This window comes from Lynx rufus, unplaced genomic scaffold (assembly GCF_022079265.1).
Source record: "Lynx rufus isolate CCGP_SWC_20201006 ecotype Redwood Valley unplaced genomic scaffold, mLynRuf1.p SCAF_9, whole genome shotgun sequence".
In the NCBI taxonomy this organism is placed as follows: domain Eukaryota; kingdom Metazoa; phylum Chordata; class Mammalia; order Carnivora; family Felidae; genus Lynx; species Lynx rufus.
Genome location: NW_025814897.1, coordinates 47,060,569 through 47,204,747, shown reverse-complemented (window position 1 = coordinate 47,204,747; position 144,179 = coordinate 47,060,569). Strand labels below are relative to the sequence as shown.

The window sequence follows — 144,179 nt, the reverse complement described above, 5'->3', positions numbered from 1 at the left end:
GTCTCACAGTTCGTGGGGTCGAGCCTTGCATCAGGCTCTGTGCTGACAGCTCAGAGCCTGGAGCCAGCTTTACATTCTGTGTCTCCCTCTCTCTCTCTGCCTCTCCCCCACTCACACTCTGTCTCTCTCTCTCAAAAATAAAATAAAAACATTAAAAAATCTAAAAAAAAAAGAAAAAATATAGAGATCTGTTGCATAACACTGAATATACTTAACATTACTGAACCAAACATTTTTAAATGGTTAACATGGTAAATTTGATGTTATGTGTTTTTTACCACAATTTTAAAACTAAGGTTAAATATTTTTTAGAGTTGGAAAAATGTGACAGAATTCACTACCAGAAGATTTGCATTCTAAGAAATGACAGTAGAAAGAAAATGATACCAAATGGAATATCTATAAAAAGAATGAAGGGGTATTAAGGAGGGCTCTTGTTGTGTTGAGCATTGGGTGTTATATGTAAGTGATGAATCACTAAATTCTACTCCTGAATCCAATATTACACTACATGTTAACTGGAATCTAAATAAAAATTTAAAAAAATAAATTAACAGTTTTGATAAGGATATGCTTATCATAATTTGAATATCATACTTTGAAATGTAATATTTTGCTTCCAATTAATTATTACTATATGTGCAACTAATTACCAATAGTAATTCCCAATTTTTGTCTTCAAACATTTACATATTTTATAATAAAAAATAAAATTAAAAGGCTAAATAAATGAATAAAAATAAAATAAAATAAATAAATAAAAATAAATAAAAAGAATGAAGAGTACTACAGATGGAAAATATGTGGATAAAGGTAAATTTTCTTAGTTTTAAAAGTGTTTTCAGGGAAACCTGGGTGGCTCGGTCCGTTGAGCCTTCAACTTCAGTTCAGGTCATGATCTCATGGCTTGTGAGTTCGAGCCCCGCATTGGGCTCTATGCTGACAGTTCAGAGCCTGAAACCTGCTTTGGATTCTGTGTCTCCCTCTCTGCACCACCCACCCCTGGCTTGTGTGCCACCCCTCCCCAGCTTATGTGTGTGCTCGCTCGCTCTCTCTCAAAAACAAATAAACATTTAAAAAAATGCTTTCAAAGACAAATGACCATTGAAATAAACAAAAAATAACATGTATTGTGTTGTTTATAACATACTTAGAAGTAAATGTATGATAATAATAAAAAGACCAAGAAGAAATAAAGAAAAGTATACTGTTGTAACATTCTTTTATCATACATAAAATGGTATAATATTACTTGAAGATAGGTTGTGATAAGTTAAAGATGTTGCAGGTTTCATTGTGTCCCTCCAAAATACATTTGCAAGTTCTAATCCTCAGTACCTGTGAATGCATCCTTATTTGGAAACAGGGTCTTTGCAGATGTAATCAAGTTAAGATGAGGTATATTGGATTAGGGTGGGCCCTTAATGAATGACTAGCATTTTCATTAGACTAGAGAAATTTGGGTACATAGGCACACACAGAGGGGAAAAGACCCTGTGAAGGCACAAAGACACAGGGATAGATGCTATGTGAATACAGAAGAAATTGGAGCAATGCATTGACCAGAGACATCAAGGTTTGCCAGCAAACACCAGAAGCTAGGAGAGAAGCATGGAACAAATTGTCCTTCAACACCTCCAGTAGGAACCAACCCTGCCAATACATTGATTTCAGATTTCTAGCCTCCAAAACAGTGAGCAAATAAATTTATTGTTGTAAGCTGCCCAGTTTCTGGTACTTTCTTATAGTAGCCTGAGGAAACTAAAACAGGTGTATACAGTACTATACATGCTAAAGCAATCATTGCAATTTTTAAAAATAACTGTAGGTAATAGGCCAGTAAATGAATAGAATGTAATAAAAAATATTCAATTAGTCAAAACAAACAAACAAAAGCAGAAAGAAAAGGGGGACATAGAACAGATGGAAGAAATAGAAAACAGATTTCAAGGTGATATATTTTAAACCCTGGGATATAAAAATCATATTAAATACAAATGGCCTAACCACCCCCCTTCATTAAAAGTCAGAAATTGTCAATTTAGATTTTAAAAATCCAATTATCTCCTGCCTATAAAGCCTGCATTAAGTACAAAGACACAAGTAGGTTAAAAAGCAAAAGGATAGGGAAAGCTATGTCATATTTATACTAATTTTAAAAAGTTACTGTAGTAGCTATATTAATATTAAACAAAGTGAATTACAAAGCAAAAGATATTAACAAGTATTAAGAAGGTAATTTCATAGTTATACAGGGATCAATTTATCCTAAATATTTATTCATATAATATGGAACTTCAAAACACATGAAGCAAGAACTGATAGAATTGAAAGGAACAATAGGAAAATTTCCATAATAGTTGGAGATTTCATTAACCTCTCAGTGATTGATAGAACAAGTTGGTAGCAATTCAGAAAGGGTAAAAAGTCTTAAACAATGCTATCAACCAATTTGTGATAACTGATGTTTTAGAACACTTGGCACAACAACAGCAGCATATACATTATTTTCAATCAAACATGGAACATTTATCAACATGGACCAGAATCTGGGCTATAAATATCAATAAATTTTAAAGGATCCAAATCATACAAAGTATATTCTGTGACCACAATGGAATTGAATTAGAAATATTAACAGAAAGGTACATGGAGAATTGGAACTATTAGAAAACTAATAAACATACTTCTAAATAACTCATGGATCAAAGAAAAAAAGCAAAGAGAAATTAGAAAGTGTTTTGAACCAGGGGCTCCTGGCTGACTCAGTTGTTTAAGCATCCAACTTTGGCTCAGGTCATGATCTCATGGTTCAGTTCTTGAGTTCGAGCCCCACATCAGGCTCTGTGCTGACGCTCAGAGCCTGGAGCCTGCTTCAGATTCGGTGTCTCCTTCTCTGTCTTCCCCTCCCCACTCACACTCTATCTCTCTGTCTCTCTCTCAAAAATAAATATTTAAAAAAATTTTAAAAAGAAAGTGTTTTGAACCAAATTAAAATGATAAACATTTCAAAATATGTGGGATACAGTTAAAGCAGTACTTGGAGGGAAATTCATAGCACTAAACACATATGTTGGGGGTGGGGGAAAGATCTCACTTCAAATGACCTCAGCTCCTTCCTAAAGAATTTGGAGATAAGCCCCCGATTCTTGATTTCAGCTCAGGTCATGATATCATGTTAGTGGGTTGGAGCCCCATTACAGGTTCTGTGCTGCTGGTGTGAGCCTGCTTGGGATTCTCTGTCCCTCTGTCCCTCCCCTGCTCCTCAAAATAAATAAATAAATTAAAAAAAAATTATAAATAGAGGAGCAACTAAATCCCAGGTAGGAAGAAGAAAACAAATAATATAGATCAAAGTACAAAACAATCAAATTGAAAACAAAAAAACAACCAAAAAAAAAAAAAAACCACAATGAAATTTAAAAAAGAAAAAACAATCCGGTTACTTGAGAAGATCAAACCAACCATTAGTCAGATTGACCAGACACTCAAAAAAAGAGAAGACACAAATGACAGATATCAAGAGAAATGTGATCTCACTACCCATTCTACAGACTTAAAGGCTAATAAGAAAATACAGTAAACAATTTAAGCTAATAATTTGAGAATTTAGATGAAATGGACGTTTCTTCTTGTGAAGAACTGATTTTTTAAATAAAATCTCAATTACTAAATTACTTTTATTACTTCAGAATGGCATGCTGCAGATACTGTACAGCACGAATATTTATAGATTTTAAAATTAGCTTAAAACCGTTAAAAATTAAATTTGAGTATAGAATGGAGACAAAGTAGTCACTTGCGCCCGCACTCACGCGTGCGAACAGACGTTACGGTTAGCATCTTAAGCTGGTTTTCTCAAACTGTTTCTGACTTTTACCTAGGAAACTTTCCAGGTGAGGAGTATACTGGCTTTTTGGCTTGGAATCTGAGGACCTGTTTTAATTTTCTGGTTTATTGACCAGCGACGATTTGACATTGGATAAATTCCTCCCAGCCAAAGGAGTTTTGGGCGCTCTTCTGCTCACCTCGCCAATGAAATTTTCCCTCTTTATTTTGAATATCTCTTTCTCCTTGATAAAGCTCAGTGATTTCCAAAGCAACCTTGGCAAGCACTTTTATAGGATCCTCACAACTTTACAAAATAATCAAGGAGAGTATTATTTCCCCTCCTGTTTTATAGATGAGAAAAGAACCAATGGAGACGAGAACTGAGAGGTCTTCAGAGGCTTGGTCCAAGACTTTGGTTCTCAATTGTTCTGACTTACGAAGCCACTAGCTCTCTCACTCTCTAGTTTTTCTTTCACCATAATTCACCCAACCCTTTTTTTTTTATAAGCAGTCCTCAGCAGGGCACCAGAGATCCTCAGGAAAAAAAAAAAAAAAAAAAAAAAACAACAAAAACTCTCGCTTGCTCTTGAGGTGTTCAGACTGTGGTGGAACATTTAACCAGATCACAACGTAGCACGGGAACTTAAGATTCAAGGGAGAATAAAAAACCGATGGAGCCAAGAAATCTCAGCTTCTTTTAACTACCTAAAGCATGCCAAGGGCTGTGCAGTTTTCTATATACCCTATCTCAACACATGAGGTTGGCTCTATTGGCCAGGAACTGAAGTAATGTGTCCAAGGTAGGTTTTCAGTGAAAGGAGAAGCATTACGGTCACTCTGATACCGAAATTGCACAATTTCCACAGACTCTGTCCTGGAAGGCGGGGGATAGGTTGTTAAGAAGTACCCTCTGCGCTCGCCGAAAACCCACTCCTCACTCAGCGACCCACCACTTCCCTCGGCTGAACTCCCCAAGCAGGAAGTTACTACTGCAGGCAACCTCTGTGCTGGAAGCCCAATCAGCGCCCGCGACCCGGCGCCTGCCTGACCCGAGTCACGTGTCAGCCAAAGATGGCTGCGTTCAGGCTAGTTGAGCAAAGGTTGGCGTGAACCCCAGCGTGCCAAGGAGGGTTGTGAGCAGAGCATAAGGTAATGGCATTCTGGGGAAAGGGTGCAGTAAATGTTCGGGCACCAAGAGAGGTACAGCGCGGTGACGTGCCGCTCACCTGCAGCGCGGGAATGAGATCCACTGACTGGGTCGGAAGAGGGAGGAGGGGAGACGACGCCTACCGTCTCTTCACTTTACATCCTAGAAGAAAAGACCTTATATTTAAATTAAGCTAATAGAAAAAAAAAAAGTCTGCGTTTGAATTTAATCCTGGCTTTACTGCTAATAGCCAGGGTGAGCCTGGCCTAACTTAATTTTCAGAGGCCCCACTTGGCCCTTTGCCTATCTAAGAGCTATCCTGAGGGATGTGAGATAGCTAAGGCAAAAGCTTTTAAAAATGTTTGTAGGATTTAAAGGTGACATTGTTTTGGACTTGGATTCATTATGTTTTTGTTTTTATTTTATTAAAAATTTTTTTGAAAGTAATCTTTACACCCAAAGTGGGGCTCAAACTCACGACCCCCGAAATCAAGAGTCGCATGCTCTTTGAACTGAGGACCCCCGAGATCAAGAGTCGCATGCTCTTCGGACTGAGCAGCCAGGCACCCCTGGATGTATTGTTAGTAACGCAGATACAAAGGCCTACTGCAGGCTGCTATGGCAGAACTTTTTTGAATTAAGGAAGACTTTTAATAGCCACATGTTAGAAAAAGCTAGTTCACAGAACTCGGAACCTCGTCAATATGCAGAGCATAAAATAGAAAACTAGTCCAGCAGCAGGCTGGACTTTCTAAGGAAACAATTTATTTCAGAACTATATACATCGTACACTTTCTCAGTACATTTTTTAGATTTTTTTTAATAATATCTATTTTAGAAGGAGAGACAGAGCGTGAGCGGGGGAGGGGCAGAGAGGGAGGGAGACAGAATCTGAAACAGGCTCTGCGGTGTCAGCGCAGAGAGGTCTTGAACTCAGGAACAGCGAGATCACGACCCGAGCTGAAGTCGGTGGCTTAACCGACTGAGCCAGCCAGGCGCCCCAAATTTCTCTGTATATACTGAATTTATATATCTATCCACACAACACACGTGCACCTCCAGCACATAAACAGAATTATTCAAAGTTCCTGTAGGTCAGAGATGGTGTCTGTCATGGTACTATAACCAAGACCCTCAAAAAGTTTATGTCCAGGAAACTAGATGTAAATTTCTAAGTCTATATTGTACTTATTAATTTTAAATCTAGGGATATGAAATTTCATTTCACTCAACATGTTCCAAATGAGGTCTTATATCTAACAGGTACCCAGCAAGAAATCGGTGTTGTAAATTAATCTCATAGCAAATGTATAACAAGAATCTAATTTCATAAAACTGTGCTGTATTTTGCTGTTATTTCTGAACTTTTGCTTTGAACTCTGCTACCTTGAAATCTTGTTTAATGAGCTAAATCTTCAGGCTAATACTCATAGTTCACCATCCCCCTACTCTACATTACTAGCTGGCCCGTTAGAGAAAGTGTGCAGATTTCTACTTTAGGGTATACCTGAAAGTGAAATTGATTATATGTTTCTTCTACCTACTAAACAATACCAAATTCTTTATTCTAAAGTGGTTGTATCCAAAGTGGGTACAGTGTACACTTTGACCAGTGGCACATGAGAGTTCCAGTTACCCAGCATTTTTGCCAGTAATTGAAATTGTGAGGTTTTAATTTAGCCAACCCAGGTACAGACTGATATCTCATGGTGGTTTTAATTTTTTATAATGAGGTTAAACATATTTTCATATTTATTGGCTGTTTGCTTCCCTCTTTGTGAAAGTACCTGTTCAAACCTTGTGCCAACTTTTCTATTGGGTTGCTTGCCTTTTTCTTGATATATGCACTTCTTTACATATTCTGGGTACTAACTGCTCCTCTGTCAGTTATATTGCAGACATTTTCTCCCAGACTGGCTTATCTTTATAGTAGCTATTGATCAACCCAAGTTCTTAATTTTAATCAGTTAATATTGGCTTAATGTTAGCTTTAGGTGTTATGTTTAGTGCTGTTTACAAATTCAGAAATATTTTAAGGATTATAAAGCTATTCTGTATTTCCTAGAAGCTTTATGGGTTGCTTTTCATGTTCTGATTCTATTTCACTTAGAATATATTTTTTGGTATGGTGTGTATGCATTGATTTTTCAGATTATGAATTCAAGCTGTAGCTAATTTTTTAATTAAATATTTATGGTATTTATAAAGCTTTTTATAAGCCTTTTTGTTGTTTTTCTATAGATACATATTATTGAGAAATATTTAATTTTTTAAGGCTCAAGATGAAAAATCATGAACCAGATGATACTGTCAAAGAAGACTCAATTTTCAATATCATAACCAGAAAAATTAACCACCTCCCAGAAGCAGAAAGGTAATTTAATTTAAATTTAATTTAAAAATATCTTTACCAGGTGGATTTTTGTCATTCGTTCATTATCTCACATTTATTTGATTTGAATATAAACATAAAATGTCAGAAGGAAACTGAGTTCTTTTTCTTGCCTTACTGAGAAAACCCAAGACCAGGAGAGGTTAACTATTTTGCTTGAAGTTAAGGCTAGAATTCATGCCTTTGGACATATCTAATTATATGATAGTGCTCAGTTTTTCCATTTGGGTAAGAGTATAGTCAGATGTGAACATTTATAGACTCATCTAAATAATAGACCTTTAAGATGGCTTTTATCAACTTTTTTTTTTTATTTATTTTTGGGACAGAGAGACAGAGCATGAACGGGGGAGGGGCAGAGAGAGAGGGAGACACAGAATCGGAAACAGGCTCCAGGCTCCGAGCCATCAGCCCAGAGCCTGACGCGGGGCTCGAACTCATGGAGCGCGAGATCGTGACCTGGCTGAAGTCGGACGCTTAACCGACTGCGCCATCCAGGCGCCCCTAAGATGGCTTTTAAATTGTCTTGTCAGTTTATTTCTAGAACTATGTTTTACAGTCCAAGAGAGTGCCATGTGACACACATGACAAGAAATGCCAGAGAAATGAGATCATGGCTTAAAGATCTATATTATTAAATAGAAAAAGGCTATATAGGAAACAGAGTATCTCTGAAGACAGCACTGAATAGTGCATTTCTATAGCAAGAAGACCTCTCTGAATAGGTTCCATTTAAAGAGAAATTATGAGACCAAAAAGCATGAAGGCGAGCCAGCCTAGGGAGGAGAGAGACACAGTATCTCAGGCAGAGGGGATGGTATATGCCTAGGCCACAAGGTGGCAAAATGTTGATCATACCTGAGGAACCAGTGTTACTGAAAAACAGGGAAGTGGGCATAAGATTGAAGGAAAAGGAAGAGTTCTAAGCAGGGAATGATGTGATCCAGGTAACATTTCTAAAGAACATTCCAGTTGCTTTGGGGAACTAGATTTAAGGTAGGAGAGAAATTTAAGACCAGTAAGAAAACTGGTATAGTAATGTTGGTAGGTGGTGATGGCAGGGGTGGGGTCATTGGACATTAAAAAGGTGGATTTGAAAAACATTTTGGAGTAAATTCCAGATACATTCTTGAGTAAATTCCAGTCTTGCTGCTACTTAGCCCAACAAGAGAGAACCTATAGACCAAGGGCAGTAATAAGAACTTGGTGAGATTTCATAAGCTGTATATCCTACAGCTCTTCCCCCACCACACACACACACACACACACACACACACACACACACACACACACACACATTGTACGTCCTTTTGTTGTTTTCCTGAGGGAGGTAACAGAACTTTTCAAGCAATAAAGGGCCTGTGTCCATGTTTCCAGCTCAGTAAGGTAGAGAGCCAGAAAGACTGACATAATAGGTGGTGGCAGCTTTGAAAAGAGCAGGCTATCTCACTGGGACTTTCACCAAATAAGAATGCAGAAACAGTGGGGAAGTAAGCTGGAACTGCATAGTAAGTAAGCTTTAATTTGGAAGTAAAAATTGCTCTCAGGCATTGGCACCTGAACAGGGCAGATGACAGTGTCTCCTTATCTTTGACTTATTTCATATTTTTACCATTCCTATTTTCTTATCCTTGTTTTCTTAAGTTTGAATCCTCACCTGGTCTTGCATTATCATTAGATATGTTTAATAGGTATTTGAAAAGTCCTGAGGTGTATGAAACTTTAATATCAAAAACTTCACTTTCTGATCTACAAAATAATTTTATGTACCATATATTTCATTGCCACTTAATTGTGATCTTCTGTTTCATGTGTTTCATTCATGTTGTCTAGTTGTTTTGTGTGTGTCTTGCCAGTCATGAGTTTCTAGTAATATAGGCACTTTCTTGGAAAACTGACTTGCAAAGGAGCTGCTAGAAACTGTTTTGTACTGAATTACTAACTAAAAAATGTGACTCTAAACCATAAGAAATTAAAATTTGGGAGGCCATAAACTTTGCTATTCAAAAATACAAAAATACGTAGGTCTTTCACTTTCATGGGTTTTCTGTTATTGTTTGGAAGGTTCTCTAGGCTCTCCTCACTTTTTTTTTTTTTTTAAATTTTTTTTTTTTTTCAACGTTTATTTTATTTGTGGGACAGAGAGAGACAGAGCATGAACGGGGGAGGGGCAGAGAGAGAGGGAGACACAGAATCGGAAACAGGCTCCAGGCTCTGAGCCATCAGCCCAGAGCCTGACGCGGGGCTCGAACTCACGGACCGCGAGATCGTGACCTGGCTGAAGTCGGACGCTTAACCGACTGCGCCACCCAGGCGCCCCTCTCCTCACTTTTTAAATATATCTTGTGTACCCTAAGTTTCTAAACTGCCTCTCTCTTATACTTCCATTACCATTTCAATAGACTTGTTTTAGCTCATGCTCACATGTCTTTCATCCTCCAATAATAAACTATGAAAACACTGAAGGTAGAAGATAGATAATTTTTTGTCTCCAGCATCAAGTCTGCTGCGTGTAGTAGGTACTCAGTGATTGAATGACAAGCACCATTATGATTGCAGAGTGACAGGTAAGAAAAGTAATGCCTTATACAATGTAGGAAGCTCAATTAGGAATTCCTAGAAAAACTTTTTAAGATGAGTGTTAACCACAGAAATTAGGGGGCATTGTGTGGGTCGTCTGGCTAAATAAATAATGAGAAATTTTTAGAGTTTGATGCCTGTGTTGTAGATGGCAAGGCAGGTGGTAGAAAAGTGGTAGGCTAAAGAGTCTGGAGTACTTTCAGTATCCAGCAATAAGTTTAGGTATTATTTTTTCCAAAACTAAAGAAAGCATGGAACATGCATTTTAAGATTCATACATACCTTGGCTAAAAACCAATTCTACCACTTACTAGCTCAAAACATCAATTTCTTCTTTATTTCAGTGGGTTGTTGTAAAGTACCTAGCATAGGATATCCCTTAAATATTAGTACTCCTCCACCTCCCTATCCTGATTCTAATCCTTCAGGGTAAAGTGAAAGGAAACCTATTAATTTCACCTTAATGAATGCCTTTTAGGTGTCAGGTGCTACTGAAAACAAGACAAATATATCTTTGTATCCATTATCTTCAAGTTATTTACTTGAAGACTGGTGGGGAAGCCTGACATAGAAGTGTTTGTAAGATAGATCCACCTTATCATCTGTTGTGCTAGAGTTAAGTATTGGGTATTGTGGGAGCCCAAAGAAGAGGCATTCACAAGACCCTTCAGAAGCTCTTCCCGGTTACATTGTTGTGGGAAATTTCTATACTGTCTCATGCAAAATCACAAAGTCCATTCAGCAAGATCTAAATGTATCACTCTATCCTTAATTGTTGAACAAATTCAAAAGACCTTAGAATAGAAATCTATACATAAAACATTATTCTAAAAGGTTTTTGTTTTACGGAACTCTAAGGGATAAATGTGGTATCCTGTTATTCCTATAATTCTGTCGTGTTTACACCAGAATTGTTGGACAGCACACACACACAAAGTTACTCTTTTTTTCTCACCATTCAGGAATCTATTTGAACATGGATCAGTTTATATCGGACTTAATGCTGCTCTCTGTGGTCTAATAGCAAATAGTCTTTTTCGACGCATCTTAAACGTGACACAGGCTCGTATAGCTGCTGGCTTACCAATGGCAGTGATCCCATTTTTGACTGCGCATGCATCTTACAAAGGTTTTGTAAATCTACCTTTGAATACAGGTAAATTCGATTTCACTATCACCAGAGTTTGCTTTGGTATATATTATTTGCACTTTACATTAATCCTTAAATATTAACACCAGGTTAATATGATATATCTTAGTCGGTGCATGGATAAGACTGAAACTTGCTAGCCTGTGTAAAGTGGCAGTTCATATAACAAGTTAGTCTTCTATGCAAGTGAAATGCACACTCATAGCAGTTATAGTTTTCTTTAGCTAAGTTCTTTCCCACAATACTTAAAGAAATATGTGTAATTTTTTTTTAAATGCTTCCTTAGTTTTCTTTTTTCTTTTTTAACGTTTATTTATTTTTGAGATAGAGAGAGACAGAGCATGAATGGGGGAGGGTCAGAGAGAGAGGGAGACACAGAATCTGAAACAGGCTCCAGGCTCTTAGCTGTCAGCACAGAGCCCGACTTGGGGCTCGAACTCACAGACCGTGAGATCATGACCTGAGCCGAAGTCAGACACTTAACCGACTGAGCCACCCAGGCACCCCACTGCCTTAGTTTTCAAAAAAATTGTATAGAGGAAAAAAGGGGGGGAAAAACTGAAGGGAATAAGACCCTTTATAGATTAAATCTCCCAATGCACTAAATGTATATACAAGAATTACAAATATATGGAGACTTCATTTCCTTTTGATTGTTTACCGTATGTGCTGAGTGTTTTCAGTATAAGCATACCTTGGAGATATTGCAGGTTAGCCAGACTACTGCAATAAAGTGAATGTTTTAGCAAAGTCCAGAGAATTTTTTGGTTTCCCAGTGCATATAAAAGTTATGTTTACAATATGCTATAGTCTGTTTAAAGTGTACAATAGCATTATGTCTAAAAAAACCAATGCATGTACCTTAAAAATATTGCTGTCATTTAAGCTTTGAACGAGTGGTAATCACTGGTTACAGATCACCATTCACCATAACAAATGTAACAATAATGAAAAAGTGTGAAATGTTATGAGAATTACCAAAATATGACACAGAGACATGAAGTGGGCAAATGCTGCTGGGAAAATGGTGCCTACAGACTTACGCAAAACAGAGTTGCCACAAACCTTCAATTAAAAAAAAAAAATGCATTACCTGCAAAGCATGATAAAATGAAGCACAATAAAACAAGGTATGCCTGTATGGCTAATCATGAAAATTTTTTGACTGATTTCAAATAAAAATATTATTACTGCAGGTGATGGTCAGATGGAAGGGAGATAGTCCACTTAAATTCTCTTAAGTGTTCCAAATTGGTTTAAACTGGATGAATATTTTGCATGAATCCCCATGATCACTGTGGAAAGAATTTTTAAGATCTAGGGAAACCTACCACCCAGTGAACCGAACAGACTAAAACTTAAAGTTATTAATTTAGCTTTCTGTTTTTAAAATAGCTTATACTAATTTGGAAATGAATAAAGAATTTTATGAAAATAGTCACGCTATATAATATAAAAACAGAAAATGAAGTACAAATCATTTTTTAAAAATGAGTTACAAGTTTCCTGAAGACAGATTACCTCAGGTTTGCCAATACAAGTGCAGAAAGCAGAAGCAGTGCAAACTGAGATTATTATATTCAAGTTCAAAACAAATTAGAGTATTTTTCCTAAGATGGTTTCGTTATTCATGGCCATTTTAGGTTATCCATACATATTATACCTTCTAATATGCCTTGTAGATTTGTATTTGCTGCCTGAAAATTGAGTTCTTTGTGACACATTTAAGATAAGCTTGCATTTTTAAAATCATGTTTGCTTGACTATCATGACCATTTTAGAACTGATTTATTTCCTAGGTGATTTGAATTGTGAAACCTGTACCATAACACGGGGTGGACTGGTTGGTCTTGTTTTTGGTGGTCTGTACCCTGTTTTCTTGGCTATACCTGTGAATGGTGGCCTAGCAGCCAGGTAGGATTCTTTTTTTTCCTCATAATCATTGAAAAACTTCAAAAATATATAAATGACTACTTCTCAAGAATTTGAAAACAGTTATACCTCTTGGGTATATAGGTTCGTAACCTTAATTTGTTTATTGAATGCCAGCTACAAAGCTGCAAACATTACTCTGCCAAGCATGAGAGCTCATTAAAGAAAAATTCCATCACAAAATGGCTAGCTATAAGCCAAATATTGCAGTTATTTTCTGATGAATTCATATCTAGCAATATAAGCTATATGAGCCTTCAAAGGTAAAGTGGATAAAGGGTCAAAAAACCCAAAAGTATGGTTTTAAAGACTAATGACATCAAAGAGAATAACCGAATTACCTTAATCTTTACCTAAACTAGTTTTATCTTAAGACTTCTGGGATTAATAGATATTGTACCATTTGATACAACTGTCTTTTCTAGAGAATTGTCTCAATGTTTTCTTATAGGTATGAGTCAGCCCTGCTACCAGAAAAAGGAAACATCTTAACTTACTGGACTAGAATTTCTAAGCCTGTCTTTAGAAAGATGTTATTTCCCATTTTGCTCCAGACCATGTTTGCAGCATACCTTGGATCTAGACAATATAAATTAGTTATAAAGGCTCTTCAGTTACCTGAACCTGGCCTAGAAATTCAGTGATTGTTAAACAACTTTGTACACAAAAATAAAACTGTAATGTATGAATAAATGTCTAGTGTATGAATAAACATACATTTGTTAATTTATCACATGAGGTACAGTTCTGGGACTGATAACATTAAGGCAACACAAGGCTGAATACCAGTAAGGGCCATCCCTTTAAACAAGAGTGTAACTTCTTTAATTTGCCCACTGTTCTCTTTCACTTCACTTGCTCCACTCCTTTACATTAAGCATATTTTGGTCCATAATACAGGAAAAATAGCCTTACAGCAGTTTTAACTGAAAGCCTCATAAAGAATCCAAGCTGGAATGAAAATGGGAGGCAGGGATGAGGATCAGTTCACTACAGCAAATGTTACTCACACTTCCGTTTTCCCAATTCACTCTTTCCATTGGTATTATTAATCCATAGAAGTTTAGAACATATTTAACAACCTTCCTCACAGAGGGATCAATTCTTACAGTCTTAAAGATGGTAGGCTCAGCTGAAGCTGATATGTTGATATTGCCAATACAGTGATAGAATGATAGAGTTAACGATTTAAAGAGTCATCTTAATTATCTCTGGAAATCTATGTTCTTGGAAGATCAAGGCAAATTCTACCTCTGAAGATTCCATCTAGTATGGGATAACCCTTTGGGGTCACATACCCAGACTTTTTTTTTTTTTTTTTTTAAGCTGTGTGGTGTTAATTGAGCAACTTAACCTCTCTGGTCCTCAGTTTCTTCAACAGTAACCTCACTCAAGATTGGTATTATGGAATATATGGAAGTTGACTAACCCACCACCTGACATAAATAGTAGCACTTAAATAGAACACTCTTCCTATTGCTCCCGGTTTTGTTTTCTGAAATAGCCTCATCTAATATTCCTCATTTCCTAAGACAAATCATTTAAATTTTCTAAGTGACGTATTACATTCCTCTTCCTAAAACTTTTCATCTCATTTCTTTAAACTATTTTCTTAAGTGAAAGCATCTAAATCACCATGGTAACTAGCTACTATCCTTATGTGGCTGAGATGTAACTAGTGCAACTGGAAAACTTCATTTTTACCTTTAAAGTTTTTAGCCACATGTGAGTAATGGCTACAGTACTGAACAGTGTGGATCTAGACTAACACTCCTTTATGAAACAAGCCAATCTTACCAAATAAAGTGTCCTCCTACAACATATTCACAAGCATCTTATTTATTCCTTTCAAATATAGTGATGTATCTGTTATATAATCTTATGCTACTTAATTACATGAAAGGAGAATTTAATTTAGCTTGTTACCTAGAAAATGCAGCCTCATGAGTGAAATAGGCTTTCAGGGTCTTCTCAAAGAAAAGAAAGCAGTACAGCTAAATATTTTTAAATTCAAACAAAATTAACAAAATTCAAAATTCATTTTAAATATTTCAGAAAGATGATGTTCAACAAGTACCTTAAAATGTATTCCCTAACAAATTTATATATAGAACGATCCCAATTACAAAGCAAAAGAAATCTATATTTTACTATGAATATTCTCTGGGTTAGAGAATTAGTGATTTTTCTTTTTGTTTTTGGTTCCTTTCTGTATTTTCTCAGTTTTCTATAATGAATATGCTTTACTTAAAGCTCTCTAATTCTGGGGTGCCTGGGTGGTTCAGTTGGTTAGGCATCCAACTTCAGCTTAGGTCATAATCTCATGGTTCATGGGTTTGAAGCCCGCATCAGGCTCTGTGCTGACAGCTCAGAGCCTGGAACCTGCTTCAGATTTTGTGTTTCCCTCTTTCTCTGCTCCTCCCCCACTCATGCTCTGTCTCTCCCTCAAAAAATGAATAAACATTAAGAAAAAAATTTAAAGCTCTCTGACCCAAAATTATATACTTTACATTCTGTCATTTTTATTTAAAGGAGAGTTCTACTTATCACAGCAAAAATTAAAACTCCTGACTTCAAAAATAAGAAATCCATATTACTAAATTAGACTCCTTAAAGAAAAAGAATGGCGCAATCAACCTGGATAATTCAAAAGCCTCTGACAACTAAACTGGTAACTCAGTACAAATTGTTTTCTTGTGCTGAAACACTTCTACCATAATACCATCTATAAATCCATACAAGAGTTTACAATGGTGTCTGTAACCAAAAAGAATTACTTTCTAACATCTCCATCCTCTACCATATATATTTTTAGATCATCTTTCCAATTAGTAAAAATGGACAATATAAGCAAGAGACAATGTTATTTTACATCTGTTGCTACAAATCTACTTTACCAAAACTTGGATGGGGGCAGGTAAATGACATGTAAACTTGCTGTGGCCTTCCTTACAATTTAGGAAAATAGTCATTTGTAGCTAAGACCTTAAGAACACTACCCTTAGAGGGGCGCCTGGGTGGCGCAGTCGGTTAAGCGTCCGACTTCAGCCAGGTCACGATCTCGCGATCCGTGAGTTCGAGCCCCGCGTCAGGCTCTGGGCTGATGGCTCAGAGCCTGGAGCCTGTTTCCGATTCTGTGTCTCCCTCTCTCTCTGCCCCTCCCCCGTTCATGCTCTGTCTCTCTCTGTCCCAAAAATAAATAAACGTTGAAAAAAAAAAAAAAAAAAGAACACTACCCTTAGAGAGCTTTTAATAGTTCAGTTCAGTCATAGTAAACCAACTATTTAAGTCTGTCTTTTACAATTTACTTGGTGTAGTTATCTGGCTTTATGAAAGAGAGAAGGCTCATATTACATTGTAAACCCCAAACTATAGCACATTAAAAGCCAGACGGTCTAGGAAACTGACTGCAGTGGGTATCCAAAGATATAGCATTTGGAGGCACAGTGTAAAGAAAAGTTGGGCCACCAATAAAAATCAAACTGTGCATATTATCCCAACGATGCAATTTTTCAAAACACCATTAGTGACTACATTTTTAAATTAGATTGAAAATTAAGCAAAATAATTTTCAGCAAAAAATAATCTGGGGTCAACAAAACTATAAAAATTATTAAAGTTGATTGTAAACTGGTTTCTTTTTAAAAATTGGGGGAAATGGCTCTAATTAAGAAATCTTGAATGTACAAATTGAGGAAGGTAAAAAAGTAGGAATAAAAACACTATTATCAGTAACCAAAGCAATGAAAAAGGCAAGTTCATGAGCAACAACATTCTATTAACCAACCTATATATTTTTTTAAAAATCAATTTTTCCCTGATACTGCATGATTTATATTCCTAAAGATGGTTACTTTCTGAATAAAATTTAAATCACCTCGTTTAATTTTTCTACATTTCAAAACTGAAAGTAAATGACCATTTTACTACAAACAGATCAGAGCTGAGAGCTATCTGGTATTGTAAGACAACGAGTGACTGCCAGACAGAGGATTGGGGTATTCAAGTTCAAATATATGAAAAATACTATGCCGGCCACACAAAACATTCTACAAGTTTCTAATGGAGACCCTCCCCTTTCTGATCCCTAGCTTAGAGGGTTAACTACCTGGTTTCTGAAGAAAAAAGTACACAGTAAAATACAGAAATATAAACATTTGGGAGGGTCTCAACACTTTGTATTAGTAAGAGTCTGGGGGAAAAAGTAAACACTTAAAAGTATTTCAGTACCTACTCAACTTTTAAGAATCATCAGATTATTTAACTTAAAACTCTGACTAAATTAGTGAGACCTTAAACTAGAACTTCAAAATGCTGAACTAGGTAATCATGTATTTTTAAAGGTAATTACTCATTATCAGTGAGTTATCCACTCTGTTCTATCAAAGGAGTAATTAATCATCACCAACTAGTGTTAATGCCAAATCTTTGGTTGTAGAAATACAACCAGTTATACTGTTGGAACTGTAGGAATATCCATCAGTTGAGTATAAGCCACTACACATGCTCATTGTTGCCTGGCAGCACAGGCACTGAATATACTTAGATTACAAGCAACAGTGGATTTAATAAATTTTGTATAATATCATACAATAACTAAACTGTATAGTTATGATAATTCATTCTGGCTGTCTCCTACCCCTCCCACCTCTCTGATCTACACACTTCCCAATGAGTCAGTAAGATAAAATGACTCAGTCTAGACCAGACTAAATAATGTATTAACATAAGCCAATGAAATGAAATAAAACAATCCAGAGTTTTGAGTGTTTTTTCACACTTGTAATAAACTGGAAAAATGTTTCAATTAAGTAAAATAATCACATTCCGCAAAAAAAAAAAAAAAAAACCACTCCCATCATCCAGATTACTAAAGCCCTTACGTAACACTAGAGAAATTTTAATATATAACAGTAGAAACTACGATACCGTTAGAAACCTCAAAATATTCAAGAAAGTGTCAAGTACTCAGAGAAAACTCAAGAAGCCAAAACCTCAGAATCCAAACATCCTATTACCCTGAATTATAATTAACTACTCACATATTTAATCATAATCAATTTTTTCAGATACACAAGACAAATCAATGCATCTATTTAAAAAGACTACTCTTTATAGTTAAGGACTTTACATTAACTTTTATATTCTACTCAGCAAGGTCAGCCTATACTTCAGATTAGCTCTCAAGTTCCAGGAAATAAATACAAACTCATGTTATGCTTTGTGATCCCTGATGGCCTGTTTATGTAATTCTACTCCACTAAAATGTAATTCTACAGAATGTGCTCTTGATTGTGTAAAGACTCTATTATTCCTTGATGAAATACTATAATTCTCTTCTCCAATGGTTACAATTTTTAAAAGGTATGCAAGAACTGAGTATCACTCCCATGAAAGACAAAAGGGTATGATTTTGTTCCAAAATTAACTTAGTCTCATGTATTTCTATTAAGTCTTTCAAGGATTCCAGAGAATCTTTTCATATCTCCATTTCTGGAAAGTGAAATCTGGAAAGTGAAATCAGTACAGAAGTAATTTGGGAACTTGAATATGGCATTCATTTTTTTCAGCAGATGCCAAATTTTTGACCGACATGGCTCCCACAATTACTTTGTTACCATCAGTCCAGTCAGTTAACAGGTTGTAGGAAAAGATTCGTTTTTGCAGACACTGCTAAGCTGTTTAAAGAGAAGAGAGAGAGATTAATTTAGTGATTACAAAATGCACAAATATTTAAAATATTTTGAACACTTTTTGTCGGATTATATCAGAGGTGTGACGACATTTTAACAAATGTGGACTTTTTAGTTAGGACTGGTCAAGAAAGTGCAGAAACAGTAAGTCAATATGACAGAAATAGGAGGTCAATATGATGTGTTAGTTCAATTAATGTATGAATTCCTGTCACCATCAGAAGGCAAATATTAAAAAAAAAAACTACCTCTTTAATTCTGCATCATTTTGCCATAGAGGCAATTAGGGAAAAAAAAAAAGTTTCCCAAATACTAAGTTGTTTTCAACCACTACAGTAAATAGAGCCAAACCTTAAAATTTCAAAACAATCCTTATTATATTCCAGAAATCTCCTTTATCCAACTACTAATCATTCAGAACACAATTTTCTAAAAATAGTAAGACAACAGTTTCATATTAATCATAACTTTTTTTAATTAACAAGTAGTGAATCGGACACTTTAAGATATTGTTTACTACATACTGAAATAAACAGATCTGTTGTAAATTCAGAAACCCAAACATTTACAGTAAAATGTGCTTACACATAAATATGATCAAATTTATTTAAAGCCCCTGTTAGGTCCTAAATACATGCAATACCATGTAAAAACAAGACCATGAAGTTGATGTAAAAAATGACAAAATCACTAAGTCACCAAAATTAGGGAAAAAAAAAAAAAAGAGAATGAAATGGAAACTAAGAAAAGACAGTTAAAACGTAAGTAACCTAAATAAGCAGCTTTAAAAATAGGTGATTCTAATCTCCATTCTCAAAAGTTCTTACTCAAGTATTTCCAAAAACTGCCATTTATAAAATGACATTCTAAAAATCTACACTTAGAATTTTCAAAGCATTCCAATTCAGAAAGCTCTGACTACTATTTCTCCCCAGCCCCAAACTTCAAATAATGCAGGAAAAGCAATGACATTAGGAAGAAAATATTCCAAGGGAATGGTATTTTAGAAAAACACACTTACTGCTTCCAGAACCTTTTAAGACCCAAAGTCAGCATTAACAATAATCATTTTTCCTATTTTCATCCATTATTTTCCAATGTCATGTTAGAGATGAATAAATTCTTTGAGCCCATAACTGAAAGATCAACAAACCTGGTTTTATTATGACACCATATTTTTGTCATTGGTACTGCACAAAATTATATACAAAGAAATATATACAAAATGTTCAAGTATTAATTAAATTTCAATTCAAGGCTTCTGTTTCAAAAAGCTACATTTAACATATTCCATAGAGATAGCACAAATTAGTCATTTCAAATAATTTTTCCAACTACTTTTGGTTTGTGTGTGTGTGTATATATATATATATATATATATAATTCAGTAGGCACTAAAAATCCATGCAGCTGCATTGTGAGGGGCTTGCTCCTGCACTTAGGTATAAGCAGGTTCATCACTCCAGGTTGTGAGTTTGGCTATTACCCATTCATGCTCAAGTGCAGTAGATGATTTTACAAAATATGCTGTAATGCACTGGAAACCAGAGACCAAGTTAGGTCTCAAATTGTGTTATCTAGCAACAAAACATTTACAGTTGTGCAAGAACAAGGATTCCATTTTTATAACCAAATAACAACAAAACATTTTATGTGTAAGATAACTTACATCTTTGGACTGCTGGAAAATACTTTTTAATTATGAACATTTTAAAATAAAAGACAGCAGAAGCCCTGATATTACCTCTTTTTCCTCATTTCTTATACTACCTTTTAAAATAAAGCAGGAAATGTGGCCAGCAGCTGGTCCCGTCTCTTCTGCCCCAACAGCTGTATCCACTTTAGCACAAAGAAAAACAAGGATGCTAAATATGTATATACTTTATCAAACAGTGATGTTTCACAAAGAATTTCTTAATGCCTCTTACACTGAAGGACACAGTAACTGAATCTATACAATCAGACAATGGATAATACAGTACTTCAAGGGAAGAATATGTCCCATCTTTGGAAAAAGTGTCAATCGTGTTCTTGAGTAGTCAGAACCACTCAACTTTAAAAATTATTTTTAAATAGGACAAAAACCTTTGAAATAAGGAGAGTAAGATTCTTTGTGAAGCCTCACTTTACACGTTTTCATTCACATTTCACAACCTTCAATATCTAATCATACATAAATTTAACCTAAAATTTTAATACAACAAAAGTAAAAGTGTTTAACAATTTATTTATACTCAGTGATAAGGTAATCACTGTGCTGGTCCTCAAAGAAACATTTCATTAACCATTATTACTCCTCCTTCAATAACACAGATATGCATGTTAATTTCCAACCTCTCTAATGGTGAGATATTAAAATCTTTTACTCTGAATACTTTGTCTTTCTACATCTCCTCCTGAAAACTAAATGGCATTCCCAAATATTTAAGACATTTCTGTCATCTCCAGCAAAATAACTATCACATTTGTGCAAGCCCCAAATACTTATTGTCAGCCTCTAAAAAGTTGCTCTAACATTGGAATTCCAATTTGCACCTTGTACAACTCGGAACTTCCATTCAACTTCACCTGTTTCACTGTCTCCAAACTGTATCTCTATTAGCAGCTTTCAGTGTACAGTTGGAACCGATGTCATCCAAGGCCATGTCCACACTGGGGACAGAAGAGCTAGGTACACGCAAGTCTGAACAAGGGGACACATTAACAGCTATTTCAACCAGAAGAAGCATCTTAAATACATTATTGACCAGCACAAGTCTGTTTCCAGGGTGGACAGGGCCCAAATTAGATTTCCCCTCCCACCTTCCAAAAAAGAAAAAAGAAAAAAAAAAGAAAAAAAAACCTCCACACACACACATATTGAGATGTTGCCCATTAAAGTAGACTAAGCAGCAGAGCATGAGCGTTACGTGAAGAGATGGATCCTTACCAGGTTGTGAGGCGGGAACGACTGTTCTGTAACCCCTACAACGGAGCCTGGCAGGAAGGAAATCACCTAAAAAAGAAACTGTCAGAGAGATTTAATAGTCACATGTTATCATTAGGAGTTGGTTACAGTGTCACATTCATGCTTTTAGCTAAACACTTAAAGATTCAATATTACTGTTTTCCTCCTCTGAAATGTGTCCAGTGAAGATGTCCCACTAAGGTGTTTTACATGGTGTAAGGGAGTTGAAAGGGGTAAACGCGGATAAAGAGCAGATTACTTGACCCTACATTTTAAGAGAAGACGACGCCTTCCGGGCGCACGCCGAGCAGAACTCCACCGACACCTTATCCTTGTCCACATGAAGACACACTCCTCCCGCCGAGTCGTCCTCTTCCAGTAGGTCCTGCTGCTGCTTTCCCACGGGCAGAGCGTAGTCATGGTCACCGGCGGGCGAGTCTCTGAAGAGCGAGGTGGTCAGCCGCAGTCCCACGCCGCTCAGCCGGCTCAGCAAGCGAGCCAGTCCGGTCTCGTTGGCTAAGACGGCCCGTAGGTATCGACTCTCCTCCTGCAGTGCCTGCACGCGCTTGCCCAGCTCCCGATTCTCGGCCCGCAGCTCCTGGTTCTCGGCTGCCAGACCCCGGACTCGACTTTCCAGCCCCATCACGTACTCCTTCTTCTTTAGCCGATTGAGACGGGCAGCAGCCGCCGCCGCCTTCCGGGGACTCTTTGTCGCCGCCTGGTTGTTGTCGTTGCCGCTGCTGCCCGCGCCTCCTCCTGGGGACTTTCTCCGCCTCTTTTCGCCGCTGCCACTGTCACTGCCGCTGCTGCAGCCTCCGATGCCGTTTAAGAGCCTCTGCAGCAGGTCAGAAAAGCGCTGCATCTCGGCAGCCGCGGCCTCGTCGTCGTCGTCCCCTCTCCACAGGCCGCCGCTATCCGAGCCTCCGCCGGACGACGAGAGAGGCCCGGGCGAGCTGAGTCCGGGCTCCAGGTGCCAGTCCGGTTGCCGGGGGTCCAAAAGATCTGCCAGTTCCAGCCCGGACAGAAAGTCCATGTCCTCCGTCTCCTCCCCGGGGACGCTGGCGATCGCCTCCTCCTCCATCTCCTCGGGCGAGGGCGCGCGCACGGCCACGCCGCCGCGGCCCCCCCTCCCGGCCTCCAACTCGCCCTCGTCGCCGCGCGGCTGCTTGCGGCCGGGAGATCCGGCCGCCGCCGTCTCTTCCTCCTCCGCCGCCGCCGCAGCCGCCGCCGCCCGGGTCAGGTCCGGGGGCAGCAAGCAGGTCGCGGCCGGCGCCGGACTCTCGCTGCGGGTTGGGGAGTCGCTGCCTGAGGCCGCCAGCAGTTTGGTCAGGCTATGCCTCATGGGGCCCAGCGGCGGGCCCACGTAGGCCCCGGCCCCTCAGACCGGGCCTCGCGGGCCCCCAAGGACCCCAGACCCCCAGCGCGGGGAGCCAGGGAGCTGGCCACAGCGAAATGAAGGGGAAGATCCGAAACGCCTCCCGCGCCACTTGACTGGTCGACCCCCCGCGCTGGGGCGGGGGGTGGGGGGGGAAGGGATAGGAGATCGAAGCGGCGAGGCCCAACGATGACTCGACCGCGCCACCCAGACAACGGCCTGGCCGGAAGTCGGTTGATCTTACCCCAGCCCCTCCCACGGCGTTTCGCGCTCCACTGAGCTCTAGTATCGCGAGAGTTCAGTAAGGTCCGGAGTGGGAGTAATTTCAGCTTTCCAGTGATGTCATAGTAACAGCGGCAAAAATAACAAACCCCGAATTTATCAAGAAGTGGTCTACTCTCTCCGCCCTCACTTCTCAACCCTGCATATTCTAGCTTCCACTTCCAGTGAAACGACTCTCTCAGAAATGATCTTTTAAATACCAAATTTACGAAAAATCTTAAAGTTACCCTGCATGTCCATGGAATTTTAAGACTGGTGATAAAACACCGCTTGAATCCTTTCCCTTTCTGTTGTAATACAAGATCATTTCATTCAAACACAGAGTGCTAGGGGAAAAAAGTAAATAAGTCATTCATATATAATTTAATTTTCAAGTTTTAATTATAATTTTATTAAAAAGCCTAGGCCATTTCTATGCCTTTTCTAAACAACAAAAAAAAGGTCTTTTCCTTGTCTGTAATAAGATTGTAAACGCATTTTCTGTGTGTATTCTGTAGTTGGCGTATTGTGAGCATGTGTGGGTGTGCATATGTGCGCCAGTCTTTTTGTACTGTCGCTACCTCATGGTTTGAGCGATGGTTGTATTGCTGGTTGTGTTAATAGAATGAATCGTGTGTGTGACTTTTTTCCTCTTTGTTTTATCTGGGAGTTGTTCATGAAACTGACAGATGTTTTTCCTAAAAAGGACTGTTACCAGTTTCCAAAGACAATATTTTTCTGGTTTTTTCTGAATGAGCCCAATTTTGTTGCTGTTTTTCAGCTATCAGGGTAAAAAGAGTACTCTTAAAATCCCTGTAGCCAAGTTGAACACCCTTGTTGTATTCTTTTCTCTGTTCATTGTGTTCACAATTTTATGAACGTACTTAGATGTATTGTTGTGATAACCACAGTTTTGGGTTTTTTTTTATTTTATATTTTGTTTATTCTGGTCAATATTTTAGGATCACATATTCTTTGACATCAACTTTTCTTTAAATCATAAAAATTCTAATTTAAAAATAGATATTGAAATGGACTACATTATCGAGGCTAACTCTTCTCCTTATAACTCTAGGGTTTCAACTAAATTTCTGTCCAAGTTCTTTAGGAATTTTAGAGCTTTTTTCCCTTTCAAGGCTACATACACATTCACTTTTGTGACAATGCTGTGGTCTCCCTCCCTCAAGATAACAAGAAAGATACGTCTCTATCAGGTAGAGTATATAATTCCCTAAAATAGTTTTAACATAAGGTTCATTGATTCATTTTACAAATGATATCTGAAGCATATTTTTTGAATTTAACCACAATATTATCTGTTACAATTTCTAATGGCTTGCCTAAGAAAATAGCCATTTAAGAAGAATTCATTAGGAAGTGTAAATGCAAAATATGAAATCCAAGATAATGATTCCCAAAATCAGGTGAATGAAAATACTACTCAGGGAGCTAATGAATATGTAAATTACCCATAGACTGGTCTGTAGGTTTGTGTAACAATGGAAATCAAAATTCTACCAAACACCTCTAGTGGCTCTAGTGATGATTGGACCATAATAATAGGGTCTCTCAATTTAATCCCCATAGAAAATTAAGGCGTTAGTCTCTTTCTTTAGAAGTTTACTGCATAAGAAATTGTTTCACTAAAATATTTGAATATTTTTTATAATCAGTTTTATATATTTTATCTTTGCATAATAAATAGATATATATCAATTTTTAAAGTTTCCAAATATTTCACAGAATATATGAAAGAATAATTCACTCTAATTCAGCAATACTACCCAATATCCAGACTCAACAATTCAACAATTATCATTTGCCAAATGTGCTTTATCTGTTTATAAATGTTTGTAAAACATAAATTTTGGCGAATCATTCCAAAGTTGCAGAGAACACATATCACCCCAACATATTTAAGTATGTATCTCTAAGCATAAGAACGTTCTCTTTCATAATCAATACTCTTATTAGGCCTTGAGAAGATTAACAATAATTTACTAAAATTATCTATTTTCCATGCCATCTTCAAATTTCCTCATCTTTCCTGAAGATAATCTTTTATAGTGGATACTTTCTTTTGAGCCAGGATCCAAACAAGGGTCACTTGTTACATTTGGCTATGTTTTTGAGAAGTTTTTTTCCCATTTCTCAAACTCGAATAATAATCCCTCCCATTTTTTAGCTTTTCTTACTATTGGCTTTTTGAAGAGAGAAGGTCATGTGTCTTAAAAACACACCACATTCTGGATATGTCTGTTTCCTCATGGTGTATCTTGTTCTCTAACCCCACAAGGTATTTGAGATTTGAAGCACTGTACAAGTACATTAGAATACCGTGAAACAAAAAAATTCAAAAATTTTAAAAGCAAGGCCAATGAAGATATAGAGGAAATGGGAAGATAAGGAGTTCCAAAAGGGGGGAAAGTTTGATTGGAATAGGATAGACATAAAATCTTACAGTTACTCAAGTTGAGTTAACAATAGACTAAACTTCCCTGGCAAATCAAAAGGGAAAAATTTTCCTTCTCTGCCCACGAGTTAACTTTATATGAATTCCTTTATCCACTTTTCAGATTTTAGGTCTTAAGAAACTTCTCTTGGGGGTACTGAATAAGTAGCAAATAGCTTCAACAAATAGCTACTTTTATATGGTTGTTTCTTACAGGGATAGAAAGCAAGTTCCAGGAACCATGGACACTAATAAATCCCAAATATCTAGAACAGTACCTGCCACAGCTTAGGTTTCAATCATATTTATTAAATGGGTTAATAAAAAAGGTCTCCAGTTTCATAGATAAAGAAGGTCTCCAGTTCCAGCTGAAGGTATAACACAAAATTCAACTGTGCAATTCTGCAAAGAACAAAAATAAATATGAGCTATGGTATCTAGAAGAATAAAGAAAGAAAGAACATGCACGTCTTTCCCAACTTTCTGGTTGGGAAAGGTTTTGCTGCAGCAGAGCAGCAAACAGTGCAAGGTGCTTGTTATATGCTCTGGCCCCTCTTGGGTTACAGGCGCTTGTGTGGCTGGTAATCCCATTCAACTGAATTTTCTCCTTAGGCAAATCTCCTAGATTCTCAAGATCATGGATTGATTTCTTATATTTTTCCCTAAATTGCAAGATTTTGGTTTAAATACATGTATTTTAAGAGGCTCTCCGATCGGATTAAAAGTAGAAAACTGAAGGAGAATTTTTTACAATGTAGCCTCAGAAGACAAAAAAGCAACAAAGCAAGGGTAAACCTCCTAGAAAATGCGTCTTCTCCCCTTCACTATCACTCCCTTTTCTTCTATTCATTCTTCTCACTCTTTCTTTACAGATGTTTTGTGGTTTTTTTTTTTTTTCTGGTTATAACGATTATTGCAAAAGATTCAGATGGTGTAGAAATGTATAAATAAGTAACAAGACATTACAACCTGTCCAACCTAACTACTCCAAAATAACTGTTACTAAAATTTGAGTATATCATAGTTTTTCTATGTACAGACACTTGTTTTGATTTTATTTCTTTGAACTCAACTGTTCTGGCATGAATATATTGTGGATATCTTTCAGACAACTAGTACAGACTCACATGCTTTTTTTTTTTATTTTTTTAATGTTTATTTTTGAGAGAGAGGGGCAGATCGAGAGTGGGGAGGGACAGAGAGAGAGGGAGACACAGAATCAGAAGCAGACTCCAGGCTGTGAGCTGTCAGCACAGAGCCCCATGTGGGGCTCGAACTCATGAACTGTGAGATCATGACCTAAGCTGAACATGCTCAACCAACAGAGCCACCCAGGTGCCCCTCCCCCCCGCCCACATGCTTATTTCTGATGACTGTCTAGAATGCCATTACATGAACTTTCCAACTTATTCAACCAGTTTCTATAACACTTAGGTTGCATTGACTTTTTCACTATCATAAACCACATGATAATATTGTACAAATATCTTTGTTCACTTAGAGCGTTCTTAGGATAAATTCTTGAAAGCAGAATTTTTAGATACCATTTTTATACAGAGACCTTCATTACCTACAGAAAGGTATCTCTCACCAATGATGTGCAACAGTAGTTAGTCCTATGCACTCAAAGACAGTGGACTTGTTCTTTTTAAAATGGCCAATACAAAAATAAAAAGTGGCATCTTTTGTGTCAATTTGTGTTTCTTTGATTATTAGAGGGCTGAATGTTTTTCACATGACCACTTGACATGTAATGTGAACAACCTGTTCACCTCTGAGCTCATTTTTCTTTGCAGTGGGAAAAAGTATTTGTCTTTTTCCTTCTTGATTTATATGAATTCTTTGCATTACAAGGATAATGTACCTTTATTTCCTATATATGTCCCAATTTTGTTCCTCAGCTGAACATACATTTGGGGAGAGAAGAAGTGAAATTGCTTGTTTTGCTATAATTTTTAAATAGTCTGTCAAAGTGTTCTTCATGGTTTCTGGCTTTGGTTTTAAGGCTAATAAGGCTTTTATTAGCCTAAATAATACTCCTTAATTACTTCCATTCACATTTTACTAAAAGTTTTTCACAATATGATTATTTATTTCATCTAGTTACAAATGGAATTTGTTCTTGTATAAATTATGATATAGGAATATAATTCTTCAAAAAGTTATTTGCCACAATACAATTTATTGAACAATGCAGACTTGCTCCACAGATTTCCCAGCATACCTGCCACATATTAAATTCTTATGTATAGTTGGGTCTATCTCTGGTCTTTTTCTTCAGTTCCATTTGTCAGTATAACCATTCTGAGAGAAAAACCACTCAATTTTTTAAAATGCTTATTTATTTATTTTGAAATAGAGAGCATGAGTGGGAGAGAGTCAGAGAAAGGGGAGAGAGAGAATCCCAAGCAGGCTGTGTACTGTTAGCACAGAGCCCATCATGGGGTTCAATGAGATCATGACCTGAGCCAAAATCAAAAGTCAGATGCTTAACCAACTGAGTGACCCAGATGCCCTCAAATCACTGTTTTTTACAATGTTTTCTAATAACTCATAGGGCAAGTCCTTCTTTGCTGGTCTTACTTTCTCAGAATTTTCTATCTATATTTGAATATTTATTCTACCAGATAACTTTATAAAATTTTCCAAGTTCAAAAAGACCTGGAGTTTTCATGGAAATTGCATTAAATTTATTAATTTTTTCAAGTTATCTTATGTATTTTTTTTTGTCACTGGACTAGGTTATTTCTTCTTTTATATTTTCTAAATTGCTATGTGGGAAAGCTTTAGATCTTTTTTGTTAAATTTTTTACTGACTATCCCACTAGACTTTCTTAATAGTTTTTATTTTCAGCTTATTCATTCAAATTTTTCTAGTAGACAACTATATCATCTTATGGTATATAATGATAATTTTGCCTTCTCTTTTGCAATACTTTTTTTCATTATCTTGACTAGTAATAAAATAGTGCTTCCACTTTGATGTTAAATAATACTGTTGATAAGCCAACTTCCTTGTCTTATTTCTGACTTTCACAGGAATGTCTCTGGTGTCTCACTGTTGATTTCAGATGGGTATTTTGATTAGGTTAAGCTAAAGTTCAGGGAACAGAAAGCAATCTGGCTATTTTAAGCAGAAAAGTTTGTGATACAGAGAATGTGTGCTTATAAAGTCATTGGAAGGACTGGAGGAATGGGCACTAGGCTGGGTGATCAAGAATGCCTCTCAGTACAATGTGGCCCAACAGGCCCAATAGAGATCTCTGCCCTAATTGGGAAAGTGTTAAAATAAAAAACTGGAACTTGGCTCCAAGAGTACTACCACTGCCCAAACTCTCAACCCCATGTATAATCTATTGGGCCCAGCAAGTTCTTCAAACTCTAAAAATAACAATAAATAATAAATATTTGCTTATTGTTATGGCTTAAACCCACAATAAACATTTATTATCTCTTAAAGTTTCTGTTGGTCGGAAAATTTCAAGTGCTTTGGTCATGTAGTCTGGCTCTGGAGTTCTCATCGAATTCAATCAGATTTTGGCTGAGAATGCAGTCATCTGCAGGCTTGACTGGAGCTAGAGATCCACCTCCAAGATGGCTGGGGGAAGCCTCTGTTCCCCTTCCATGTGGGCCTCTCCACAGGCTGTGTGAATGTCTATGCTACATGGTAGCTGGCTTCCCCCAGAGTGAATGATCCAAGACACCAAGGAAGCAGCAGCAATGTCTTTTATGACCTAGCCTCAGAAGTTATATACAATCACTTCTGTAGTATTCTACTGGTCACACCGTCAGACCTTATTCACTGTGAAAGGGGACTACACAAGAAAGTGAATACTAGGAGACAAGAATCATTAGTGCTATCTTGGGGGCTGGCTACCATATCCCATAAAACTAGTGAATGCATATAGGAATGCTGTTGCAGAAAAAGCCCGTGTTTCTGAGAATATGCTTGGCAGCAACAACAGCCAAAGAAGGGAAAGGGCCCCTGCCTTATTTGCATCTTCCAAAAAATACTGCAGAGAAGTCTGGCAAATATAGTTTGCTTTGTATTTTTTGTTTGTTTGTTTCAGTTTCTCCACTTTTTGTAATTCAGGAAAAAGCACATTACAAGAGGGACTGAAGTAGATGACGATTACCATCTATTAAGTCCTCTACAAAGACCGTGGCTTTGTGATGCTTCAGCACCAATACATAACGTTTATTGGATTTTCTATAGAGGAGGATTGGAGCAGAGGTGGCAGGGAATGCAGGTGAGTCAGGGTTGGGGTATTGCTGAGTGGATACAGCAGAAGGATAACAGTGCTACAGAGGCCAGAATGCTCATTTTAATCTAGTTTGCCTATTTACCCGCGAAGTATAATCTGTAAAGAGTAGTAAGACCATGAAAGGATCTTACGGCTGAGTGTAAACTGAAGACTCCGGACTGGCAGTGTTTAGGCACTGTAGGATTTGTTTACAAGCACTGTGTATTTGCAGGGATTACGTGCAATTCCTAGTGTGCTCGCTGTATTTCCGTTCCTTTGTCCTCCTCCCAAGAAAGCATTTCTGACTGCAAGTGAATATTCTAGATTTGTCTGCTTTCTTGTGGTGCCATTTTACTTTTCCCATTAGACCCATACATCCTGCAAGTGGGAAATTGGTTTTCAGGGCTTGGTTCATTTAAGGTTCAACATTTATGGCCAGAATACTTCCTAGAAGACACTGCTCTTCATAATGCATCATATGGGAAGCAAACAATGTTTAGCTTTCCTGTTTTTAGTGATGCTAAGATGGATGGATGTTTTCAAATGGTGACACTCTCATTCCTGTTCCATTGTAAAATTCTCCATTAACCTTTCTCCTAATAGTTTCATCTAATGATGATCAGTGTTTGAAAAAATTATTTCACTAGGAGTTATAAAATAATGATTTTTAAAATTCTCTTATTCCTTTAGTTCTCAATTAATTTAATTTAATTTAATTCTCAATTCTGTTAGTTTGTCACATATGGGCCATTTTTTTTTACCCTGAAATACAGAAAATTGGAAAAGCAGGATAAATGACCAATTTATTCCTTTTAATAGCCACTTTTCAGTTAATGACCACTGAGTTTTGTTGTTGTTTTCATTATTGTTATTGTTTGTCTTTTTTGGTGTATCATAATGAACTCATAGATTTTTAAATGTTCAGTGTGTTTCACTCAATTGCAGTTATTTTTGTTCTCAATTACTCATCTTTAGCCACTGGGAACCTCTCCAGCCTGGCTCTCCTGTCTTTTCAAAGAGAGCTGTGTTAGTCTTCGACACTTTATTTGCTTTCTGACACAACTAACTGCCTCAAGTTCATTGTATACATTTCCAACTCTAGTTCTGGAATTAGCCATTTCTCCAACAATTCCTTCTGCATTTTAGTGGAAAATAGTTTTTGGAGGCCACAGATTGGGCCTGAGGGATATTCATTACTACCAGATTGTCATTGAATTTAGGCTTCTCAGTTGACAGAGCTAGGGCATATGTTGTCTTTTTTTTTTTTTTTTTTTTTTTTTTTTTTTGTGAGAGAGAGAGAGAGAACGCAAGCAGGGGAGGGGCAGAGAGAGAGGGAGACACAAAATCCAAAGCAGGCTCCAGGTTCTGAGCTGTCAGCACAGAACCAGATGCGGGGCTCGAACCCAGAAACCACAGGATCATGACCTAAGCCAAATTCAGATGCTTAACTGAGCCATCCAGGCACCCGAAGAACATGTGTATGTTTTTTAAAGAAAAACTGTCATAGATTTAGACTGATATTTTCAATTTGAATTTAACATTAACTGCTTTACTTTACTTTTTAATATCTTAGTTTATACATTGAAAGTCTTGTCCCTAACTTTGTCCCCACACTAACATAATTATCTTTCCTTTAGTGTCTCTCTCATTCTCTGTCTCATACACAAAACATATACACATATGTCATATATATGTGATATAGTTAAAAATAGTTTTAAAATATAATAGTTTTAGAATAACACCAATATTACAACCAGCCATAAAACTAATAAATGAAATGTACTAAGATTTTGGTGTGGTTCAATTTCTCCTTGGAATATTGTCTATTAAGGATTTTCATTTAAGAAGCAGTTTTCTAGATTTGGATAATTCTTTTCTCTATATGATTACACCAATGTGAAGTTCATGCCATCTTCTCTTCATATCTCTCACACACTGGAAGTTTTAGCTCTCTGGTTTCCTCTGCATCCAGTTAAGACCTAATCTGAGGTCCCCCAGTAAGTGACTGCACTTGAATCCAGGCAGTCTGATGCCAGTGCACTCGTACTGCACTAATACCTTGGTACTTCACTCACTGCACTAATACCTTGGTATTTTGCTGATCATAGATCTAGGTTTCCAAAGGACCTAGTAGAAGGATTTGAGTGGGGATGGTTGTGGGGGGGAGGACTGAGCCAGATTATCACGGCTCAGACCTCTGACAGTGACGGAGGTAAACACGGATGTGAGTAATGGGGTTAATCTGGCCACAGGGTCTCTTACTAGAACCTACTATGACTGCTTATTCTGCAGCCCTGGATGGTGTAGCTACTGGGAAAGGCAGTTTCTTACCAGGAATATGAGGTATTATGAAGGCTGCCAAGCTACTGGACTCTCATGTTTCCTCTTCTCTTGGGCAATTCTTACACATTCAACAGGCTTTAGTTTAAATGCCACTTCTAGGAAAACCTGTCCCTAACCCCCTCGGTATTATGTTGCAAAGCTCTGCTGTGCACTCCAATGTCATCCTATCCTAGAGCATTTTTCTCACCCACTAGGAGGCAAATTCCGTGAGGATAAGGTCCCTGTCTTGCTCACATTGTGTCTCTGTACTTAGCACAGTACCTGGCCAACAAAAGGCTCTCAAATATTTGTTAAATTAATAGGGTGCATTAGATGAATAACTTACTCAACTGGAAAGGTCAGAACGACTTGGCCTGCTCTACCTCTACCATCTTTTGTTTGTCTGTTAGGGCAAAACCAACACCAACATCCAAAGCCTAAAAAATTTAATATGAGAAAATAGGCTTTCTAAAATGTAAAATTCATATCTCAGGGCTCCTGAATGGCTCAGTCGGCTAAGCATCCAACTCTTGATTTGGGCTTAGGTCATGATCTCGCGGTTCGTGGGATCGAGCTGGCAGATGAGAGCCTGCTTGGGATTCTCTTTCTCCCTCGCTCTCTGCCCCTCCCCCACTTGCTCTCAGGCTTGCTCTCTCAAAAAAATTCACGTCTCACACAGACATATGAAAATCCATGAGAAAAGTTAATACATTCAAATCCTTAAATTCAGGAGAGAAATAGTAAGCTTTGGGAGGCATTCAGAATAGAAAAAGAAATTGTCATTAGCCGTATGTTGTTGAACATTTGTGAAAGCAGCAGCTTTCAGCCGAATGGCCTGACCTAGATCTGTCAGGCCATATTTGGCTCTATATAAAATATGTCTTGTCTACTTAATTCTTGGAGAAAGAAAAATCTGCAGGCTTTTGAGTCACCTACACAGAAACAGAGCTTACTAAGAAGTTAAACAGTTATGTGCAAGATGCTTTGTTTTAATTTTATTGCCTTTTTGAATAGGTAATACACTCAGATGGTTTAAAATTCCAATGATATAAAATAGTGTACATGGAGTTTCCTTCTCAGTCCTACCCCCAACAATTCTGGTCCCCACAACCCTCCATACCACTAATAACCATTTTTTATTAGTATTTCTGATTTCCAATATTTATTTAAGCAGATGGGAGTAAATACGTTTGCATTTTTACTCCCCTCTTCACCTCCTTGTTTCTACAGAAGAGAGTATACTACAGATAGTATTCTGCACCCTGTTTGTTTTTTCCCTACATGTAACCTGATATTTTCATATCAGTACATAAAGAGCTTAATTTCCCCCCCCTTTTTTTTACACTTGCAATGTATTCCAAAAAATGAAGGGCCCACAGTCTAACCAGTGCCTTATTTATGGTATGTAGGCTGTTTCCAATCTTTTGCTCTTACAAACACTGCTATAATGAACAATCTCAAACATGAAAGGGAAGATTATTTTAGACTAGTACAAATAAGAGTGGATTAGAGCATTAAATAGGCACAGTCTGGCAAATAGCTAAGACTAATCCCTTTGTAGAACTGAAGAGTGTGATTGAGGTAGGGGGCTGCTGTGGTCAGTTGAATAAGTAACGAATGACCAGGGAGATCTGTCCAAGGGAAAATTTGGACAGAAAAAATTTGAAAGTTTTTTCAAGTGAGATAAACAGAAGGTTTGGAGAGAACAACATCAGGTAGGGAGATTCATCTGTACAGCCCTAGGCCTTTAAATTTAATTAGATGTTTTTAGCCTTTGGAAAATAACATCCAGCTTGTCCTCAGGAAGATGGACAAATGATTAGAAAAGCCTATTCTTGGCCATTTCCCCTAAATTCCAACTTTTTTTTAGGAGGCCAAGATAAAAAGAGACTCCCTGCAGATAAGGCTCTGTCAATCTAAGTAGATGTGGTACAGCAGGCATTGTTGATGGCCTATCCAACACCCATTGCCCTCCATCCGTAGGTATCTGGGTCAAGGGCTGGATAGAACAGCAAGCACCTGGGCAGGTACTCCTTCAAACACCGTTCTTTAAATAACTGTTTAATATAGTGGAGCTGGGAAGAAACAGATTTAAAAAAATATATTTTTTTTAACGTTTATTATTATTGAGAGACAGAGGGAGACAGAGCATGAGCAAGGGAGGGGCAAAGGCAGGGGGAGACACGGAATCCGAAGCAGGCTCCAGGCTCCAAGCTGTCAGCGGAGAGTCTGACACGGGGCTTGAACTCATGGGCTGTGAGATCATGACCTGAGCTGAAGTCGGATGCTTGACTAAGCCACCCAGGTGCCCCAGGAAGAAACAGAGCTTCTATTAATACTTTACTGGAAACAAATTAACCTGAATTAATGTTCACTAATTGAAGTAGAGTCTGTATTTGTGAAAATATCAGCCCAGTCAGTTCACCTTTTCTGTAATCTGTCTTCTTTTCTAGCTCTCTTTTATGTTTGTTTGGTTTGGTTTTTAACTAGACAAGTTCTTAAAGGCACACTGAGGGGCTTTCAATATAGGTAACACAAAAGATCACACTATCGATGGGGCATCACTCATTATTTGGTTTTAGAATTTCTATTCTGCTTTCATTTTAGGGTTACTGCTTGTGGATGTTGCAGAAAAGTTTACTAGAGATGTAGGTTTGCCTTGGAAAAGAGTTGAGCTATTTTGTTTTTTAAAATTTCCCCTCATGGGCATAGTTTGGAGGTGGCCACTTCACTTTTTTAATTTGTTCCAGTGATAAACATCATTTTCTAGATCAGCATACCACAATGACTAAACTGGTTGCTCATCCCCGGATCTGGCTGTGGGTCACAGATTACACACAAGATAAGCACTGAGAGAGTGGAATGCAAAGTGGTGTGGAGCACAGAGGGGAAAAAACAATGCTTTTCTGTGGCTGGTTAGAAGGTAGTTTGTATAGTGGGAGAAAACATGGGGTTTTGAGCGAGAAAACAAGCCCAGCTACATAATTTGAAGAGCCCAGCACAAAAGGAGAATGTGGAGCCCCTTGTCACACAATGATCAAGCATCTCAAGGCAGGAACAGCAGAGCATTAAACCAAGTGTGGAAGTCCATACAAATGACACGCCATGAAGCTGGCCCTGCCAGATGGGGCTTATGTTCAAACCTCTCTCCTGCTCCAGCGCCCCACCCCCCTCCCCCGCAGCAAAACTCTTTGGCTTTGGGAAAGTCACCCTCCCTGAGTCTCACTTTTTTCATCTGTAAAATAGTGAATGAGTTGGTATGTGGCTGAAATGAAAACCACTTGATACATGATAAGTTCACATTCCTCTTTCCTATTCTTTTTTTTTTTTTAATTTTTTTAATGTTTATTTATTTTTGAGACAGAGAGACAGAGCATGAACGGGGGAGGGTCAGAGAGAGAGGGAGACACAGAATTTGAAACAGGCTCCAGGCTCCGAGCAGTCAGCACAGAGCCCGATGCGGGGCTCGAACTCACAGACCGCGAGATCATGACCTGAGCCGAAGTCGGCCGCTTAACCGACTGAGCCACCCAGGCGCCCCTCCTTTTTCCTATTCTGTATTGTGGGCTCCATATCGATGTGAAATGTTGGGGTTCGGGAGTGAATGGTCAAGAAAGAATTCTTGAGATATCTTCGGTGCAAAAAAGGTGGTTTAGTAAAGCACAGGGACAGGACTTGTGGTCAGAAAGAGCTACACTGGGATTGTGAGGAGTGACTGACTATATACTCTTAAGTAGGGAGAGGGTTAGGATAGTGTAAGTCTCTAAGGAATTTGCAAGCCAAGGTTTCCAGGACCTTGAGGGGGCTAGCCGCTGTTAGGATAAGGTCATTTACTACTGTCTAGTAAAATCTTAATCATGAGACCCTTCAGATGTGTATCAATGAGCCATATGTTTGGAGGAGGATTGCTAACATATCTTGGGGGAAGGGTTGGTGGTGGTGGTGTAGAGATAAAGGAAGTTTCCAAAGGGATTTTTATACAGAAAATATGCAGGATCCTGGAGGTCAGGCTATAATGTCAAACTAAGGTTGCCTTTTGCCCTTAGCCAAGTATTAAGATTGAGGCAGTTCAGTTCCTCCAGGAAGCTCACTCTGCCTATCCCAAGTTCTTGTCAATAGGCTGTAAGTTGTAAGGAATTTTAATTTTTTCCACATTTCTTTTACCTTTGGTTTCCACATCAGGCTCTTCCATCAGTTTTCCAAGGCATCCATCTTTGACTTTCTCTTCTCATTACCCACTATCCTTTTAATATCTTTCAAAAGGGTATTAGAGTCAACGTCACAGGTCAATATCTAATAATTGATGACTCACAAAGTGTCGATTTCATATCATACAACCTAATACAAATGCCTTAGCATGACTTTGAAAAGTAATGTCCTCAGACCCTGGCACCTGAGGCCCTTCTTTTGTGCCCATGTTTTAGGGGACACACGTCCCTACCTTACCTTACCCTACCTTACCCACCCCTGCACTCTTCCAGACACACCCTTCCCTACCACAAAAGGAGTCCCCTCTGCTAAGTCCTCCAACAGACCACACTTCAGTATGGGGGCACCAGGATTCCCTCGTTTTCAAGACCCACCTTGCCTCTGCACAGAAGCTGCCTTCTCCACAAGCATTGGGCATAAAACTTTGGGTGAGCTACACCACCACCCCAGAGCCTGCTGAGCCAAGTGGACCGACCTTGGACTCACTGAAAGACATTGGGGGTGTTGGTGGGAGAAAGGAAGGGGTGCTGGTGCACATGTGCACCAGGCCCCTTTCAAACCACAACCCCCCAAACCTGGCTGGGAAGAGGAAGGCTCTTCTGTGGCTATGTTTCTAGGCTTGCCCCCTCCTCCCTTTTCTCCCCCCCCCCCAATATAAGGGGTCTGCCTGGCTTTCTAGGCTCCCAGTATTCTGTCCACAACCTACTCTTCCAGTTTTATCTGTAGACATGCTTCTCTGAACCTCTTCCCAACTATTTATGATGTCCCCAAATATCCTGCACATTTTTTAAAAACCTCTGTGGTTTTCTACATGTTGTCTCAAATCTTTTTCTCCACAGATGAAATTCTACTAGTTATTTAAGAACCAGCTTACATGTCAACTCTTGTGTTGGTTATCCCTGCCAATTAATCCTCTCTACCTTCCTGACCTTTAACCCCAGGCAGAGTTAGCTACTCTGTGTGTGTGTGTGTGTTTTACCCACTGTGATCTCATAACACCCCCTGTGAAAACACATCACACTATATATAACTACTTTGTTTTGTGTATATAATTGCTTTATGTGCCTAGACTAGACTGTGTGAGAGCTCTGCCAATGCAGAAAAGATATTTCTTCATGTTTATTCTAAGTGCCTAACCTCTGAATTTGGCACTCAGTGGACAGTCAAGAAATTGTTCAATGGGGTTCAATGGGGTATGTCATCAAAATCCCAGCTTCCACAGGGACCAAGTTGCCTTGAGAAAATTACTGAATCCCAGTTTTTTTCTTTTTTGAAATAGAAATAAACATAATTACCTTCTCAAAAGGCCCTATGGATTAAATAAAGCCAGCCATCCAAAGTGCTTCAGCACAATCACAAATAGTATGAGCTCAACAGTGACAACCATGATTAAACTAGCTCCTATATTCTGATCCTTGGTAATATGTAAGAAGTAAATAGTCCTTTCAGGCCATCAATGTGGTTTCTTGGAATTTGTATTTAATATCACAATCTTAGTAGGACTATGAGAAAATAGGTTTAAAAAACTGCCTGAGGTAAAGTAACACTGGAAAATTGCTTATTAAAAAGATTCCAAGGGGCGTCTGGATGGTTCAGTTAGTTAAACATCTAATTCTCAGGTCATGCCTCAGGTCATGATCTCATGGTTTGTGAGATCTGAGCCCCGCATCAGGCTCTGAACTGACAGTGTGGAGCCTGCTTGTGATTCTCTCTCTCCCTCTCTCTCTCTGTCCCTCTCCTGCTCGCATGCTCTCTCTCAAAAAATAAATAATTTTTTTAAGATAGCAAGTAATACTTTTTAATAAATCCAAATTATTAGGTAACTCTTGGGACTCTTGGCCCCTGTGAGGTAAGAAAAATACTATATTACTGTGGGAAACAGAACACCATAATGACCATAGGCCCATATTCATTCAGGGTCCAAGATCTCTGAGAAAACTGGAGATCATAAGGTTAAAAATAACCTGAAAGGACTTGAGTGAATTGCCCTTGTAAAATGTGGTCTGTTCTTTAGTACTCAGATAGGGATGTTTTGCTTAAAGAAAGCCAGATGTATATAGCACAGTGCATTCACTCCCTTCTTTGTCTTTGCTTCTATGGTAAAGATTTTTATCGGAACATACGTATCTGCAAGTCTGCTCTCATTCGCAAGTACGCAAGTACGTACGATAGCTGAATCAGATGTACATTGTTGACATGCTTTGCTAAGCTTCTGTTGTTAATCATTGCTGATCTGTTTTTCCTGAAAACGTATATAAGATCTACAATAAACCTCAGTGCCTTGGGCTGTTGGCTTGGGGTCTCCTGTGCCTTGCTATACTGTCCTCTCTTTTTCTCAGTTCCTCCGCCCCCTCCCAGGTCCACAGCCCTTTGAGGTCGACATATTACAATCTATTTTGAGGGGTATTCATAATAATGTTTCTATATCAACTAAAAACAGGGATATAAGTAAGCACTAAGTATATTTTTATAACTACCTCTAAGAATTTTCTATAATATATAATAACTATTATGTTTGTATGCATCTACATATTTAGGTATCCCTAAAACATGCTGTTAAGTATACATATATATATTTTGTTTAGATGTTTGGCTGTTTTGTTTTGTTTTGTTTTTTTGAGAGAGAGCGTGAGAGAGAGCGGGGGAGGGGGAGAGGGAGAGGGAGAGGGAGAGAGAGAAGCCTAAACAGGCTTCACACCTAGCATGGAGCCCAATGCAGGGCTTGATCCCAAGACCAGGAGACCATGACCTGAGCTGAAATCACGAGTAAGACACTCAACCGGGCTACCCAAGTGCCCCTAGATTTTTTTTTTTTTAAAGGAAAGAGTTAATTGCAAGGAAATATGCTAATAGAAACAAAACAATCACTTTGCATTGCTTTATGTATCGTACCCAGTCTGCTCTGAATGTTACCTAAATTGGGGCCTTTTGTCTGTTAGCACATTATGTAATATTAAATGAAACTACTGATATTTGCAACCTTGTACCTCTATATCCTGTTTTCATTAAGGGAAAAACCCAAGAAAATGGAATGTGATCTCAGCTTCCAGGAAAAATACAAACTGGTTGATTTCACTTATTTGAATCTTATTGCTCATATAGAATGACTGTAATAAAGTTTGCCTGCTTTGGTAAAGAACTTACTGATTTCAATCTTTGTTTTCCAAACTAGTGCAAGTAAAATAAAATCAAAAGGATACTGCTGTAAAGCAGATGAAGCAAGCAACTGTTTGGCCAGTTGCAAAATATGACAGTTTTTTCTGTGAGCTCTCTATGCTATTATCATGCTATTAACTGTTACAGTTTATAATTTAAACTATGGGAGACTACAAGCCTACCTATCTCCAAGGGAGAACTATGCTAAATTACTTTCACCATAGTACATCTCATTGCATTTCAGATTCCCTTGAGCTGCTAATTTAAAATCTTAGGATATATGAAGATATCTGAGGTTGAGAATGAATAGGTTATGAGGAAGGTAGAGATAATGATAGCAAACTTTGGAGGATTTCAAAGGCACAGAAAGAAGTCAGGTAAATCTTGTGTATTCTAGGTGGTAGGACTGAAAATCAGTGTTAGCGTTACAATAGTAATAACCACAAGATCATAGTAAAGCAGCTTTTCTTCTTCCTATTGTGCTTAAAAGTATAATACACATAATGCTAAGGCACAAATATTTCAATTCTAAACTAGAGGAAAGAGGAAACAGAAGCTTCCTATGGGAAGAGATGGCGGAGTTTGGCGTTGAGTTCTCTCTCCTTGCTTAAAAGGCCCAGGCTGTGCTTTTTGAAGGCTTCAGACTGCAGCCTGAGTTCATCATAGGCCTTCTGGATCCCATCGATCCTGCGCTGAAGTTCTCGTACTCTCAAGTTACTGTCCACGGCCACGGCCTCCTGTTCAAACCTCTGTAGCGCATGCCTCCTGGCCTCATCTGCTGTCTCCAGCTTCTCCTCAAGCTGGCGGATCTCCGCTTGCTTGCTCTGAAGCGCCCTGCCCCTTTCCACGGACAGCTGCAGCAGCTCATCTTTCTCGCGAGTGACCGTCTGCAGTCTGGCCTGCAGCTCCTGCTTCAGGCTGCCGTGAGCCTGCTCCGCCGCGGCCATCTGCTCCGCGATCTGCTGGTGCTGCTGCTGGAGGCTCTGCAGCTGGCTGTGCAGCTGCTCCGTCTCCTTGGCGTGGGCACAGGCCTGCCGGCTCTGCAGCTCCAGCAGCTCTTTCTCTCTGGCTTGTGCCTGGCGGGCATCCCGAGTACACCTCTGTTTCAGGGTCTCCAGCTCCTTGGAGAGGGCCTCGCTCCGGGCGGTGAGCTGGCGCACTTTGGCCTCCTGGTCCTTCAGAGCCTGGCTGAAGAGGCTGTCATTCTCCAGCCTCAGTTTCTCATTCTCCTCCCTGAGCTTGACGTTCTGACTCTTGTGTTCGTCCTTGAAGCGGATCATCAACTCGTGGTTGGCTGCCAGGGTCATAAAGCGTTCCTCCAGCTTCTGGGCATGCTCGCTCACGGCCTTCAGCTTCTCAGCCTCCAGCATCCTCTTCTCCTCCAGCTCTGTGTTGAGCAGCTCCAGGATCTGGCAGCGCTCCAGGGCCTCATCTGACCTCCGCTTCAGGATGCAGATGAGCTGGGACTGCTCTTGGATGCGGGAGCAAAGCATGGCCTTCTCACTCTTCTCCTCCTCCGACAGTCCCCGGAGATTCGCCAAGGCCTCCCTCAGACCGCCCAGCTCCTTAAACTCCATCTCCTCTTCCTGCTTTTCTGTTTTTTTGTCTTTCTTATCGAAGGGTTCTTCAGTATGTGGAGTGTCCATCCTGACAGCCTTTTCTTCCTGAGGCATAGGTGCTGCTCTCCTCCACTATCGGCTGACTACACAGCCGTTTGCCCTCAGATTCAAAAGCCTCGGAGTGTTGCTAGGGACTCCCAGCGCTCTCCAGCAGTTGCTTTTTCCAGTAAGCAGCCCCGTGATTGGTGGACAGGTCTTCAGAATGCCGTGAAGGAACAGGGAGATCTGAGGGACTGGAGAACCAATCTGTGCTTGCCTTTCTAACAAATCACAGCTCTCTGCTCCCAGCCCAGCATCTGGCCTATACTGTACAGAGAAGAGCTGCCAGGCCCACTGGGTTTTCAGCCAGCATCAGGGTGCAAAACAAACAAACGCGACTCCACCTAATTTCTGGGAGGAGTAAATAAATCAAGCTGCCTGTGACATATTTTTCCTCCATCTCCCCCCTTCACTTGTCATGAGAATAAATTACTCTCTGTGGAAACACGTTTGCTCCTTAGAAATGTGTCATCTATAAATACAAAGTAGCAGTGGTGCCCTGGGAGCCAGGATCCTGAGTGGCTGTGAGTTGAGCCTATGATGTTTAACACAGCTCAGTACAAGAGCAAACCCCAGTGAAATTTCTTTAGTTTCCCTTCCTATTGTCCCTGGCTGGGGATACATCTTATTAGATATTCAGCTTTCCCTGTTTCTACTCAATGGCAAAATAAGGTTATAGAAAGAAGCTTAATGAACAATATAGATGCGCTGAACATTAAAACTGAAAGAAAGATCCAGATGAGGCTTGCTATCATATACCAAAGTCAATTCCAGATTAAACAGTTAAATATAACAAGTAAATTAAAGTGTTCAAAATGGAAACAAAGGAAACACAGGTAAGAATAAAACCTTAAAATAAGAATAAAACCTGCAGAAAGGACTGTCTCAGTTTATTCATTATGTAAAAGAGGAGTAAGGAAAAGCTTAATGTGACTTTGCCGAACATCTCAAGTTACTTATAACTTTTTAAATTGTGAGCTCTGAGGTCTCTCCAGCCCCTTGTTCCTTAGGACCTGCTTGACATTTTACTTCCTAGTCCATCCCAACTACTGATGTTCCCCTAACCAACCAGCTCTCTGGCCTTGTTCGTGCGTGTTCTCTCTGCCTAGAATGCCTTTTCCCACCTTGTCCTTTGTCACTCTACTCACTTATTGAGCATCAATACTCAGTTGAGAATCATCTCCTCTGTGAAGCCTTTCCTGGCCCCCACATGTAGAATTGACTGCTCACCTCTTTTGGTGCATCCACTGGAGACTGTTCACAATTCTTTTTTTTTTAATTTTTTTTTTCAACGCTTTTATTTATTTTTGGGACAGAGAGAGACAGAGCATGAACGGGGGACGGGCAGAGAGAGAGAGGGAGACACAGAATCGGAAACAGGCTCCAGGCTCTGAGCCATCAGCCCAGAGCCTGACGCGGGGCTCGAACTCCCGGACCGCGAGATCGTGACCTGGCTGAAGTCGGACGCTTAACCGACTGCGCCACCCAGGCGCCCTGACTGTTCACAATTCTAATGGAAACTGTGAAAGCCTTATTGCACTCATGGCTCACCTGCCTGTCTCCCCCTATTAAGCCTGAGATCATTAAGGGCAGGGGCTGTGACTGTTCCATCATTGATACTTGACAAGTGCCTGGCACCTTGGGGAGGCTTAGATAAATGTGTGGTGAATAGATGTTGAAGGCAAATTTCAAAAACCAGGAAAAGTATCCACCATAAAGATGACAGATGATAAATTTATATTTTTATAGAGCCTGAACAAATAAATAAAGCATTAACATCTAAAAAGAGAAACAAATTCACAGATGAAGGGGGGAAAATGGGCAAGGATTGAACCCCCTCAGTGATCCAATAAGTTAAAGTTAGATACCATTTCATCCATCAATTTAGTCACAATTTTCCCCCTATTTTAAGACTACCCAGGACTGGTGACGGTATAGTGAAATATGTACTCCCACACTATTGGTGAAAATCAGTTGACGGCACATATTGAGGACTAAAAACATTTTTATGCTTTTTAAACTAATGCTTGCCCTTTTGGGGGAGCGTTTTGCTTAGGAAATAATCCAAAAGATAAAGTTTTTCACTGCAGTGTGGTTTATAACAACTAAAAGTTGGAAACCTCAATGTCCAAAAAAGAGAAAATGTTAAGAAATTATATTTTCTTAGGATATTATGCAGCTATTAAACATTATCATGCTTGTAAGTAATTTAATGGCATGGAAAATTTTATGCTAGAAATATAAGTGAAAAAAGAAAGATAAAAATCTTAAAATTCAGAATGATCCTAGTGACTATTGCTATGACCACTGTTTCTGGTGTTCGGACTTCATCTCTCAAGTCATGATGATCAGGAAAAAGCCTGAGTGTCATTGTAGATGTTGGATGGATTTTCAAATGCTTCAGATTTCACCAGAAGGAAAACAGATGAGAAATAATCTGATCTTTGGTCTCAGAGATCAGGGTCTCATGTCTGTAAAGGGAAAGCAATGTTGGAAGACTAGGAAATTTCCTGAACTGAAATTTTAATAACTACTTAAATTGTAGGATATTGAGGTTTTATGAAAGTGGATTCCAAAGACCTCACAAATATGAATTAGGGGCTCCTGGGTGACTTAGTCAGTTGAGTGTCTGACTTCGGCTCAGCTCATGATCTCATGGCTCATGAGTTTGAGCCCCACATCAGGCTCACTGCTCTAAGTGCGGAGCCTGCTTCAGATCTTCTGTCCCTCTCTCTGGGCCCCTCCCACACTTGGTGCTCACATGTGCTCTGTCTCTCTCAAAAATAAATATTAAAAAAAGTGAACTAAACTTATTTGTATTTCCCCCTAATTTCTCTTCTTTTCCTTAAATTTCAAGCTCATACACTGAAATGGAACTTACAAAGTTGAGACAAGTGACTAGAAAATTAGAACAGTCGTCTTCATATAAAAAAAAGGGTCACAGATATATTGAATGTATTTGCTGATTACCACATATGGTTGTCTGATGTAGTAAAGTGAATTCACAGAATATATTTCCTAAGAAAAGAAAACACGACAGAAAAATACTCAGTGTTAATAGCAGTTGTTTCTTGAGGGATAAGCTTATGGATGCTTCCCCTACCCCTCTCCACCTTTCTATGCCCCTTGCACATGGTGAATGCTTGGTGACATTTGTTGATTAAGTAGATTTTCCACATTAAAAATTGGTTACATTTCTATGTTAAAATTATTTTAAAAAACTAAGTCCATAGATAACTTGTCAAGTCTGAGAATCTCACAAGACCCTAATCAATATTCATTTACCTATTTACTCAACAAACAGCTACTAGGTATAGTGTGGTGCTAGAGGCTAAGTATACATTAATAAATTAGATACCATCTCTTTTCTGAGAGAACTTCCATTTAGTAATAATGACTCTGGGCTCCTCTCTGCCATGGTTGTTTTCCTTGCTCTACCATTTTTTCCCCCACCTACCTTTGATCCTGAAATTATCCAATATATTTCCTCCCCAGAAGTTCAAAGCCTAAAACTGGGCTGATGCTCTCCCTAGTGGTGACCAATGAGTCCCCTCCACTTGCCTGTAAGTCTTTTAATGTCTCTTTTTTTGAATCTACTATCTCCAGAGTTCTTCTATATAACCTGCACAGTACTAGGCACTTGTACATCTTCTCCCATTTAATTCTAACAATATTCTTGAAAGGTAGGCATTAGTATATACATTTTATAGTTTGCAGGGAACAAAGAAACGAAGGCACAGAGAGGTTGAACAAGTTACCCCATGTCACCCCGAGTGGTAGAGCCAGAATTCAAACCCAGATCATTTGGATACCAAAGGTGCTTCTACTGACCACTCTGGTGTTTTGCAGGTCAGGGATCTGAGAATAGGAGGAGGCAGACAGTCCCAGTCCTAGATAGGGAGACACTAGAACCAATCACAGTGTTTCAGAGCTGGCTGGCTGCTGGGAGGTGGCTGAGCAGGCAACTGAAAGAAGGGCTGAGAACGAGCTGGCCCCGTGAAGCGGCAGGAGCTGGAACAGGATCTGTACTTTTGACCTGGGAGCTGTGCCTCCACTCAGCTCGTGCCTCTCCTTGTGGTCAGAGCAGGATCAGGAAATAGAGCTAGACTACACATCTTCCTAAAAGACCTTGAGAGACCACGGGAAGGGGGTTCTAAGTTAGCCGCTCTTACTGGGTAGAAGTTTCTCACGTGTTTCAAGTGGATAGAGGTTCTAACATCTGTTCAGAGGAGACAAGCACACTAGTCATTTTCAGTGATGTTTCCTAGACACCTGTCGTAAGGTTTCACACTCCTGACCATCCAGACCCCGCCTAACCTACAGTGCTTGTTTTGAGAAAGGCAAGCAAGTTGGGTCCTAAGGAGGAGTCATGCTTTACATCCTAAAATGACCCAAAAAATGTCTCTGTGGAAAACTTTTCAAAAATAAATATTAACATATCTTCAATGCTTTTCAACTACTTCTTTAAAAGAAAAACTTCCACTTTCAACAACGTGGTCAAAGCATCTCACTCGGAGGAAATGATGTCCAGAGTTACAGTAAAGACTCGAGAAATATTAGCTTACCAATTCTTTAGCCTTGCTGGGAATTTAAGATTTTAGGACTTCTAACATGAAGTATCTCATTTAAAATAAGAAGTCTATTTAACTTGACAACACAATTGAATCATATCATAATTTCTTCTAAGGGTTTTTACAAAATACTGTATGAAAATTATACATAGGAAGCAAAGTTTAACAATTTACATTCTAATTAAAACTCTGTTGCAAAACATGCCTGTGACCACTCTCATGCTAATTTCATATAGTAGAGTTACAGGAAAACCAGAATTTTATATATGCAAGGTTTTTGGTTTTTTCACATAGTCTATGACAAAATACAGGGTTGAGAGCTTGGGAGAAAATTAAGCCAAAAACTGAATTCCAACTATGAGCCAGGAGGTGGCACCAAAGCACATCTGAGACTTTGACATTGGGGGCCGGGTGGAAAGCAGTTTCAAAGGCAGAAAGAAATACATGCAATAAATTCAGTCTCAAGTCCCTAACACGGAATTCCATATCATAATAGAGATTATAGAGTATATCGTTTTCTTATGGTCAAATTCTTTATCATCACTGATATTTCCCCCCCTCCCTACTTCTTATAGGAGTGTTTTTCTGTCCCTCTTTTACAAAAACTATACATTTTCAGTTCCTGCAAGGGTTTTCAACCACCGAGAAGCAGGCCCTCTGAACTGTTGCACAAAATTGTGGTGTGAAACACAACAGTAAACTAGAAAATGTTGCTCGTTAACATCACCCCATATTTAATATTTTTTGAAAGCGTTTTCCCTGAAGCCTCAGTACCATTTGATTTTGCTATCTTTCTCAAATATCTTCTTTAATGTTGAGGGCACAAATAAGTTAGACTGTTTATTATTATTTAAATCTCTTGGGCCTTGTAACCAAAGAAGCACATGCAGGTTGACTTGAACATGCTGTGTGGCATCCGTTAGTGGAAATAGGTAGCAGGTGAGAACTCTGTCCACACAGTCAGATTTTCAAGATCAGATTCCACCTGTTTAGTGGTTTTTAGTGGAGGAGCCAGTCGATGTTGCGTTCATTTTGAAATCTTGGCAATTAATAGCATTCTGAGAGGCAGGGTTGCTTCAATCCAAGTGTTGGGGGAATTCACCATCTTTTCCCAGAGAGCAACTTCCTCTGAAGTAGAGTCCATCCAATCCACTTCAGTGCCATAGCTTTTACCTGGTGGGGGGGGAGGGGGGTGGGCAGAGAAAGGAAGCTTTGCATTTAGAAAGGAATTGTTCATTGGAGGCGGCGAGGAAGGTCATTCCCTCATTATAATCACGAGTGGAAGACAGCTAGGAAGCGTTTTAATATCACCAGGAGGGCAAATCTGGGGCTCAATCGAAGAAAGAGCTGTTTAGTCACCTGAGCCAGCTGACAATCTGTCAGGGACATAGTGGGGTAGTAGGGAAGAGGCCTGGCACAGGGATGGAGGTGACACTAGATAATCTCTAAGGAAGTGTGGTTTGGGGTTTTGTGTCTAAGAGACTCGACTTTGAATCTTGGCTCTGATGCTTATTAGCTGTTACTTCATTTCTTAGAACATCAGTTCCTCTGGAGATAACATAGTAACGACTCATAGAATTTCTGTGAGGATTAAATGAAATAATATAATCAAAGCACTCAGTACAGTGACTACTGCTCCACAAATGTTAATTGCTATCATTATTTAAAGCATCCTTTTAGTCATAAAAGGATATAAATGTTTTTCAGGGAAGAGTAGTGATGAAGGATTTTCTGTATCCCCCCACATACTCTAACTTAAGCTCTGTGTGGACAGACACTACAGCCTGTTAATCTTCATATCTAGAGCCCTTGGCATACAGCCTGACATTCCTTCATTCATTCATTTCATTACACTTAACAGAAATAGAATATCTGTTTTCATAAGGAAGAAGCAAAGCAACAAGCAGACAAACCTCTACTGTCTCCAGAAGCACTTGGCTCATAGAGAATTAAAAACGTAACAGACATTACCTGTTCCAAAGCCAATCCGAAGACCTCCCAAAAACTGGTTGGTTAATTTGTAATGGTCCCAGACAGTAAGCTCTACACAGGCTTCTGTCAGATCTTCAGGCCTGAAACCATCATACACCATGGTGTGGTTGAAGACAGGGTTGGTGGTTTTCCCTACAGCTCTTGTCTTTTGGCGACTTTTCCTACTTGTATCTGGAAGGATGATACTACAAAAGAAATCATTGTGAAAGCATTTTACTAAGATGGTGAACATTTACACCTTAAGTGTACTTCAACACAGCTAGTGAAGACTGGCAGAAGGATATAGAAGAAAAAAAGAGTGTAGAGAGGCAGTGGTGGTGGCGATGGTGATGGTGGTGGTGGGGATGATGGTGGTGGTCATGGTGGTGGTGGTGATGGTAGTGGTGGTGGTGGTGGCAATGGTGATGGTGGTAAGGATGGGGATGGTGGTGGTGGTCATGGTGGTGATGGTGATGATGATGGGGGTGGTGATGGTGATGATGATGGGGATGGTGATGGTGGTTGTGGTGGTCATGGTGGGGGTGGTCATGGTGGTGATGGTAGTTGTGGTGGTGTTGGAGAATATTATGGGGATGGTGGTAGTGGTCATGGTAGTGGTGGGGATGGTGGTGGTTGTCATGGTGGTGGTAGTGGTGGTGGTGGTCGTGGTAGTGACGGCAATGATGATGGGGGTGGTGATGGTGGCAATGGTGATGGTGGTGATGGTGATGATGATGGGGATGGTGATGGTGGTTGTGGTGGTCATGGTGGGGGTGGTCATGGTGGTGGTGGCAGTGGTGGCAGCATCCTGCTGGAGGTACTCTTCATTACTCTTCATTACAGTGGACCAGACTTGCTTTGAATCCTGACTCTGCCATTTATTGGTTGTGTATTGTAGGAAAAGTCACTTAATCTCTCACTTGCTTCATCTTTAAAATGAGAATGGTGATACCTAATTCGTAAGGTTAATGTTATAATTACATATGAAGCAAACAACTTAGTTCAGTGCTTTCAATTAGTAAGTGCTTAACATGGTAGCAATTGCTTGAGGATTCCTTTATAATTTGGAAATATGATCTAGTCCTGATTATCTCTTTTCTGTTTTTAACCTACCGTACCTCTTATAAATACAAGAAGGTCTGAAAGTTGTCTCAGAATGAGAGACTGCCCTGAGCTGAAAAATCTTACCAGCTGACATCTATGAATAATATATAGAGAGAAAGTCACAAATAATGTCATATAAACTTAAACAGCTACAACTGGTCTTCTGAAAGAATAGGTATAGATAAAATCAGTCAGGGGGGCTAAGAGAGCACACTAATAGCTGTTTAGACACTGCTGACTTGATGCCAGGCATTTATATGTATAACAGAGAAAAAAGTTTGCCACTTAAAAACTCAAATTAGGGGTTCATGTCACAGGTCCTTCCAGAATGTGTTGCCATTGTCCTAAGTTATTTCATTCAAACCATGAATGATGAGTTTCAGCATCACAGGTATGGAGGCTTGAAACCAACCAGCAAAGGCTGGGCTATGGTAGAGATGAGAGAGGCAGAGTTATCAATGCTGTTACCATTTAACAAAAGAATTTAGATGGTTGCCCCTTAGCAGAGGTAGATCGAGACATTCCTTCACCCAGATGTGCACTTCTCCAGTTGTAGGAAGCTTTTTACCTATAATTGAAAAAGGGCAGAAAAGAAAATTTCACTGCCATTCCTCTCTTGGCAATACTGCATCCAAAGATGCAGTCTGGAACAGTGATGCTAGCTAGAGCTTGATGATATGATCCTAATTGGCTAAATTTATACATTCTTAACTAAATCTTCCCTAGTCTGGCTGCACTGAGCTCAGATAACTCTATGCAAATAATTCATATTGATTCCAAGTACAGAGTACTACATCATTATTTCTGGGTTTGGCTTGTTTCAAGATAAATTATAGAGATCAGGTATATAAATCATCCATTTACAGTTATATTCAAAACATCTCAATGAAATGCATATTCCTTTCAAGTATTGTTAATGGGAGGCATTTGAAACATAATGAGTATAAAGTAACCAAAACAGGTACTGGCTAAGTACAGCCACTTTTCTTGTTAAATGTGGTTACACACTTTGTGACAATATTGCGTACACACACATAATAACTAGGGTTATGGCCAGGGAATTCTGAGAAGTTGGCTTACTCTTTAGTTGTTGGCTGGGCTGGGTGCACATGGACAGAGGACCGCTACCATATTTTTCTGAATGGGTTAACCTAATTAACCAACAGGAATTTAATGAGCATTTATTATATGCTCAGCCCTATGCTAGTAATATCATTGGATACAAGGAACATAAGAAATCTATGTCCTCGGGAAATGTTTACACTTAAAAAGAGTAATTCAAATAAAAACTATAAAAATGTAATACAGAATGAAATGCCAAGTTATTACTATAATGTTCTAGGTGATGATGTGCTCAACGAGGGTGAATGCATATAGCCAGGAAAAGCTTTATGGAGAAGATGGGGTTTCATTTAAGACTTGGATAGGTTGAGAGAGGAAGCCACTCCAGAGAAGAGAAACTACATGAACAAAAAATCAGACAAGGTGGAGCCCACCACAAAACATCATCTCCTTTGCCCCCTGCTCCCACCAAGAAATGATAGTGGTGGAAAACAGACTGGCAGAATTTCTATGCATATGGACCATAAATGATAGGATAGAAATTATATATTTTAAAAATCTCCCTTTTAGGAAGATCCAGAAGTAACAAGACGGTGGTTTGGCAGCCACATGGACCTAAAGATATCTTTTACTTGTCCTCCAATTCTTTTTTTTTTTTTAACCGAATTAGAATGCTTTTTCTAGTTCAATCACTGCCCTTACCATCCAAGATTTCTTTCATGCCACTGGTTTCACTGCCTGGTTACTGAAAGCAGTTGAGTTGCAACCTCTGATTTCAGTCATAACATTTATACAGATTCTTAAGAAGAAAAACTTGGGGAACTTGCTTAGGAAGTAATGGCAGGCATTCATTTCTTGCTAGTCTCTTGCTCCTTAACTGGGCTGGAGACCTGAGGCCCTAACATCAAGGATGCAATTAGGAATCTTGAGGAAAAAGCTTTCAGTCCTGCTGAGACCTTAAGAATGGGGAACCAATACACTCTTACTTCCTAAGGGCTCCATATGAATTTGTCTAATTCTTGCCTGTGAGGAACACCCAGGCTCCATTCTGAATACGGGAAAGGCCATCCACACTGTGCAGATACACCCAGTAAGTCTTGGGTAAGACTAGAAATCAGTGCTCTAGGTGATTTTGATGCAATATTTGGGAACCATTTCTTAAGCATAAGTGGTTTATTACGGAGATGCTAAACAATGATTTCTACTATTGATATTCATCACTTCCAGCTGAGATCATACCAACCCTCACACTGGGAACAATAAAAAAAAAAAAAAACTTTTGGAGAGTGAGGTGATAGTTCAAACAAGGATTGTAAACTAGAGAATTTTGGAAACTGAACATTTTTTTTTCCATGGAACCAGAAGGTAGAATGGTGGTTATCAGGGGCTGGGAGAAGGACATGGTGAGGCTGAAGTTTAAAGGGTACAGAGTTTCAGATATGCAAGATGAAAAAAGGTCTAGAGATCTGCTTTATAACAATGTGAATATGCTTAATCCTACAAAAGGTACACTTCAAAATGGTTAAGATGATAAATTTTATATTATGTGTTTTTACCACAATAAAGAATTATCAACTATAAATTGACTCATCTGGTCCATATAATTACTAAGTTAATAATTTTGCCTAGGGTTTCACCTTTGAAAATATCACAGAGTTCAAAGAAATCCTTGGAGAGGGAAGGGATTGGGAAAGGACATAAATCTGGATGGAAAATCATTACATACCAGGAATTGGATCTGGAACATACTGGAGAGCTAACTTCATTTCACCTCTGTTTTCTGCTTCAAGGGCAACTGGTGCTGTCTGGAAAATGAAGGACACTGTCAGTAAGTGTGAGACACAAACTATTTTACTCTGTTGATATTGTGTTATAGGACAACAAATGCCCGTTTCTGTGAGTATGTATCACCCATGAGTGCCCTGAATTAACATTTCCATCAAAGCTAAACTCTTGCTTTTATATCTGGGAAAGCCATACTGTGTATCTTGGAAAGACTTGCTTGGTACCCAGAAAATATCTCAAGGCCTTTTGTCTCAGAGATAGTAAAGAAATCAGAATGGCTTTCTTGGAGAGAGAAGAAATGTTCTGGGATGCTTTGGTTTTTATAAAAGCACATAAATTTTGTTGGTCACCCAGTCAGACATAAAACTATTTATTTGAGTTACTCTTTCTTTGAGTAAGAAGAGTGTGGGGAAAGTCTGGGGGAAGAAAAGCCAAACATTACATTTCCAAAGCTGCATTAACCTGATCATTTCAGATCACATGGTTTGATGTCTGTAAGAATAACAAAGACTGGACAATAACTTTAAAATGTGTATCTATTATTTTCAAGTATAAGAGAGCTGGTTTCACTTTCAAATTCTGGTCCTTTAGAACCTTATTGCCAAAACATAGCTATGCATCAGAAACCTAAGGGTTAGTTTAAAATGAAAAGCTTTTGACATCTTCTAAGGAATTCACACCCAGTGAGTCTTGGGTAAGACTAGAAATCAGTGCTCCAGGTGATTTTGATGCCATATTTGGGAACCATTTCTTAAGCATAAGTGGTTTATTATGGAGATGCTGAACAATGATTTCTACTATTGATATTCATCACTTCCAGCTGAGATCATACCAACCCTCACACTGGGAACAATAAAAAAAAACTGGATTAAACAAATTTATTTGAAGGAACTAATGAATTATTATCACGACTCAAATGGAGAACATCTTTGAGTCTGACATTCGTTGCTTTTCACTTTGAGGCATCAGCTGATTTTTAAGTAGTGCCAAACTAGAGCATAATAGAAAGGAATAGCCTTAGACATACTCTAGATCAGTGGTTGTCAAAGTATGGTCCCCAGGCAAGACGCTGTATCAGCAACCAGCCATGGCTAGAAACTTGGGCCCAGATGTTACTAAATCAGAAACCCTGGCAATAGGGCCCGGAAATCTGTATTATAATAAGTACTTCACGTGAATGGGATGCATGCTAAAATCTGATAACTACTTCCCCAGGCTTTCATTTGGAATCCCTGAAGGGCCATAGGCTAGGAATTTGAGCAAACAAAAACTACATGAGACCACATGAAAACTGAAACCCAGCTTCTAGTCAGTTTGTTCTCAGATTAAAGTGTTCTGTCCCCACTCTGTGTGTCAGAAACAAAAGTAAATCCTCTCAAAGTATCCCTAGAACTCTCATATACAATGTCTAGCTTACAATAAAAAATGAACAGGCATACCAGGACAAAGGACCAAATGACCAAACTAAGATAAAAAATTAGATAAAAGAGACATACAAATGTTTAGGATATTGGGTTTTCAGATATATATTTTAAATAACTTTGATTAATACGTTCATGAGGATAATGTTAAGATAGAGAATTTTAGGAGAGAAGTGGTCTATGAAAAATCAAATGAAAACATAAATCTGAAAAATATAATGATTGAGAACCTGTAAGATGGGTGTTTTAGACATAGCAGATAAGAAAATTATTGAATGGAAAGACAAGTTAGCAGAAACTAGCCAGCCTGAATTCTGGAGAGGAGAAAAAAAAAAAGAACAGAAAATACATTAAAAGGGCATAAGAGACATATTGGACAGAGTGAAAGATATAATGATCCCAAACAAGGGATAACTGTTATTAATTAAAATGCAGTTTATAGTAGCTTTCTCCTACATGCCAGGCACCAAACCAACCAACAAACCAAAAACGTCAGAACTTACCTTTCGCTTCAGAGGGTACCACTTCAGTTGTTTATTCTGTTTGTTGTCCCAGTCCCAAGTTTCCAAGTCAAGTTCCACTTCCCCTAGAAAACTATTGCGCTTAAATGTATCTCGATGCCAAACGGACAGGTTCAGCTTTTGTGTTTTTAAGATTTGCTTTTCGACTTTATACTGCAGATCAAAGAAGGAAATTAAAGTGGTGAATAATATTATTTTATGCCAAAGTTATGACACAGAGATAAAGAGAAAAGTCATCTGTACAGATCAGGGTTTCTCATCTGCTAGGTTTCAAGTCTCAAAGATATTGCAAAGTCATCTTATTCTAAGTGTCTTGTTTCAAAGAGCTAAATCCATCTTTCACAAAAGCTGATTTTCTTTCTGCTTCTGGAAAAGCAAACCACAGTTCAAATATCATAGCCAGTAATAGCTTTCTAAAAACGAAAGCCAATTATTCATTTTTTTACTGGATGTTTTTTTGTTCAAACTAGATATAACGTAAGTCCAATTCAGTCTCAAAATGCTAATGAAGTTTAATCCTGTGGTCTGTTTTCTACCTAAGGACAAGGTATTTTTTTTCTAATAGACTCTATTTTTTAGAGCAGTCGTAGATTTATAGCAAAACTGAACAGAAAGTACAGAAAATTCCTATATACCACTTGCCCCCATTTACACACAACATCTCCCACTATAGATATCCTGCAATGACACGGTACTTTTCAATTAAATTCCTTTTTCCTGATTCATATGGTTAAGTGGAAAATATCTGGCATCCTAACAGTTTTTCATCTAAGATGCAATCAATCCTAGATTGTATATAATCATGGGAGGGATAATAGTACTTCTGACCTAAAAATAATCTCTATTTGGTTTTATGATGTACTACTTGAATGTCCATTTTGGTTGTAGCAGGCTGGTCTTTCTCTGAATTTACCATTTCAATTAGGTGGCTTTTCCTGAGTATAGGGTTGAAGTAGTTGACCTAGAAACAGCTAGGGTATGGAGGTATATCACAGTCAAACTGTAATTAAAAACTGGCTACAGAAAATCTATAAAAAATTGACCCATGGATGACTGAAAATTAATTTAATTCTGCTTCTTTCCTCAGAGGATAATCAAATAGTTGGACAGCCTTTCAGAAAAAGGGAATGAATGACACTTCTTCTGTTTCCAGTTTCAAATTATCATGACTAAGACAACATTATACAGTCTGGGGTAGGGGAAAATATGGGTATTTGAGGCAGGTATACTTTCTATTCATCTGTCTATCCATCTATCCTTCCAATAAACATTTTTTGAGTACCTATTCAGACACTGTATTGAGTCAACATGTGTTTAATACATACTAATCACTTTGCATATATTAATTCTTTTAATGTTCACACCTACTGAAGTAGGTAGGTACTCTTATTGTCTCCCTTTGGCAGATATGAAGCACAGACAGGTTCAGTCATTTGCCCAAATGCACACAGTTGATAAATGGCACAGAGTTGGACCTTGCCCTCCTGGAACTCACAGTTTAATGGGAAAGCAGACAATGAGGCTAGTAGTTCAAGTGCTGAGTGTTAACAAAGCCTAATATAGAACAAGGTGATTGAGGCAGCAGACCGCAAGGTGGCCTGATGGGTTAAGGACAGCCTCTCATAGGAAGAGGCATTTAAGGCTGTAGGAGGTAGTTAGGGATAGAATGTGGGAAAGAGCCCTCTGGCCAGATGGAACAGGAAGTCCAGCAGTGTGAGAAAATGTAGTCAGTTCCTCCAAAGAACAGAAAGGAATCAGGGTGACCTGAACAAAGACTCTGAAATTGAAAAGAGGAGGCTGGAGCCTGGGTTGTGGAGGGACTGGTGACGTGTTAAGAAGGATGGACTTGCCGCTAAGGGTAATGGGAATCCTAAAAGATTTTAAGCAGAGAAATAACATGATCAGAATTATGCTCTTGGTAAATCATTTTTACGATGCTCAATTCTGTCAGCTGTGTGTCTTTGAGCAATTTCCTTTGTTTCTCTAAGCTTCACCTGCTTCATCTGTGAGGTGCAGGCAGTATCCTCCTGGTGGCCTATGTAGAGAATGCATGACAGAACGCAAACAACATTCAAGGTGTATGGTCTCATGCAAGGCAGTTTGTCAGAAAATGTTTATTCCTTCCCTTTTTCTCTCCCCGTGACTGACTTCACTTGTAGAGATACTACCCAAGAAGACGTGGCTATTTAGGGGCACCTGGGTGGCTCAGTTGGTTAAGCGTTGGACTTTGGATCAGGTCATGATCTCAGTGAGTTGGAGCCCTGAGTTGGGCCCTGTGCTGACAGCTGAGAGCCTGGAGCCTGCTTCGGATTCTGTGTCTCCCGCTCTCTCTGCCCCTCCCCCGCTCACACTCTGTCTCTTTGTCCCTCTCTCTCAAAAATAAACACACATTAAAAAAATTTTAGACAACATGGCTATTTACACATAATCACAGTGACACATCATCATTTAGGATTTTCCTAGACAGAGAGTTCATAGATACCCGCAGTATCTCATTATACACAGGATTCAAGGTCTTCTTCACTACAAGTGTTTTCTTCTTGCCCATTTTGCCCTTGTCTGGTAACAGATAGGCCTTTACATATCTAAAGCGAGAAGCGGAAAGACAAGAAGGTCAGAGAAAATAAAAGTCATGTTTCTATCTCTACTTTGAAAAATGCATTGGTAATTGACAGAAATAATTCATGACACTCAGAAAAGTGATAAGTAAATGAATGTTCTCACTAATGTCTTTTATACTTAAACGTTTAAACACATTGCAGCAGAATTGATCATTTCATAATTGTTTTAAAATTTTTTAAAGGATATTTCCTGAACTCCTTTTTTGGCCTTATCTGATATGGAGGGTGGTGGGGGACAGACCTCTAATGTAGTGCTTAATTTTAGTGGCTTGTTTCCAATTAAGAAAAGACTGGTGCTTACAGAATTTTTTTTAAAAAGTTTTGTTACTGCCTTTTGCAAACAAAAGTTACTCTTAGCACCAACCTAATCAAGCCACATTCAATGGGGGAAAAAGTATACTGGCCCCAATTGTTTTTATAATAAAAGCATGAAGAATTAGGCTTATGCCAGCAAAATAATTAAGAATCTGACTTCTGCATAAGGATAAGTGAGGAATGTACTCAATTTTTGCAAATAAAGTGAAGTATCAATTAAGCCTCTGATTTAAAAGACGAGCTGGTAATTCCCCCTAAAGTTCTTCTGTAAAATAGAAGTTAAATTTAGAATCTACCTCAGTCTAGAATCTTAACTGTTCCTGCACCACTGAACATTCTGAAGTATGCCCCTACATGCCCCTAACTTTAGAGAAGTTTGAGAGTCATGGGAACAGATTAGGGTTTAAGCCCTTATTCCCAGTTTTGCTGCTGACTCTCTGAATTTATGTAAATAGGTCACTTATCTTTTCTGGCCTTAATTTCCTTATCTGTTAAAAGAATGAATGGGACAAGATGGCCTCAAAGGTCCCTTCCAACTTGAAATATTTTGTGCTTCTCTGACATTTTTATAGTTTAATAACTTTGGCATATGAATTTATAAAGTAAATAAAACAGCACTTCCCCCAAACTTTTCTTGTCAAACATTTCTTTTTGATGCAGTCACACACATACCCTCCCTTCAATTTCTTTCTTTCTTGGCCAGTTTCTGCAAGATTACGAATAACTAAGAGAAAACAGTTACTTCAAATTGTACTTACGGGTCTGAGCGCTGTTTTTTAACATCTGCTGCTGCTAAGTCTTTACACTGGGCCACAAAGACATGCAACTCCTTCAATGAGTCCACATAGTCGATTGCAAACTGAATATTTCCTTTCACTTCCAGATTGCCAAAGTCTCCACTGTAAACGCTCATCACACTGCCGCTCACCTGAAAGCATCCGAAACACACAGTGTTTGTTTCTATCTCTTTCACAAACCCAATACAAGGATCATGAATATAATCTTTGCTTGCCATTATTTCTCTAGTTTGCACTTAAGGCAATTAATAAAATATGGCATAAAGACAGGCCAACACAGACAACCTGACGTAATATATGGCACAAATAGTGTGTAAAAAAAAACGCCTCTAAAAGATACAGATGAAAAGTGAAATGCAAAGTTATTTAGATACTGGCTCATTTCAAAGCAGGGGGATTTTTATGGTGGGGGGCATTCAAAGTTCCATTTTTAGGCATGCTTAGTATTTAAGACATTAAAGAAAGAGGATGTGAGAAACCCCAGGCACACAAATCACAGTGACACATTGCTCTATCAAATTTCCAAGGCACTAAAAAGGAATTTTACTATGTTACTCATCCACTAAATCTAGGAAAATGCTTACTGGGCCATACGCCTTTAGAGGTCAGGAAGGGTAGAGAATGGATGATTGATGAAGGCAGTTGAAAGCCTTCCCAAGGCCAAACATTTGATTGTTATCAGTAGAAATTCAATTTAAACAGATTTTTTTTTTTAAAGTTTGAGAAATGGGAGGCTAGTAAGAATTTAAGTACAGCTTTATCATTTGATTAGCATACCTGGTGAGATATGTGCATGTTTATGTATATCAGAGAACTATTTGGTAAGTGTATGTGGATATATTTACATATATATATTTCTACACACATACTACATGCACAATGACTGATCTCACTTTATGAAAGAAGTTCTAGGTAAAGTCAAATTTTCTAAAGCCAACCTGAATACACTTAAGTAGATTTCCTTTTAAAACCCTGTTCTAAATCCTTCTGTAAGGCAAAGAAATCCTATTCTTTTATGTGAATCAGTACCTTTATTCATCAGGTTTGCTAAAAGAGAGATACAATTCTAAACCTGCAAAGAGAATATAAAACATATCTAATATAAGCAGAACTTAACAATAGTTACCCCATTTGTTGCAGAGAAAAATGCAGCGGTTCATCTTGTTGGTAATTTAGGCTTATTTCTAAAGTACTTACATCCCAAAAAACATATTCATTTATAATGGATGTGAACTCTTTTTATGCTCAAAAAAAGAAAAACAGAGATTTAGCTAGCCAGAAGCTAATTGTGGGTTAGAGAAAAAGCTAGTGCCCTTGGAATCTGGGAATACAATGGGAGCCATTTTATAGTAAGAAGGAGCACGGCAGAGCAAGGTTCACAGAAGCAGAGAGATATTAACACGGAGCCTTTGTTTACATACAGAAGACAGGGACGTCATGCCAGAGGAGCTGCTAAGATTGGTTAAAGAGCTTGGGCTCTTCTTGTGTCTGCTGAGCTGGTAACTGCTTTCTGATGCTGTATCTGTTTCTCTGTCATCACTCTACAAAACATCATATAATATACACAAAATTTAAATTCAGGATGAGTGAAGATCAGAATCTCAATTTAGAAAAATATGATATCTCGGTATCCCAGGGATCTGTCAACATTTCTGAAGGTCAAAAGACACTCGTGCTAATCACCAGGGAATGGGATTCAGGATGAAAGGGGTGGTCTATCTTGGACCTCACCTAAGGAGGAGAGCAGTGCTTTGCTACCAAAACAAAGTGATTTTTTTTTTTTTTCACCTACAAGGTGGGCCCACAGTGCTACAGAAGGCAGCATTTCTTGTTACTGTCTTAATATATGTATTTAGGTTACTTGGGGAACTTTATTGATAGATATGAGAAGTTAACTTTACCCACACAATAAAAGGTCTAAGACTTACTATCAAAACATAAAATGTCGTGTGTAATTCCTCATTATTAACATAGCCTGTCTTCCCTAAAATTCAAATCTTTTACTTGAGACACTATTAAACTAGAAAAATAAATGCTAGTTTGATCTGTTTCAACTAGAACTTATATATATACATATTTAAGAATTCTAAACCACCTCTTATGTATTTTCATAGTGCTATTGTGCTTATCTTTTTATTGCTATAGGGAAGTATATATTAAATTACATTTATTAACATGTATTAAATTCTACCCACATCAGATTTTAACAATTTTTTTAAAGTATTATTTTAAATATGTCCCAGGAAGTATTTACCTGGGTCAAGAAAAAAAAAAGTGGCAATAATAAATTTTATTATATTCAGAGCTAAAGTTTATCAGACAGTACCTTTAAAAATTCATGATTCAGAATGTGTTCCTTTTGGGGTTAGGAAGTTTATGGAGCAGTTCAGTGGAGTTAGGGAAACATCTGTATGGAGTAGTTAGTTCATGCCAACATATTCTGGGGCCATGCAATTATGTATCAATATAACAGATGCCAATTCAAATGCAGAGTTAAGGAGTTAAAGAAAAACAAAATTTATGACTTATATGGGTAAGAAAAAAATCCTCCCTCAAGGATTTAAAAACAACAACAAAACACCATACCTTTTAAATGTCTCTGTTGTCACACCCTCTCCCCACATGCTTACAGTCCATTTCCCTCTATTATAGCATGCACTATGATCTACCTAGTATATCAGGTCACTAGTGAATTCATGAAGGATGGGATCCTGTCTTATTGACCTGGAACACCAATTTTCACACAGCATGTACTCAACAAATGTGACTGATGTTAAACTAAGCCTCAAAGGGATAATGGACAAAGGCACAAGGCCTGGTTTCATGTCCACTTCCTTTAACATTTAGTCTGACCCATGTGCTTTGAAAGACAAAATTATACAGCTTAATTTGGCATCTCTGATGCACAAACTCAAATGACTTGGACTCTACTTTGTGTGGAGCTATGAGGCAGCACATTAAAAGTGAAGGAGGAGCATGAAAAACCAGAACTGGTATCACTTGCCTCTTCAGTTATTATATAGCTTATTCATATGACCAACCAAGACCAAAGCCTGTTTACAAAGGTATAAAACCACAGGAGCTCCATGAGGTGCCTATCAGTGGCTTCCAACTAATGATTTAGTTTCAAAGAATGAGTGATTCTTTTCAAAGGAACTATAATGTGGGCTGTTATGCATATGCAGGGGTGAATATTTGCAGATACAGTTCATCTAAGGCCCAAGAATAGACAAAGGGAAGGCCAGGAGGTCAGGCAAGAGATATGTAATTTATATGCTGTCTAGAACTTTCCTCATATTTCATCTACTAAGAGAATGCTTGAGGATAAAGCTTTTAATTTTACCATCAAAAATCAGACCCGAACTGCAAATAGTAACAGTTAATGTTTACTGGGTATTCACTATGTGTCAGGCACGATGCCCTGTGTTTTTGCTCCATTATCTCACTGACTCCTCACAACCTAATCAGGTAGGTACTAGGAAACCAGACACAGGGAAAGTAAGAAACTTGCCCATAGTCACACAGCCAATTTGTAGCACAGCCAGAAGTAGGAGTGTCTGACCCCAAGCTCCTAACTACCTGGCTGCAAGAACATAGAATCTTTTATTTTTTTTGGAGGGGGGGAATTTTTAAGTTTTTATTTTAATTCTAGTTAACTTACAGTGTTATATTAGTTTCAGGTGTACAATATAGTGATTCAATAATTCCATACAACACCCAATGCTCATCGTGACATGTGCACTCCTTAATCCCTATCACCTCTTTAACCCATCCCCCAACCCAGAACATGGAATCTTAATTAAGTCAAAGGACCTAAGTTAAAGTCCTAGGTCTACTTTTTAGCAGCTGTTGGATTTGGGGAAAGTTATTTAACATCTCAGGCACTTTCCTGTTTTATGTACCTACCACATTTAGTTAGTGACAGTTAGATATCAGAATGAATATTAAGTGCCTGGTATTTACAAAGTATTCAGGGAATAGCAGATAATAGTCCTGTTCTGACCTGAGGCACTAGGCATAATGGCTAACCATGATAATCGGATCTGGGCTCCAGTCCTGGTTCAACCCTTTTCTAGATGAGTGATGTTATTTACCTCTCATGGTGTTTCCTGACCTGTAAAGTCTGGGGATAATGATGGTGCCCGCCTTCTAGGCTTGTTGGAGGAATAAATGAGATAATGTACACAAATTGTCTATGCCCAGGAGATATCCTTAAAGTCTGCTGTATAATTGTCACTCTATTACTTTACCAAATGCTTTCAAGCTAGTCATGCTACCCAGACTAAGCTTTCACAAATCAACTCTACTGTAAACTAAAGAGTGGTTATTTCACACCAACATATTTCTGTAGGGGTTTCTTATTTTGTACCCACTTTGAAACAAAAGTCATATTCCAAAATCAACGCAATTTGACTTCACCACCAAAATGAGTTGCCGTTTGAGTCAAATGAGACATGCCATGCCTCGTTCCAGGATCAACAACACTACCTTTATTGACAGGAAAGTTCATGGGTCAGTCCTGCTGACCTCTTTGGTCTCTGCCACAGCTGAATAAAAACACACCAACCTTGGCAGAACAAATTCACCGATTTGGTTCCATTTTTCTGAAATTACAAAAGACAAACTTGCCTCATCTTGGAGAAATGCTGGAACGGACTTGCTCATCCTTTTGAGTTTGTCAGGGTGGGAAAACTGATTATCAGGTTGTGAAGGCACTGTGGAAACTAAACAGCAGCATTTCCATTCAAAATTATCCTTACAATTTTGGACAAACATAAAGCATAAGTTGAAAACACACTTTTCTTTCATCTATGAATGAGATATTTTTATAAAAAGGTTAAAGGCATAGTAGTTCACATGCACAAGATCCTAAGATAAGCAACATGCAGTTTTCATAAATTATATAGAGAGAACTAGTAAGGAGATGAACCAATTGAAAATAAGAATTTAAAAACTGTTCATTTTTATTAATCTGGAGCTGGAGTTGAATTATATTTATTAAAACATAGAGACATTGTGAATCAGTTTTAACTTATTTTTCACATCAGAGATTTGAACCACACGATGTGTGATTTATTGGTTCAACTCCTTGAGATGTATTTTTAAAACATGCTGCAGGCTGAAAAACTATTTCATTGGACAGCAAGGATCTCCGTACACAACTCAATCATAAAAGTGTCCTGGCTACTGAGCGTCTAAGAGAAGGCTTGTTTGTTGAGTGATTATGAGGATCACTTCTCTGATAGTGTTTCTCACTCAGAATTATGAAAGACTATGATTCCAAACTATTTTTTTAAACAAATTGTTTAGACTTACTATTTAGACACCTTAATTTAGATACCCTTTGATACAGTAAGTATATACGTGGAAGTCACAATGAGATGATGAATTTTATTCCTCATTTGTGTAATTCTAGTTAGAAACCTATTTCCTTCTTTAAGAATTAGTGTCTGGGGCACCTGGGTGGCTCAGGTGGTTAAGTTTGTGAGTTCAAGCCCCCACATTGGACTCCATTCTGACAGTGAAGAGTCTGCTTGGGATTCTACCTGTCTCTCCCTCTCTCTCTTTCCATCTCTCTCTCTCTCCCTCTCTCCTCCCTGGCCCCTTCTCTCTCATGCGTGCTCTCTCAAAAAATAAACTAAAAAAAAAAAAAAAAGAATTAGTGTCTAAGCTTTTCTTACAGTGAATCAGAGTTTGCATATTATATGAGTTAACATGTTTCAAGGCCCTTAGAATAGTGCCTGGCACATAGTATACTCTATATATAATTATTTGCTAAAAAAGTAAATATTGTCTGATAATCCTTAAATTACCTATTCGATGTGCTACAAATATACTGACTTGGTTTTAGCAGTGAAAGAGATACCAGGAAAATAGATAAAAATCAAATTATATTTCTATATATAACTCAAAAGGCTCAAATTCAGCCCTAAGCATTAGCTAAATTCATGTTTGGTTAAAAGAAATCTAATGAAGGAAAACTGAAAACTGAACTATATATATTAAATATTTTCTTATTCACATAGTTCTCATCTAGCCTTTGGCTCACAAATGTATCAAAACATATTTTACGGTGACTCATGAAATGATACCTTCTTTTTTTTTTTTTTTTCAACGTTTATTTATTTTTGGGACAGAGAGAGACAGAGCATGAACGAGGGAGGGGCAGAGAGAGAGGGAGACACAGAATCGGAAACAGGCTCCAGGCTCTGAGCCATCAGCCCAGAGCCTGACGCGGGGCTCGAACTCACGGACCGCGAGATCGTGACCTGGCTGAAGTCGGACGCTTAACCGACTGCGCCACCCAGGCGCCCCAAAATGATACCTTCTTTAATTGCTTCCCATTAAACAATAATATGTATGTGTGCATATTCAGGTGACTTACACTGAAGTGGTGTAAGACTAGGTCCCGTGAGGGCACAGTACAGCCCAATGAGTACACAAAACTTATGTAATATTGCTTCCCATTATTTGCAAAATCTACATCTGCTCCTCGAATGTAGTCAGTTTTACATTTATTAGGCTTCAGTTATTTATGTTTTGATCATGTATTTCATTTTGTTTTTTGGTAAGAATACAGTCTTCACTGGAGAAAAGCAATAGTCTCAGCCCAGACATTAAAGTCATCTTGGATAATATAAAATAAGAGAGAAATCAATACGTCCAGAATTCAGCACATGACTAGCCTTCGTGGCTTGACCTAACTAAGCTGGGTCATCAATGAAGACACAGGTACATTGGCATATATGTCCATGTTACTGTTTTCACTCCTCTGCTAACTGTTGAACAAAATGTAACAAGATAAAACAAGATGACCATACCTAAGTATCTGCCAGTTCAAAAGCAACTGGAGAAATCTCTTTACCCAACACCCCCAAGGGGCAGGAGTTTTGTTTCCTCGGCAGCAGCTGGACAGAGAACACGCACTAAGATCTGAAGCCTGGAGTGTCCTTTTGCCAGGTCATGTGCCAGAGCTCAACACCTTCCTCTCTGGCATGACCTTATGAGCAAAGTTTCAGATTTCAGACTAGATGTCACTGCCTTCTAGCATCAGCACTTTGTTTCTCTATCGAATGGCTCCTTCAGTTAGCTGCTGTTCTCATTAAGACTTATTAGCACATCCAGACTGTTGGCAAACTGTCAATAAAAATCTTGTAGACTCCTGAGGGCAGACATGTGTATCATTGTCTTCATACCTCCAGCACCTAGCATTATGAAACTGACTGAAAGCGAGAAGCTTAGAAGACACACACGCATTATCTGCATCCTTTGCAAGGCCCCACAAACTCCCTTTGAATGTGCTAGAGTTAAGTACATCAATCTTAAGATTGAACAGAAAAGAGTAAATAATCATTACTTTTGATTCGTGGTGGATATTAATTAGCTGATGGACATTAGCCACCACAAGTATACACTTACTTCTTAAAACTCAGATGTTCACTTGCTTTATATATTGAATATATACTGAGTCCAGTTTTGAACCCCAGAGCTTAAACCCTGGACATAATAAAATTTGCTTCCATAGATATGGAGAGAGGCATATACAACCATACCACATACTTGTAAAAGTACAATTCTTTCTTATGTCTAAATAACTCATAAATTGTGTCATGTCTACAGTCTTGTGTAAAGGCCACAAGAGATCCAATACTCAAGACCATATACTGCAACATAAAAGTCAAGTGATAAGACAAGGTGCCAACTTCATTTTAAGCCAAGACTCAAAGAGCAGAGAGATGTACAAAAGTATAACAATACTCAGCAATAACATACATGTATATATTTATATATAAAATACACACACACACACACACACGTGTGTGTGTGTGTGTGTGTGTGTGTGTGTGTGTGTCTACATAAAAATTGTTTAAGTACATAACTCTTCCTCAGTGGAACCATGAATTAATCTTTCAACACTGACAGCAGTAAAATGTTTTTAATAAAACGCTTGCCAGAATGAAATAGTTTTATAAGCTGCAAGAGTTTAGTACCAATAATAAATACTGTGTTATTAATAGTGTTAGTTATTTCAGTATATTTAACACCATGTAAAGTGGCAACATTTAGTCATTTGTGAGAAAGATCCTGCTACTCACTTCCTTGTATGCATTCATTTGTATCTGGTTCCTGATCTGCTTTTTGATCTACTCAGAAGAGCAACATTGAGAATAAATACCATTTTAACAGAAGGATTAAAGAGACAAGAAAGTAAAGCTCAAATGTCAGTTTCACAACAGAGACTGAAAAATACATCTGATGGGTTTTTAGCTTGCTTTCATCTGATCCCCAGAGTAACTCTTCATTAGCCGCTTTAGGGTCTCCTGTTCAACTAAAAATCCAACATCCAGCACAGGAGATGCTTGGCATCTTTCCTCTAATTCACTGAGCCACACATAGCTTGGGAAATGCAAAGAGCACTGCACTAGGAGCAATGAAGCCGAGATTCTAGCTGCCACCTCCCTCCACTGACCAACCAGCTATAGGATCTTAGAAAGGCACCTAATTTCTCTGAGCTTTTCTTATCAGTAAAGGACCATGAAAATCCCCGCCCCGCCTACTTCCATGAAGTTGTTGTAAACATAAAATGAAAAAGACAAAACTATGACATAAAAGTAAGGAATGACCTTTGAGGAGCTCTGATGCTGCATTTTATATGGAAAACTCAGTTAATACACATTTTTTTTTATTATAGTAAAGGCAATTTAGAAAACACAATTCCAGTATACAAATGTAAACTATACATTTGCATAAATGCTGAGCTATAAAATATAAAGATCAGACTCATTTCCATCCCTTCCCCCCAAAGGCACTATTACCCTATGATTTTATAACTGAACCCAGTAATAATCCATTGACAAAGTTCAAAATCTTCTGGCTCCTGAATATTCAGAACCAGTTAAATTTTACCTCAGTCTATATTTAGCTATTTAAATTACCCAAGGAGGATCCTGACTCTGGTTCTGGGACTCCTTCCTTTGAAGTTAAAGCTTTACCAGCTATGCCAGAGAGATCCAAATGCTGAGATGTGCGAATCCAATACAGGAATAACTTAACCCAGGAGCCCACCCGATGCTTCCTGCCCTCGCAAGGAGTTTTGCAAGTCAGAGTAGCAAAAATCAGCTCATACCAATAGAAATACAATTTCCTATTTATAGAAACCCTCGCTTGCCAAGGGTCTCTGATGAGATCCTCACAAAGGTATCACCAGCAGAAGCCTTGAGAATACAAATAGTTAGTATTAAATGCACCGAGTCAGAACCATTTTATAATAACTTAGGCACCATTCATCACATAGTGGCAAATGACGTTCTTCTATTTATCCAACAGCTGCGTCCCGGTGACTGCCCAAACCACCCCAGACAGACATGCAAATACGTAAAGATATTTACCATCTTCAGCACTACGTACTAATTCTTCTGGCAGATTATCTACTTTTGCTTGATCTGTTCAGGAGAAATTAACAAATGGTTAACACGGCTGACCCTTGGCGAGAGAGAACAATGAGACTGTCCCTGGAAGCCCCCGGAGTTGGAAGCAATTAGTCAAGATGCAGTGAGGGGTGCAACCAAGATGTCTTCCCCAAAATACTTTCTCTTTAGATTAGCTACTTGAACCAGTGCCATAGCGGGAGCTCCCATTTCAGCCCCGATGCAGCTTACATCAGCACACTGCTGCACACGGACTCCCAAGGGTTAGTGGGTTAGCTAAGAGCAAGCAATCGGCCAGAGGCAGAAGAAAACACAGGGCTGCAACAGCCTCTCTATTCTTCTGGAAAGGGTAAGATGCTAGCCATGACTAACACCTTCTCAAACCCATGGTCATTAACAAATATTTCTGTGCATGCATCATCATTTGTGTAAGCCTCTGGGAGCCTTGCTTGGGAAGTCAACTGAAGAGATGTAACTGGGGACCAGCTGCTAAGTGGAATCTTGGCAGGCTAGTGTGAGAGTGGGTATCGGTATTTGGAAGGGAGCGTGCAGGAATACCCGTCAGCTGATGGTGATTTTTTTTTTAACCCTACACATTCCTAAGTACTTTAAAACTGCACCATGGAAATATCCCCATGCTTCACAGGCAAGAGGTTTGTCAGACTGGACAATTGTTGCTGAGTTTTTTGTTTTTGTTTTTGTTTTCAGGACCCATCGCCAACATCAGGAAGAACAATTAGGGCGGTCCAACAAAGGACTGGACTCCCTTTCTGTGGGAGCATTCAGGCGGATGTAGGGGGTTGGCCACCTGTTGAGGAGGCTTTATAGAAAATTCCTGCATGGTGGGGAGGAGTGTAAAATGGGTGACCTTCAAGGTCACTTCTAACCCCGAGATTCTAAGATCTCCAGTGGGGATAGAACTGCCTAAATTGGGAATACTGTCTTCAGAGTCCTGAGAATCTCTGATTTTCAGGAATTATTTAATGGATTTTTCCTTTTCCTTTTTAAATTCAGACTTTTTAGTTTCAATTGCAGGTGCCTAAAGCATATTCTAAACATGAGAATGGTCAACTTTCAATCATATGAGTTTGGCAGTGGTTAACTTTCATTCAATAAATTTTCTCATGACCCTCTGCACTCCCAGGGGTGCATCTTAGTTTAAAAACAATTAAGAACAAACCCCCTAGAAGTCATGATTTCTAAATTTGCTTGTGTGGCTCACAAGTCCCTATAGATATTATCCTTTATGTTAGTACTCAAGAAGTCCTTCACCAATTAAAGGAGCAGTTGGGGGGGGGGGGGCGGGAACAGTGTGCCTAAAGTATTGCAGGCCAGATAGTCTTTGGGCTTATAGTTCCAGTATCCAAAAGAAATATGTGAAAAGAAGGAATAAAAGAGGACAGTCCCTGAAGCTAGGGACTCATTCATCTCTATACCATGTAAAATTCATCAGACATCCATCACTGTCACATATAACATGGTCACTTCATAACTACTCTTGGTATTAGTCTGTTAATTCTGAATCACAGTTCTGCTGCAGGACACTAAGCAATTTACTTTACCTCTCTGAGCTTCATTTTCCTCATCTCTAAAATGGGAATAACAATTCATCCTCATAGGGTTGCTTATGCCAGTTAAATGAGATAATGCATGTGAAATGCTTAGCCAAGTCTTGGTACACAGTGCTTAGTAAATCTTTGCTATTACTATTAGAACCACTAGCTACCCCAATCTTTTAAAACTCACTGTACTTGAATAAACACTCAAACTTGGATTCTTCAATTCAAGGAAACCTAGTGTCTAGTAACCAAACCTCATGCGCTATTTTAAAAGTTCCAGCCACTCTGCTCACTTTGGAAAGGTTATTCTCATCTGTTAACACCCCCTTTAGGGGCTTCAGTGCACAACAAGCATGCGGTGAGGCCACAGAAGAGCACATAAGCATTTTTAAGCTCAGACTGGGGCATGAACAGTGGGGCAAATTTTCTCACTTGGTGAATCTGATGAAATGTCTTCTAGACTTTTGGAAGGCATTTTCCTAGTAGCACTCTTTTCCAAAGTTTTCAAGACAGGACTGGGTTCTTCTTCTGAACCTGTTACAAGACAAAATCGATGAACACTGCACAATACAAAAAACACCCAAACTCTTAAAAACCAGTGGAAATTGATATCATAGGTTGAAAGCAGGCATTATGTTATAAGCCTCTATACTTGTATTTACTCTATGAAGCACTTCTCAAAAAAAAAAAAAAGAAAAAAGAAAAGAAAAATTTCTCTACTCTCTTGGTATGTCCTTTAAAAACCATTTCCCTGGTCAAGAAATATTTGCAAGCATAAATCATAAAGAAACAAGATTACCACATAAATAGAAGAGTGATCTCTTAGTCGTCTACACCTCTATTTTAGGCACATGATTTGTTCTGTGCCAGACTTTGAATCTTTCCACTTCACTTCCAGCTTTTGAAGACAACCACAAAGTGGTTTTAGGAGCATTAAAACAATTAGCTGAAAACCATAGAAGGCAGGATTCAGATGTTTAACATCTGTGTATAATCAGGTACACAGATGGGCGAATTCCCCAGATGAAGAATGTAGGCTTTTTGGGTTTCATGAGGTAGTAAAGTTTCCAACAAAATGTTGGGAAATGACATGAAATAGTCAACTTTTTATGTAATTAAGTCAATTTAAAGTCGGGGGGGAGGAGGGGAGGTGGCTGTATCATGTACTAATACCTGTATTCATTTTTTAAAAAGGCATGTTAGGACCAAAAGAAAAAAAGAAAAAGGGCATAATCTCAAAATAAGAATAGTCCTTTAAATTAAATACATCTAATGTTATAAAAAAAATATCTCTAGATGGCTCTTAACTTTTTCATTTTGACAGTGAAAACTCCATCATGGATTAGCCCTGGTCTGAATATTGTCATTTATCACTGTTGTATTCTTAGTGCCTAGAACAGTGGCTGACAATAAGCACTTCAAAAATGTTTGCCAGGCACGCCTGGCTGGCTCAGTTGGAGAGCATGTGACTCTTGATATCAGGGTCGTGAGTTCAATTCCCATGTTGGATGTAGAGCCTACTTAAAAACAAAAAATGTTTGCTAAATCACTGCATGATTTCATTAATGGGCCAATGAATTTGGGAAGCACTTCTCCACACAGTACTTTCCTGAAACGCATCCCAGTTCTCCCCAGTGTTAACAGGCATTCTAGAGCAAATGGACTCTAAGATGAATTAGATATGAGATGCTTTGTGTTCAGATTTAAAGGTTTCTTACTACAGATCTTCTTATAGACTTTAATATGCTAATAATGTGCATAATTTCCCAGCATTTCCAAATGTATTTAATCATGGAAACTTTTTTTTTTTTTTTTTTTGGTAAGGAGCATACTGAAGTATTGGTTAAGAGCTCAGCCACATGTCAAACATGTTAAGTTGCTCAACCAAATTGTGGTGCTACTGTAGCCAGGTTCCTCCCTCTCCCACCCTACCCCCATCTGTTTGTTTTCAAATAAAAATTTAGGTTAGGGGATATAAAATTACAACTGTACTAATTTATACCTCTTATTGGCTTATGAATTTTAAATATCTTCTCTAAGCTCTGGGTGGTTATTTAATATTATTTCATTTTTAGATAGGCTTTTTACTGTCTAATTGGTTATCCTGATATACTATAAACAAAGCTATATACATTAGGCAATAGTCTCCAAAGTAAGTACAAATTTACCCTCTTAGGGTCACTTCACCCTCGTCTCTAATGGGGTACTTTAGTAAAAGTCTACTTCAGCATGTTTAACATACTGACTTATACTCTTGCAAATGTCTGGTTTCAGAGACTGGTATATCACTTTCCTTTGCTTACCAACAACCTTTGTTAAAGGGGCTCCAAGTTGATTAATTAGGATTAAAGGGGATACTTTGGTCAGTTTTCAAGAAGAGAAGACTACAGTTACTTGCAAAGGAAACCAAACCTCACAAGTCATCCACCCAGTAAGACTTACTCATTCTCATCGATGCTGAGGGGACTCAAAAATGACAAATTTTTAAAACTACTAGGAGGGTGACTGACACTAGCTGTTGTGCAACTTTGGTTAAAATGTCCCTCCCAAAGAGCATCCTTTATCATTTAATCACTATAATTGGGTAACTTCTCATTCCTATTTGTCTCTGGGTTTCTCTTCTAAAATGCCCATGTTGATCACAATAGCAAACAGAGACAAGCCCCGTGTCTTACAGCCTGGCTGAAACCACTACCCCCAAGTCCGCTCAGATGAATGTGGTAATCAATTAAGATCTTCATCCATTTGGCCAAAGTTGGAGTCAAAGAAATGCAGCAGGCCAGGCAATGCCTTCAGGTGGAATCAGGTGAATTCATCTGACCAAAGTCATACTCTAGAGAGGGGAAAGATTCTGCAGATAACTGAACACAAGAGGAAAAGAGTGGCAACAAAACACCACAGTACTATGTATCTGATGGAAAGAAAGTTCCAACCTTGCACTTTGTTCCTGGTATTTAGCCCCTACTGTGGTAAAATATTCATCCTAAAAGGGAAATGTCTGTCCATTTGTGGCACTGTCTTGCCACAAATCTTACTAGAGACTTCTGTGTGGATTGCCCATTAAGAATGAAATTCTAGGGGCGCCTGGGTGGCGCAGTCGGTTAAGCGTCCGACTTCAGCCAGGTCACGATCTCGCGGTCCGTGAGTTCGAGCCCCGCGTCAGGCTCCGGGCTGATGGCTCGGAGCCTGGAGCCTGTTTCCGATTCTGTGTCTCCCTCTCTCTCTGCCCCTCCCCCGTTCATGCTCTGTCTCTCTCTGTCCCAAAAATAAATAAATGTTGAAAAAAAAAAAAAAAAATTTTAAAAAAGAATGAAATTCTAATTATGTCCAGGAGGAAAACTAGGTAGGATGTTTTAGAAGTACTTTCTAAACCCAAAAAGTTCTTTAAAAAATACTTTTAAAACCTAAAAATTCTATTGTGATTAATGAGAATAAAGTCAGATTCTGAAACACTGCCTGTGGGTAAAACTGTCTCTATGTAACTGATTTGATTAAAGAATAAAAAGGAGGCTGGGTGGCTCAGTTGGTTAAGCATCTAACTTTGGCTCAGGTCATGATCTCATGATTTGTGAGTTCGAGCCCTGCACTGGGCTCTGCACTGACAATGCTGAGCCAGCTTGGGATTCTCTCCCTCTCCTTCTCTCTCTCTTTGCACCCCCCTTCTCAAAATAAATAAATAAACTTGAAAAAAAAAGAAGAATATAAAAGGAAATGTAGCTTTTCATTAAGAAAGGCTAGGTAGAGCTAAAGTGATATGAAGAATTTAGCACCACTTGGAATGTCAAATTAATCTCAATTGTAAAAACTGTATCATCTTTTACATCAGCATTCCACAAATCAATTCATTAACCAACAGGTTAAAAAAATCAGAATGCTCACTAGAGGTATTTCTCCAGCTTTCTGCATTGGAACCAATGTTTCCATCTGAAAAATCAGAGTCAGAGAAACCTTCTTTCTCTTCCTTTTTCTCTTCTCTCTTACATGGTGATGCCAGAATCAATTCAACTTTACTTGTTTTTGTAGGGTTTGCTTTGTCTGTCAGGAGAGAAATGGGTTGCCTATTTGTGGACACACTCATTGCTTTAGGAGCCTTTTCAAAGCCAGGTTCCTGAGAAGTCCCTTCTTGAACCCCTGCAACCTGACTTTCACTGTCCCTGTCCTCTGGGGCTATTATAGTTTCAGTGACCCCTATTTTATGTTCTGCAAAGAGCTGTGGGGTTCCAAAGATCTCAACCCCACTGTCAGGACCACAAAGATCTACTGATAAATCAGTCATAGCTTGGTGTCCGCCCAACACTTCATCACACTGGTTGACTTGAGATTTGAGAACATTATTCTTAAGCTTCCTTTCAGAGGCCTCTGAGGCTGTCCAGTAAAAATGGGGCACTGTCTTCAAGAAACTGTCCTGCTCTGACTGTGGACACTCCTTCTCGGGAGTTTCTTCCTTCACTGACAACTGGAGCAGGTAAGAAGGAGTTTCCGATGCTTCTCTAAAAAGTTTCTCAAAACCCATATCAAAAGCACTCTCAGTTATTGATGGCGCCTCAGACTTTTTTACCGTTTCTTTGATTTCCTCAGGATGGAATTCAGAAGCAGCTTGCCTGGGCACCTCAGTACTACCTGTTAGCTTTGATGGAGAAAGAGTCCCTGTATCACTTTCATTTTTTGAGGAGGGGCTTTCAACTGCTTCCTTCAGTAGTTTTTCTAAGCCAGCACTGAATTCTAGGAACTCTGATTTAGGTTGAATAACTGTTTCCTTCACAATTTCTGCCACTTCCTGGGATAACTTTTTGCCATACTGAGTAACAGTGCAATCAGATGAACAAAGGGTTTGTTCTGATGGAGATACTCGGGCAGCTAAGTAAGATCCAATTTTATGAGTTTTATCAGGAACTACGGTGAAGGGATAAAAATCCTTTCTGTCTGGAATTAAAATGTCCATTATAGCCCATGGTGTAGAATTCTGGGGGCTACCTGCTGCCTCAACTCCTTCAGGAAATTCTGCTTTTACTTCTCCAGGCACTACTCCCCTCCCAACTGGATAGCTCAACCAAGCTTCTCTAAGTAGCTTTTGTAATGTAGTATTTACATACTTCAAGGCAGGGTTAGGTGGAAGAATGACTTTTTCCACAGTCTCTGAAATTTCCCTTTGTGAAGGTAATGCCTTATCCTGGGGAGCGAGATGAGCATCCCTGGAATAAGGCATCTTTTGGGGAGAGTTGGCCACATCCCCAAAAGAATCCTTTCTGTATAGATGAGAAGGTCGACCCAATGAGTGAGAACTTTCTGCAGCCATCTGACACAAATCCTCCGTGTTTAGCTGGCACTCACCACTTTCAACTTTCTGAAGGAGAGCTGCATTTCCCAAAGTTTCTTCCCCTTTTGGAAAAGGAGCTATTATCTCTTTTTGATAGTCTGATATGTTGGGACTCCATTCTATCCCTTTTTCATAAACTCTACTCTCTTCAGGCTCAGAGTTGATCCTAGTGGTAACAGGTTCTAACATGGTTGGTAAGGGAGAAGGTGAATTCCCAGTTGCTTCCTTCAGGAGTTTGTCTAGACTAGCAGTCAAAGTGTTCGGTTTGACCTTTGGAGGAGCTACTGTTTTGTCTACATGCTCATTAATGATCTCCTCATGTCCTCTGTCTTCTCCCTCAGTATCAGCAAAATCTGTGTCATGAGGCCATGTTTTATTTCCAGAAATCTCTCGTTCAGGCACTTGTTTTTCATGAACTTTTCCAACAGAAGTTTGCATGGCTGGTGATGAAGCTTCTGAAAGTAACTTCTGTAAGTTGTCATTAAAAGTGTCTTTGTAGTCTTTAGACAAAACACTTGTTTTTACTATTGATTCTTGTATCTCTTGGTCTGAGTAATCCTTTTCTTCCTCGAACACTGGTGTAACAAACCATTCCGTATTCTTTTTCGCATTTTCCTTTGATGACTCATTTCCTGGCAACTGATGAGCAGACTTTCTGGATGGTCTCAATGGAAATGTGGTTTCGTCTGGTAACACCTGGAGTGTGCACTTTGAATTTAATTTCTCAATTTCCTCTCTTGCTGGTAATTTTTTTTTACCTGGAAGTGTCCCTTTTTCATGGATATTTGTTCCTGATGATTTAATGTCACTGAGTTCTTTGTGTTTCTGGCTATTAAAAGGCATCAAAGGTTTTTGGCTTACTATGGTAGTATTCTTCTCGACATTGTCTTGACTATTTGTATTGGCTCCTAAGTCCCAAAACTTTCTCAAATTCTCAAATTGAGAGTGATTATAGACCTGTTCCATATTGGGTTCATCCATTCTTTCTTTTAGGGACATAACTTTAAAGTTGGGATTTGATTCACCAATTAGGGATCTGTCTTTCTCCAAAGGAGTATATATTCCATTTGCAACATTTGAAGGATGTTGCCATGATGGTAAAGTAAGATCCCTTTTATAATGCCAGCTCTCAGCCTCTGGCAACATTTTTATAGGCTCATTTATCCTATTCTGAAAAGGAGACATTTCACCTGATTGGTCAACTGAAGGATAATTTTTGGATGGACCTGGTTTCTGAGGCCTGGTCTCTTTAGATTTATTCGAGGAATAAAAGCTGGAGAGATGGGCTATGTGGCCATTGTCATCTAGGACCACTTGTTTGCTAATGACTTGATTATATTCAGACTGGCCTGTAGATAAATTGTCCATGGACTTCACAGGCTGATTTGCTTTAGCAGAAGGTCGCCCTTGACTGCATGATGATGTGGGTTCTTTATGAGTTAATTTAGCAGCAGCTTTCTCACCTTCCCAAAAAGATATTCTGTCACTTACTCTTTTGTATTTCTCTCTTTGTACTTGGTTCTTGGGAGCCTCAACAGCATCCTGTAATTGGACTTCAGGCTTCTTCCAAGATTTGTCTTTGGCAATCCCATGTGGTGACTCAATATACTCTGGCTCTAAGGAAGCTTTCAGGATGTATGTATCTTCTTCTTTGCTCTTTTTCTCTGTCTTCATGTTGTCTTTCAAACTTGGTTCTTTGACAAGTGTTGAAGAGTCAAAATTCACTTCTGAGTTTCCTCTACTTTTTTCAAAACCATGAAGCTTAGGCTCTTCTTCACCTAAGGTGCCAACAGCCTTAATGTTGCATGGAACTTGGTCTTCTGCATCAGGTCCTGTGACAGCACTGTAGGAATAGTTACTGGTTGGGGGAAGTACCCGATTTCCTTCTCCTATGTTTTTCGAACCTTGGCTATAGTCCATAGTTTTACTCCTTTGATTTGGGTCATAGATTTCACATGATTGCAATATGCCTAGACCTTCCTTGCCTTGTTGGAACAAATTAATAGGTTTGGGTTTGATATTCACATTATTATTTTGGCAATTTCCAGAAGGTAGCATATTTCCCTTTTCCTGGAATGTCAAATCAGATTCCATAGGCGTCAGTTTAACTTTGGCAGATAATAGAGCCTTTGAACCACTTTCTTTTACACTGGTGTCATCTGTCACCAAGGTAGTAGCAACCTGTGATTCTGAGTCTATTTCTTCTTTGGGCTCTATTCCTTGGGGATGTTGGAGAGATGACTTATTGTCTTCTGAATGACAACTTCGATTAAACCAGTCTAGGACTTTAGATATGGAATCATCAGTTGTCTTCCTTATCTCAGTGGCAAATGGATCAGAGTGTGAGGACGTCATTGCTTTTAGGGCCTTGAGAAGAGGGGGCTTACCTTGCTGATGGTCTCTAGAACTGTGACCTGGCACCTGAGATGGCTCAGGCTCAACACAAGACAGTCCATCTGCAACACAGAAATGCTTTTCTAAATAAGAAAAGAGAATGCTTAAAGAATTATTATTCAATCACTCACATTATCTTTTGAAGAGGCACTTTGTATTTACACTTTCCATACCACTAGCTGTTTATATCCGCACTTTTCAGGGGCTATAATATAAACAATCTTAATTAAGATATTCTATTAGAGTTGCTCTATGACAGTAAAGGAAGGTAAATGTAGACCTCTGAAATATGGGATATAGACCCAATTGAGAAATTCCTCTGAAGTCTCTGATTTATACTGAAAATTCATATGGGGGCACCTGGCTGGCTTGGTCGGTGGAGCATGTGACTCTTGATCTTGTGGGGTTATGAGTTCAAGCCCCATGTCAGGGGTAGAGCTAAATTAAAATAAAGTAAAAATTCATGTGAATTTAGTATTCTGATCTATGTTACATTAAAATTTTTTTCAACATTTATTTTTGAGAGAGAGAGAGAGAGCACAACAAAGCACGAGAAGAAGAAGGGCAGAGAGAGAAGGAGACACAGAACTCGAAGCAGGCTTCAGGCTCCAAGCTGTCAGCCCAGAGCCCAATGCAGGGCTTGAACCCACTAACCATGAGATCATGACCTGAGTCGAAGTTGGACGTTTAACCAACTGAGCCACCCAGGTGCCCCTATGTTACATTTTAAATATTTTCTTCTACTCTCAAATCTATGTATAAAACTGACACTCTAAGAAGATACAACATGTTGATTTTGTGACTCCACCAATCCACTGGCATACTCATAAACATTAGAGGGGGCTTATACCCACGTTTGAGGAACATAGACCAGAAGATTCAGGAGTTGGGAAAACAACTTTCTGGAGCTTCCGCCAGAGTATAAGAATGTTACAATGAAGATATTTGCATTCCTGGGCCTTACTCCTGCTACATTAAAGCAGAATCTCTGAAGAGGGGCCCAGGAATCTTTACTAACAGTTATCCCACTGATTGTTCTACATACTGGAGTTTGAGGACCATGATCTCAAGAGGCTCCTCTGTTATCTTCCATTTCCCTGATATAGTTTGTGAGTTTAGTAGTTTCTATGAGCCAAATAAACTAAACTGAAGACTGATGGAGAATGTGATCTCAACTTGTTCCCTGATGTTGGCTGACCAATGGCTAGGAAGCTAGAGAAGGATATTTAAGTTTATGCTAAGCTATCAAGAAAGCAGAGAGAATCCTGTCTGAGCCTTAATTATTGGGCACACGGTACACTTAGATAAGGGAGCTCAGGCATTTCTCCCCTTTAGTTAAGACTTGGATGTTTCAGGAGCACCTGGGTAGCTCAGCTGGTTAAGCATCTGACTCCATCTCAGGTCAGCTCATGATCTCATGGTTTGTGGGGTTGAGCCCGGTGCGGAGCCCTGCCTCTGGCTCTGCTCTGATAGCATAAAGCCTGCTTGGGATTCTCTCTCTCCCATTCTTTCTGTCCCTCCCCGCTCATGCATGCACATGCTGGCTCGCTCTCTCTCTCAAAATAAATAAACATTAAAAAAAAAGACTCCAGTGTTTCAGCATTTCTCCCTCTTCCTTGCAAATGCTAAGCTATGCAATACATGTTCCTAAAAATTACATTAGCAGAATTTTTATGAAATCAGCTACATTTCAAATGCACTAGAGGACATCTCAATTAATAAAATTTTATCTTTAATTTTAATCATCAACTCTGGCTAAGCGTGAAAACAACAAAGTGTTACACAATAATTGGCACATGGTTGATATTGGTTTCCGTAACTACCCATTGTACTATTGAATATATGTCAATAATTGTGAAGTTCTTTTGAGAAATCTTTAAGAGTTCTGTGTTAGTTTGTTTAACAGAAGACTATTTAATGATGGAGAAATGCTTATAATATGCTATAAGGAAAAAAAGAAATCTGGCAGTATAAACATAATTTAAAATTATAGTCATGCTTGAAAATTTTTGAAAGGCTCTACAATTAAATGTTAGCAATACTGTGGCTAATGCTGGCTGATGACATCACAGATAATATTTGTTTCATTCTGTGTGCACTTCTTTTCAAATGTTTTACAACAAAACTATATTACTTTTATTTTTTATTAAAAAATTTTTTTAATGTTTATATATTTTTGAGAGAGAGAATGAGAGAGACAGAGCATGAGAGGCAGAGGGGCAGAGAGAAAGGGAGACACAGAATCCTATGTAGGCTCCAGGCTCTGAGATGTCAGTGCAGAGCCTGACATAGGGCTTAACCCCACGAACTGTGAGATTATGACCTGAGCCGAAGTCATATGCTTAACTGACACAGCCACCCAGGAGCCCCAAAAGTATATTAGTTTTAAAATAAGAACAGTTATTTTAAATATTTGATGCCAGGTAATGTTTAATTGCCTCTGAGGAGTTCTTTTGTATTTTCCAGGTAGTAATGAATGTGATATTGACTGTCCTGAAGCTCAGAGCTAAAGTTAAACCCTTACAATTCACATACTTTGCATTTATCATTTTTGGGAGCCTGTTTTCTTTTTACACTTCGTTATTTACTTGTATATATTTTTTTGGTAAGCAAGGCATTAATAAGTAAGTAGAACTTTGTATATAAGCTATAAGGCCAGGAGGCCCATCAATCAAAACAGGTGTAACTGATGATGCCTTCCTCCCAAATTTCCTGGTCAGCTGGATTTAAAAATCAGAAAACACAAATAGTTAATACATAATTGTAGTTTGTGGGAAAGCAGGTGCAGTTTGAAAAACAGGAAAGGTTTACCAATATTTTTCTGTGGATTATAGTAAATGAAAATATTATTAAAGAATTTTTTCATCTTTTGAATAAATATTTAAGTAAACACCATACAATTATTTGCCAGTGTTTATGAAACTTTAGTAATTTTCTTTAACATGAGGTGTTTTTATTGAAGAATCACCTGCTAATTTTTAATTAAAAAAATATTCCTTTGTGTTCAAATAACTAAAATGTCTGGGGTGCAGGGGGGTGATTGAAAGTGCTCTGCTCTTTAAGAAGAGGATTGATCTGAACAAGTATAAAACTGTAGGGCTGAGCAAAAGTGACTCAGAGTTAACTTAGTAGTGACTAATAAGGAAGGAGGAGAGCAAGTGCATCAGACACGTGGCTGCTGCTATTGTAAATTTTCTGGACTACAAAGACATCATCATAGGGCTGGATGAAGAATTACTGAAGATGGGAAAGAGTATACAACATGATTTTTTCCATTGTTCCTGTTTTATAAAACATAAGAATTATGAAGTAATCACATGGGTCTGGGAAAACAGTGTCTCATCTCCTGAGAGGTGTAAGATTTTCAAGAGAGGGCTAGTTATCTAGATAGCAGGAAAAAGCAGTATTCCCTTCACCTCTCTGCTCACAGCAGCTTAAGGAGAAAGTTCCTTCTGCGCTTTTAACATCTAAGAACACATGGCTGGTGGCCCCAGGCAAGCCAAGGTCTGAGGCTTTTCATAGTAAGTACTAGAACTCTAAGTTCCCATCCTTCAGAGCTAACAAAGTGAAGGTTCTTCTGAGGTTAAAAATAAAGTCAGGGGCTCCTGGGTGGTTCAGTCAGTTAAGCGTCTGACTCAGGATTTCAACTCACGTCATGATCCCAGGGTCTTGGTATTGAGCCCCACATCAGGCTCTGCATTGAGTATGGAACCTGGTTAAGATTTTCTCTCTTTCTGCTCCTTCCCTGTTCTCTCTCTTTCAAAAAAAAAAATATCAAAATTTGATTAAAGGTAATTGATAAAATAACTGAATAATATATCCTGTACAAAGATATTAGCATATATTTAATTCTTACTCTATATACACACCTTGCTTTAACTCAAAACATTATAATTTGTTTAGTTAAATTATTGGTAGCTAACAATTTTTAGTGAAAAGCATAATGGGCCAGAAAGTGTGTGTGTGTGTGTTTTTCATGTTTGTTTATTTTTGAGAGAGAGAGAGAGCAAGCAAGCATGAGGAGAGAGGGGCAGAGACAGAGAGAGACAGAGGATCCGAAGAGGGACCCATGCTGACAGCAGAGAGCACAATGTGGGGCTCGAACTCACCATGAGATCATGACCTGAGCTGAAGTCCAATGCTTAACTGAGTCACCCAGGTGTGCCTGGTTTTAGTTTGAGTTATCCCTTTATTTACTGGTGATTCTACTACCTCCAAACCCATTAGAAGGTAGTATAGTCATTCCCCAGTGGCACCTGCCTGAATTGTAGCTGAAATGTCTAAGAGGCAAAATGGGGCTTCTACAGGGCTGGGCTTGGTCATTCCAAACCCATTGGGTTGGTTTTTATAGCCTGGTAGTAACAACTCTTACCAGCAGGGCTTTTGGACAATTCTGATTTAAGCCTTGACAATTCTGATGGTTTGGCTTTGTGTTCATTGATGGTAGGTGAATTCTCAATGGACTCTGGTCTTGTAGTTAAAACTTGTGAGGGAGAACGGTGCCCATTAATTGGAAAAGAACCAGAAGTCATTGGCTGACATGTTTCATTTTTTGATGCACTTGGGCTTGAGGCTGATTGATGTAAAGGCAAAGGCTTTCTGTACTGGGGAGGTTTAGGGTCATTCCAAAACTCATCTACGTCCACTTTATCTTCTGCTCCATTCTTCAATCTGTCAGATTCTAAAACACTAAATTCTCCTATGTCCCGGCCATGGCTTAGCCCAGGGCTCTGTGGGAGTTCATCCTTCACTGCAGAGAATCTCACATGTTTTAATGGCTCCAGGGAGTTTGAAGAGTCGTCATCTTCCAAGGAATGCTCCTTCTCAGAAATTCTCTCATGGATGGTTAGGCCAGGTGACACAATTTTGCTTTTGGGTTCAAAGTTCTGAAGAAAACGAACCGTTTCAGAGTCTGTGCTGCTAGAACTGGAGTTGCGCTTCAGGATCCCTCTCGGAGTCCCCCTTGCACCCAGGGAGTCTGTCCTTTGTCTAGGAAAAGGCTGGTTATCATCTTGCTTTAACTCATGTGATTTGTGGAGCATTTTCCTGGCTTTGGGGATTGGAGCTTTGATCTGAGATCCATTCTCAGGGCCTGGAAATGTCTGCTTTGGTTTCTCTAAATTTTGGCTTGAAATATCTGGGATCGACAATTCTTCTTTTGACTCTGACAATTCACCTGAAAATTAAAACATGTTAGGTGATATACCAAATGGAGAATAACCCTAATTTAAAACACCTATCACGAATTTAATGTACATTTAGCAAAAAGAGTAAAATAAAATATTAAAGATAACAAAGTATTCGTGTAAGTGCAGACCTAATTAGAAAGCATTAAAAAATTCATTCATGAACTTCACTGAACTGTACATTTAAGATTACTGTGCTTTACATCCATACTTTGAGGTATTTTTATACTCAGTAAAAAAGTTTTTAGAAAAAATTTTTAAAATTCCTTAAGGAGGCTAAGGAAAAACACAGAAGTCACTTAAAAAATTCACATATGTTGGGGCGCCTGGGTGGTTTAGTTAGTTGAGTGTCTGACCTCGCCTCAGGTCAGGATCTCGTGCTTTGTGAGTTCAGGCCCCACACTGGGCTCTGTGCTGACAAAGCCTGGAGCCTGCTTCGGATTCTGTGTCTCCCTCTCTGTCTCTACCCATCCCCTGCTCACACCCTGTCTCTCTCAAATATAAATCAACGTTAAAAAAAATTTTTTTTTTAATTCACGTATGGAAACTAGAAAAAGGAACTCAATGTTTTAAAAAGAAAATCTCAATTTTTTTTAAAAAAGAAAATCTCTAAAACAAAAATTAGTTTTTTCCAAAAAGTTAAAAAAAAAATGGGTAGCATGTTCCAGTGCCTTTTTTTCTGTAAAATATTTTACGTAATATAATGTGTATCCAATGGAGGGGGGAAGTACACTAATATTAAAACAGGATAATTGACACTCCAACTCCACTATTTAATGTTAATTTTCTACCCCTTGTCCAATTTTTAATGCCTGAGGGCTCTTCTTATAGTTGCTTTTGAAGAGACTGAATTGTCTAGTATTTCTTCTTAATGGTATGGAAGAACGGTAAAATTCTGTAAAAGGCAGACTTAAATCAATTAAGCCACAAACCTGATCAAATGCCTCCTGAGGGACTAGGCTGATAATTACAGATTAGAGGATCATAACATTGTCAAGTGGCCTTTTTTCCTTAAGGCAAAAACTCTTTTCATTACACAAAGAATGTCCTCACATGGTACACAGCCAATATGTGCTGTTAAATGAATGAATGAACGCCTCTGGTCAAAAAATTCCCCAGTTCACTGAGGGGGAACCTAAGGCCTGGAGGTCAAACAACAAGTGTGAGCTCCAAGACTGGAATGCGTGAACTTCCAGTTTCTAAAATTTCTGCTTCCTTCCCTCAGGCAGGAAACCAATGGGCACAGTAGAATAAGAAAATCATCAGGACTTTTCACTTTCTCTTGAAAGTTCTTTTAGTTGAAGGAACTCTGAGAATTTCCCTTGGTCCACAGATAACAAAGATACAAATATCTAGTCCATAAAAATAATATTTACCTTCTTTTGAAGTCTGAAAGAAACCAGCCTTTCCATTTTTTGACGGCTCACTTTTGGTTTGTTGAGATAAGTGATGTTCTAGCAACTTGGAGCTATTAAATGGGTTCTTCCTTTGCTGGGGAAAAATATTGTTTATTAAACTCATTTTAAACGTCATAGCAGCAACTCAGTGTTAACAAATGCTTATTAGTTCCAAAACTTGATAGTTTCATCCAGTAAACTCTGTCTGGCATGTTTGAAAAATTACTGTCCTGGTTAATGTGGCTGACACAGAATTACCAAATATGCCAGACCAGAATTAAACTGTATAAAATATACTCAATCCCAGAGTCCTACAAAGTTAGACCAGAACCAGGCATTCAAATCTAAACTTCACATTTTACAAAGGTGAGAAAACTTGGGCCTAGTCTAGGTTAGGGTAAAGCTGAGACTGATCAGGGCAGATTCCCCCAATGCTCTTTCTACATAAAAGACTCTCACTGTGCTAGATTAAAGCTGAACTAAATACAATTGTAACTGACCTTTCCTATAAAGATTTAAAAGACACTTATCAAGGTATTTGGAGTGCTTCATAATCACTATTATGATCATCAATTCCAATGACAGAAAGGGGAACAGTAAATGGAATTTTTTTATTAATATAAGACTGAGTATGCTTATTGTCTTGACCTTCATAAATTGGCAATACCCTCCCATAAGCAGAACTCTAACAGAGATTCAGGAAGCTATGAATAGGAACATGGACTGATATGGAACTAACAAGCTATGCTTAAAAGCAGCAATCCCCAACAGGGGATTTTTTTTTATTCTCTAGGGCAAGAAATCGGGGTCTTCAGCAATGTAGAAACATGGTATTCACCAACTTTTTCACCACAAGAGTGACTTCTTACATAAAATTGTAAAAATTATCTATATTTGGTACAAAAAAGGACTACAAAATCCTCTTTATATCATGGTACTTTGATACAATGAGAAAAATGGCATTCCTGCCAAAAATGAGACTTTTGGAGTCTGAGCTCAATCTACCTTAGCCGGAGACACAGCTGTCTTCCTTGTGTTTTCCTGGGACATATCAATCACGGTGGAAGCTGGATTTATCACGCTAGAACTGCAAAAGAAATAATAATTCAGAGAATAAACCCTCACCCTTTGAGGAAGCATAAATCATGCCTCTGAAGCTCAAAGCTATTAAGGCAGGACAGGAGAGGAAGTTTGTAAAACCAAACTGCCGGGAAGGGAGAGAGAGTTGGGGCCTAGAGATCATTAAGCAGCAAAGTGAAGGCGGAGGCAGAGCAGACATGAAAGACAGGCATGAGACAAGCAAAACCATCAGAAGCCTTGAGATTTTTATCATGGTACCAGGCACACAGGAGGTTCACAATGTAAATTTGTAGAGATGAACCCATCTCAAAGTCAGAAGCTAAGGTCAGGTGCAGATGACAGGGAGCAACTTATCTCAAGGCGAGGGGATGTCATTGCTGAAAATAAAGCCCCAAAGAGTTTCAGGGCTTGGTTTCACAGAATGGCAGTGGTCACTCTAACTCAGGCAGGAAATAACTGAAGGAAAAACTCCGGTGAGACCAGTGACTTGACAGCCGATCTAAGAGATGCTGTGCAGGGAGGCCGGTACATTCAGGCAACTTGGTGAGGGCTCTCAACCTAACTGTCCTAACTCAGGCTGGGCAGTGAGTTCTTATTCAAGTACAAAATTGGTAAGGGCAAGCACAGCAGCCAAAAGATGGTGGCAGGTAGAAGCCTGGGGCTGGCTCAGAAGAGTGAAGAAGATTCTCTACCCAAGGGACAGGACAGCCCCAGGGTGAGAGCACGGTGAGAGTAAATGGAGAAAAGGGAGTTTAGCAGGGTTCCCTCCTGAACAACCACTCCCATGGCTATTAAGGAAGAAAGGAAAAAGAGAGTCAGAGTGGCCCCGGACAGACGGGAAGAAAACCATCTGTTCAGACTTCCTGCTCCAGCGGCCTTGCCTCAGGCATAAATGTGAAGTCACTACTGGCTGAAACCACTGTGCCCAGGTGGACTCCACCTGTCCTCTTAGTGACATCACAGACTCAAGAACTTGGAAAATACCTAGGAACGCACCGGCTTTTCACCATGTAGCAAAGGTACTGGATGTTGGGGAAAGAGAGCAATTTTCCCCAAAGCCACAGAGCCCTGCCCAAGAATATGGTTCCTCAAAACATGGGCTACTTGTTCCCACAGCTTCATTTCCTTTCTTTCCCTCTGCACTTCAATTGTTATTTTTTGCACAGACTTAGTCCCAGGAAAAGGATGAACTTTTGAGGAAGCCATTCTTCCTTTTGTTACTCTCTTCATTGTTCCAGAGAGGAATTGCGGCAGTTGAGGCAGATGTATATAAAATACATCTTGATTACATGGATGTGACAAAGAGGGGAAAAGGATGGGGAAGGGAAGGGCAAGGAACAAGAATGGGAATTTATAATGGAGCTAGAATTAAGGCTCATAGAAAAACACATTGCAGGAGGCTATTCTTACAACAGTGGGCACAAATTTCAATCAAGGTATCTATCAGCCAATGTGAAAACAAGTACCTGGTCACTGAGAGAACTCACGGTGTCCATACAATAAAAATAGCCAATAGCTCAGGACTAGAAAGCACTATCTCTTGACTGTCATTTTAAGACACCCATGAATGACACAAGGAACCTTACAGCAGAGGCTAGGCTCAGTTTCTTAGAATGTTTTGTATCATCTCCTTATAAATAAAGCAGTCGTATAATCAGAGGACCTCAACCAAATGCTACTGGCTCCATGGATCACCCATTTTGTCCTGCCATCTTCTTCCCTCCTCTCCCACTCACCAAGACTGAAGGATAAGCAGTCTCAACTCTCTCCCCTCTCTGCTCCCCAGAAACCCAGTTCCTGTGCTTCATAGGCCCCAGTTCCGAGTGCCCATATTTCACATCATAAAACCAGACATGAAACTAGTCTCTCTCTTTCTAAACTCTATCAACCAATGTATGTCAGGTCCACTATGAAGTACCTCTTTGACCGTCTTTATAAACCCCCTGCAATGCCTTGTACAGCACCTGATATACAACTTGTGAAAAACTGAAAAATGAAGATCACTGAGCCAGTGCCAGGCAGCAGATAGGTATCCATGATTTTTTTCTTAAAAAACCCATGTTATTTGCCAAACAACAACAAGGCACATTATTTAAGTTTAAAATAAATGCCTTTGTTTCTATTAGTTCAGAAAACAAAAGAGGAAGAAATGACACATTCAGAGCACATGGTCAGACACTAAAGTACAGAGATACAGTATCACTGGGCCACTGTGTGTGTTGGGAGAGGGAAAATGACAAGGGGGTGGGACACGTGGTTAGGGACTGGGTTAGTCTGCTTAGAAAAAATGAAAACAACAGTCTTGTGCCTCAAAGTCTGTAAAAATACAGCTACTTCTCAGATTAAGCTCTGGCTTTACTTCTCTCAAGGAATACAGCAATGTTTTGCATTCCTGCCTTTTATTTGGCAATCATCTTATCCTCAGCTGATTTTTGCAACAACCCTTTGAGGTATGTATGCTTCTCCTCATTTAACTCATGAGAAAAACTAAGGCTTGGGAGGTTAAATAACCTTGATGTCACAAAATTAATAAATGAAGACCTGGGGATTTGAGCCAGGTGTGTCTGACCCTGACCCAACAGACAATCACATGAATAATGGCGAGGCTACACTGCCTCCGATTTCTCACGTTAATAAAGCGGTGGTTTATAGCAAGACTGAAGTCCAGGTGATCCTTCTTTCCCAGTGACTGTCACATCTGTCACTTCCTTTCTACCTTTACAGTCACATCCTTTATTTCTATCAACTTTATTAGCCTCACATCTGACCTCCTGATTCTAAAGTTCCACGAATCCATTCAGCATTCCGCCACTAAGCTGGGATGATCTCAAACACAATTTTGATCATGTCACTCTTTCGCTCGTTCTCCTTCCCTGACCCCCCAAGGCCTGTTGGAATGAAGTCTGTTTGAACTTGTCAGGAAGGAACTGGAGATGCTCCGCCATGTACCCAATATACTTTCCCACTCTTTCCTTCTATTGCCCCTTCATGCCAAAGAGTTCGATCTACTCATTATCCCCAAAACTCACTTGACTGTTGTCTCCACTTGGTCTATCCCCCCCCCCCCCCGCCCTGCCCTCATAGTGTTTGCTCCGCTCTCTGCCCAAATCCTTGCTGTCATCTCCAAGCCCAGTCCAAATCTCACCGCCTTGTGATACTGCTCCTGTATCAGCCCAGCTGGAAGTGGGTCTCCTTGTCTCAAATCCTTATATCACATTTCAGTGGTACTTTGGATTCGAAATTTCCTCTCTGCCTGGCACTATTTGTTATCACATGATCAGATATTCACACACACGGATGCATTATTTTTCCTAAGAGAATATAGACTCTTTATAGCCAGATACTGTGTCTTTGTTTCTTGGAATCCCTCCCCAAGGCAGTAGACTGTGTCCTGCATATAAAAGATACTCAATACATTCCACAGGACTAGATTTTTAAACTGTAGCAAGCCAAATTCCACACCCTGTGCTTGTAATTCTTCCCTCAGGCACCCTTCTAAAACTACCTGCAATGCCAGAAGGAACACTTAGACAAAATGTGTTTACTTTGTTAAAAGAATTGTTAAAGTATTAGATTATGATATTGACATTAGGGTTAAAAGTATCTGCATTTTAATACAAGTCTTGGAAGACTTAACTACAAAGACTAATAAGGTATCATACTGTTGCAGGGATGCTGGGGAAAGAAGTGCAGCTTTAAATCATACCACGTGGCCAGCTGGACAGTCAACCTGTTTCTGTATCTAGCCATAAAGTGCTCCCAAGCACATAAAGTGACTTTTAAGAGTTTATGAACCTTAACTGGCCTTTCCCTCTAAAAAAGTTAAAAATAACAGCAGACATCTTACACTAGCTCTTTGCAGCTTAAATATTAACAGTGTCGAATCAGAAGCAAATTCTGCGAGTGATTTTTTTCACATGTTGTTGCTGTTGTTCACCTCTCTCCCCCTTTGGGTGGCAAGTTTCTTGGAAGCTAATGCTGGGTCACGTCCCAAGTGCCCAACACTGTGCCAGCACATGTTACACTCAGTGAAGCTCAAACACATGGGTAAACAAATGAAGAAATGGCTCAGGGATAAAGTGAGGGAAGTAAATTAGAAAATATGCTACACCAAGCCTTTCAAGTCAGCATTTTTTTTTTAAGTAAAACATTACTTGTCTGATGCCACCATACTTCATGCTACAGAATTCTCTAACATGAATATTCTCAGCCAAGTGTAAGACACTCTGATGTCACAGTGAAACTATTTCTACCACAGGTGATTTGGGCAAATCCAAGATCCTACACAATTAAGAAAGATTGTTTTAAAGTGCTCAGTATAAGTGATTCTGGGGGGCAGGCCTCTAAGAAATGAAATGGTCACATCACTGCATATGCAATATATCCAAGGACAAAAGATCAAATGCATTGTCCTTAGAATGGCATCTCTACCTTGCTTTTGGGAGAAAGCTAGGTGCTTCACATTGAGCTTATTATTGGGGTAGGGGTTGAGATAAGTGGCTAATTCTTCTGGGAGATTGAAACAGGGAGAGGAAGAAGGAGAAAGAGAGGGACAGACTAAGAGATTGAGACACAAACAAAAGCCTTCCAGGGAAAAGAACATTAGTAGAAACAATAACATTATTTCAGAATTAAAGACATGGTTTTAATTTCTTGGTCCCCATTCAACAGAGGATAAGACAGAGATCGGTGGCAAAAGTATCACTGAAGCATAGGAAGTGAAGCTTAAAGATTAGCATTTTTGTTCATTATGATGACTCACAAGTAATCAGTGCTTTAACTCTACCAAAACCAAAGTGAGGTGAGGACGTACAGCTTCTCTTGTAAGAAAACTCATTGTTTTCTCACCACTTCCTAGGGAAGTGCAGAAGCCATGGAAAGAAATACCACAGGGAAAGCTTCACCTTGTTCTCCCTGAACTCATTTTGGAGATATTCTCTAGGGATTTTTTTGATTAACAGACATTACAAACCTCTGCAGCAGCCAAGCTCCCTCCTACCTCCATGTCTTCTGGTACTCTACTTTGAATGCCCCCTCTTATAGTTGTCCAAATGTGAGAATACCCCTCACATTCTCGTCCATCTTTTATAATCACCAGAGCTCATGGTGATAATGCTGAGCTGAGAGATTCTCAGTAACGCAAAGCAATGAAGTCTGTAGGCTATCGATCATGTTCTTCATTTGTAGCTTAACTTTTCCCTTTCTCCTCTTTTCTACTCTATTCCTGAGTTCCAAACTACTTCATTCAATCATTCATTCATTCACTCATTTGTTCATTCGTTAACCCCTCATTCACCATTATTCTTTACCTCATAATTCATTACCTTATCAACTGTTTTCATTCAAGTGGTCAGTCTCTCTCCGTCTATTCTCCATTCATTCATTCCTTCCTTCATTCATTCCACAAGACACTCTTTGGGCACTGTTGTATGTGTTAGGAATAGGGCAGTGAACCAAACAAAATATAGCAATAAACCAAAAGGCCTTTTCCTCATGCATTTGGAGGGCGGGGAAGGACAATACATACACACAAAAATAAATATGTAACCCAATGTCAGGTAGTGGTAAGTGTGCAGAAAATAAGAGAAAAGTGCTGGCATTCATAAATTCCCCAGATACTTATCACTACATGTTAGGTGCTTGGTACATGGTGGTGAATAATATCCATGTCCTCAACGCTGAGAAAGAAATGCAGTGACGCTCAGCCCCGGGAAAAATCTGGATTTTTAAAAGTTCCTTGGGCAGTTCTGACATACAACTCACAGTTGAGAATATCTCATCAAGTAACCCACGTCTTTTATAGATTATTAGATATCCCTGTGTCATACAAACACCTGAAATTTCTTCTAATTTCATCTCTAAAACTGTCATACGTTTCCTCTTTTCTCTACTCCCTTGATTAGGTTCTTACCATCTCTCACCTAAACTTCTGTTACAGTGTTCTAATGGAATTGCCTAACCCCATCTTCCACAGTTATCAGAATGATCACTCTAAAAAGTAAACTTGATCAAAATGTCATTTGATGGCTCGTTGTGACTTAAAGGAAAAGTCCAGCCTTTTGGCCAACATGCAAGGCTCTTCACAATCTTGCTCTGGTCTCTTCCTGCAGCATAACTGCCCATCACTCACAGAGCACATCTACTAGACCATTTTCAGGTCTCCAACACGCCAGGCCCTCATGTCATTCTCTGTGCCTATATTGTCATTCTCCCCATGTCTACCTAACATAATTCTTCTCATCTTTCAAGAACTGACTTACATATAACTCTCTCTAGAAGCTTCCCTGACAATCCCTCACATTCACCCTGGACACGGGGCTACTCTTCTGTGCTCCCATGGCTTTTAATTACACTTATCATGTGACATCACAATTTATGGTTATACATGACAGCCCCTTTTGCAAACAATAAGTTCCCTAAGGACAGGGACCATATGTTGTTCATCTCTGAATTCCTAGCTACTATCTTGCATACAATAAATATGGAATAATTACTGACTGACTAAATAAATGACTGAATGAAGAATAAATTAGAAACCCTATAAAATGATTTATTCTACTGGGTGCTAGCAAGACACTGAATCAGTGTTTCCAATCAGCTACATACAGTGATATTTAAACATTTTATTTCTAATAAATATCCTGAAAGTAAACCGAGCCAATATATGGATTAACTGTTCCATCCTAACCATTCATACCCGTTTCTCTTTCCTATTTTTGTACACATTTCACTGTCTTTCTTCTGGCCTTTCTGAACTCTTCTGCCTGTGGTTTAGGCTGGCCCATAGTACCCCCTGCTGATTTTGCTCCAGCAAAAGCAGTAACTGACCTCTGACAGAGGACATCTATTACCAGGGCTTGTTTGTATATAGTCAGAGTATACTACCACCTCTTTGATATGACGCCAGGGCACTGAGATGCCCACTGCCACTAACACAGTCCTCTCTGCACCTAACACTTTGCTTCCCTTGGTTGAAGGCTCTGATCCCCATCAGTCTGCATTCTGAAGGTAATTCTTTAATCTTTAGAAACCATTAGGAACTGGAAGTCTTCCCAGCAGAAAGTCTATACAGGGTGGGAGACAGACACATGACAGACCTCTGAATCCTTTCATTGAAATGCCCTCATCTGCACTGCACACCACATGATAAGAGCTACTTGGGCTGTGTGTTGGGATGCCACAAACACGCTCAGGCTCTTATTTCAATAAGGTGACCATTCAGAAAAGGCAAGAAGCTGAAAATTTCCATCCGTGCAGGGTTATTAAAAAGTCAATATTCCTTAGAGTGGAATGCATGCTAGATTCCTTCAAAGGAGAAAGGAGAGGCCATCGGGCAACTGAGGGATGTGGGATGGGGAAGGACGTGAGAAGAGGAACCAGAAGGGGAAAAGAAATGAGAAGCTTGGAATGCACTTGAGAAACTAGCGTTTTCTTTAGTGTATTGGGCTGGTCCTGTGAGAGGCCACAGTGTTAATATAAGCTATCACAGAGACCAATCTTCAGACAGGCAGTCTTAAAGGAAGAGATTAGAGAGAGAAACTACAAGGCCAGTCCACTTGCAGCCTCCTTCAGACCAAAGTAGCACCAAAATGGGGACATCTAAGACTATCAGTGTTGCCCAGAGCACCCAACCTTGTTTCACAGAACATGTCATCCCAAGTAACAAAGGAAGGTCTTCTCACCCCAAAACAGGTCTACCTCTATAGTCAAGACATCTTATACCTCATTTATGGGCAGGGTCCTGACCCCCATGGGAAGAGCTTCTCACATCTTTATTTGTATACTCCCCACCTTGGTTCAGCCATGTCTTGTGGATTATTTGGGGATAGGGAGGACATGATGTGCTATCAAGGTGTGGTTCATGAACCAGTGCCAATCTGAGAACTGAGTGTCACTGGTTCGCAATGAGGGGAGTACAGAAATTGCGTGTATACATTTAGACTCATTTATAGCAATTTGCTAAAACATCCCAGAACTGTATTGGAGCTTTATACTTTGTATGATTTTGCTGTTTTCTGTATTTCATTTTTGTTATATTTTTATATAAGATTCCAATCTGTGATGACTAAGAAATACAGGTTATTTTTTAAAAAAAACAAAACACTGGTCTTTGACCACAGTTTGTGCCAATACTGCACAGTTAAAATTCAGCAACCAGCACTGGACCTGTGAGCATTTGGAGTTTTCCCTTTGCCACTTTAAAGAAAACCTCACTCTCTACTCCTTCGTTCATCAAACCTCTCTCTACTTCCTTGTGTGACAGGTGCAAACAAAGATGAGTTCCGGAAGAACGCAGGTACCAGATGGTGCGTGAGTTCATGCCAGGCACCCACAGTGTTTCAATTCTTCCCAGGCAGGACCCCACAGAACTGTGCCCATACAAACAAGGAATCTTGCCACAGAACCTATTAGAAAAACTGCTTCAGAAATTGCAATATCTAGTCACTGTTGCCTCACAACACTCCCGGACACCTGACTCCTGGCTAAGAAAATATTGGCAGGTACTGAGTCATGCTATTGAAGTTCAATTCCTCTAAAAGTACAGGCCCCAAGATACACTTAACACACCCAGTTCGCAAAGGTTAAAGTATAGGTGAGAAACACCGCAGGAACCCGATACTGAGTAAAGTACTAGCTTCTGACATGGGAAGGAAGAAGTAAACAACAGCTCCTTCCACAGTTCTGGATGATTACCACCCATGTCACGTCATGAGCAAAGCAGCATACATTTTCATTCTGACATTTTTATTCTTGCCTTCTGAACCATACCTCATCTATGTTATAATAACATAATTATAAAGCCACTGGAAATTGCCAATTCTCTTTCTTCCTGTGAAATGCTAAGTGGTTCCCACATCTCATTTCATTTAATCTCATAATATCCTGGTGAGGCAGCTCTGCTCTGATTTACAGATGAAACCAGAAAGACTCGTCTGAGGCCACACAAGGAATGCAGAAAATAACGAAGATATGACTTGGGGAAGCTATATTAATAGCCTCAAATTGAGGAACAGGGGAGAAACACCCACCAGCCTGCATGGGGGTCATGAAGAAAAGCCAGGTAATGAGGGCAGTGGCGCCTCTGTCCCCCAGGCCCTTTGAGATGAAATGCGTTCTTGGGAGAAGGACAGGAAGTCTGACCCAGATAAAACTGTGCAGTAAGCTAAGTTGGTCTTCTGACACCCCCAAATCTCCTTTCCCCTTCTGTGGTACTTGAACCCTCCTCCCCTAGTTAGTGTTCTGGTGTCCCCATCACCCATCAGATTGGCTCTTAGGAGCTGCTCTCAGCTCCTTAATGATGATTCTAAATAACTGTGTTCTCACTCCTGGAGTTTCTAATACTTAAGTTCTCATCTTTCCCTATGGAAGGAAATCCTTTATCTCATTAGGGGGATTGCTGGAAAATGGGAAGTCACCAAGGGGAAGTGGTAGGGATCAATTCTCACTCAACGTATGTGAGAGTCCATACTTCCATTCACTAAATGCCCACTATGTGCTATTGACCATTTTAAGAATTCTACATTTACTAGCTAATTAAATTCTCAGTAATCCTGCTGGAAAATCATTATCATTCCATTTTTATAGTTGAGAAACCAAAGGCCCAAGAAGTTAAGTCACTTCTAACACAAGGTCACAAAATCAATTAGTGACTACTTATTGTTTAACTTCTAGCCAACATGGTTTCTACATACAGAACATTACAAATCATCCCAGAGGGGAAACAGTCCAGCCTACAACCCATGGAAGTGAGTCCTCTCCAACCGGGAGATGGATACTGGGTACCTTAATAGAATCAGTATTCCATTATTCACGTCATGTAACTTTACTCATATTTGACTCTGAAATGCCTATTGATGCCTACATTATAGACCTTCTCCCTCATGTGTCAACTACATTAGAAATATCCCTGTTCCCTAGGTGCCTCAGACTTGGAAACTGACTCAGTGATTATCCTACCAGCAAATTTGTTGACTTCAGCCCTGTTGTAGACTCTGAATTGAATTGTCTTCACTGAGGAGGTACAGATACAATGCAACTGCCTTCCCACCAAAGGGTAATAACTATACCTCCAAGGGATGAACACCAATGGGAAGATCTTAAATACCTAAAAGCAAATCATCAAAAGGTTTCTGGCAATGTAGCTCCACAGTCAGGTACTTCTTAGGAAGGATGCACAAATGTACATTTTTGACTGGCCAGATGGTAACAGGTATGGAAAACACCAAAAAAAAAAAAAAATCAAGACTGAAATATTGAGGACAATCTGCATCCTAAAGAGGCATTTACTGAGCACCTCCTATATACCAGGTATTCTACCTACGTTATCACTAATTCTCACTATAGTCTTTCCTGGTATATATATATTATCTTTCCTATCTAGAGTTAAGAAAAGAGACTCAGAGAGGTTAAATGACTTGTCCATCATCAAATGGCTAATAAGTGGCATATTTAGGATTTGAATTCATGTCTCGTTTCCCAGAAACTTGAGCTTCTTCCATTGAACCAGGTTGTACAATTTGATCATAATTCACCTCTTCTCTGAAACGACTATATTTATTTTGAAGTACCTCTTCATTCTACTCTAAGGTGAAATCATTAACACAAATAAAAATCAGCTATTGTTGGTGCTAGAAGAAATCACCCACTTAACATTTTAATTTTATTTAACATTCAGGTTTGTTAGAAATTCTCGAAGTTGGAAGAGTCCTGCTCAGGCTTTGTCCACATCAGGGCCCCAAATTCTCTCATACATACTCCCATCACAGTGCCTGTGAGAAGAGTCTGGTGTTTGCACTCATAGCACACCAAGCCATGAATCCCACATCCAGCGGCTCTCCCTGTAAGCTCTACCTTACCTTGGGCTTGCTGGTGCTACATCCTCTGGCTCTTCTGGAGCACCAGTTAGCTCTGGGGGAAGGATAGCATCTTTGTTGACGTTATTCACCCAGCTTTCCTTTGCCTCATTTGCTCTGTCCTTACTCTGCTCAGCTGAAAGAGGAAACAATAAAGACAGGAAGGTTATCCCTCACCTCCATGACCTACAACTCTTATAGTAGCTCTTATCACTGAAGCTCAAACTTGAACCTCAGGCCTTTCCAGAGTGCCAAGGCAATCACTAATGAGTCTGAGTATCCAGGGTCAGAATTACATCTGCAAGTCAAGTCAGTAGATTCTCATATTGTTAGCTTCCCTCAAGCAGAATCTCCTGAGAGCATGATTGTACATTTAAATGTGCAGGTAAATCCAGAGACCACTACAGCAAAATGCTGACCACCTCTAAGTGGATCTGACCTCAACTGGGGACAGGACTAAATATGTATGCCAGGGGAATTCTCTGGTCAGTGAGTCCTCATTGGAACAGAGACACCATCATTACCAAGCATTTACCAAACATCAACAGTGCCTGACTTGAGGTTGGGCTCTGGGACCCAAAGGGAAATAAACACTTATCATCTGGAATGTTCCTCTCCACTGCCTCTTCCTTCCCCCAGTCTCTACACATCCAAATTCTACATACTCCTCAATACCCAGCTCAGATGCCAAGGCCCCCCAAAAAACTCTGCATTCCCTATTCAGGAAATAACTTCTTTTTGCCTCTGAACATCAGATCTCTTCACCAGCACCTCTCATAGCATCAACCAAGTACTAAATGCCAGACACAGTGCTGAGTTTTTTGCATGCATTTCCTTGTGAGGAAGGGGTTTTTTTCCAAGTTCACAGGTTTGGAAATTGAGGATCAAAAAGTTCAGGAGACTTGCCTAAGACCACAGAGCCAATAAATGCCAGGAATGCTTATACATCAACGTTAAGAAGATGAAGCAGGGGCGCCTGGGTGGCTCAGTCGGTTAAGCGTCCGACTTCAGCTCAGGTCACGATCTCGCGGTCCGTGAGTTCGAGCCCCGCGTCAGGCTCTGGGCTGATGGCTCACAGCCTGGAGCCTGCTTCTGATTCTGTGTCTCCCTCTCTCTCTGCCCCTCCCCCGTTCATGCTCTGTCTCAATATAAGGGCTCCCAATTACCAAATAGTCACATTCCAGGGTGGTATTCCCTACAGAGTCTCTCTACACATAAGTCTAATTTCTTCAATTGCAAAACAGAATCCACAATAGTAACCTGTACCTATCAAGAGTTCTGAAGGCCGGGATGGTTTTGAAAATCAAGAGGGATGCGAGCAACACAAGGCATATACTCAACAATAAGCCTTTATTTGCAAGGAGTATGACTCTGAGTCATAAAGAATGAAATCCCAGTGCGCCATTTGCCAATGATACAACCTTGGACAAGTAATTTCACTTCTCTGAACTTTACATGTCTCATATATAGAATGGGGATAATAATACCTACCTTACAATATTGCTGCTATAGTTACAAATATAGAGAGTAAATGCCTATAATGTATTAAATGATCAAAAGGTGAGAGCTGTTTTCCTTATTGTGTACAGGTTAGATCTACACAGGGGCTATTCTCAGGGGTAAAAGTTTATACTGTCTAGTCTAGAGTGAGAGAGAAGGCACACTATAAATGTTTAATAAACCCAACAGAATTCTAAAGCCCTCAAAATACTGTCTTTACAGTCTCTTAAGTAATACACTTGGTTGATTAAAGAGGTATCAGATGTTAAAGTTGTTGAAAGAGATGCTAGTCTCTTTCTGTCACCCTACTCAAAGGAAAAGGTTCTGAATCTTCTGAGTTAAAAGCCAAAAGGAATGCAGGGGTAAATGCCTTATAACCCCAACTGTTGGGGCACCTGGGTGGCTCAATCAGTTAAGATTCTGACTCTTGATTTCAGCTCAGGTCATGATCTCAAAGTTTGTGAGTTCAAGCCCCATGTGAGGCTCTGTGCTGACAGTGCAGAGCCTGCTTGGGATTCTCTCTTTCTCTCTCTCTCTCTCTCTCTCTCTGTCTCTCTCTCTCTCTCTCTGTCTCTCTCTCCCTCCCTCCTTCCCTCCCTCTGCCCCTCCCTTGCATGTGCATTCTCTCTCTCTCAAAATAAATAAAATAAACTTAAAAAAAAATAAACCCCAACTGTCTATACTACTACAACTCAATACAGTCTCTAAAGGACTTCCCATGTTTTTCTACATTACCCTGGGTCACTTAGCCCTGCCTTCATCCATCTGAATTCAGGGCAAGAGGATTTTGAGCTGGGGGACTATACATTATGCAAAGCACACCTCTAAATGACATTCCTCAGCAGCTTCCAGTAAAGATTCTAACATCCTTCCCTTCTCTTGACAATGCCTTCCCCACAAATGCTGGCTCAAAATGTACTACTCAAATCAACTCACCTGCTACCTGGAGCTTCTTCTTTCTCATGGATGCTCTGATGATATCTGCACCATGAATTCTGTCTCTGTGCCTTTTTGCCTTGGCTTCATAAAACCACTGGCCACTCATATTCTTCAACTGTTGGTCATCCTTAATTTTTTCAGGCAAATGTCTACAAAAGGAAAAGAGCTTTACTTTGCTGAGAGCCCATGGTAAATAAATGAGTTTACTGTGACAGTGCGTAAAGAAATTTGTAAACAGAAACACAAATAAAGCTCTCAATAATTTAGAAGACCCCACAAACCTCTTAGATGACTAAGAAATATATATTCCTCTTTGAATGAAAAGTCAAGAAAGACAAGGCTTACACTTTTAAAAATCAAAGACTTTATCCCTGACCTCCACATGATGTCTGGAATTTCTCAAGAACGGATTCACTTTTGGGCTGTGGTCTTCTGTGTCTACTGTTCAAATGCAAACTCCCCAGGGAAAGATGATATATTAAGCATCTCTAAGCTTTGGTCCCTTTAGCTGTAAAAAGAGGTTAATCATACTAATCTACTTCATGGGATTGCTTTGAGGATTAAATTAGCTAATGCATATAAACTGCCCTTTGCAAATGCCTGGCACTTAATACCCAATGAATAAGTGGTGGTGTAGTTATCAGCTCATCAATCCTTTCCATTTCAGTGAAATGAGTTTTATCAGAGACTTTCTGTGGGGGAAGTGCATGATGTCTCTGGGTCTTAATGCTAGGGAAATGAATGCTGAAAAAGCAGGCAGGAGGCAGGCAAGATCAAATTTATGGTAGGAGGGGGACAGGGAGTAGAGGCAGAGGCACAGCCAATTGTGCAGCTACTGCTTTCAAGGGTTCCATGATCACTCATGCTCACTGAAAAGCTAAAGCCTATAGAACAAAACAAATGCAGCCCTAAAATCTTCCTAATTTACTCACTTAAAAAAAACACTGTTCTACTTAACAAGCCTTTTTTTGTTCATTGTGATAAATGTATTCTTTAATTCTCATCCCCTATTTCTCCCACCACCACCCCCCCACATCCCCTCTGCTGACCATCAGTTTGTTCTCTATAGTTAAGCATCTATTTCTAGGTCTCTTTTTTCTTTGCTCATTTGTTTGTAAATTCCACACGAATGAGATCACATGGTAGTTGTCTTCCCATGACTGACTTATTTCCTTTAGTATTACACTCTCTTGCTCTATCCCTGTTGTTGCAAACAAGATTTTTCTTTTTTTAGTGGCTGAATATGTTCCATTGTAATACACACCACTTCTTCTTTATCCTCTGCCTATCAGTGGACACCTGGGTTGCTTCATAGTTTGGCTGTTGTAAATAGGTTGTAATAAACATAGGGGTGCATATATCCCTTTGATTCAGTGTTTTTGTATTTTTTAGGTACTTAGTAATGTGATTACTGGGTGGTAGGGTAGTTCCAGTTTTAATCTTTTGAGGAACCTCCATACTGTTTTCCACAGTGGCTGCACCAGTTTGCATTTCTACCATCAGTGCAAGAGGGTTCCCTTTTCTCCACGTTTTCACCAATACTTGATGTGTCTTGTGTTTTAATTTTCACCAGTCTGACAGGTGTGAGGTGATGACTCATTGTAGTTTTAATTTGCATTTGCCTAATGATGAGTGATGCTGAGCTTGTTTTCATGTGTCTCCTGGCCATTTGGATGTCATCTTTGGAGAAGTGTCTGTTCATGTATTCTGCCCACTTTTTAGTTGAATTATCTGTTTTTGGTACTGAGTTGTATCAGTTCTTTATATATTTTGGATACCAACCCTTTATGTCATTACCAAATATTTTCTCTCATTCCACAGGTTGCTTTTTAGTTTGTCTCCTTCACTGTGCAGAGCTTTTTATTTTAATGTAGTCCCAAAGTTTATTTTTGCTTTTAATTTTCTTGCCTTAGGAGACATATCTAGAAAAATGTTGCTAGGGCTAATGTCAGAGAGATTACTGCCTATACTCTATTCTAGGATTTTTTATTATTTCAGGTCTCACATTTAGGCCTTTTAATCCATTTTGAGTTTATTTGCATGTATGGTATAAGAACGAGGTCTGGTTTTGTTACTTTGCACATGGTTGTCCAGTTTCCCAATACCATTTGCTGAAGAGTCTTTTTCCCATTGGATATTCGTTCTTCTTATGTTGAAGATTAACTAACCATATAATTGTGGGTTTATTTTTGGATTTCTTTAATATTCCAGTGATCTATGTGTCTATTTTTATGTCGTACCATACTGTTTTAATGACTCCTGCTTTGTAATATAACTTGAAATCTGGAATTGTGATACCTCCAGTTTTGTTTTTCTTTTTCAAGACTGTTTTGGCTATTTGAGGTCTTTGGTGGTTCCATGCAAATTTTAGGTTTGTTTTAGCTCTGTGAAAAAAATGCAGTTGGTATTCTGATAGGTATTGCATTAAATACGTAGATTGTTTGGGGGTAGTATAGGCATTTTAACAATCTTTATTCTTCCAACCTATGAGCATGGAACATCTTTCCATTTCTTTGCATTGTCTTGAATTTCTTTCATCAGTGTTTCACACTTTACAGAGTACAGATCTTCCACCTGTTTGGTTAAGTTTATTCCTAGATATTTTATTGGTTTTGGTACAGTTGTAAATGGGATTCTCTTCTTTTTTTTTCTTTTTTTTTTTTCAATATATGAAGTTGGGATTCTCTACTTAATTTCACTTTCTACTGCTTCATTGTTAGTGTATAAGAATTTGAGGGATTTCTGTACATTGATTTTGCATCCTGCAACTTTACTGAATTCATTTATCAGTTCTAGCATTTTTTGGGGGGGATATTTAGGGTTTTCTAAATACAGTAACATGTCATTTGCAAATGGTGAGAGTTTTACTTCTTCCTTGCCAATTTGGATGCCTTTTATTTCTTCATGTTGTCTAATTGTTGTAGTTAGGATTTCCAGTACTATGTTAAATAACAGTGCTGAGAGTGGACAGGCTTGTCTTGTTCCTGACCTTAAGGCAAAAGTTCTCAGTTTTTCACCATTCAGTATATTGGCTATGGGTTTTTCACATTTGGCCTTTATTATGTTGCAGTATGTTCCCTCTAAACATACATAACAGAAAGTTTTTATCATGAATTGGTGTTCTACTTTGCCAAATGCTTTTTCTGCATCTATTGAAATCATTATATGGTTTTTATCCTTTCTCTGATTGATGTAATGTATCATGTTGATTGTTTTGTGAATATTGAACCACTCCTGCATCCCAGAAATAAATCCCACTTGATTGTGGTGTAAGATTTTTTTTAATATAATTTATCATCAAGTTGGTTAACATACAGTGCATACAGTGTGCTCTTGGTTTGGGGGGTAGATTCCCATGATTCATTGCTTACATACAACAGCCAGTGCTCATCCCAACAAGTGCCCTCCTCAATGCCCATCACCCATTTTCCTCTCTCCCCCATGCCCACCATCAACCCTCAGTTTGTGCTCTGTATTTAAGAGTCTCTTATGGTTTGCCTCCCTCCCTTTCTGTTTATAACTATTTTTCCCCATTCCCTTCCCCCATGGTCTTCTATTAAGTTTTTCAAGTTCCACATATGAGTGGAACTGTCTGTCTTTCCCTGCCTGCCTTATTTCACTTAGCATAATACCCTCCACTTCCCTCCACATTGCTGCAGATGGCAGGATTTCATTCTTTTTCATTGCCAACTAGTATTCCATTGTATATATAAACCACATCTTCTTTATCTGTTCATCAGTTGATGGACATTTAGGCTCTTTACATAATTTGGCTATTGTTGAAATCACTGCTATAAACATTGGGATACATGTGCCCCTATGAATCAACACTCCTGTATCCTTTGGAGAAGTTCCTAGTAGTGCTATTGCTGGGTCATAGGGTAGTTCTTTTTTTAATTTTTGTATTGTTGGATTCAGTTTGCTAATATTTTTTTGAGATTTTTACATGTATATTCATGAGAGATATTGGCCTGTAGTTCTCTTTTTTTGTGGTGTTCCTATCTGGTAGGGGTGATACCGGCTTCATTGAATGAATTCGGAAGTTTCCCTTTCTCTTCTATTTTTTGGAATTGTTTGAGAAGAATAGATATTAACTCTTCTTTAAGTGTTCGGGAGAATTTTCCTGTGAAGCTGTCTGGTCCTGGACTTTTGTTTTAGGGGATTTTTCGATTATGGATTCAATTTCATTGCTGGTAATTGGTCTGTTCAAATTTTCTATTTCTTCCTGCTTTAGTTTTGGTAGGTTATTCGTTTCTAGGAATTTATCCATATTTTCTAAGTTGTCCAATTTGTTGGCATATAGGTTTTCATAATATTTTGTTACAATTGTTTGTATTTCTGTGGTGTTGATTTTATTTGGGTCCTCTTTTAGAGGTTTATTAATTAGAGGTTTACCAATTTTGTTAATCTTTTCAAAGAACTAGCTCATAGTTTCACCTGTTCTATTGTTTTTTTAGTTTCTATGCCATTTATTTCTGTTCTAATATTTGTTACTTCCTTCCTTTCTTTGGATTTGGGTTTTATTTGTTCTTCTTTTTCTAGTCCCTTTAGGTGTAAGGTTAGGTTGTTTGAGGTATTTCTTGCTTCTTGAGGTAGTCCTATATTGCTGTAAACTTCCCTCTTAGAACTACTTTTGCTGAATCTCAAAAATTTTGGACCATTATGTTTTCATTTTCATTTGTTCCTATACAATTTTTTATTTCTTCTTTGATTTCTTGGTTGACTCATTTATTGTTTAGTAGCATGCTATTTAACCTCCAAGTATCTGTTCTCTTTGCAGATTTTTCTTGTGGTTGATTTCTAGTTTCATAGTGTTGGGGTCAGAAAAGATCCCAGAGTCAAGCCCCTCTTTTTAAAGTTACAGGCCTTAAGTCCCACTGGTTGTAAGAAATCACATATTCAGGTCCTCTCAATTTCAAAGGCAAATATTATGGGAATTCATCCTCCATTTTATGGGTTCCCTGTGGGAAAGTCTGTTTTCTGCCCTTCTTTGTGCCACCAGCTTCCTCTGCACCATAGATGGCCCTAATCCACTTCACTCCCAAACTGGGCCTTCACTCTTCCTACCTTATTCATTGTGGCCTCTTCTCCACCATTTAATTGTGAAGTTTGTTCTGTCCATCTTTGGGTTGTTTTGTGGGTTATTTATACCGATGTTAGTGTAATCTGGTTGTATCTGTGAGATGAGGTGGGCTTAGGGTCATCCTACTCTGCCATCTTTCTAGCTGACCCTCTACCTGACAAGTCTTTTAATCTCTACATCTCTCCACCCATCTCAGTAAAATGAGAATCACAAACTCCAGAGTAGAGCAACAGAATAAAGAAGTATTAAAGCCTTAAGCAGACTTTGAACTTTTGGGAGGTAATGTGCTACATAAATCCAAGAGGGTTTATGATTGTCATTCAAGCTAATATGCACCCTTCCTAAGTAGCAAATCAAAAGGTCTTAGCCAGAGAACATTGTATGATGGCCACACCAAGGGGGTGGCAGCAGGGCTGTGTGTGAGGGTTGCACACTGGCATGCCCAGGAGTGGAGAAAACAGGAGGGATTCTAGCAAGTGCATGTCCTCTCTCCAAGGGTGCCTGGAGTGTCTTCCTCCCAAGAGTTCAACTCTCTGCTGGAAGTTTCTCTCCTCTCCCAGTTACCTAGGAAGAAGTGACCCCATCCCAAACATGTCCAGTTATGATAAAACATCACCAAACCCTGACAGAAACAGTCATCACTTTATGGTTTCGAATCACCAGGGAGGTCATGGTTCTTATCAAACATTTCTAATGGTTTCCAATTGTCTGATGCTTTTGGCAAAGCAAACAATCCTCCATGGGCTACTGATGGAGCTTTTTTGGCTTCTCCTCCCAAAGGACCAAGTTTGAGTTCAATTCCAGAAGAGAGAAGTCCTTCTAGCATTCCCTGATTACAAAGTGAGCCCCTAGGAGCAGGTCTTGTACTCTATATATCCTTATTTGGTATCTCTGGAAAACGGTGGGTATTTATTCCGTGCTTGTGGGGTGAAGGAATATCAAATGAGGCCCCTGACCACCTGGCTTCAGACTACCTTTTCAGATTCATTTTCCAGCATTTACCTCCAGACTCTACTCGTCAGTACTCTAGATTTCTTATTATTCCCCAAACTGCTCTTTCTGATCTCCATAAACATTACAAGCAGAAAGTCCTGGCAGAAAGATTACAAGGTTTAGACTCTCCCAAACAGGTCCAAATCCTTGTTCTAACCCTTCCTATATGCTACCTGGGCAGGTTACTGAACCCCTTGACACTACAGTCTCTTTGTAAAGAGAAGGAAAATAAGATCTACTCTGTAGGACTTCTAAGATGATTAAATGAGGTGTTTACCTGAAAGCACCCAACAGTGCCTAGATCTTGGTAAGAGGCCAATAAATGTGAAGTCTCTCAGGATATCTTTCCTCACTTCTCTTCGCAATACATTGGTCCTTATCCTTCAGATCCAGCTCATGCACCACCTCACAGGGGAAGCCTTCCCTGATTGCCAAGACACATGTGAGCAGCTTGCCCTTCCCCCAGGCTCCCACAGCACTGACCACATCATGTTCCAATGATCTATTTGCACATCTGTCTGACCCACTACTCTGTGAACTCTGCAAACACCCTGTAGGTGAGGACTACATCTTAATCACCTTTGTAATGCGAGCACCTCGCACCACGCCTGGCACAGAGCTGATACCCAACAACTGTGAATTGAGTGAATAAAGAACAAATAAATTGCTCAGCAGCCACCCCAGTCTGAGTCAGGCAAGATATAAGAGAGATCCTGTCACTGCTGGGCTTAAGTGAACCATACCCAATACAACGGCAGTGGCGGGTATGGTTCACTTCCCCTGATGAGGCAGGACATCTCACTCTTGGGGGAATGGGAAAAAGCATGATGAAATATGGCATCAGCCATCATCCTGTTGAAAGAGACCACAAACCCTCATAGCATAACAACTCTCAACTCCTCTTCAGGTTATTTATTTACTTATTTTTGTTGTTCAGCTGAAACGTACTCTGTAGTCATCCTCGTGCAACTCTTCCTCTGCTCCTGCCTGAATGACTGTCTGTAAGCCCTAATCATGCTAAACTTTCAGTGTGCAATGAACATACACCGTGTGAGTCAGGCTCACTCAAACACATTTGCCCCTGGAAAGGCTGGTAGCCATTACATTATAGAACGAGGGGTGAGTTTGTGGCTTAAGTGGCAAAAGAGTACGAAAATTTTCAAATTCATTAAGTGCCAATTATGTCTTTCCTAACATGATAATCACTGCTAGGTTTAGTCAGTTTCCTTTTCTATCTTAGTCATTTGGAATATCCTATAAATGAATACATACATGTGACATTAAATCCCAAGTTTTACAAAGATGTAGGATCATTAAACAAAAATTCCACCGTAGATGATGCTATTAAAATCTTCTCTATCAGCCGGGTTGATGTCTCATTTTTCATCAACTCTAATTGTACCAACAAAAATGGCATTTGATTCTCTAATTTTTATACCATTGAGTTGAAATGAGAAAAAGATAAATTTTTCGGATCACAGTTTTCATTGCTTACCATCCTCTCCACACATGCACATTGTGCTTAGCAGAGAGCTGAGGATAGAGAAGATGCCCACTAAACCCCGCTGGGCTGGTGGGCAGAGATGAAGGTAGAAGAAAAGCACTCAGCCCATGAAGCACACTGTCCTGCTGGCCTTCCAGGCAGAATATGCCCCTCATGCCCCCCTCCTCTGGCTAATACATATAAAGCATGCGTTTTGTACTGGGCCCCATGCTTGGCACTTAACATGCATCGCCTATCATCTCATTTAATACTTACAATTTCACCATGATGTACAAAGAATTTAGTGAATTGTAAAAGACAGCCATCTTGCCTCCTCTGCGTGCTGAAGGCCATATCTATTCATTTGTTCATTCATTAATTCATTAATCCCCTATCATGTATTAGCCAGATGCTTGGAATTGTGCATAAAAAATTCAATCTACAGCCCTAAGCACCAGTCTCAACTCCTGTGTTGCAGAGTGTGAGCGCTTCCAGAGGAAAGTTGGAAAAGCAGTGACACCCTCCAGTCCAGCCTCAGTATTTCCCTCAGCTGATCCCCTGCTCCCCTTTGTATTCACACAACGCACTCCAGCTTCCAGTGATTCATCATTAGGCAAAGGCTTACCTTCACAGGCGGGACTTTCATGATGTTATCTAGTCAACTGGACAAGAAACAGCAGTCTGTCCAGAAAGGCCCACTGGCCCACTCCCAGGCGCTTTTTTTTTTTTTTTAACTCCTCAGTATATTCTGGACAAGGCAGTTAGACTATGTGATTTGAAAGTAGTCTGAGGCCAGAGAGGTTAGAAGGTTTGCCCAAGGTCACACAGAGCCAGGACCAGAAGCCATCCAGACTCCTGGCCAACACTGTTTCTGCTACTCCATCCTACCTGAGAAAGCCAAACATGATTTTGCTAAGATGGTCATCACACTTCACTTTTTCTACAAGGGAATTCAACCTTTGATAGAGAATCTGAAAACTAACACATGCAAAAATGAAATAAATTGCAAATGCTCCATGCAGAAAATGAGAGGAAACATGTGTCCCTTGTGTCATGGACACATCATAAATCCACACAATCTGCTGAGGCAGCACAGCATGAGGGAAGGAAGCACAGCCTTTGCAGTTTGATGATTGATGCCTTTGCAAGGCTTCAATCTTGCAGGCGCTTAACCTCTTCTACCTCATTTCCTCACTGTAAAGCAGGTTTAGCTATACTGTTATGTAGATGAAAGGGGAAAATGTAAGTGAAGCTCAGTGTACAATATAGTTCCTTAACAAATGTTGGTTCCTTTCCCCTTTGCACTGACAGAAAATACCCCAGAGGTCCTGAAAAGCAGTTCTTCAATGCCAACTGCCTTCCCTTAAAAAACTAGGTCTTAGGGGAGCAGCTAAGAATCATAAGATGTGGTCGCGGTTGAGATGTTATCTATGGCAAGAACGCCCATCACCGTAGATGTGGTTATGTATGCACAGGGGTGGGGGTGTGGTGCTGGTGGGGTACAGATGCACATGGGCAATGGTTTCCTGCTGACAGTATGACGCAAAGCACAGGAAACGCCACCTTTAAAGTGTCTCGTTTCCAAACCATAAAAGACTAAAATTACATATGTGTATGTGTGATGGTGTTTCTTAAAATGAAAAGGGAGAGAAAAAGAATCCATCCTAATGTCTGCTTCACTGCTGGTCTGTGAAATGGCTCTAGCTGGTAGTTAGGGAAGCATGCTGAGTATACATGCATGGTAATGACTGAGCCCAGCACTTGTGGCTGTAGGCAGAGAGGCAGCATGAAACACAGTTGTGGTGGCAACAGTCACCTGGAACTGTTATCTTGTAGCTGCATCCTGAGACATCACACTGGATGTTCCCTTGGGTTCAAGTCCATGCTCTACCAGGTACAGGGATTTGAGAACTGAACACTTTCCCTGTGTGACACTCATCTTTCTCATCCATGAAATCATCCACAATGTCTTGAATGAGCTTGGAGGTAAACAATTTGAACCCCTGGATATATTAGGAAAGGCAAACAGATTTCAGTTTGAACGCAAAATCCCACTTACAGCCATGCTGAAAAGGATTCTGAGGCAGCATCTGGTCTTACTGGGCAACAGTGCTCCAGTCCATTGCCTTTCTAGTGATGTCTTGTCGAGGTTATTATTAGAATTATATAATTTATGTTTCTAAAGCCACATTCCAAGTAGGAGAAGGACAGAAACTGCAAAATCATGTTAGGGAAACAAAGCTGAGATTTTTAATTTGCAACTGATAATCCATTAAATGGACAAAAGTCAATTCCTTGAGGGCTGGGACCATGTCTTCATGACCCTAAAATTCTCTTCATATCATCATCCAGAGTAGTTCCTTATACTTAATAGATGCTCAATTAAGTTTCACTGCATTAAATTATTGAGAGTTTTAGGAGTAATTTGCTCCTGAAGAGTCAGACTACCAAGCATAGAATTTTGACCTATTTTAGAGGTAAAAGCAGAGTGGGGAATAAGGGAATCGAAATGTATCCATCACTTCTCATGAGCTAAGAAGATTAAGAATTATTTTACTTAATCCCAACTCTAATCCCTTGAGTTTGGTATTATGGTCATTCCCAGCCTCTGGGTTAAGGCTCCGAAAGGTTAAATAACTTGTCCAATGAACTATGGTTGGTTAGTGGTAAGGAGAGGATTGAAACTCATGTCAGTTTTGACTCCAAGGTTAAGCAGGGGAGTTCTTCCCTATTCTTCTGAAAGAATAATACCAACAATTTTGACCCCAATTGAACACGGATGCTTTATGAACATACTGAACTTCACTTCAAGCACTCCAGAGTATCTGATTATGGCTACAAATAATAATTCATAGATAGACAGTGCTTCACAAATTAACAAATGATTAACAAATGACAGTGCTTAACAAATTGCAAAGGGCAATAATACCAACATGGGATAGAGGGAATAGCACTGGACCAAGAACTTTTCTTACCATAGCTTTGGCAATGACTAGCTGTGTGACCCTGGGCAAGTCACTTCCCCTCTCTGGGCTTTACCTTCTTTGTCTGTAAAGTAACCAATATGGACCAAAAAAGCTCCTTTTCAGAGCTATCAGGCTATATGGAAGGCTGACAGAAGAGTCAAAGACAAACAGCTGGAGAATAGCAAAGGAGCTGAAAAGCAAAAGCCCATGGAATAGCATTTTCAGAGACCAGAGATCTAGTTCCACCAGCCCAGAAGCAGAACAGCCTCAGACCAATACCCACAAGTCCCTTTACCTCTAAATCAAAGAAGGGGCCACAGCACGATTCTCTTTACATGAAGCAGGCCAGGCTATGGGCTGGGCCTCTTCCAGGGTCTTCAGACTATCGGCCTCATGCTCACCTGCCGCCCTCTGCCCCCCACCCGGCTGTAAACCATCACTCCTCCCCAGGAGCAGAGTCCTAGACCTATCTGTGGCCAAGTCAACATCAGATGCTTGATGTCTAACTCAAAACTCCCCCAGAATGGTGGTGGTATAGAAGGCCTGACTGACACTTGATTTTTTGCCACCCCAAGACTTCTTCCTATCAGTTTACAAAAGTGGCAGCTGCTGGGGCACCCTCAGAAATGGCGAATGGAAGGGGCATCTGCAAACTCACCACTACCAAGGGACTCATTGCATTGTTGCTGCAGCTGTAGACTGGCTGGTACCAGAGGATATGCTCGCACCCCTTACCAAGCCCAGCTCCAGACAGAACTGTGCATGTATTTGAGGATTTTTCCATCAGCCACTGCAGATGTCTATGAAACACCTCCACTCCACTCACACAGAAACACACAACTATGCAGAAGACTCAGCAGCCTGCAATCCCAGGGGCCAAGAACATTTAGAGTCAAAGGTGTTCAGCGATCTGGTTTTCACAGTCCCCATATCCTGATGTAGGAAGAGGGGCCCAGGGCAGCCTTTGCTCCAGTGCTTTCTTTCCAAGTCTCTCTGTCTTGTCTTCTGAGAGGATAAAGGAATTCCCACTATGCTTTAAGAATCAGCTAATATTGGTGCCTCGGATTCTGTGTCTCCCTCTCTCTCTACCCCTCCCCTGCTCATGCACTGCCTCTGTCTCAAAAATAAACAAACATTTTTTAAAATATTTAAAAAAGAATCAGCTAATATTGGGGTACCTGGGTGGCTCAGTCGGTTAAGCGTCTGACTTTGGCTCAGGTCATGATCTCATGGTCCGTGAGTTCAAGCCCTGCATCGGGCTCTGGGCTGACAGCTCAGAGCCCAGAGCCTGCTTCAGATTTGGTGTCTTCCTCTCTCTCTGCCCCTCCCCTGCTCGCTCGCTCACTCTCTCCCTCTCTCTCTGTCTCTCAAAAATAGATAAGGATTTAAAAAAAAAATACAGAATCAGCTAATATTTTCTCTGTGTTGCCCTCACTCCTTATTTTCAAAATGGGTTTAACAGTCCTACCTTGCCAAATCTCAGGGTTGTTGTGAAGAAACATAGGATACCATTCATGAAGGGGCTTTATAAACTGTAATGGGTAAAGGATCAGTGCTACCAAAAGGCTCTGAGGGAAGATTGGTGTAAATCCCCTGCCCCCACCCCATAAAATGCTCACAGCACCTCACTTGCTGAGAATGGAGAAAAGCGCCCCTTCCAGGTGCACAGAGCACTACAGGTGACTTGTGGGGAGGCACATGCCAGGTAAAGAACCCCATTCTCACACTCCAGTATCTATTACCATCACAGCTCTGTGCCCTTCCTACCTCAAGGCAAAACAGCTGCCCTCTTAACCACAGCCAGGTGCCAGGATGGCCTGTCTGCAATTGTCTTCTCAGGGAGGGGAGGTGGAGTTAGTACACGAGTACCTAAAGACCAGAACGTGACTCTCAATCCTGACACCTATGGGTTGTATGAGCTTGAGCAAGTCACCCAACCCGTGCCAGCTTCCTCACGCATCAAGTAGGCATAGTTGTATCCCACCGTGACCCACTGCCAACTGCAAAAGAATGTTTGGGCTCAGAAAAATGCCCTTTGCAATCTGTTCATCACTGTCATTTGTTACTTCGTGAAGCACTGTCTGTCTGTGAGATATTACTATGAGTAGCCATAATCAGATACTCTGGAGTGCTTGTAGTGAATTTCAGCATGTTCACAAAGCATACACATTCAGTTAGGGTCAAAATATCATTCAAATAAATCCATTATTCATGATCCTGTGTCCCAGGAAATAAGAACATGGCTTATGCTCCTTTTGGGGAACTCCTGGGACAGTGATTATGCAGTTAATACTATTAACTTACACTCGGGAAGCCTTTCACTGTCTTCAAAGCCCAAGGTTACACAGGTGACAGATGGCTCAAGCTGGGCTCAAGCCCACATCTTTGACATCCTGGCCTCATGCTCCATCTACCCCGCAGGTGAGTGGAAAGCAGTAGGAATGGTTACATGGAACATTTGGGTTCCTTTCAGCAAGAATAGTGTGTCAAAGTTGCCATTCCTTCTTGTGAGACACAAATGAAAAACTGGCTCAGTGAGAGCCAATTTCAACTGCTGCTGAAACCAATTCAAACATTTCTGAAGGTATGCAGAAATGTGAGCTACTTCTCAATTTATTTTCTTTTAAAAATCTTAGGAATTAAAAAAAAATTCTAATTTTGTCCATGATTCCTTTTTTTTAAAAAGTGGCTATAAATATGCACACATTCAAATATACAGATGTAGATGTATGTATGTGTTTGTATATACTTCATTTTAAATTCAATATTTAATAAATTAAAGGGGTTTAGTTTATTAAGACTATTTCTGGCAAAAGTCCTAAGGAATTAGGAATTAAGAGACACTAAGAAGGAAAAAAGTCCCATCCTGGAAGTAAACCTAAAATTGGAACCTGTAAGTTCAGGCTCCAAGTCAGAACTACCACTTATGCCTGAGAAAAAGAGGTGTCCCATCTTCTGACAGACTGTCCCTCCTTCCCCCATGCCCGAGGACCTCCTGGCCCCTTACCTGACTCTCTCCTCTTCCACTCTCTTCAGAGCAGCATCCCTCTGCAGAACCTTCATGATGGCTTCTTGCTCCTCCTCGGTCAGGAAGCTCAAGTCAATCATTTTGAGACGCATACACAAAGATAATAGCAACAAATCCGGCTTACAATTCTCAAAGCAAAACAACTATGACTGTAGTTCAAATGATTAAAAGACACAAAAATTAAGTGAAATAATATCTTGTTCAGTTCTGCAACAAAAGTCTTGTGTGTTGGCTCAGCTAAAGTTTTAGGTGACTGATTGCAAAATCCTCCGTACCCTCTTCAGTGAGGAAGTGGTGGCCTGTGGGACAAGGTGGAGAAGAGGCTCTCAGAAGGACGCTGAATTCCTTGCCAGACAGGTCACTTGTTCCTACGGTGGCATTCCTCCTCACACTCTGGACCAGTTTTAGACACAACTGATTCTCCTTCCATCCAGATCATCGACTTGAGGAGAGGCAGCAAGATCCGAGCATCACCTACCTGGGGAATCATGAGACAGTAAACACCAGACAGTGAGAGGCAGTTCCTACAAGCATTGCTCATTATTACAAGATTTAAAACATGCCTGGGGAAAGAAAATGACCATGTGAGATGGTCTCTGAGATCAGGGAAACCAGTTCTGCCAGCTTCCTGAGCAAATGGGTCATGAAACATGCTTCAACTCAATTCCAGACTGCCAAGATGGAGAGCACACAAAATGCCGATCGACGTTTGACAACTGACTGAGCAAAGGAATGGTCGCCAAAAGGAGCTGGTTCTCTCTACAAACTCATGGGATGCTAGGCTAAAAAGTCACGCTCAAGGTCCATAAGACCAGGAAGACGTGATCAGCTGTCAAGTGATTATGGATAAGAAACTAGACGTAAAAATTCACAAATGCTCACATCTTCATGAGTAGGAATGTTGCACCAGAATATATCTGTGCTCTGTAATGACAGGTAGTGAGCTAGTATCAGGTTAAGGTACTTCGCGCAAGAGTGGAAATTGTTATTCTTCACCCAGTCCCACCTCTAACTTTGCTGAGTCTAGAGCAACTCACCAAGCTTGTCTCTCTTCATTTCTGAGGAGAAAATACCTGTGATGTGTGTGTACACAAACTGGGGAAAGGGAGATGCAGAATTTCAACCTCCACCCCCCATCCAAAATGAGAATTTTAAATAGGACTCTGGGTAAGAATCCTATTTTCTTTGAGGCAATTCAAACCCACGTGCAATGGGAAGGTGACACAAAGAATTCCATAGCCGTCTGGGATTTCAGAAGCCACCTACTTCAGGATTGGGGCCCTTTAACAAACACCGCGCTATACATACGGTAGACACTGAAAACCAGGTGTTCAGTAAGTTTTAAAGAAGTCTCACTGAAGAATAAAATAGAGTGTGTACACGGCTGAGTACTTTTTATGAGTAAGTTCTTCGCTTTGGCAAAATAGAACTGCTGAGAAGCGCCCCTTCTGCCACTTTAGCAAGCGAGCTCTCACTCTGCGACTCAGATTTCATCTCATCTGCACTGACTTGCCCATAGGACAGCCCTCAGAGGTTGTAAAGACTAAGTGAAACGTGAACAGAAAACAGCACATATCTTGCATCCTCTACCAAAAATAGCTACTGAAAATACATTCTAGCTTCCTTTCTGAGTTCACACTTTTGTTCTATCCCTCTGAATAAGAGTGTCCTTGATTATATAGTTTCCTTTTCTCTTTTGTATTATGTTTCCTTCCCAACTTCCCCATGAGGTGTGGACTTCATGGACAGATACTCTGATGACCTTTGTTTTAAATTCCTGTAGCTCTCTTCATATTGCCCACAGTGACCACTCAAAAATAAACATTAAGACACTACTTTCTTCTCTCTTTTTAAAATTTGCACTCATTTGTACAGGTTAGAGCCTACTTGTTCATCTTGGAGACTACTCATCCTTCAGGGTGAAAGTTACCAGTTCCAGGAAGCCTTCCCTAATTTCCACAGCTAGAGTTAAAAGTAGATTCACTTATGGCTCCTAACTCTTCACTCCCTCCCTGAAATAGCCATGCAACCATGTTGCCATTAGAGTAAGCAGAGTATTCATCCCTACCTTCCTAATGTTGGGCTTGACCTGTGACTTTGGTCCATGGAATGTTACAAATGCCAGACAAGCCTGACTGTAGATGTTCATGTGGTTTGTCTTGGCTTTTTACAGTCCTGCCATGGGCTACAAGAAGAGCTGCCACAGGTAAGCTACTGCCCTTTCAGTCTGGGTCCCAGAAAAGGAGGTATTGGGACAAACTAGAACCTGACCCACCTTAAGGCCACCCCAGCTGACCTGGCCATATGGGAAGAAATAAATATTTGTTGTTGGAAGCCATTCAAGTGTGGTGTTGTTCTAGAACACTTCTGTAGCAGGAGCCTAACTAATACAAAAACTTTCTTCTCCATATATACACTTTCACTGTTGTAACTATGTGTCTTCCTTCAGCCATTCCCATTTGACTGTGAATCTCTGAATGTGAATAAGTAAATGAATGAACCTAATCCAAAAAATACAAGTTTGCCAGGGGATGGCTATCCTTTCATGCAGAATAGCTTCTTTCATGCATAGGAACTTCCTTAGATCTCACAGGCTACCAAGGAAATGAATTCAGGCCACATTCTGAGAACCATGAACACTGCCATATGGTTTGATGAGAGACTGTTTTTAAATCAATAAGTGGGGGACAGGAAGAGGACAAAGGAGAAAAACAACTCAGGTTGTCCAACAGTGGTAATTGGCAGCGTTGCTAAAGGAGGAAATGCTGGTTTCCACACCTTCATGTACAAGCTAACCAGTGCTTCTGTGTAAGAGCTTCTAAGGGTTAAAGGTTTTTCCTAAGAATGGACTGTTAGTGAGACAAAGAGCAAAGTCTTCATTTCACAGACAAAGGAGTGAAGGGCTGGAACCTTCGACTCCTAACTGGGTAAGATGGCATTAAAGCTCTTGGATGGCAATCAAGACTCTTCAATGCCAGGTGCTTTCTCAATTCCCAGTACTCTGGATGGTCTCTACCATGGGAGCTAATCAAGCATTTAATTCATTCATTCAACAAACACTTATTGAGAGCCTATTATGTGTCTGGCACTAAATAGAGCAATAAGTAAGACAGACAAAAACTTCGTGTCCCGTGGAACTTACATGGCACTTAGAGGAGACAACGATAAAACGAAAAAGGCCTAGGTAATTAAATTATGTAACAAGGTGATAGCAGAGAAGGGAAGGGGGGAGCTGGAGTTTTAAAGAGAGTGATTAAGGTTGGTCTTGCTGAGAAGATGGCATCTGAACAAAAACTTGACAGAGGTGAGGAAACAAGCCACGCTGGTAGCAGAGGCTCCTGAGGTGGCAGTGTGTCTGGAGTGTTCAGAGAACAAGTAAGCTGGTGCCAGGACACCAGAGTGTGCCAAGAGGAGGACAGGATGGGGAAGGTCAGAAAGGAAGTATATCGGACTGTATTCGGCTTTGCATTAGCACTGTATGACTTCTGGCTTTCACTCTGAGATGGAGCAGCACTGAGGAAAGGCAGAAAGAAGGAGAAGCAAGTATTTACGGGGTACCCGTAAACACCTGGCACTTGACATATATCATCTCATTGGATCCCCACAAAGATCTGAGGCTGGTGGTTTGGGATCTGTGTGTTTACATGAGGAGAGTAAGGCTCAGAGAGGTGTTGGCCACCAAGCCTGTGTGTGGTGGGGCTGGTAGCTGTCAACAGCTTTGTCAGATTAAGCTGCCCCGACACTGAACTCTCCTTAATTCTCCCAGCCACAGATTCTTCAAACTGGGAAGCAGAACAAAACTCTTCTGTCTGAATGTGGACTCTCATTCTCTGCTCAAGCATAAAAAAAAAATCACTGGCCCTCAGCTGGCAGTCAGCAATGGGGGCAACTTCAGTGCAATGAGGGCAAATTGGGAGGGATGAAATCCAACAACAGGGATTCCCTATGTGTTCACAGGAGTAGCTCCCAGGGTGAGGCATAAAGTCTTCCTTAGCTTCGGCCTCCCTCCCACCCACCCTCGTCATTCTGCCGAGTGACTTTTCTAAGTCACATGTGACTAAGCCATATGGCCAGGTTTAAAACCCTTCACAACTTCCCATTGCCCCTGGGCTAATGCTCAAACTCCCCACCGTGGCCTGTGGGCCCCACATGAACTAGCACCAGCTTTCTTCCTTAGGCCATTGCCACACAACTTTTGCCCCCTTTGAATATGCTGTTCCTTCCTCCGGGAATACCTTTCGTGAGCTAATACATTTGCGTCTCAAGTTAGATGTCACTTATTGCACAGAAGCCTTCCCTAACCTCTCAAGGCCAGGTTAGGCATCCCTCTTGTGGGCTACAATAGCACCTGACTTCCTGAGTCAGGATATCTATCACACCATCTGGGATCCCTATCCGCTCATGTTTTTCCTCCACTAGTTTATGAGCAAGGCCTGGGCATCTGAGTGCTTTGTGTCCCTAGCACCTGCCACTGTTCCTTGCATCCACAAGGCACTCACATACTCAACACATAAATACAAATGGAAGAGGACTGAGCTGCCCCTTCTTCCTTGACATGAAGCTGGCTCTAGGGCCATATTGAAAAACCAGTCCATATTATTCACAGCTTTCAAGCTCTAGGTCTTTCACATGACTGTGTGGTTTAAATAAATTACATGACTTCCCCAGGTCTCAGTTTTCTCATCTGTATGATGGGCATATTTATTCTTACTTTCCCTTTCTTATGGAGATTACTGTGAAGCTCTCATAAAAATGCAGGACACCATCGAAAACAAATAAGGAGTGAGCAAGAGTAAGAGCAGCAGCAAAAATAAATAAACAAACAAACAAACAAACAAACATTAAAAGAAAAAAAAAAGAGCAGCAACATGAAAGGGAAATTTACAGGCTCCAAATGCAGACTGGGCTTAATTCAAGTTTTTCATGTGTCAGCCCTGCTATGCCACATCTACAAAAGCCACTACTCCTTGTCAAGTGTCCAAAGTTAAGCTAGAGAGGGAAACCAAGACCCCAAACAGTTGGTGCTTGCTGGTAATCACAGCAAGAAGAAGAGTTAGACTTATAGCCCTAATCCCAATCATTCTGCCTGACCAAACCCAGGTTAAAGCCTGATTATCAACGGCATTTGTTCTCCAACCGCACTCTGCTGCAAAGGCAGACACATATACCATCTCTTCCTTCCCCAGATGACTGTTGTTGCACCAAAGCCTGCAGACCCCAAGGAAGGGGAGGAAACCTCAAGTAAGTAGTGACTTACTTACATGATGAGGTTTTCAGATGAGAAGCAAATTGTTCTGACAGTCCTGTGACATCAAGAATGAAGACTTGAAAGAAAAATCTGGGAGGCAGAAGGAGAGTAGGAATCAATACAGTGGGGTTAGGAAAAATAGCGCTGGACAGCCCTGATCAATTAAGGGACTCACCCCCAGCAGTGACAAACCATTACACATAAAACCAAATGTTTTGTAAACTTCCTAGATCATAGTGGCATCAAGGAATAAATGGAATAATCCACAGATGGTTCAGAAGATGCCTAGGAATGAACAAGTGAAGTGGGACAATTAGAGAACACTTGATCACCTCCCACCCACTGCAACAATCTCCCCCCTGCATACCAAACTGGTGTCATCAGACCTGCAGGCCACCCCACCAGGGCACCATGCATGCCCAAAGCCCTAATTCCCCTATGGGGTTGCTCCACTTTTCAGGCTTAGTTTGAACTATGGTTGAACTTGCCCCTAATTTTCACCCTTTGCCTCCAATTTCCGCTGGCCCCCTCAGCTCACTCTCCCTTTCACACAGCAATTATATATTTTTAAGTTTACTTATTTATTTTGAGAGAGAGAAAGGGAGCAGGTAAGCAGGGGAGGGATAGAGGGAGAGAGGGAGAAAGGGAAGAGAGGGAGAGAGAGAGAGAGAGAGAGAGAGAGAGAGAAAGGGAGAGAGAATCCCAAGGAGGCACAGAGCCTGACACGAGGCTTGAACTCAGGAACTGTGAGATCATCACTTGAGCAAAAGTCGGATGCCTAACCGACTGAGCCACTCAGGCACGCTTCAACTCAAATTTTTTGAGCAGTAACTTTGAACCAGTCATAAGGCAATGAATTATGCTTTCCCCTCAAGAAGTCAAATTTAGGCAACATATTAAGTTGAGTAATTTGAGTCTTTTCAATAGAGTGATAAAAGCCCTGACCACGCAGAAACAAGAAAATATTCATGTAGCATTGTTTCTGGACAGTGCTGTGGACAAAATTTGCTTTTCATATAAACACATCTCTATGTAAGTCTATAACAAAACATTCTGATTGAGTTTAAACACATAAAGGTAGGTTCTTTTAGTAAGTTTCTGGTTCCTGGGGTCTCCACCATCCTAAGAGGCTTGTGGCCATGTTATAAACACTACCTGTTGACACAGGTGCCTTTTTCCCTCTACCCTGTGCTTGTGCTCCTTTCCATGTCTGTCCATAAAACAGATCCAAAGGGCCCAATCATTTTCCTATTCCTATGAGTTGTGCATAGAGGAACATGTCCTGCTTTGAGGGTCAATGCACATTGCTCATAGGGACAAAGAAGGAAACAGAATGTACAGAAGGAGGAATGCATGGTGAAACCAAACGGGACTGGGAATCAGGAAACCTGGGGTCTAGTTTCATCTTTGTCCCTGACTAGCTATGTGATATCTCTGAAAATAAGGGGGGTGGTGATATAGAGAAAGATGAAAAACAGTGGCTTTAGAATCTTCCAGGCCTGGGTTCAAATTACCTTCTGGTTGAGTGACTATAGACAAATTATTTAACTCCTTGAGCAAAATGTATCTGCACAATGCAGAAAATACCTGCCTTGCTGGGTGGGCAGAGAGATCCAGTGGGACCATGTAGGTAAAGCAAGATCATGAAAAGCTTAGACAACATCATGTGAGGAACAGTCGAGAAGGAAGGAAGCTCATCTTCCCCTCAATAAAGGAGACTCAGGGAGAAACATGTTTTCCTTTTAAGTTGCTGTTTGAGGGGCACCTGGGTGGCTCAGTCGGTGGAGTGTCCGACTCTTGATTTCAGCTCAGGTCACGATCTCATGGTGGTGGGATCGAGACCCAAGTCAGACTCCATTCTGAGTGTGAAGCCTGCTTGGGATATTTATTCTCTCTCTGTCTCTCTCTCACTCCCCCTCCCCTACTTACACACATGTGAGCTTTCTCTCTTTCTCAAAAATGAACACATTTTAAAAATATGAGTTGAATGAATAAATAAAATTAATAAATGACATGACCCTATAAATAAGTGAACAAAAAAAGGATAAAGATGGAATAAGAAAGAATATGTTAGTTTGTTATCCAATCATAGGTTTATTTTTTCTTAGAGGAACAACTGAAAAATTAAAACTAACAAGCACCTTCAAGACACAAAACTTTCACTTTCGTGAGGATTATTCCAAAGGTAGAAGCCATTTTGCTACTCCATTCTCCTCCTCCAGTCCCAGGCTCATGTGACTGACAGCTCATATTTCCCATGACTAATGTGGTGACCTCAAATTAAGAATGAAGGAGATAGGGGCGCCTGGGTGGCTCAGTCAGTTAAGCACCTGACTTCGGCTCAGGTTATAATCTTGTGGTTCATGAGTTTGAGCCCACCGTCGGGCTCTGTGCTGACAGCTCAGAGCCTGGAGCCTGCTTTGGATCCTGTGTTTCCCTCTTTCTCTGCCCCCACCCCCCACTCATGCTCTGTCCTCTTTCTAAAATAAATAAACATTTAAAAAATTTTTTAAAAAAAGAATGAAGGAGATAGAAGGAAAGACTTCTTATATGTGACATTCCCCCCTACCCTTTAATCTCACGTTCAGACCTAATGATAATGTGCCATTCCTAGTCAAGTTTGGACTTACGGTACCCACAGGAACAAAATATTTTCATCCAGGCCCAATTGAGCACAAGATCCTGGGCCATGTGAGGAAGGCAATATCACACACAACTAACCCTCAGGCAAGTACTATGTGAAGAATGAATAAAGGAGGTACAAACCAAGTATGGGGGTCCCAGGGATTTAGGAAGCAAATAACATGAGGTGAACCTTGAAGGCTGAATTAGAGATGGGAACAGGAATTCTGGGCCAGTGTACTGAGCTGTGAAACCATGAAGGGATTCAAAAAGAAGGCTGGTAACCAGAGTATAGGGTACGAATGGGGAAACAGTACCCAGGGTCAGACCACACAGGGCCTGAAATGCCAAAGAAGGGAAATTTGAAACTAAATTTTTCACATTTTCCAGTCTTGATAAATGTGCCAGAACCACTCTTTTAATCTGTATTTTCTTGGCATATCAGGATTCCAAAAGATGAAAACAGTGAAGAAAGAAAGGAGCTGGGGAAATGGGCAGCTGAAATTCATTTTAAATTTTATACTTGGGCCAAAAATTGAAATATTAAAAAAAAAGGATGACAATCGACAAAAGGGTGATTTGCCATTGACAATGTATCAACAAGGAGCTTTAAGACACAGTAGAACAAGGTTCACCTGACATTGCACAGACCATGGGTTTTTGTTGACTATCCAGCTTGGAAAGCACCAGGACCCTTGTCTAAGTTCAAAATGCCAGAGAGAAACTTCCTTTCCCTTTGTAATGGCAGTATCCACCACAGGCCCAGATAACAGTTTAGGAAGAGGAATCTGTATGTTCCAAAAGTTCTATAGTATACTCAGTCCCTGCCCTCAGAGAGTTTATATTCTGGAAAGGAGGACAGATGTTGAACAAGTCCAAGAATTCCTACAAAGCAGAAGAGCAGGATGCTTTAAAACTCTTAACCAGGGCACTTATTAAGGAAGAAATACAATCTCTGTCAACTTTAAGCTCTATAGTCACAACTAAATTGGGACTTCTATCGTTATAATTAAAGTCATCATTGCTTATATCTAAAATTTTTTGAATGTTTATTTATTTTTGACAGAGAGAGACAGAGCATGAGCAGGGGAAGGGCAGAGAGAGAGGGAGACATAGAATCCAAAGCAGGCCCCAGGCTTTGAGCTGTCAGCACAGAGCCCGACACGGGGCTCAAACCCACACACCACGAGATCATGACCTGAGCCGAAGTCAGACGCTCAACCAACTGAGCCACCCAGGCGCCCCATCATTGCTTATATCTAAACGTGGCTGCTGAGTAGCAGATTCCCAGAGTTTGCTCAAGACCTACTGAATCAAAATCTTCAGGGCTGGGGCCCAGGAATCTGCATTTTATAAAATGTTTCCACATGATGCCAGATGTTTGGCCAGGTCTGGGAATCACAGCTATGAAGGATTCCCGACGGATTAGAAACAGATGGTGACTGGTTAAAGAGCAAAGCGTTTAGTCAAAGTTAAACATGTTCATATGTACATCAATTGTTTTCCAGCTGTAACAAAAGCAAGCCCAACAAAGGGAGTAATAGCGGAATCATAGTCATAACTAGTTTTTTGTGCAGATGAGGAAGCTGAGATGCAACTGACTAAGGTCACCTAGAACAACTGCCTAAGGACACACAGCTCCCTACTGTGAGAGCTGGGTCGCCCAGAAGAGGCCTTCTTTATCTTCCAGGACATGTGCATCTTCAACCTAAATAAGAATTTGCAAATGAACTACTACGTGGATTGAACTACATTTCAGAACACCCCTGAAGCCAGCACATTGACAACAACAGGCATTACAGGTGAGTTCTAGATTTAATTCTTTTCTAGGTTTCAAATTCAGAGGAAGGGAGTGCAGCAACCAGGTGATTTATTAACCAGCTGGAATTAAACCAGGATCCTAAAGTTAACTGAACTGTAGCAAATCACCAACTCAGACTTTAAAAAGACTACATAAAGCCCCACTTTTGTACAATCATGTACATTCCTCCTTGGGAATGAGGGACCCTTTCCAACCATACTACTCAGGGGTTTCCAAATCTGGCTGCACATCAGCATCGACCTGAAAAGCTTTAAAAAAAAATATTAGCCATGTCCAGGTCTCTTCCTCCTACAACCTCCATAACACTGATGTAACTTGTCTGGGGTCAGACCCTGGCTGCCCAGGTGATTGTAATGTGCAGCCAGTGATGAGACCCTTGAACTAACCGGTCCTCTTTTCTCTCTGGCCCCTGCTCAAATCTAAGACCTCGGGGTGAGGCAAGCAAGATGCCCAGGGCACAAAATTCAAGGAGGCAAGGTTGTGTGAGCACAGCACTCTGCCCCTGAAGCCCCCCAACAGTGAGGCCTCCTTATCAGTGAGGCACCTAGGGCACAAAATGTAAGAAGACCCTCATTTTCACTCAGGGTGCCACAAATCCAGTGTCAGTACTTGCATAACCTTGTGTCCATAGATTCTGTGCCCTGGGGGCCTCATCTCCCTCACCCCAGTCCCAGAATCTGTCCAAATCCCTCTGCTCAGGCCATTAATTATCCCATCAAAGATACATAAAGTCCCACTATGTGCAAAGTCTTCCTTGCTCCTTTCCATCTCTACAGAGACACTCATTTTAAAACTGATACAGGTGAATAATGCCTACCACATCCATTTATTAGGGTGTTGTGATGGAATGGAAAACACTGGATTGTGCATCAAAAAATGACTGGAAGGGTACTGATCTTTATTCATTCCTTGGAAGCTCCCTGAAGATTCTGTATATTGTTCAACCCGTACCATGCGGGCAGCAAGACGAACCTTCCAGGGTCACTGTGAGGATGTCATTAGACTGTAAGTTAAGTGGTCTGGGACACAGTAAGTGATCCATAAATACCTGTTGACAATAAATCTCCACATTTTACCAACTCAATCACCTTTCCATGCTACCTTGAGGTCAGAGTGTTATCGCTGCTGTTTTTCTCTTTTCCTCATTAGACTGTCGCCCATCTTCTAACCTCCCACCCCATTTTAAGGAGTCAAATTCTTGGTTTCCACAAGCCATACCCCCCTGGACTTTGAGGAGATAAAAAAAAATCTTCTAAATTTGGTATGGGGGTTTGGCAATAGAGAAAGAAGGTGGGAGGATCTCATTTTCAAATTACCAAAAATTCTTCTAAATCTTCTCATCTTAGGCCTGGACTTCAGCTTTGAAAAATCAAAAGTCAGGAGTCTAATATCTTGGTCTCTGGGTCAACACCAACATCCCTCATCTAATTCTGCTTCCTCTGATGGTGGGCAAAGAGGCGCTTAGGCATCCTTGGGCCTCAGCACCTAGCATGGTGCCTGGCACACAACAGGTGCCTCATTTATTGAATAAAGGGAAGAAAAAAAAGAGATTAGAAGGAAAAATCAAGACAGCAACATAGTGAAAAAGCCTAGAAAAGTCACAAGAGTGGGGCAGAAAAACTGTGACAAGTTATCTTCCATGAATGTATTTATTAACTCTCTGTGGTTGGCAAAATCATGGTCCTCCAAAGATGTTCACATCCTACTTCCTGGAACTTATGAATATGGTACATGGAAAAGGACTTCATGGATGTGTTTAAGTGAAGGATCTTATGGTAGGGAGATTATCCTGAATTATCTAAGTAGGCCCAGAGAAATTACAAGGTCCTTGTGAGGAGGAAGCAGGATGTTCAGAAGGAAAGAGAGCAGCTGTGAGAATGAAGACAGGTTGGAGTGATATACTTTGAGAGTGGAGGAAGGGGCCATGAGCCAAGAAACAAAAAATCAGCCTCTGAGAGCCAGAAAAGGCAAGGAAACAGAGTCTCCCCTAGAGCCTCCAGCAGGAACTCCACTCTGCCAACTCCTTGATTTTTGCCCTGGAAGACCCATTGCAGACTTCTGACCTCCAGTCTGTCTTATTGACTATAAGACAATAAATTTGTGTTGTTTCAATCCACTAAATTTGTGGTGATTTGTTATGGCAGTAACAGAGAACTGACACATAGTGTGAGGACAGATGGTGTCCTTATTCATCTCTGAATCCCCAGTTTGTTGCCTGAGACTCTGTTGACTGTGTTCATCATCATAAACACTACTCTGGTGACACTTTCCTCCCCAGGCCCTCCAGCCAACCAACTGCCAGGTACAGGTGACTGAACCTATGCAATCTCCCTCTGGATCAACCCTTTCTCTCCTTCTCTACCACTCATTGAGAAGGCTGTAATGGTCTCTTGAACATGGCTCCTCTCCTTCCTGGTTCTCCCTCACTTCCGTCTATCATACACAATCTAGCTAGATTCATAGTCCAGAGCCCCACTCTAAGCATGCCATACCTCGATTTAAAAACTTTCCTCAGCTCTTCCCTGATGGGAGAGTAAGTCAACATTCCTTCTCATTCCCAGCTCCCTATCAACCTAATTTCACATGGAGCTTTTCCTACCTCATGAATTCCAGCCAAAGCACTTCTCAATAGCACCATGACACCATCATCATCAGACCTCTGTTTCTGCTGTTCTCTCCACCCAGAATGTCATTCCCTTCTATCTGCACACATGCAAACCTTACCCCTCATCCAAGTCCCACCCTCAATGACAGACACCTCCTCCATGAAGCTGCTCCTGCAGCTCCCTTCCACCTCACAAATACCCCTTCCACAAGCTGGTGATAAGGTACTTCTTTCACTGAGCCCTCATGGCACTTACGTGTACATCTCTCTCTGAAGTTGGAAAGAGCATAGGCTCTAGAGTCAGACAGACCTAGGTACAATGTGACCCTCTTGTGCAAGGTACTTAATTTCTCTGAACCTCAGGTTTCTCATCTGTAAAATGGACATCATATCTATCTCACTGGGTCATTGGGAAGATTAAAATTCATATTTAGGTGCCCAGAACAATAAGTATGCAACAATTACATCAACATTATAGTAATTTATACACATGTCAAATCCCTACTTCTAGATTCTTTTTAAAATTTTTTAATGTTTTTATTTTTGAGAGAGACAGACAGAGCATGAACAGGGGAGGAGCAGAGATAGAGGGAGACACAGAATCTGAAGCAGTCTCCAGGCTCCAAGCTGTCAGCACAGAGCCCAACGTCGGGCTCAAACTCACAAACTGCGAGATCATGACCTGAGCTGAAGTTGGACATTCAACCGACTGAGCCACCCAGGTGTCCCCCTACTTCTAGACTCTTTAATGGAAGGATGTATGTCCACTTCATTTTCGTAGCCACATAGTATCTTGCATGTAGCAGTGAAAAAACTTAAATACTGAGTAAGTCAACAAAGTGTTAGGAGCATCTCTGCAGTCTTCCTGTTCCATAGATACTAAGGATGGCCTCATTTTTTCTCCATTTTAAAGGAAACCAGTACACTGGTTCTCTTTCTGATCATCAGTGTTAGCCTTTTAAGACGGCAACTTTGGCAACTTTGCAAGACCCACTCTCTTTAGTTAATGCCTCTAAACCACTATTCACCCCCCACTAACAATACTCAATGAGCATTGTTTTCACTAGCATAAGTTATATATTGTTATTCTAATGTCCTTGAATTCTAGCTCAGAAAACAACTGTTGTTCCAGAGCTAGTGGGACAGTGTTCACTTTTACTCCATCACGTTTAGGTATCTCAAGCTGGAGATTCTCCTTCATTCCTCAGTTAGGTATGTAACAGAATCACGTTCCTTTAAAGGTATTCCTTAAACCACTTTTGTGGAGGGGAAACTTGGCCCTTTATTTCTCAGCCTAGTTGGCAGCATCATGAAGGGGAAAGAACATGAGATTTAAAGTCATTTAATATCTGATTTGAAATCTAGTTACCTGCTTAATAGCTCAGTGACCATGAACATAGCACTTACCTGAGTCTGAGTTTCCTGTCTCTAAAATTGAGAATAACCACTGCCCATCTCCCTCACTGAATCACTACAGGGGGCCAATGATACCATATATGGAAAGACATTTTATCAACTGCAAAATGCTATACGATCATATTTATCCATTCAGTGTCTAACACAGCATGAACTCTACCAGATACCCAGGAGACTAGATAAGAGGAAAGATGCATAGTACATTCTAGAAGAAATGAAGAATGCTTTCATATAGACACTTCACCTGCCCAGACAGTAGCATTGTAACTGTAGATGTCAAATAACCACAGGCAAGCTCCCCTCACAGGAATCTTAAGGAACATCTGTCTTGACATCTATGAAGTGTTTGGAGGTGATATTACTGAATGAAAGGTGCTATTTAGTGTAACTATCATGTAATTAGCACCACCTCTGCCCAGACATCATGCCAGACTCTTTACATATATGACATCCCTAAATCTTCAAAATCCAACAATCCTTCAAGGTACTTGCTGTAATCCCAAAGGACCTTAGCTGTGATTGACAATGCGTGTGAGATGACCAACCTCATCTAAGACAGCACTTAACATTAAAAACGACAGCAACTATCTTAATCCCAGTTTAGTTTTCCCCAACTCTAGTCCCTTTATTTATTTTCCAGAACAGCCTGACTCAGACCCAGTACAATGCCTCACAAAAGGGTAAAAGCTCTAATGAGCAAATCTCATGAAAAATTCAGCTGGTCTTTTGGAGAAAAACAGCTGGAGCTGACCTTAGGAATTCCACTAATTCCCCCTACCACACAGCCTAAAAATAGCCAAAGAGCATTTCTAGCTAGTGATGGCCTTTCCTTTAAAGGACATAATATGCAAAAAGGCATGCTGGGGTCATTAGCCCAAACCATGCAGTCCCCATGATAAATCCTTGGCCAAACGTTCCTATGAGAATCTGCTTCACAAGGTCAACATTGAAATTTCATTGCGAAGGCTCCCTCTGACCTACTCCCCAGGCACCACTGAGTCTGTTTAAAGATGAACACTATCAGCCACTAACTACCTCTGTGGCCATGAGTAAGACACTCCCCCTTCCTTGGCACCAGTTTCCTATTTTGTGAAATCAAATGGTAGACTGACCTCTAAGGTCTTCTCCTGGCATAAGACCTGGGCCCCTTCAGTGTTACATGGGCCCCTACAGATCTGCCCCCTACTTCCTCTCCATTTTCCCCTACCCCATGCCTTGATGTTCCTTAAATTTACCTCTGATGTTTCCATGTCTTCAGACAATAATGCTCTTTCCCAGCTTCATAAACTCCTACTCATCTTTCAAGTCAGAGTCCAGTGTCAGCTCCTCGGGGAAAGTGAGTCTAGCTCCTTCCTCAGAAGCTGGGTTAGAGTCTTGGCCTCTGTGGTCTTGCTGAACTCTGCATGATATAGCAATTGTCTGTTTACTTATCTAGCTCCCTTACAAGAGTAAGTGCCTCTGGAAAATAGACATTCTATGTCCATCTCCTCCATATTCCCACTATCCAACCCTGTGCCAGCCATTCGATGTTTGTGGATTCTGTACCAAATTCCACCAAAGTACCACATGGTTTTACAGTGTTATTCCAAAAGACCAGAAATTGTGTTTTTTTTCTTTTTACTGTATCACATTCTATTTTTATTTTATTTAAATCCAAGATAGTTAACATATAATTTAATAATGATTTCAGGAGTAGAATTTAGTATTTCATCACTTACATAGAACACCCAGTGCTCATCCCAACAAATGCCCTCCTTAATGCCCATCACCCATTTAGCCCATCCCCCCACCCAACACCCCTCCAAACCCTAAGTTTGTTCTCTATATTTAAGAGTCTCTTATGGTTTGTCTCCTCCTCTCTGTATCTTATTTTCAGAAACTGGGTTTTTTAAAGTATTGTTTTCTCTATTCAAAAAGCAAGAAAATAAACTATTACCAAACCTTTGCCTTATTAGGAAAAAATATATACAGCTGTTTGGAATTGTAACATAATCTTTGCAGAGCTTAAAAATATACATTACATTTTCCCTGAGAAACCTCTCTTTTAACCAGCTGAACCACATTTTTTTTAAAGGAGATTCAAATTTAGAAATGATGTGCAACTTGGTGGGTTTTGGTTTTGGTGGTGTTTTTTGTTTTGTTTTGTTTTGTTTTACCAAGAGGAAGGAAAATTTCCAAAAGGGATATATTATATACTAATCTTTCTGAAAATTCTCAGCCAAACCCTGGAAAATCAGATGAAAAGCAGCAAGAAAGAATGTGATCTTGTATAGAAAAGTAAAATGTCTTATTAACCACTAATAACATTAAAAGGCATGCATATGTGCCTGTATTACAGAAGATTTAAAAACTAAGTTAATACCATTAAAAGGTAGGAGTTGGGCTTGATGGAAGAGTAGAAGAAATAGACATTTTATCTTCCTTCAATACCTCCTTCCATCTTTATACACATGATATGTACAGCATAAGGAAACCAGGAAAGTAGGCGACTTTATCTGTGTTTTCCAGACGAGGAAAGTGAATTTCATGGAGGTTAAGGGATCTGCCTGTACCCATATTGCCTGTAAGCCACACAGGGATTTGAACCCAGGTCTGCCAAGTTTGAGTTATGTCCAACACACAGGAAGAGCTCTGGTAAAGGTGAAGAAAGGAAGGGCAAGGGCCCTGAGAAGGAGCCCAAGGATGCAAAGAAGAGCTGAGGTTTCCCTCAAACCCCAGTACACACAAAGCACTGAGCTTTGCAGTACACAATGCTGTTAACCTTGTTGTGTAAAGCAACCAGTTACAAAGGGACTTTTTATTCTTTATGTGATCCCAATTTAGCAGCACATATAGAGAGCAGGCAGGGAGTGTGATGTGGCAGCACCAGCAAATCTATTTTCCTAAAGCCTCATGAACAATGCAAATTCTTGCACTGATCAGGGAAAGAGCTTTACAGTATTAGCCAAAGACAAAAGATGATACACTTTGTTAGATGAGGTCAGCCTGTGCCCTGCCTGGAGGAGCAGCCAAAGACAAGGGTTCTGGTCCCTGTTCTGCCACAAATGACTGAAACCCTTTGGTGTCTCTCACCTCTCTGAGGGCCCTCACCTGTAAAATGAGGCATGTGCTCTCTGATCACTCAGGTATCTTCCAATTGTATAATTTTTTTCCTCATGGGCATAAAAGCAAACAGCCAGAAGGAATTTCAACACCACTACCAAGCTAGCTGAAGGAGAAGGAGATGCAGAGGAAACTGACTGGAGGAAAAAAAGTGATTCTGCTGCCCAGTGCAAATGCCTTTTAAAAACTAAACATTTTTGGGGCCACCTGGGTGGCTCAGTTGGTTAAGGGTCTGACTTTGGCTCAGGTCATGATCTTACAGTTCATGAGTTCAAGCCCCGCATCAGGCTCTGTGCTGATAGCTTGGAACCTGCAGCCTGCTTCTGATTCTGTGTCTCCCTCTCTCTCTGCTCCTCCCCTGCTCATGCTCTATCTCTCTCAAAAATAAACAAACATTAACAAAAAATTTTTTTAAAGAAACTAAACATTTAAAAATAAGATAGAGCTATACTGACGGAGGGGATGTTAATTAGGAAAATAAGATACAAAAACTGACAGAAGTCCTCCATCCCTTCTTCCTGTCCCTCCCTCTTTCCTTCCTTTCTCACTGAAAGTGTCCCCTGCTTGGGACTAGGCTAGGTACCACCAACACAACTGTTAGGTAGTTAAGACCTGGTTCGTGCTGTCAAGAAGATTTTGGCTCACAGCAATAACAACAGCTCCCATTTGTACCATATTGGGAGTTTACACTATACTCTGGCATACACACTCTTCACAACAACCTTGGCAGTGAGGGAGGGCAGGTGGGAGTAAGCATCATCATAATCCTCCTTTTATTGATGTGAAAACTGAGGTTCAGCAAGGTCAAGTGGTTTGTCCAATGTCACATAGCTGCTAAGTGACAGAGCTTGGAAGAGAATACATTTGCAAAAGGTGAAAATGACTACAGACAAAGGGGGCATACTTCAGCATCAATTATGTGAGAAGTGGGGAGGTGAAGAGATCAGAACAAGGAGTGGGAAGTGAGACTTGAGATGACCTTTGAACATGAAGTAAGATTTAGACAATTCACACCCTACACACACTGAATTCAATGCAGAAGACAGCACAGTACTACTTTAGAGGGTGGAGTGCAGAAAAACCTAAGGATGTCTATACTTAAACACACACAGAAGCACACTGTCTTTCATTTAAGAAGTGGTCATTCTTTAGCTGTCATCGGTAATCAGCATGTGTGTGCTCTGAGTATTTTCCCCAGCAGCAGAAATGTGTGGCTCTGAGCCTTTTCCTTTGGCACTCACAGTGGGTATCAGGGAGAGGGTCACTTGGTGTTAGGGATATGTGATCTGTACCCGCTGAGCTAGGGTGAAAATTCCTGACCTTGGCACTCTTGATCCTTACTGTAGCTACCTGAGCTAACTGGCCTTCTCAGTCAAGTATTCTTCTCTGTGGGTGTGACTAATCACATGGTTGTACAGCAAGCCTGCCTTCCCTGCATTCATTGCTCCCAAGGCTCAAGAATGTAATTAATGAGCAACTGGACCCGTTCCTATGTGGGAAGGGAAGAAAGAAAATGTCTGGGAAAGATTTCAAGGTGATGATAGAGTCTCAAAATTACAGAAGCGCTTAATAAAGCAGGCCCAGGCTCTGTACATCATGCAGAAGGAGATGTAAGCCAAAAAAGCAGAACTGGGGAGACTTTGGAATCAGGCTGAAGGTGCTTGAGAGAGAGGAGGAGGCCTTTGGCACAATGAAGGGTGAGATTCAAGTTAAACTACAGACCTGCAGGTGGGGAATTCAGGTGACAGGAGTCCTAAGGTTTACTTCTAGCAGAATTCCAGGTCTTGCTAGTGAGACTTCAGTCAGCCTCCAGAATTCTGGTTCCATTTTTTTTTTCCTAATCAGGTTACATTTCAAACAATACCAATTTCATCAAGGGTTCTGAGATGAAATTCACAGGGCACAGGGTATAATGAGATTTATCAATCTTGTCTCACCCCCAGCCCCAAGTAACTGACAAGCATTAGGGATGAGGTGAAAGCAGGGACTATCTGATGACAGTACCCAGGAAGTGGTTTTGGAAGCTAGACTCAAAGCTGGAGGTGACTTTTTCCACCACAGGGAATTTAAACCTTCTCATCCATCACATCAGAACCCAGTACTATTTGCAGAATAAATACAATGGCCAAAGTGAGCTACCAAGTTAGAGAGCAGAACCTTTTCCAGCATCTTTCCAGCTTTTCTGGCATCTTGAGGGGCTCATCAGAAGGCAACAAAGGCTTCCATACACATCCACTGATGGAGATTTGAAGACTTGTCCTTAAGGAAGTGCCTAACAATGACTAAGTGAAGCGGAACAAGATAGACACGCATGCACTCTATCTGTCTAAAGTACAGAAGATAGATGTATACACACATACATGCAGGGATATATGTAATATATGTAAATTCTTAGTTCTCAGTCATTTGCAACCAATTTATGAAATCCTGAGAACTTTTCACTCTACTGTTACATAGAGAAAGCTAAGCAGGGTGGTTGCTAACTGACTACAAAACCAGAATTCTGGTGCCCAAGTAATGGGCAAAATCAGGCACCCTCCCCCCTCAAAGATGTCCTAATAAGGCTGGTTTTGGTTCAGATATAGCTGTTTATTGGAAGGAGGTAGCAGGATTAGATGCAAAGTCACTGCTATTGCTGTTGTTTCTATTCAGATTCACCATGCTGGAAGGCTTCCAGAACCATCACACCAAACCCTCAGTCCCACACTGTAAGGAAGGTGCCATTATCACTCCTACTGTACAGAAGATGAACTGGGCTCAGAGAAGTGGAGTAACTTTACCCTGTCTGCTGTCTTCTTAAATACTATGTCATATTTGTGTATATGTGTATACTAAAGATATCAATTACAAACTGAGATAACAGAATTTGAAGTTTTCATTTCAAAAATTAAAAACAGATGGGTCAGGTAATATTTGTGCAATCTCATTATTCTTTCCGTTTTTTTTTTTTGTTTTTTTTGTTTTTTGTCCTAGCAGAGGTAAATCTTAAATAGCCAAGCTATAATAGAAAACTGAAAATATTTAGGTATAACACTTTATCCATAACTTTGATTTCAGAAGAAGATAAACACTCATGAATTTTTTTTTTTAATTTTTTTTTTCAACGTTTATTTATTTTTGGGACAGAGAGAGACAGAGCATGAACGGGGGAGGGGCAGAGAGAGAGGGAGACACAGAATCTGAAACAGGCTCCAGGCTCTGAGCCATCAGCCCAGAGCCTGACGCGGGGCTCGAACTCACGGACCGCGAGATCGTGACCTGGCTGAAGTCGGACGCTTAACCGACTGCACCACCCAGGCGCCCCAAACACTCATGAATTTTTATCAACAAAGGTTGACCAGTAAAAACCCCCTAAAACATGCCATGTGACAGAGATTCACCAGGCGGCGCATCACACTGCAGAGAGGGGCTGTGATCATGGAAAACCTGTGTTGGGAAAAAAAAAACATCCTGGGACTCAGGCAAGGTCAATTTTACTCCCAGTTCAATTTCTCCCTAGCTATGTGATGTTGGGCAAATCACTTGACCTTCAAGAGCTTTGTTCTCCTTAAAGACCCCTGCCAGCAATAAAAGACATATTCATATTGGTGAAAGAGAAAAATTCAGGCGACAGCAAAATTTGGTTACAGTGGACCATGTCCATTTGGCTACAGGGAATGGCCCTGTAATTCATGAGTGCTACTTTCATTTCACCTCAAAGCCTGGATAATTCCATCCCAACCTTGCTGGACCAAGTTAACATAGCCCCTCCTTCAGTAGTGCTCACGCTCCTCTAAATCGTGTGATATTTTACAACCAAATTAAGTATCCCTCATTCCTGACAGTAAACAGCAAACTTGGAGTAATTATTTATTATTAATCACAGCAATATCAAAGGTTTACATAGCACTTATTATATATGCTAAGCACTGTTCTAAGTGCTTTATATCATTAACTCAGTGATTTCTCAAAACAACCTTGACAAGCATTTTATAGCTAAGGAAATAGGCTTAGGAGAAATGAAGTAATTAATAAGTGGCAGTGCAGAACTCTACAAAGACATCCAACTCAAGGGTCCACACTCTGGACCTCCACACCACCCTGCCTCTCTCGGACAATGGTGTCACAAAGCACAGAGTCATTCTCCAGATGGCCTCAATGTTAGCTTTTTAAGTCTCTGGCTCTTCCTACTTCTTTTTCTCTGACCCTCCCGGACTCTCTGGCTTGGCCCATTTTCTAATATCTGGCAGATTCAGCCCACAGATTTCTTCAGAACAAACAGCCCAAGTTGATGAGGCCCCAGGAGCTTCCAGCCTACAGATGGGTGCTATTCAGCCAAAAGAGACATGTGTCCCTGGGCAAACTTCTTAGTATGGCCTGAGACAATGTCCTACAACCAACCCTCACAGAGTAACTGAAATTCATCTTTCTTAAGCCCAGGGAGAACTCTGACCCAGCCAGAGGAGAAAAGAAACACTTCCCCAAGAAAAGCATTTGGTGGACTCAGATAAATGGAGTGTAAGCTTTTGTAAAAGTTTAATGGCATAGATGGTGCAACACAATGGTCTGAAAATAGAGCTTGGGCTTTTATGAGCTGCTTAACCACTGAACTTGAGATTCCTTATGCCTTATTCTTCCATTAGGAAGGCCAAAGCCACTAAGAGGAAAAAGAGTGTGGTGAACCTCACGAAAGTATTGAAAAAATAAGTAAATCAACTTCTGAAGAAATGTGAAGAAAGAATCTTCTCTAAAAATATGATATTCTCTGCCTTGCTAATTCTTTTTTCATCTTACATACAAGAGAAGAGGAAAAAAGTGGAAAAAAAACTAATCAGCCTGCTATGATTTTCACTTCTAATTCTGGGCCCATAATTACATTATTCTTCCAAAATAATGGCGTTCAAATGCCATTGTTACCTACAAGTGAAACAAATGATATCATCATGGGACTTAACTCTATTACATGTTAATTTTATTAAATTTATGCATATCAGAAGCCTACAAAATTATCAGACTTCAACATTCATTTAAAAAGAAAAGAATTATACCAAAAAAAAAAAAACCCATCATCTTAACTCTTAGTTTTAATTTCTTTTTACAATCCCACAGAGCTGGTAAGGAAGACAATGTTTCCATCCCTAGATTTATAAACTAGTTTCCATCAGCCCTGGGAATGACAAGTTATTCCCACCACAGCCTCCTGCCAGCTGCAACATGCAACATTTGCATGTATTTAACGTAGTACCTTCTTATTTGCTTGTTACTACTTACTTGAACCAATCAGTCAGAAGTCAAGGTACATTGGGAAGAAGCGGGAGGTGAGAAAAGGGCCATTTAGGCCAAGGGAAATCCCACACCCACGCCACACTGAAGTCACTGTCTAGTCCCCTGACACAGTGGAAAGCACAAGCGCCCCTGAAAGCTGGAAGACAAAACATAAAACAGGTCTACTCTGTGGGACTCAGTTTCACCTGAGGATAGAGGTTTTTGTAATTCTAAACAAAATGAAAGAAAACAAAATACATTTACTAAATGTAAGAGTCGACAGAATAGAGTTTCAGTATGAGCTCAAACAAACAACACAGCCTATTTGAGAGCAACTAGAAATAAAAACCCTCTTTGAGGATGGAAAACAGAAGGAAAAGTGGGATTTCATTTCTTCCCTAGGCATTATCTGGCAAATGTTGAATATCTTCCTAGGAGTAAAAATGTGTGTGAGCAGGGGAGAGGGACAGAGGGAGAGAGAGAATCTCCAGCAGGCTCCATGCTCAGCACAGAGCGTGACACAGGACTTGTTCCCGTGACCCTGGGCATGACCTGAGCCCAAATCAAGAGTTGGAAGCTGGGGGTGCTTGGCTGGGGGTGTCTGTTTAGCATCTGACTCTTGATTTTGGTTCAGATCATGATCTCACAATTTGTGAGTTCAAGCCCAGAGTAGGGCTCTGCACTGTCAGCATGGAGCCTGCTTGGGATTCTCTCTTTCTGCTCCTCCCCTGTGTGCTCGCGCTCGCTCTCTCTCTCTCTCTCTCTCTCTCTCACACACACACACACACACACACACACACACACAATAAATAAATAAACTTTTAAAAAATGGTTTAAAATAGTGTTGGACGCTTAACTGACTGAACCACCCAGGTGACTCCCTTGTCTTTTTATAAAAGGAAAAGCAGATCTTTAAACTATTTTTGCAAAAACTTCTTTTATTCTTCTGTTTCCAAAACAATACAAAAGAATGATTTTTAAGATTTTAAATGAGATTTTTAATCATTATGAACAGTTACAAAAAGTCTGAATTGGTTGAGAAGAATTAAAGAGAGTATGATGTTTAAGTTTTAATTTGTGAGGTCTATCAGAGGCTTAAATGAGGTCCAGACTTCTAGTTTTTCTCCAAAGAGATTATATACTAAGAGCTGTAGGCCACTGAAGTCCAAAAGCCAAAGGTAATTTTCATTTATCTATTTCTTAGTAGAATATAAGTAGTACAATGCCTAGCTCAAAAAATAGCTGTTGAATAAGTGCTAAATGAAGAAATATAACAGGCCCAAGTAAGGCCTACCATTGGACCCAACTATACTACATAAATAGCAAGAAAAAAATCCTGTTCATATCAGCTTGGTTTGTAATAGCCAGAAATCAGAAATAACCCTGATGCCCTTAAACAGGTGAATAAACTGTGGTATATCCATATTATGGGATACCACTAAGTGGTTAAAAGGAACAAATTACAGCTACATACAACAACTTGGGTGAATCTCAAGGAAATTAAGCCAATCCCCAAAGATTATACACTGTATTGTTCCATCTATTCTTGAAATGGCAAAATTATAGAAATGGAGAACAGGAGCACCTGGACAGCTCAGTTGGTTAAGCACCCAACTCTTGTTTTCAGCTTAGGTCACCATCTCACGATTTGCAAGTTCAAGCCCCGCATTGGACTCCACATTGGCACTGTGAAGCCTGCTTGGGATTCTGTCTCTCTTTTCCTCTCTCTGCCCTTCTTGCATGCTCTCTCTCTCAAAATAAATAAAAAAACATAAAAAATATTGTTAAAAATATTAGAAATGGCAAACAGATTAGTGGTGGCCAGGGGTTAGGGATGAGGATAGGGGAGGTTATATGGTTATAAAAGAAAAATGGGAGCAATCCCTATGGGGATGGAACTGAGAAGTCTCTTGGTGATAGTGTTGGCTACCTGTGATAAAACTGCATAGAATTTAATTACATACGGGCACACGAACACACATGATATTGACGTCAATATCGTGATGGTGATTACTGTACTATAGTTATGCATGATGTTGCTACCATTGAGGGCAACTGGGTTAAGGGTACACAGACCTCTCTATATTATCTCTTATAATAGCATGAGATTCTATGATTATCTCAAACTAAAAAGTTTAATTTTTTTTAATTTTTTTTCTTTTTTAACGTTTATTTATTTTTGAGACAGAGAGAGACAGAGCATGAACAGGGGAGGGGCAGAAAGAGAGGGAGACACAGAATCTGAAACAGGCTGCAGGTTCTGAGCGATCAGCACAGAGCCCAATGCAGGGCTCAAATTCACGGACCATGAGATCATGACCTGAGCCGAAGTCGGATGCTTAACTGACCAAGCCACCCAGGCACCCCTAAAAAGTTTAATTTTAAAAAATTACCTTGAATCAATCTCTCCTCTGCCACCATCAGCACCACTAATTTGAGACTGTGTGTGTGTGTGTGTGTGTGTGTGTGTGTGTGTGTGTAGTTAACACATTAAACCTTTCCTAACCACCTACATAGATCTCTCCCACTTCTAAACTCACAATGTACCAGGGCACCTGGGTGGCTCAGTCAGTTAAACATCAAGTCTTGATTTCAGCTCAGGTAATGATCTCACAGTTTGAGTTCAAGACCTACATCGGTCTCTGCACTAACAGTATGGAGCCTGCTTAGGATTCTCTCTGTCCCTCTCTCTTTGCCCCTCCCCAACTCGTGCTCCCTCCCTCCTTCCCTCTCTCTCAAAATAAATAAACTTAAAGAAAATGAACTCACAATGCACCAATTGATTTAATCATACAATCAAATTCCTGTTCTTAGATTAAGGACAACTATTTTAGGACTCTTCTCTCTTCACCTAGGGTAAAAGCACCTGAGATAGAGCCCATTTCTTAAACATTTTTAATACTCTCTCAGTGCCTAGCACGATGCTGAGCCTAGAGTAGAGACTGAATAAAGTGTTTTCAATTAATTAATTTATTTACTTATTTATTTTAAAGTAGGCTCCATGCTCAGCATGGAGCCCAACACAGAGCTTGAACTCACAATCCTGAGATCAAGACCTGAGCTGAGATCAAAAGTTGGATGCTTAACCTACTCAGCTGCCTAGGCACCCCTGAATAAAAGTGGTCTTAATAAACAAATAAGTGAATCAGGGCACCTGGGTGGCTCAGTCGGTTGGGTGTCCAACTTCAGCTCGGGCCTGATCTCGCAGTTTGTTAGTTCAAGCCCTGCATCGGGCTCTGTGCTGATGGCTGGGAGCCTGGACCCTGCTTCGGATTCTGTGTCTCCCTCCCCTCCTCATGCTCTGTCTCTCTCAGTCTCTCAAAAATAAATAAACATTAAGAAAAATTTAAAAAGTAAATAAATAAGTGAATAAAAGAATGTATGCATTTTCTACCGCCCATAGTAGGGCTGGATAAACCAGAAATTCACAATGCTTTTGCTCCAATTTTCTGAACTTCAGAGGTCAGCAACAGCTGTGCCCACTGCCTTACAGGCCTACTGCAAAATTAAAGGTCATCTGCAACTGAGCCTACAGTAGCAGCAAGCACATACAGAGATTCAGTCAGACAGCTGCACTGATCATTTGCTGTATGATCTTGTGGTAGTTAATTTCTCTGAACCTCAGTTTTCCCATTAGCAAAATGAAGAATAATACATATTTTTGCATGCGGCTTTGTAAATGAGACATGGTGTACATAAATACCTTAGCTCAATGCCACCTATGTAGAAGCTCAAGAAATGTTTATGTCCTTCCACAGATACTTCCAGACACTGGTGTTAATTTCATAGTTCAAAATGGTGGCCAATTCTTAGTAAATTTATGCCTTTTTAAACAAATAAGCAGTGTTTCCTTCATGTAGCACCTTTCCTCTGAAGATCAGACTTTGCTTCCATTTACAATGGCAAAAGTAATATGGACAAAGTAAATGGAGATAGAGGATGGAGTAAATGGGAAGAGGCCAGTTTGAGCGGAAGATGATCAGGGTATATATGGGTAGCTGTTAGGATAGTGTATTCCAAGTACCTTTTCTGGTAAATCACAACAGAAGGCTTGTTTTGGGCTGGCTCCCCTCCCCCATAGTTCCTTGCAGTGGTCCTGCCCAAAGGCAGCATAGGCACTAGGGAAAGACACCCACAATTTCTACTGACCCCAAGAATGGTAGGCTGGTCATCCTGAAGGGAAGCAGGACCCTATGGGAGGACCTATGTTTATCTTCTCTGCTACAGAAGTATTTGTTTTTAGGGTAAGTCTAATGCTTCCTTCTCAGGGCTGGGAGTGCCTTAGTCCATTCTTACACTGAGGGTGATAACTTTTCCCCTAAGTATGCAGCTGTCTGAAAACATATTTGCTATGGATGTGTCACTGGGTCATGAGGAGTTCTCTGAGAAATACTTCACACATGGGTGTCTCCATGACCAGGCAGTAGAGATATTTGCTGATACATGAGGCAGAGATGGACAAACACTGGATATGGTTCCAGGGTCCAGGTTTTAAAAGAATTTACTAACTCAGTTTGTCAGTCAACAGCATTTTGAGTCTTGACTATACACACCTGGTCTCTGGTAGAAGCTGAGTAGAATCATGCATGACTGTGACAGAAAAGGTGATTTTCCTTTATGGAACTCATATCTAATTCTGCATACTCACCCATGTTTGCTTTACTTATACCATAATGATTTGTGTGAGACAATAGCACATTTTATCAACACAAAAATCTTAAAAATAGAACATCATTCCAAGCATATTCTCTGTAACTAACAGAAACATAATATACAAAGAATATACAAATATGTATATAAAAGTATGTCCATCTTAAACAATGAAGTATGGCATATCCCACAGATTTCAGAAAAGATGACTGCGCCATTCAGAGGGATTATAAGGTTTTAAAGCTTTATAAGTTTTATTATTTTATTTATGTATACAATGAATAATACCCTTCCTACATAATTATTATGTATCAGACACGATACTAAGCCCTTCAAAGAATCATCTCATTTAACCTTTAGAATAAAAAATGATATACCTGACATTTTTCCTATTTTGTAGATGAGGAAACTTGAGCTTACAAAGACCAAGGATATCAAACCTGAATCATCTGATTCAGAACCACTATTCTTGATCACCACAATAAGATACCTATTATATGCTTGCTTGTTTTAGAGAGAAGGCCAAGGTTATTATTGCTATTATTGAACTAAAAAGTATACAGGATTGCTCCTTCAAACATATTTAGGTTGCACCTCACAAACTATCCATAAGCAAATGTTTTGAACCATGGAAATAGCAATTTCACTCGGTTCAACCCAATGTAATATGAAGACACAGAATGACATATGCCTATCCCCAGCACAGCCCCTAACAGGACTTTGGACAAATCATTTAACATTTGTAGTCTTCACTTGCTTGACCACATAAAATGAAGAGGTTGAACTGAATGTGTCTTTAGTTTCTTTCAGCTCTATAATTACAAGGGAAGAAGGGGGAGAAGCACAGTAATTCATTCGTCCGACAATTCTTCATTAAGTGACTATTATCTGTCTAATAGTGTGCTTTCTCTTTCTTTCTAAATTCACTTGCATTGCCAGGACAGCCTCCCAGCAACTTCCTCTGATCCCTGGGTCCCACATGTTAGAGAGAAAGAACAGCTTGAAGATCCTTGCTAGTCTATTTAGGCGAACTGAGGTGTGCCCTATGGTGTTGGTAGCTCCTGCCCCAACACAATTCCACCATGGAAGAGAAAACCAAGGGACCCAAAAATCACTAGGATAAAGAGATGAAGTATAGTGTGGAAGAAGAAATGGGACATGGGAACAAATGTGTATCTTCCAAGGCAAAGAACTCTCAGTAAATATTCTGGCTCACAGTGATTTCCAGAAAAATATTCCACTTCTTTCTGGACTTCACTTGCCCCTCTTCAAGAAGTCAGAAACACACACTTTTGATTAAGACAAAAACAAACAAACAAACAAAAAACTCCAGAAAGGCTGTCAACTGCCTCCACGGCTCTGTGAGCTAGCTGATTCTGAACTATTCCAGAAGAGTGGGTTTGAGGGAGTTCTGTTGGTAGGGCTATGCAGCTTTGCTGCATAGGGCACTTAATAAGCACCTAGTCCCAACCTTTGCAATGACTGAGGATTGGGAGTGAAGGGTTACAGGAAACACCCACTGCAAGCCTGAGGACTGATTCAATACCTGGCTGTGCTCCTCTGCCTCAGTTTCCTCATCTGTAGAATAAAGACTAGGATAAATGACCTTGACACATCTTTCCTATTCTAAAGGTTGACCAGCCCCTTATCTATGTTTTTACCATCTAATCTGCCATCTGTTCCTTTTGCACTGTCCATTGTGGACACAGAAAACAGCTGTTTTCCACCACGCCTACAATAGGTCTTCAAATACATACTTGAATACTCTCATGAGTGCCCACTTCACTTCCTCTCCTCTGGCCTAAATCAAAGTTCTGAATGAAGTGGGGCTAGCAAGATACTGAACCTAACTCATGTTGGGTCATGTGCCGGAACTTAAAGCTCATAAGGAAGAGAATACATGCAGCTAATAGCTGTTTGCTTTCTCAACTTCTTGCAACTGAAAAAGACCCATAACTCTCAACCTCATTCCCTGGGAGTTCTACCACCTGTTATAGGAATACAAAAGCTGCAAAAGAAGGGGATTAATAACATTGGCATGCTGACAGTCTAGCTAAGATCGACTGTTCACACAGTATGTAACAGTGAACTGTCTATAGGACAGATTACTATTATGTGATATATTTAGGTGTATACCCAGTAAGACAAAAAGGAAGCCAGATGAACAAGGTCAGATGAGGGGTACAGTCTGCTTCAGGGAAAGCCTACTGTTCTGTAGATTAAACTCTTCAAATCACTGAAAAAGATATAACTTACCAGGGAAACCATGATACCAACCCAGTCTTTAGTGGGGAGTGGTTTTCAAATTAGGGGTGACCCTGGGCACTACCAATATAGCCCTCAAACCCACTCTTCTGGAATAGTTCAGAATCAACTGTCTCACAGAGCGGTGCAGGCAGCTGACAGCCAGCTGACCTTTGCCTTTCTGTATTCTATTCCAAGTCAGGGCTGTTCATTTCTCTTAACCTGCTGCTTAACTTTCTAGTCCATTTAGTGCAGACCATCTTTAAATGGGGCTACTTTGAAATGTATCACTTTAAGTAACTTAAAGTCTCCAGAGGAATTTTTTTTCCTCTTTAAATATTTTTTAGAAACAATAAACCAGAGTCAAAATGATTTCACAAGAAAAGTTATCATAAAAGCAAATTGTTTGTTGCTAAACTGCAACCCCACCATCACTCAGATTCTTAGTTTCAGAGTTTTATTACCTCTCCTCTTCATTATAAAATATAAATACTTATAAGGAAGGAGGTAATGTGAGAATTGTTATTAATCAATGTCTATGTTTTAGAGATGAGCCATTTTCTTTTGAGACTGAACTAAAAATCTCCAATAGATAGACATGGAAAAAAGTTTCAGCCACCTCAAATTTTGGTAACATCCCTGAAATGTAAACTGATTTATCCCTAACTAGTGTTTTATAAACTTGTCCTTAAAAAGGGAAAGTTCTCAACACTTTCTGTCATGGAAATTGTTCCAACAGGCAAATAAATAGGCATTTCCATGGTTAAGGCCTCACAGCTGTCACATTACTTAGTTCTGCACAAATGAAAAATCCTAGTACCAAAAAAAGGCTGGAGAATCTGTCACTGGAAGCCAACAATTGTATTTTCACATTGTTTTAGTCAGTATGCTCCCTCAATGCAAATATAAACCCTGCAAAATATTTAATTAAAAATAACTATGTCGTCTAAAAAACAAGTCCAGCACAATTGGAAGCATGTCAAAATGAGAACTTAATGCTCTGCCATCTTTAATTGACGATGCTATATAATTCATTAGAGAAAAGGGCTCACAATTCCTCAATCCCCATGGTCCAATGACTCAAAAGTACAGATTTAAACTCTAAAGGGCCATAGAACAAGCAGTAAAACCTCCTACTTTCTCAAGGTCACAGAATAGACTGTCATAGCCCAAAACTCACAAGAATCCAAATTCCCAACTAGGCATCATGTATCTCCTTGAACTGGTTCCCTATTGAGGGACCTTGAGTTTAAGAAGTCTTCTCTGATTACATGGACTTGATTTCTACTATTTGCCTGATATTAGAGGAAAGAAAAAAATCATTATATTATGGCAGGGGGTACAAGACTCAAACATGAATTCTCATTTCTTTCTGATAAAAATGTAAACAATTTTTTAAGATTTACATAGAAGTAAAAGAAAAGCAGAATTTCCAGAAACTGCTCCAGGAACTCATGGAAAATGGAGCCCTTCACCTGTACTTTCCTTTCAGTAAATAAAACCAAGAGATACCAAGAGATAAAATGCCTTTAAAAAGGCCTAGTTTCCCTCTAATGATTTTTGACAAGAGTGCCAAGACCATTCCACGGGGAAAGGACAGTCTTTTCAAAAATTGGCCCTAGGGGGCGCCTGGGTGGCGCAGTCGGTTAAGCGTCCGACTTCAGCCAGGTCACGATCTCGCGGTCCGTGAGTTCGAGCCCCGCGTCGGGCTCTGGGCTGATGGCTCAGAGCCTGGAGCCTGTTTCCGATTCTGTGTCTCCCTCTCTCTCTGCCCCTCCCCCGTTCATGCTCTGTCTCTCTCTGTCCCAAAAATAAATAAAAAGCATTAAAAAAAAAAAAATTGGCCCTAGGAAAACAACATATCCACATGCAAAAGAATGAAGTTGGGCCCTTACCTAACACCATATAAAAAATTAACTCAAAATGAATCAAAGGTCTAAATGTAAGATCTAAAACTAAAAAACTCTTAGAAGAAAATTCAGAGAAAAAAGCTTCATAACATTGGATTTGGCAATGATCTCTTGGCCATGACACAAAAGGACAGGCAACAAAAGAAAAAAGAAAAAAATAGACAGATTGGACTTCATAAAAATAAAAATTTTGTACGTCAAAAGACACTATCAACAGAGTAAAAAGGCAACCCAGAGAATGGGAGAAAATATTGAAAATCATATATCTGAGAAGGAATCAATATCCAGGTTATATAGATAACTCCTAGAATTCAAAAACAACAAACTCCAGTTCAAAGTGGGCAAAGAACTTGGAAAGACATTTCTCCAAACAAGACATACAAATGGCCAATAAGCACATGAAAAGATACGCAACATCACTAATCACTTGAGAAAGTTTAAATTAAAACAAGACACCACCTCACATCCATTTAACTGGCTACTATAAAAAAAAAAAAAAACACCAAGAAATAACAAAGTATTGGTTGGTAAGGATGTAGAGAAACTGAAATCCTTGTTTACCATTGGTGGGAAACTAAAAAGGTAGAGCTGCTTAGAAGCACAGTACAGCCATTCCTCAGAAAATTAAAAACTGAATTACCCCATGATCCAGTAGTCCCATTTCTAAGTATATATCCAAAAGAACTGAAAGGAGGGTGTCAAAGATATATTTTTACCCACAATCATAACATTATTCATGATAGCTAACACATGAAAGCTATCCAAGTGTCCACTGATGGATGAATGAACAAGCAGAATGTGGTATATCCATACAACTGAATATTGTTGAACCTTAAAAAGGAAGAAAATGTTGGTCTATGCTACAACATAGATGAACTTGAGGATATTATGCTAAGTGAAAGAAGTCAGTCACAAGAAGAGAAATACTTTATGATTCTATTTACATGACATACTTAGTCAAATCATAGAGCTAGAAATCAGAATAGTGGTTGCCAGGAGCTAGGGATAGGAGAGAATAGGAAATTATTATTTACTAGATATAGAGTTTCAGTGAAAATGTAACTGAACAAAGGTGGGTTCACTCCTTGGTAAGTCACAGAAACCACACCAGGTCAGGTATTAACACAAAGAAAAAAACTTGGTTTGCAGCTAACTGTGACTCAGAGAGAGAGAGAGAATGAGAGAGAAAGAATGGGTTAGGATGAATATTTAGATAGGGAAGCCTTGTCATTGTATGTAGAGGCAGGCAAATGATGGTACGTGTGCCTTAAGGAAAACCTGCCTATACACATATTGTATGTTATATAAATGAGACTGAGGCTCCTTTGTGGGCAGAGATTTTAGTATTATAATGAGGTACAGGTTATTGCCTGTCATTCTAGGGGTCACGCCTCAGGAGTCAGGGGTTAAACTCAAAAGGTCTGTGTGGTCTGGGCAGAGGTCTTGTCAGGACAGTCGCCATCACCTGAGGGGTGGTGTCCAGGATCACTCGCCTGAGATAAAGGTAAGCTGGAAAGAAGAGCTTGGGGTTGGGGGCAAGGGGGTGGGGAAGGATGTAAGACCAAGGTTAGTGAGTACAAACAGGTGGGCAGTAAAGGTCAGGTCTTGGGGTCTAGCTGGTGACCTGGGGACAGCTGGTGTCTGGAAATGGATGATGGTGATGGTGGCACAACCCTGTGTATGTGATGCCACTGTACACTTACGAAAAGTTACAATGATCAATTTTATGTGTATTTTACCAAAACTTAATGCGGGAAATGCCTGGGTTCCTATTTCCTTATATTACCCCTAAGGACAGGTTAAGTGGCCTGTTTCTTACCCACATTTAAGTTCCAGAATTACCACTTACTATGTGATCTTGGGCAAATGACTTAGCCTCTCTGTATTTCAGCTTCTTCATTGGTAAAACATCTACTTAAAAATGTGATGTGAGGATTAGATGATTTCCCATGAGTAAAGCACTTAGTCTAGCACAGTAAACCCTATGTATTAGTTGTTATTACTATCACCACCACTCAATCTATTCTCCATAATCCAAATAAAATTTTACCCATCCAAGAAGAAACAATTTGCATTTCATTCTCTGAAAGATGATGGATGGCTTGGCCCCAGGTTCAGCACCTGATCTAAAAGTAATTGAATATTCTCTTCCTCATCCAGAACACACTAATGGGAACTAGGGTCCAAGTTACTGTGTTCTTTGGGCAACAAAAGAGTTAAGATACTTATGTCTAATTGCTTTCATCCAGCAAATGTTAACCAACCATGTACCTAGTGTATGCAGAGCATTGTACCAGGTGCTGAATTTATTTGCTCATGGTCAGCACTTTCCATGGCAGTCTCTGGAACCCAAGTCCTTGTTTCCTTACTGAAGTGTGCTGATCATCTGAAAGAAATGTTATATGAAAGCATTTCCCAGGATGAAATTAACAAGAATACAAGAGAGTACCCCAACTGTCCATTTCTATTTTCCTCCCTGTAGTTTTATTAAAAAAAAAAAAAGAAGAAGAAAAAGAAGAAGAAGAAGAAGAAGAAGAAGAAGAAGAAGAAGAAAAACAACCTTCCACTTATTTCTTATTTCAGATTTAATAAA

The 144,179-nt window shown here is 39.9% G+C and overlaps 4 protein-coding genes across 11 annotated transcripts; 1 reads left to right on the top strand and 3 right to left on the bottom strand.

The window, feature by feature from the left end:
• The first annotated feature begins 4,886 nt into the window (after window positions 1–4,886).
• TMEM126A (transmembrane protein 126A) lies at window positions 4,887–13,817 on the top strand. Of its 2 annotated transcripts, XM_047071380.1 has the most exons (5): window positions 4,887–4,980; window positions 7,254–7,352; window positions 10,913–11,106; window positions 12,900–13,014; window positions 13,484–13,817. In XM_047071380.1, exons 2-5 carry the CDS (start codon window positions 7,261–7,263, stop codon window positions 13,674–13,676), a joined length of 594 nt encoding a protein of 197 aa, XP_046927336.1. In that variant the 5' UTR covers window positions 4,887–4,980; window positions 7,254–7,260; the 3' UTR covers window positions 13,677–13,817. The 2 variants fall into 2 exon arrangements, with proteins under 2 accessions (XP_046927336.1, XP_046927335.1); XM_047071379.1 differs by lacking the exons at window positions 4,887–4,980; window positions 7,254–7,352 and having other exon boundaries at window positions 9,713–11,106; window positions 13,484–13,816.
• Window positions 13,818–18,056: 4,239 nt separating this feature from the next.
• CREBZF (CREB/ATF bZIP transcription factor) lies at window positions 18,057–23,254 on the bottom strand. 6 transcript variants are annotated; one of them, XM_047070959.1, is made up of 4 exons: window positions 21,942–23,254; window positions 21,655–21,732; window positions 19,747–20,564; window positions 18,057–18,710 (listed from the first exon to the last, which is right to left on the bottom strand). In XM_047070959.1, the coding sequence occupies exons 1-2, from the start codon at window positions 23,012–23,014 to the stop codon at window positions 21,717–21,719; spliced, it is 1,089 nt and encodes a 362-aa protein (XP_046926915.1). In that variant the 5' UTR covers window positions 23,015–23,254; the 3' UTR covers window positions 18,057–18,710; window positions 19,747–20,564; window positions 21,655–21,716. The 6 variants fall into 6 exon arrangements, with proteins under 6 accessions (XP_046926915.1, XP_046926916.1, XP_046926917.1 ...); XM_047070960.1 differs by having other exon boundaries at window positions 18,057–19,861; window positions 20,496–20,564; XM_047070961.1 differs by having other exon boundaries at window positions 20,496–20,564.
• A 16,042-nt stretch (window positions 23,255–39,296) lies between these two features.
• Window positions 39,297–42,684, bottom strand: CCDC89 (coiled-coil domain containing 89). Its single transcript, XM_047071046.1, has one exon. The coding sequence runs from the start codon at window positions 41,362–41,364 to the stop codon at window positions 40,252–40,254; it is 1,113 nt and encodes a 370-aa protein (XP_046927002.1). The 5' UTR covers window positions 41,365–42,684; the 3' UTR covers window positions 39,297–40,251.
• A 3,286-nt stretch (window positions 42,685–45,970) lies between these two features.
• SYTL2 (synaptotagmin like 2) lies at window positions 45,971–111,114 on the bottom strand. Of its 2 annotated transcripts, XM_047071302.1 has the most exons (18): window positions 110,703–111,114; window positions 97,168–97,319; window positions 94,735–94,867; window positions 83,804–83,885; window positions 82,778–82,892; window positions 80,588–81,391; window positions 76,209–76,277; window positions 68,937–69,038; window positions 66,907–66,960; window positions 62,147–62,241; window positions 58,939–59,058; window positions 57,479–57,648; window positions 56,267–56,369; window positions 53,767–53,937; window positions 51,784–51,862; window positions 49,464–49,563; window positions 47,892–48,097; window positions 45,971–47,093 (listed from the first exon to the last, which is right to left on the bottom strand). In XM_047071302.1, exons 1-18 carry the CDS (start codon window positions 110,813–110,815, stop codon window positions 46,948–46,950), a joined length of 2,814 nt encoding a protein of 937 aa, XP_046927258.1. In that variant the 5' UTR covers window positions 110,816–111,114; the 3' UTR covers window positions 45,971–46,947. The 2 variants fall into 2 exon arrangements, with proteins under 2 accessions (XP_046927258.1, XP_046927259.1); XM_047071303.1 differs by lacking the exon at window positions 76,209–76,277.
• Between the last annotated feature and the right edge of the window lie 33,065 nt (window positions 111,115–144,179).

What these genes read in the sequence shown, in the direction of transcription:
- TMEM126A (XM_047071379.1), top strand. Translation starts at nt 10,815, where the DNA reads ATGTGGTATCCTGTTATTCCTATAATTCTGTCGTGTTTACACCAGAAT. An exon ending in AAATCTACCTTTGAATACAG is followed by an intron (nt 11,107 to 12,899) that starts GTAAATTCGATT and finishes TTTATTTCCTAG; the next exon opens with GTGATTTGAATTGTGAAACC. An exon ending in AATGGTGGCCTAGCAGCCAG is followed by an intron (nt 13,015 to 13,483) that starts GTAGGATTCTTT and finishes GTTTTCTTATAG; the next exon opens with GTATGAGTCAGCCCTGCTAC.
- CREBZF (XM_047070958.1), bottom strand. Translation starts at nt 23,014, where the DNA reads ATGAGGCATAGCCTGACCAAACTGCTGGCGGCCTCAGGCAGCGACTCC.
- SYTL2 (XM_047071302.1), bottom strand. Translation starts at nt 110,815, where the DNA reads ATGCGTCTCAAAATGATTGACTTGAGCTTCCTGACCGAGGAGGAGCAA. An exon ending in AGTACGTAGTGCTGAAGATG is followed by an intron (nt 62,242 to 66,906) that starts GTAAATATCTTT and finishes GCTGCTGTTTAG; the next exon opens with TTTCCACAGTGCCTTCACAA. An exon ending in TGTATAATGAGATACTGCGG is followed by an intron (nt 53,938 to 56,266) that starts GTATCTATGAAC and finishes TTTGATCTGCAG; the next exon opens with TATAAAGTCGAAAAGCAAAT.
- CCDC89 (XM_047071046.1), bottom strand. Translation starts at nt 41,364, where the DNA reads ATGCCTCAGGAAGAAAAGGCTGTCAGGATGGACACTCCACATACTGAA.